Genomic DNA, 128,876 nt, shown 5'->3' with positions numbered 1-128,876 from the left:
GACAAACTAAAATGAAATTCTTAAAAACTAAACACATTTACAAAAAAAATTATAAAAACATCAAAAAAAATATTTAAAAATGTACAAATAGGATATAAAAAAGTAAATTCAAGTTATGAAGGCAGAATTAAAGTTGAAGCACACTAATTAATAAAAATAAAATTAAAAATTTTATGGACATCAAAACAAATTACTAAAACTTAAACCATAGTTTAAAAAAAAAAAAAAAACAGAAAATATACAAATAAAAACTAATTCAAAAAACTAGACAAGAAAAAAAATACTTATAAATGTATAAATATTTAACTTATATATAAAAATACTACTTATTTCAGTTACAAAAGCAGGCTAGAATTTTTTTTAAATTGGAAAAAATGACTAAAAATGACTAAATTACTAAAAAATTACTAAATTACTAAAATTAAAGTAAATCTAAAACTGAAATAAAACTAAATGGACATTTTATATATAAACAGACAGTCAAAAAACTAAATTACTAACACTAACAAAAATTAAAATGAAAACTAAATAAAAACTAATTTGTAAATGAAATTCATAAAAACTAGATATATATATATATAAGGATATAAAAAAAATGGTTATGAAGGCAAAATGTAAGTTAAAGTATACTCTAATTACTAAAGATAAAATTACTAAAAATTAAATAGACATTAAAAAACAACAAAAAAAAAATACAAAATTACTAAAACTAAAACTGAAGTTAAATTTATATAGCATTTATATAGTTCTTAAGTGCATATTATAGAAGTTACTGAAATCTGATGTTATATATATATGATGATTTTATATATATATATATATCCACTAAACACTCATGTCAAACATTGGGTGAGTCATGTCTGGCATGTTTGTGGTCTGCAGGGTCGCGGATGTTGTGTTGTATTTATATCTGCTGCTCAATATAGGTTGTGTTTGTTCTCTGTGTGTTGTTTATTAATACACCGCAGATCTTCATGGATCATTAACGTGATCATTAACGTGTCTCACTCAGGCATGCCGTGTGTATTTTCTACCTGGTTCTGCGAGCTCTGGACACAGTGGAGGATGACATGAGCATCCCGCTGGAGACGAAGGTCCCGTTGCTGCATGACTTCCACACGTTCCTCTATCAGCCCGAATGGTGCTTCACCGAGAGCAAAGAGAAAGACCGGCAGGTGCTGGAGGATTTCCCCACGGTCAGTTGAACACATCACAACTAAATCTGACCCTGGACCGCAAAACCTTAAGTAGCACGGGTATATTTGTAGCAATAGCCAACAATACATTGTATGGGTCAAAATGATCGATTTTTCTATTATGCCAAAAATCATTAGGATATTAAGTAAAGATGTTTCTTGAAGAGCTTTTGTAAAAGTCTTCATCTTATCAAACATGACTTTTTAAAAAAAAAAAAAAATTATTTTGATTTAGGGGTGAAAAACACCTGATATAAACCTCTGGTTTTGTGTGGCTCACTAAAACAGCATTTTGTTTTATTTTTGTTTTGACATAAACCAACTTGAACTTGTTGAGCTACATTTTTCTTCATTTTGTTGTTCACTGCTTTTGTAAAATTTAGCGTTTTTTATTGCATTTCTGCTTATAGTAGCTTCTGTTGTTTATTATTTTATGTTTCTTTGTTGTTGTTGTTGCTGTCGTTGATTTTTATTTTATGCTTTTTTAAATCATACTTTTGTACCATTTTCCTCAGATTTCAGTGGAGTTCAGGAATTTGGGGCAGGAGTATCGTGACGTGATTACAGACATTTGTCACCGGATGGGTGTAGGAATGGCCGAATTCCTGGAGAAGAAAGTTTCTTCCATGATGGAATGGGACAAGGTAAACTTAACATGCGTGTTTGACACATTGGCTTGACATTTATCCATCTGCATGTAGATTTATATGCATATAACTCACCAAACCAAGATGCAAAAGTGCTTCCATTGCATTTTAAAGCATTTCAGACATTCTGCATGAGACATTTGTCATGTATAATGTTGTAAACATCTGTCCAGTGGTGTATAAACGCGTATGTTGTTCTCTCAGTACTGTCATTATGTGGCGGGTCTGGTGGGGATCGGACTGTCCCGGCTGTTCTCGGCATCCCAGCTGGAGGACCCTGAGGTGGGCCGGGACACGGAGCTGGCGAACTCCATGGGTCTGTTCCTCCAGAAGACCAACATCATCAGAGACTATCTGGAGGACCAGCAGGAGGGACGGGCCTTCTGGCCGCAGGAGGTGCAAACCTTTAACACTGCTCTCACACCAATCCTGATGGCTTTCTATTAACATCCACATTGTAAAAAAAAAAAGAATAAATAAAACTAGATAACGTTCATCAAGACAAACCTTAGGTTTTAAAAGTTTTAAGTCTTAAGAAAAAAAAACCTTTTAAGTTGATGGTTTTCAGTCTGAAATAGTTTTAAGTTCAAACTAGTTTTAAAGGGTTAAAGTTTGAATGTTTTGAAGGCAATACAGTCTCAGATAGATAGTCTCAGATACTAGCATGTTTTTAACATGATTAACAAATTGCTAGCATAATTAGCATGTTGCTAACATCTTTCTAACATGATTAGCAAATTGCTAACATGTTTCTAGCATAATTAGCAAGTTGCTAACATGTTTCTAGCATGATTAGCAAGTTGTTAGCATGTTGCTAGCATGTTTCTAACATGATTATCAGGTTGTTAGCATGATTCTAGCGTGATTAACAAGTTGTTAGAATGTTGTTAGCATGATTAGCAGGTGCTAGCATGTTTCTAGCATAATTGCAGTATGATAAGCATGTTTCTACCATGATTAGCAGGTTGGTATCATATTTGGCAATTGCTAACATGTCTCTATCATGATTATCAAGTTGCTAGCATGAATAGCAAGTTGTTAGCATGTTGCTACCATGATTAGCAAGTTGTTAGCATGTTGCTACCATGATTAACAAGTTGTTAGCATGTTGTTAACATGTCTCTATCATGATTATCAAGTTGCTAGCATGAATAGCAAGTTGTTAGCATGTTGCTACCATGAATAGCAAGGTGTTAGCATGTTTCTAGTATGATTAGCAGATGCTAACATGTTGCTACCATGATTAACAAGTTGTTAGCATGTTGTTAACATGTCTCTATCATGATTATCAAGTTGCTAGCATGAATAGCAAGTTGTTAGCATGTTGCTACCATGATTAGCAAGTTGTTAGCATGTTTCTAGTATGATTAGCAGATGCTAACATGTTTCTAGCATGATTAGCAAGTTGTTAGCATGTTGTTAGAATGTTGTTAGCATGATTAGCAAGTGCTAGCATGTTTCTAGCATAATTGCAGTATGATAAGCATGTTTCTACCATGGTTAGCAGGTTGGTAGCATATTTGGCAATTGCTAACATGTTTTTAGCATGATTAGCAAGTTGTTAACATGTCTCTATCATGATTATCAAGTTGCTAGCATGAATAGCAAGTTGTTAGCATGTTGCTACCATGATTAGCAAGTTGTTAGCATGTTTCTAGTATGATTAGCAGATGCTAACATGTTTCTAGCATGATTAGCAAGTTGTTAGCATGTTGTTAGAATGTTGTTAGCATGATTAGCAAGTGCTAGCATGTTTCTAGCATAATTGCAGTATGATAAGCATGTTTCTACCATGGTTAGCAGGTTGGTAGCATATTTGGCAATTGCTAACATGTTTTTAGCATGATTAGCAAGTTGTTAACATGTTGCTACCATGATTAGCAAGATGCTACCATGTTTCTACCATGATTAGTATGTTTCTAGCATGTTTCTAGCATGATTAGCAAGTTACTAGCATGATTGTAGTTGCTAGGTTTGGCTAGATAGATGAATAGATTAGAAATATTAAAATGAAAGTTTGAATTGATTAGAAATAGTTCATAGAAAGGAAGTGTTGATTGAGTCTCAAGGGATTCTGGGAGTTTTGGAGTTTGAACAGTGTTGCTCATTTGAACATTCCGTCAGTGTAAGTCTACGGGATTTTTATGATTTTTAATCTTTAGTTTTATGAAAACTATAAGTTGGATCAGTTAGAAAAGAGACGGCACACTACGTGAGATCAGTCTGAAGATCTGGGCTGAGTTTGGTGGTTCTATCTTGAAAGCTCTAGTGAAGTGTATGATTAGTTTGGCTTTGTCAAGCTAACATAATAAGTGGTTAAAATGGCAGCGCACGTGTCTGATTCTGTGCTGCAGGCCTGGAGTCAGTTCGCGGCCCGTCTGGAGGATTTCGCTCATCCTCAGCACCTGAGCTCCGCCCTGTCCTGCCTCAACCTGCTGGTGACCGACGCCCTCCGCCACGTCCCGGACGTCATCGCGTACCTGTCTCGTCTCCGCAACCAGAGCGTCTTCAACTTCTGTGCCATTCCTCAGGTCTGAGTTGTTTAACTTCATCTGTTTATGTGGAGGTTAATAACACAAGGTTCAGGTCTCACACTGCAGTAGTGAGCATGCATCTGACATCACAAAGTTAGCTAATGCAATAAGGGTGCAGATTATAGAAATATAATTTCTATACATATAGAGAATATAGAAATTGCACACAGGTGAAAGCATGGTTTTAAAACACATTACATGCTGCTTTGTTTTTCTGTGCAAACAACAAAATAAAAATGTGTAAAAATTCAACAATTTAAAAATAAAACTACAACTAATAAATGACTAAAGCAATAAAAAAAACAAAGATTAAAATGAAAACAGAAAATATACAAGTAAAAACAAATTAAAAAATCGGAAGAAAAACAATTTAGTTGCGAAAGCAGAATTTCTTGTTTTTGTTTAGTTTGTTAAATACTAAAACTGAAATAAAATCTAAATGTATATTTTTAAAAGCCTAAAAAGAACAAAATTATTGAAAGTTGAACTGAAAATTAAACTGAAACTGGAAAATATAAAAATAAAACATAATTTAAAAACTAAATAGAATTACAATAGACATTAAAAAACTAAATAGAAAATAGACATTAAAAACAAAAACTAATAATAAAATTACTACAACTTAAACTGAAATTAAAATGAAGACAAAAAGTACACAAATATAGACATTTTTAAAAAACTAATATAAAATAACTAAAACACAAAGCACATAAAATGAGAACGGAAACTAAAATAAAAACGAATTAAAAATGAATAAAAACTACATAGACATTTAAAAAAAAATAATGTAAATGACTTAAACACAAAACAAAATTAAAATGAGAAAGGAAACTAAAATAAAAATGAATAAATTAATGAAAACTAAATAGACATTTAAAAAGCTGATAAAAGTGACTAAAATGGAAAACAAAATTAAAATGAGAATGGAAACTAAAATAAAAACAATTTCTAATTTCTAATTATTCTTTAAGTACTAAATGACTAAAACTAAAACAAAAAATAATGAAACCTAAAAAGACATTTAAGAAACTAAATAAGATTAATAAAACACAAAAAATTACTAAGACTTAAAGTTAAGGTGAAAACATTCTAAAAAAAAAAAAGAATATAAAAACAGTTTTACTTTTAATTTTTCTTTAGTTTAAGTGCTAAAGTTACTAAAACTAATTCCGAAAAAAAATTATACTAATAAATAAATTAATAAAATTAATTTTTTAATGAATAAAAATGACTAAAATATACAACAAAATCAATTAAAACCAACTAAAATAAAATAAATACATAATTCAAAACAGGATAAAACGTAAAGGCAAAAGTTCACATTTTTGTTTGAAGTTGAACTTCTGAATTGACTAAAACTGAAATAATAAAGGATCATAAGGGTCAATTTTTTTAAATTGAGGTTAATACATCATCTAATAGCTGAATAAATAGGGAAAAAATAAATAGGATAAATAGAATAACATCGAGATCGAGATACAACTGTTAGAAAATCTGGAATCTGACGGTGCCAAAACAAAAAAAATAAATAAATAAATATTGAGAAAATCACCTTTAAAGTTGTCCAAAATAAGTTCTTAGCATATTACTAATCAAAATACACTTAATATCTTTACTTAATAGCCTAATGATTTTTGGCATAAAAGAAAAATTGATCACCTTGACCCACACAGTGTATTTTTGGCTATCGCTACAAATATACCCATGCTACTTAAGACTGATTTTTGCACTGAAATGCATAATAAGATATTAATTATACTAAAATGGAAAAGATGGAAAGCTCTTCTGTTGCTGACTGTTATTGTGTTATTCTTCCTCTGGTCAGGTGATGGCGATAGCGACTCTGTCGGCATGTTACAACAATCCTCAGGTGTTTCAGGGTGTGGTGAAAATCCGGAAGGGTCAGGCGGTGACGCTCATGATGCAGGCCACAAACATGGACGCCGTCCAGAGCATCATCGCACAGTACAGTCAGGAGGTGCGTCCTGAAACACATTTCACACATTTCACACATTTCACACATTTCACAGTCTCCTCCGGTAATCCTAACCCCATCCTCTCCTCACAGATCCTGCAGAAGGTTTCCGTCACGGACCCGTCCCGGGAGAAGACGCTGCGTATTCTGAATGTCATCTGTGAGAAGAGCCTGTCTCCAGCCGCGCTGTCGTCCCGCGCGCACCACATCTCCCCGGTCTACGTCTCGGCCGCTATGCTGTTAGCGGCGCTCAGCTGGCAGTACCTGAACGCCACGGCGGGGCAGCCACCAGGGGGCGCAGACATGCAGGGACACTGAGACAACACCCGAAAACCACCCCGAAAACTCAATCTGCCAAACCAGAATGCTTGAAAAAAAGCACAAGTTTGGGATTTTTAGGTTTTTCCTATTTCACTAAAAGTTGTTCAGGTCATTTTCACCCCAGAATCAAATAAGGAAAAAAATAAGAAATATATTAAAAAAAAAATAAAAAAAAAATAAACATTTTTTATATATATTTAATATATAATTATAACTAGTTTCTATCATTTTTATATATTGAATTAGTTTTCACGTATGTAATATGTAGTAAAAATTATATAAAACTAATTCAGTATATAAAATAATTTTTTTTTTTTTCTTTGTTTTTGTGGTGAAATATGATCTGATGTCGAGTTTTGTTGCGTCTTCGATGGGTGTTTATGTACATTTGAGACTCATTCGACTCATTATTTTTGACAACGCTGAGGTTTTTTCATTGATTTTCTGTTTTGTTCCATCAAATCATCCTAAACGTCAAGCACACGTGCAGAAAAAGTTTTCATTCCAGTATAACAGTCTGTCATTTGGACAGAGATTTGTAAATGTTCTCCATTATACACAAATTTTCAAGCAGTTTGGTAATTTAAAACTGTTCATAACATGGTTTTGTTAGGTGATGTGTACAGAATTGGTCAAAAACATGTCTACGTCATTTCACCCTAAAATTAAAAAAAAAAAACAAAAAAAAAAACATTAAGCCTAATTTTTGGACCATTATTATTTTTTGTTCAATTTGCATTGGAGTTTGTATTAAATTATATTATAATAATATACTATAATACTTTACAATGCAAAAAAACAATCATATCATATTATATATTATTATATATAATATAAATTATTTTAGATATTATTTTATTTTAAAAAGAATGCATTATAGTGCTTAATTGCATTTTTTCATTACACAATTTCTCATTGCTGTTATTAGGTTTTTGTGAATAAAATAAAATATGCAAAATAATTTAGAAATTACATAAAATATAAATTTAAAAACATATTATAAATATATTTTAATATATTATATAAATATATTATAAATATAAATTATAAATAATAATATAATAAAATATAATAATTCTGAAAATGTCACTTTTGCACAAACTTTAAATTGTCCAAAAATATTGTTTTGTTTTTTTGTTTTTCTTTTGATTTATGGGGTGTAAAATGAGCTGGACATGTTTTCATCAGATTCACTCGTGTGGTTTGGATGTTTGTCACTCATCGTGTGGATTCAGATTGTACATTTTCAGAACATGTGTGTGTAAACATCACAGGAGTTTAGCGTTAGTCAGGTCTCATCTCAACACTGTGAAACGCTGGATTAGAGTCTGGTTTTGCACATGAATTGGTCCATTTTCATTGGGTCAATTTAAATATTTAGTCACTGCAGAGTAAAAAACCAAATATCTGACGTTTGAACTGCAGCAGACGACTGTAAAGTGCCCTTAATATTCAGCTTTTATGTGGAAAAGCTAGCAAGAACTTTGTACATATCAAAGGATCAGTTTAATTAGCATTGCTATGTAATGGGAGTTTGATTTGTAAATACATTTAGAGATAATAAATATGCTAAAAATCATTTCATTGGATTCATTGAATGCTGTAATGTGTATTTTAGCATTTAGGATCTTAGCAACACCCTGGTAACCACCTGAAGCTCTGTAACAACACTCAGCAACATTCTAGCTATGCTCCAGCAATTATAATACCACAGCAACAACCTGACAACCACCCAGCTTACCTTAGCAACACTCTAACAATCACCTGAAACAGTGTAACAATACTCAACAACATCCTAGCAACGCTTCAGAAACTGTAACAACATAGCAACCACTTAACAGCACCCTGGCAACCATCCAGACTACCATAGCAACACTCTAGCAATCACCTGAAGAACTGTAACAACACTCAACAACATTCTAGCTATGCTCTAGCAATTATAATACCATAGCAACAACCTGGCAACCACCCAGCTTACCTTAGCAACACTCTAGCAATCACCTGAAACAGGGTAACAATACTCAACAACGTCCTAGCAACGCTTCAGAAATTGTAAAAACATAGCAACCACTTAGCAACACCCTGGCGACTATCCAGACTACCATAGCAACACTCCAGTAATCACCTGGAACACTGTAACAACACTTAACATCCTAGCAAAATATTAAATATAAAATGTCACAAATATTACCTTACCAACAATCAAGCAGTCAACACTCAACAACATCCTAGCAACTATAACACTATTCAAACCACATAGCAACACCCTGGCAGCCACTCATATTATCTTAGCAACACTCCAACAATCACCTGGAAAACTGTAACAGCCTGGCATCCATCCAGATTTAACAACATTTAACAACATCCTAGCAATGCTCCAGCAACTATAAAATCATAGCAACCACTTAGCAACACCCTGACAACCAGCCAGATTACTTTAGCAACACCCTGGCAATCACCTGGAACACTGTAACAACACTTAACAACTTCCTATCAACACTCCAACAACTATAACGCTACAGAAAGCACATAGCAACACCATGACAACCACAAATATTACCTTAGCAACACTTAAGCAGTCTCCAGGAACAACAACATCCAAACAATGCTCCAGCAAATATAGATACTACATAGTATCACCTTGGCAACCAGCCAGATTACCTTAGCAACACTCCAGCAATCACCTGGAACACTGTAACAACACTCAACAACATCCTAGCAACACCCTGGCAACCATAACACCATAGAAACCACATAGCAACACCTTGGCAACCACCCAAATTGCCTTAGCAACATTCTAGTAATCACCTGGAACACTGCAACAACACTCAACAACATCCTAGCATCACCCCAGCAACCAAAACACCATAGAAACCACTTAGCAACACCCTGACAACCACCCAGATTACTTTAGCAACACCCTGGCAACCACTCAGATTAACTTAGTGACACTAGCAATCACCTGAAACACTGTAACAACACTAAAAGCAATGCTTTAGAAACAACACCACAGCAAGCACTTAGTAACACCCTGGCAGGCACCCAGATTACGTAAGCAACACTCTAGCAACCACTTGGAACACTTAAAAAACATAGCAACTCTCCAGCAATCTTAAAACCATAGCAGTCACATAGTAACACCATAACAACCACCCAAATTAGCATAGCAACACTATAACAATCACCTGAAACATTGTAACAACACTCTACAACATTCTAGGAATGCTCCAGCAACTATAACACCATAGCAACCACTTACCAACACCCTGACAACCATCCATATTAACTATAACACTGTTAAAACAACATAGCAACACCTTGGCAACCACCCAAATTGTCTTAGCAACATTCTAGCAATCACCTGGAACACTTTAACAACATTCAACATCATACTAACTCTCCAGGAACTATAACACCATAGAAACCACTTAGCAACACCCTGACAACCACCCAGATTACTGTAGCAACACTCTACCTATTAATTAGAACGCTGTAACAGTGCAACAACATCCAAACAATGCTCCAACAACAATAGTACTATAGATATCACATAGTAACACCTTGGCAACCACCTGTATTATCTTAGCAACACTCTTGCAATCACCTGGAACATTGTAACAACAGTCAACAACATCCTAGCAACTATAACACCATAGCAACCACTTAGCAACACCCTGGCAGCCATCCAGATTACCTTAGCAACACTCTTGCAATCACCTGGAACACTGTAACAACACTCAACAACATCTTAGCAACACTCCAGCAACTGAAACAAATTTAAAAGCACATAGCAACACCCTGGCAACCACCCAGAACATTCCAGCATCATGAATGTGGTGTATTTTGTATTAATGTGATTTTTAGCTGTTTTTTTGAAAGTAAACACAGCTCTAAATGATGTGGTCAGATGTTTGTCTCATGTTCATACCTGCAGACATAAACACTTTTTCAGTTCAGACCTTTGCTTGTCTTGTGACGCTGTAAATGCCACCTGACAGCCCGTCACATGATGTTTTTTACCGGAGGGTTTTTAAAGAAGCAAATTTCACAGTTTGTCACCTTTTGACTCTTCAGCTTCAGAGAGGAACACAATCTGATGCTCAGGTACAGTCTGCTCTTCCTATGTAAATCTACCAGTGTTTAAAATGAATGATTTGAAATAATGTGAAATGAAATGTTTCTGATCGATTTATCTTGACATTTACAAATGCAAGCATAAACATTTACAAATGCAACTTTTCTAAACTTAGAAAAGTTTTTCTTTTAAGTCACATGAATATTACAACCCTGGTTAAGCCAATATTTCAGTGAATTTATAACCAGATTATTTTTTCCAAAATATTGATTTCAATGATCTATTTTTAATTTTTTTTATTTAGATTTCATCTTGTTTATATATATATATAAACATGGTTATTCAAATATTTAAATGACATTGTAACAAGTTTTTAAAAAAATCTAAATGAATATTTTATTTTTATAATATTTTATATAATATTATATTATTTAATATTTTTAATATAATATGTAATATTTTATATATTTTTATGTATTTATGTATTTATTTATTTAGAAAATATTTTACTTTTATATTTTATATTTTATATAGTTTGCATGTATGTTATATTTAAATTGTTAGTTTGGATATTTTTATATTTTAATTGTTTAATTATTGTCTTATTTTTTTATTTATTCACATGCATTTTACAAGCATTGTTGATCAAATGTAATCAAATATTTTTATGTATATATATATATATATTATTAATAGTCATATATATATTATTATATATATAGATATACATAAATATTATTAATAGTCTTACATTTTTTAATTTCTTTGTTATTCACATGAACATTACAAACATGGTTAAGCAAATATTTAAATAAAATTGAAAACAATTTCAATAAAGTTTTCATTAACAAAATTCTAAATAATTGTTTTGTATATATTTTTTATATATATATTTTATTTTGTTTTAATCTAACTACATTTTTTGTAATTTTATTGAATAGTCATTATTTGTTTTTTTCTGTCTCAGGATGTGGCGTCTCTGTGTGTTGTTCGCTCTGCTGTCCGTCACCTGCGGCCGCCCGCAGCTCTCCGCATGGTCTCATGAAATGGTGAACTTCATCAACATGGCCAAAACCACCTGGACGGTGAGAATTTACTATGTTTTACTGTGTTGTTATGAGTGAAAACATCTGTCTGTCTTGATCTACTTCAGCCCTGTTCATCGCTCTCTCTTCCTCTTTCTTATTCCTCTCTCTTTCATTTCTTCACAGGCGGGTGTGAACTTTGAGAACGTGAAGTACGAACATCTGAAGTCTCTCTGCGGGACGATCCGGAACGGCCCACGACTGCCTGATACGTGAGTGATGATCAACACGTCATATTATCATATGAAATTTTCAGTAGAAGACGTTCTCTAAACTGGTTATAAACAATTTATGTTTTAGCATTCCTTCAAGAAGCTCATTTATAAATACAGATTCTTTGACTGGTGATCGTATAGTTCAGTCAGTAGATCACAGTGCTTGCAACACCAGGATCACGGGTTTAATTCTCAGGGATTTTGCAAAAAATGCATTGCAATGAAGTCACTTCAGATAAAAGCATCTGTCAAATGTGTATTGGTTTTTATTGCAGCAATACCTGGATTTTACATGACTGATTATAAAATGCACAATCATTTTATTGGAAACCATAAACAGAAATAAAACTGTATCTTTATCAATGTTAAAAAAATGCACTGAAAAATACAATACATTAATTAAACTATTCATTTAAAACAAAAACTATTTTCATTTTAAAGTATTAATATATTATGGTAATATTTGCAAATAAATTGTACATTTATTGTGTTAATTTATACAGATTTCCTCTACACAATAAACAAACAAACAAATAAATGCCGATTTATATTATTAATATATTATGATAATATTGTACAAATAAATAGTTATGCTGAGATTCATTATAAATAAACTAAATAACTAAATAAATAAATAAATAAATAAATAAGAATAATGAGAAATGACATTTAGATACATTACAGTAAAGACTATTTGTGGGGTAAACGTGATTAATTGTCATGCAAAAAATATGCCATGATGACAAAACTGTCCTTATATAGGCTTCTTTTATTTATGTAAAATATAATATCTTAATTACATGTATGCATTTAGCAGATGCTTTTATTCAAAGCAACTCAGAGGAACAAAATCAATTTGTCAACAAGCAATAATCAATATTCATAATATACAATGCCAGGTTTATTAGACACGTAGATTAGAAATAAGAAAAGAAATGCAAGGTGTTTTTTAAATAATGATAATATCTTCAAGTTTTTTGTGGAAAGTTTTTGAAATTGCACATTGTGTAACAAAATGAATGCATGATGACAAACATATAGAAAACAAAGTTTAAATTCATAAAACATAGTTAATAATAAAAATCAAAATAAATATTTTATATGTATTTCACTTTTAGATTTTATCTAGTTTACATGTATGTTATATTTAAATTGTAAGTTTGGATATTTTAATTATTTAATTAATAGCTTCAATTTTTTTTGTCCTAATTTGTCTTATTTATTCACATGCAATTTACAAGCATGGTTAATTAAATATAATCAAATATATTTTTATGTATTTTATTTTTAATTTATTGAATTTATATATATATTTTATTAATAATAGTCATACATTTTTAGCTTCTTCTTTTATTCACGTGAACATTACAAACACGGTTAAGCAAATATTTCAATAAAACGGAATACAATTTCAATAAAGTTTTAATTAACAAAATTCTAAACAATTATTAATTTAAATATTTAGTTATGTATTGCATTGACAATCACATAGAAAAAGTTTAAATGAAATCATATTTATTTATTTATTTATGTTAATAAAAGAAATTTTAATGCATTTTTAAAAAAATAAATAAATAAAATTTTCTCCATCTGTAGGGTGAGACACGCCACCAACATGAAACTTCCTGACAACTTCGACGCGCGGACGGAGTGGCCGTACTGTAAGACCATCAGTCTGATCCAGGATCAGGGCTCCTGCGGCTCCTGCTGGGTAAAAAACACCTCACACTCGAGCACTGATGACATTCTTACTGTTATAATGTGTGTATATGAGCGTGTGTTTGTGTCCCGCAGGCGTTCGGTGCGGTCGAGGCCATCTCTGATCGCATCTGCATCCACAGCAAAGGGCAAGTGTCGGTGGAGATCTCAGCCGAGGACCTGCTGTCCTGCTGCGACGAGTGTGGATTCGGGTGGGTCTGCACTGCAATAACAGCAGTGAGATAAAATGAACAGTAAATGCATTAAAATAAAATAAAATTTAATAAAATAAAATAAAAATATATATAAAATAAAATAAATAGATATAATAATAAAATCTAAATTAATCCTCATGAAATGCTGTGAAATGACTCTTACGGTTTGTTTTTCCCGAGGCAGGTGTTCTGGAGGTTTTTCATCAGTAGCGTGGGATTACTGGACTAAATCCGGTCTGGTGACTGGAGGACTTTATGGCTCTAACGTGGGTGAGTCTGGATCAGAACAGCGCTGTCATTGTAGAAAACTGTGTGTTGATCTCATCTGGATCTGTTTAGGCTTTCAACAAGAATAAAATCAAATACAGCAGCAGAACATCTGAAACAATCATTCTGAACTGAGGTTAAGAATAGTGGATTTAAAATATTTAATTTCTCAAAAGTGCAACAACACATTTTTATGAACCCCAATAGAAAAAAAAAACATAGGAGTTTTAAATAATATGAGTTTGAATGACATTTTTTAAATGTAAACAACTACAATAAATTAAGAAAATATTTTTAAAAAAGAAAAAAAAACATTAAAATTATTTTTTTTTTTTTTGAATGTTTGTAGATTTCACACATGAAATATAATAAAATTAAAAATTAAAAAAAATAATTAATTAAAAAAATAAAAATGTATTATAATTAAATAAAACATTAAATTAAAATGAAAATAGATGTGAAATTTCCAAGTGCTGAGGTCAGGGATTATACAAGGTGCTTTTTCCAGTACTTGAATTTGACTTTGAATTTGAAAAGTGTTTAATTTTTTCAGTAAGCATAGGCCTATCTTTTCATGCAAAATGTAAAAAACATCATACTTTTTTTTACTAATTTCAGTTAATGTCATAAAACTAGGGAGCTAAGATGAACCGAATCAATTGAGTGAGTCATTTAAGCTGGATCAGCTCCGACTGATTCATACTTGTAACTTCGATTATTCAGTTCAAACGATTCACTAGCAAAAACCAGATCAGAAGAGCCATTGGTTTCGAATTTCGATATCACTTGTAATGATTTTAAAAAGCACGTATACGGGTGAAACGGAGCTTTTCGAAACTCCGAATCAGTTAAACAACTGTGTCGCACAATGATTCACTGTTTCGAAGCGCTCCAATCGGATCGCATATCGTGAATCATTTGATTCCGATCGGAACTTCAAATCGGAACTTCAAATCTTCTTAGTGGGTTCGCGAATCATTTGATTTAGATCGGAACCTCGCGGGTCGCGAATAATTTGATTCAGATCGGAACTTCAAATCGCGAATCATTTAGGTCGGGTCTATTTTGCATACTATCCATCCTAAATTCTTGTCATGAATTTTCAATACTATTTAGAGCAGATAGGTTGGATAGTATGCACACTGGGACGCAGGGCGGGACTTCTTAGTGGGTTTGTGAATCATTTGATTCAGTTCGAGAGCGTGTTCGCGAATCATTAGATTCAGATCGGAACATCGGAGCGGGTTCGTGAATCATTTCGTGCATTGAATGATTCGCGATCCGCACTCCGAGTCCTGAACTGATATGGTGGATCGCGAATCATTATTCAGATCAGGATTTCTGAGCGGATTCGCGAATCTTTTTCAGATTTTTAAAAAATTAAACAGTAGAAAACACCAAACAAAAAAGAAAGAATATAAATACAAATTCCTTGAGAAAATTAAATGTGGTTTGTACTACAGTAAACGTGTAGTAACTATATTTTTTGTATAATCACACTTTAAACTATAGTAACAAACTACAGTAATGATGTTGTGTGTGTGTGTGTGTGTGTGTTTCTTTTGTTTTGGAGTAAGGGATGTGTTGCCAGGTTCAAAAAATACAAAACAAAAACAGTAATACATTACACCTTAGATGCATTACAATTATATATAATATACACTACTGTTCAAAAGTTTGGGGTCAGTACATTTTTATTGTTTCTTTTTTTTTTTTTTTTTTAAGAAATTAATACTTTTATTCACCAAGGATGTATTAAGTTAATAATTAAAAGTTTATTAAAAGTTAATAATAAATAATTTACATTGTTATAAAATATTTATATTTTGAATAAACACTGTACTTTTTGAACTTGTTATTCATGAAAGAATCCTGAAAAAAAAAAATCACAGCAATATTTGGCAGCACAACTGTTGATATTATCCAACATTGATCATTCTAATAATAAATCCGCATATTAGAATGATTTCTGAAGGATCATGTGACACTTAAGACTGGAGTAACAGCTGATAAAAATTCAGCTTTTCATCACAGGAATAAATTCTATTTTAAAGTATGTTAAAATAAAAAACATAATTTTATATTGTAAAAACATTTTGCAATATTACTGTTTTTTTTTTTTTCTATATTTTTAATCAAATAAATGCAGCCTTGATGAGCATAAGAGACTTCTTTAAAGACTATTACAAGTCTTACTGACCCCAAACTTTTGAACGGTAGTGTATATGTGACCCTGGACCACAAAAACAGTCATAAGGGTCTTTTTTATTAAGATTTATATATCATCTAAAGGCTGTATAAATAAGCTTTGTTTTGTTAGAGTAGGACAATATTTGGTTGAGATACAACTATTTGAAAATGAATCTGAGGGTGCAAAAAAATCAAAATGTTAAGAAAATAGCCTTTAAAGTTGTCTAAATGTAGTTCTTAGCAATGCATATTACTAATCAAAAATTACGTTTTGAAATATTCATGATAGGAAATTTACAAAATATCTTAATGGAACATGATCTTTACTTAATATCCTAATGATTTTTGGCATATTAATAAAAATGAATCATTTTGACCCATACAATGTATTTTTGGTTGTCACAACAAATATACTTGTGCAACGGGTCACGTATTTTAAATTTGCACCTTGTGCTCCCAGAATAATGGTCCATTTTAAATGTTATGTGCTTTATTTTTCTTGACATCTTTGCATACTTTACATGTGCTTTACTGTTTTTTCCATTTTGTTTTATTAGTATACTTTTATATGTCTATTTATCTTGTGTTTTTCATCATTTCTAGGCTGCAGACCGTACAGCATCGCGCCCTGCGAGCATCACGTGAACGGGACGAGGCCGCCGTGCTCAGGTGAGCAGGACACACCTGAGTGTAACGCCGCCTGTATTTCTCAATACAGCGTCTCATACAAACAGGACAAACATTTCGGTAAGTTTCATCCTCATGGGTCTTTAAGCTTTAAAGTGTCTTGTCTCCAGTGTATTTCATTGACTAACTCGCATTGTGTGTCTCTGTCGCCCCCTGCAGGATATAAAGCGTATAACGTTCCCTCGGACCCGCAGCAGATCATGACTGAGATTTACACTAACGGGCCGGTGGAGGCTTCTTTCACCGTCTACGAGGACTTTCTGCTCTACAAGAGCGGTCAGAAAACACAAGCTTTGATTATATGTGTGTAATAGCAATCACCTGCATGAAGGTACACAACATCTTTTATTGGTTTGATCTGACACAGGTGTTTACCAGCACTTGACCGGTTCTGAACTGGGCGGTCATTCTGTAAAGTTCCTGGGATGGGGAGAAGAGAACGGGACGCCGTACTGGCTGGTCGCAAACTCCTGGAACTCCGACTGGGGCGACAAAGGGTGAGGCGCTGATGCACACTCCTGTTTCTGATACTGTATTTTGGGGAAATTGTTATAATAATTTATTATTAGATTTTATTTTATACTTTTCACACGTTTGAATCCCGATAGCAAAAACTGAATTCGATATGTAATGAGTTTGAATGACATTTTATGAACAACTAAAAAATAAAATAAATAAACAAAATGTAAAAAAAAAAAAGAATAAAAAGTATTTCTAAATTCTGAGATCTTTTTGATTTGCAGTTTTTAGATTGCAAGACATGAGATACAATGTAATATATTTATATATATATATAATTAAAATAGAATTGAATTTTGGAGGTATTCTTGAATCTTTTTAGGTTGCAAACTATCAAAAATAAATAAATAAATAAATAAATAAATAAATAAATAAAATAGTTATACAGATTTTGTACCAGGCTGTTATGGAAAATAAGAACTTGTTCTAATATGCAATTATAATGATAAATGTATAATATACTAATTAATTTTAATAACTTATTAAAAAACACAATTTGTTGAGTCATTATTAAAATAATTTGTTACCCTGCTGCCTTAAAAAATTTTAAGTTCATCAATTAAAATAAGTTTAGTAGAAAACTTGAAATTTGTTATTTGTACAAAGTAATAACTAATAAATTATTATTAAAATTATTATTAATAATATTGTGGAAAATATGTTTGTTTTTCCATATAATATAGATTTTGTGGAAAATTAATATTATTTCATTCTGAAATAGTTAATAATAATTATAATCTATAACAATGTATTATTTAAAAAATACAGTAACAAGCTAATTATAATCATTTATTATTAAACAATAAATTTAAAATTTTTAAGGCATGAAAGGTTATAATTTTTATTTATTTATTAAAATTTAAATAAGATTCTTTTAAACAAATTGTTTTTTACAGTGTAGAATGAATTTGTTTTATTTATTTTATATTTTTATGTAATTTTTATATTTTATTATATTATATTGTATTTATTTATTTATTTTTTTTTTTTTATGAAAGCAAACATTTATATTTAATTTATATGTTTGTAGTGGGGGTTTTGTCAATGTAAATCTCTTCTGTGTTTTTCAGGTTATTTTAAGATCCTGAGAGGCAAAGATGAATGTGGGATCGAGAGTGAGATTGTGGCTGGTGTTCCTCAGCCCTGAACACACACACACATCATTCAATGAGCTCAACAGCTGAATTAATTTCACATCACTGACTGCATAATGCATGTTCATCTTACTGGAAAAAATAAACAGAAATAAATCTGTATCTGAGTCTCATTATTGTGGTTAATACACTAAATAATATACAACACCTAATTAAAAGCAAAACTGTCATTAAGGTGAAATATAAAGACACATCATGTACATTATATATTATGGTATTTTTATTGTACAGCCTTTAATTTATGACAGTATTCACTATAAGGATAAAAAAGCAAACAAACAATATTACAGTGATCAGAATGTAGAATAAATATTTAATTAAAGGAACAGTTCACCTAAAAATGTACATTTATGCTCAGTCCAAGATGTAAATGAGTTTGTTTCTTCATCAGATTTGTAGAAATGTGTCATTTCATCACTTGCTCACCAATGGATGTGAATGGGTGCCGTCAGAATGAGAGTCCAAACAGCTGATAAAAACATCACAATAATCCACAAGTAATCCACACCACTCCAGTCCATCAGTTAACATCTTGAGAAGACAAAAGATGAAACTCTAAACAAATATGTGGCTCAATTTTGATGTGAGAGTTAACAGGAGATGAATTTTTCATTGGATGAAGCTTTATTATGGATAGTTAAAAAGATCTTAATGATGGATTTGTTTCATCTTTTATCTTCTCAAGACATTAATTGATGGACTGGAGTGGTGTGGATTACTTGTGGATTACGGTGATGTTTTTATCAGCTGTTTGGGCTTTCATTCTGACGGCACCCATTCACTGCAGTGGATCCGTTGGTTTGAAATTTGATTGAAATTTGCAAAATTATACAATGAACATCAAACTTTTACACACAGCACTGTATGTTTATCATACAGTAAATCAGATCTTACCTCAAAAAGTCGCACACGTCGTTTCAGATCTGGTTTAGATCTAGACTGTGCTCCATTTAAGATACAGCATGTGAAACCAATACATGAAAACACCAGAAACACCTGACCGCACAACCACAGCACTGAATCACAGCTGTTTATTACTGCTTTATCTTTCTGTTACAGATCAAAACTGCACTTACATAACAGTTTCTTGAGCAGTAGTTTTGTTTTAAACAAGGTCTCCCAGATTATGAATTCTGATCTAAAATGTGAATACATAAAGATAAAAGTTAATAAGAGAATTATAAGATGGGGCAAATTGTCAGAATTATGAGATACTAAGTCATAGGCTGAAAATTATCATACAAAAAACACAAAATTTTAATATAAAAAGTTATAATTATTACATACAAAGTTGAAATTGTGACAAAAAGTCAGAATTATCAGATACTAAGTCATAAGTTTAAAATTATTATACGAAAAACACCAAATTTTGATATAAAAGTTATTATTATGACATACAAATTTGAAATTAACAAAAAAGACAAAATTATCAGATACTAAGTTATATGTTAAAAAATTATTATACAAAAAAATTCAAAATTTTAATATAGAAAGTTATAATTATGACATACAAATTTGAAATTGTCAAAAAAGTCAGAATTATCAGAAGTCAAAAATTATTATACGAAAAACACCAAATTTTGGTGTTTTTGGTCTTATTAAAAGTTAATAAGAGAATTATAAGCTGGGGCAAGTTGTCACACTTGTTTTAAACGTTAAATATGATGTTGAAAATGTATTAATTACAGTATTTTTAACCAAAAACATTTTTTGACATTTTTAGATGTTAAGATTGGTTGTTTAAATTGCGCTTCAAATAAAAAGCTAGATGAGTAAAGTTTGAGAACAAACTTTAAGTTGGCTTGAGAAAGCCTAGCCTGAAAGTTTGAAGCAGTTGTACAAGTATGAAAGCAGCTAGCATGATTTAACACATTGCTTACATGATTTAACATGTTGTTAACATGTTTTAACATGATTAGCTTGTTGCTTGTATTTTTACAGGCTGATTACAATGTTGTTAGCATGATTAGCATGTTGTTAGCATAATTTGCAAGTTACTAGAATGTTGTTAGCATGATTAGCCTGATTAGCATGTTGATAGCATGTTTCGCACATGATTAGCATGTTACTAACATGTTTCTAACATGGTTAACATGTTACTAGCTTGTTGTTAACATGTTTCTAGCATGATTAGCAAAGTTGCTAGCATGTTTCTGGCATGATTAACAAGTTGCTAACATGTTTCTGGCATGATTAGCAAGTTATTAGCATTATGTTAGCATGATTAGCATGATTAGCATGTTACTAGCATGTTGCTAGCATGTTTCTAACATGATTAGCAAGTTACTAACATGTTGTTAACATGTTTCTAGTATGATTAGCATGTAACTAGCACGTTGCTAGCATGATTACCAAGTTACTAGCATGTTGTTATCATGATTAGCATGTTACTAACACGTTGTTACCATTTTTCTATCATGATTAGCATGTTACTAGCATGCTGCAAGCTTATTAGCATGTTGTTAGCATGTTTCTAACATGATTAGCATGTTACTAACATTTTGTTAGCATGTTTCTAACATAATTAGCATGTTGTTAGCATGATTAGCATGTTACTAACACGTTAGCATTTTTCTATCATGATTAGCATGTTACTAGCATGTTGCTAGCATGATTAATAAGTTACTAGCATGCTGCAAGCTGATTGGCATGCTGTTAGCATGTTTCTAACATGATTAGCATGTTACTAACATTTTGTTAGCATGTTTCTAACATAATTAGCATGTTGTTAGCATGATTAGCATGTTACTATCATGTTGTTAGCATTTTTCTATCATGATTAGCATGTTGCTAGCATGTTGCTAGCATGATTAGTAAGTTACTAGCATGCTGCAAGCTGATTAGCATGTTGTTAGCATGTTTCTAACATGATTAGCATGTTACTAACATTTTGTTAGCATGTTTCTAACATAATCAGCATGTTGTTAGCATGATTAGCATGTTACTAGCATGCTGCTAGCATGTTTCCATCATGATCAGCAAGCTATTAGCATGTTGTTAGCATGATTAACATGTTACTAGAATTTTGTTTGCATGTTTCTAACATGATTAGCATGTTACTAGCATGTTGCTAGCATGATTTAGATAGCTCGATAGATTAGAAATATTAGAAATATTGAAGCTTAAATGAGTGTAAATTGATTAGAAATAGAACATAGAAGGGAAGCTTGATTGAGCCTCAAGGGATTCTGGGAGTTTAAATAGTGTTGCTCATTTGAACATTCCGTCAATGTAAGTCTATGGGATTTTTGGTGGTTTTGATAGTCTGGTTTATGAAAACTGTAAGCCGGATCAGTTAGAAAAGATACAGCACACCGAGTCAGACCAGTCTGAAGGTCTGAGCTGAGTTTGGTGGTTCTAGCTTGAAAGCTCTAGGAGGAGACAGATACCGAAATTTGGCTCAGAAGAAGAAGAAGAATCTTAAACAGTCGATCAGTAAGTTGGCTTTCTCAAGCCGACTTAATTAAATAAAAACAGCAATATAAAACATTGCAATTGCAACGAAATAAAATAATATTTTTTTAAAAAATAACAAAATTCACAAAAAACATTTTTTTATGTGCGCATGATGTATAAAAGTTACCGTAAAATGATAAAAACCCAAAATAAATACGTCATGGATCTGGAGTTGAAGCGGGGGAGGGGCGTTTCCGCTTTTCCTGTCAATCATACTGGAAAATGGGCGTGGGCTGGGAGGACTTCGACCTATTAGAAAATCGACATTTAAATTTAGATATGAATACATAAATAATTCTATTTGCAAACCCAAACACGCACATCTAGCGTTTTTGCCGATTGATTCTCGATATAACGGGTCAAAGTCCCGAAAACAGCCGTCGGTGTAACCGAAATTTCCAGAAACAAACCGAATCCGCTTTGAATCTGGATATGGAGGGACTTTAATACCTTTAGCTTTAGCCGGTTAGCTCGGACTGCATGTGTGTGTTTATATCAACAATAACACACTCTCAGTCATAAGGAATAAGAAGATTGTTGACATGATCGACGACTGATGCTGTTGAAAGGGCGTGAAGAAGTGAAGAAGGAAGCTGCTGGATCTTCAGGGATGTAGTGTTTGTTTAGGTGGGTTTTTGTTTCTTTACACATGTGCGTGTGTTACTCGATCGATGCTTGTGTTTTTATCTGTTTTGTGTTTGTTTTCAAACAAAGTGTATTTTGCAGGACCGCGTTTTTTAGTTGAATGCAACAGGAGTGTCAGTTGTACGTTGATATATAAACACATATATGAACATATCAGTTTGTTTATAATATAAACATACATTATTTACCCCCGTATGTCGAGTGAGATAAATAAAGCTATGCACGATGTCATCTTTTGTCTTCATTTTCATCATTTCTAACATTGTGTACAATGCATATGCACATAATGTAAATTTCCAATGTTGTGCATATGACAGCTCTGCTGTGACGTCATTACATACATGCACGTAAAATTACGTGCTTAAGGTGAGTTTCACCTCCTAGACGTGATAAACGTGGGTTTCCCTCTCAGCTGATTGATTTTAATTGTGATTATGTCATATATGCTTTCTGTTTACCCACCATCATGTAACCAAAGTGGATTGATTTGAGACATCAGATGGTTCTCAATCTAATCACTGCTTATCTCTAATCAAACACTGGATTTGTTGATCTTGAACAATAATGAGTGTTTTAACAATAAAGATATGTCATCCAGCGGCTTCGCCTCAAAAAAAACAAGCTCGGCCTTGCCAGATCTGGTCTGAATCGACAGTTTCTCGTCCCTGATGCTTATGCTTGCAGCAACCCTGTACGTGACCCATTGACCCACAGCTGAAGATAAGGGCGAACGTATTTAGGGGCCGATATTCACCTCTCTTTTTGTGTCTTTGAGAAGACAGGAACGCTCAGGCAACGTTGCACGACGGAAGGAGAGGCCGCCTCGCGTTCTGTTACCGGAGTTGGTGCATATCAGGCGTCCGCAATGGAGAAGACAGAGAAGAGGCCTGGATATTTTGCCAGGTGAGATGATGCCGGGTTAGAATAGCACTGGTTTACACAGGAAGTTCCATGACGGGAACTGAGAGCCGAATGCGCAGAGGGCCGTGCATTAAGAACTGAAAATGGTGATAGTGCTGATGTGGTCAATCTGAAAGAGGAATTCATAACGTTTTGGATGTTACAGGATATCTTAACAAACACAGATTTTGCTGTAGATCATGTTACTCGTGTGGAAAACTTAAAGGAATGGCCCATTTCTGCTACATAAGAAACAAAATCATGTTTTGGTAATTCATAATTATTACATACAAATCGAAATCATGCTGTACCTAGTAATAAGTATGACATAAACGGTCATAATTATGAAATGCAAACTCAAAATTATGAAGTACTGAGCCATTGTTATGACATAAAAAAGTGAAATTGTGACAAAAAAGTCTAAATTATCAGATACTAAGTCGTAAGTTGAAAATTATTATACAAAAAAACACAAAATTTTAATATAAAAAGTTGTAATTATGACATACAAAGTTGAAATTGTGACAAAAAGTCAGAATTATCAGATACTAATTCATAATTCATTGAAAATTATTATATGAAAAACACCAAATTTTGATATAAAAGGTTATTATTGTGACATACAAATTTGAAATTGACAAAAAAAGCCAGAATTATCAGATACTAAGTCATAAGTCAAAAATTATTATACAAAAAAAATCAAAATTTTGATATAAGAAGTTGTAATTATGACATAGAAAGTTGAAATTGTGACAAAAAGTCAGAATTATCAGATACTAAGTCATAAGTTGAAAATTATTATATGAAAAATTCCAAATTTTAATATAGAAAGTCATAATTATGACATACAAATTTGAGATTAACAAAAAAAGCCAAAATTATCAGATACTAAGTCATAAGTCAAAAATTATTATGCAAAAAAATCAACATTTAAATATAGAAAGTTGTAATTATGACATACAAAGTTGAAATTGTGACAAAAAGTCAGAATTATCAGATACTAAGTCATAAGCCGAAAATTATCATGCAAAAAAACACCCAATTTTGATATAAGAAGGTGTAATTATGACATACAAAGTTGAAGTTGTGACAAAAAAGTCCAAATTATCAGAAGTCAAAAATTATTATACGAAAAACACCAAATTTTGATATAAAAATGTTTAATAATTATGACATACAAAGTTGAAATTGTGACAAAAAAAAGTCAGAATTATCAGATACTAATTCATACGTCAAAAATGATCATGCAAAAAAACTTAAAATTTTGATATAACAAATTATAATTATGACATACAGTTGAAATTGTGAGAAAAAAGTAAAAAATCTGAAATGCTAAATAATAATGGCGTAAAATAATGGCAAAAACAACAACATTGAGATACTATATTATAATTATGACCAAAAAAACTTAATAGGCAAAATTAATACACACAAAGTCAGAATTATGAGGGGGAAAAAGCCAGAATTAAGAGATACTAATAATATATACATATAAGTATGTATGTACAATATGTGTAAGTAATAATTATATCGTACAAGTCATCTTTATGAGATGCTATGTCATTATTACGTAAGTCGAAATTATGACAAAAAAGTCTAGTTTAAAATATAAAAGTCATGGTTATGACATACAGAGTGAAGATATTCAAGTCATTATGTACAAAGCTGAAATTAAAGGTGAAAAACAACAATATTATGAGAAACCAAGTCATAACTATTGCATAGGCATTATGACACAAAAAGTCAAAATTATGATATAAAAAGTCATTATGAGGAAAAATTTAAAACATGCTGAGTCATAATTCGGACCAAAAAGTCAAACTTGTATTAAAAAGTCATGATTATGACATGTCAAATTTATAAGACAAAAAGAAGCCAAAATTAGTTTGTGATAATATAATTATGATATTAAAAAGTCAACATACTGTCATAATTATTATGACGTAAATAGTCATAAATAAATTTATTACAAACAAGTCGTAATTGTGACATAAGATATGACTTTAAAAATAATGTCACGTTTTATCTAATAATTTTGACTGTGTCAAAAATTTTTCCTTTATGAATTTTTGTCATAATTATGATTTACCAAAACATTTATTTTTCTCGTATGTGGCAGAAAATCAGATTTCAGTCTGAAAGTAGATCATGAGTTTGATTCCAGCCAGTGCATGGACTGAAAAACTCTAGCTTGAATGCAATTTAATTTGCTTTAGATAAAAATCTTTGCCAAATGCGTAATGCAGATGAGACGTCAGGCCGAACTGTCAGAGCTGCTGTTGTTGTGTGCATGAAAATTGGAGGTGATTTATACTGTCACACTCCAACAAGCATCATAAAAGTAGTTCATGTGACTCATGCAGTATATTCCACGTCTTCTGAAGTCATGTGATAGATTTGAGTGACAAACAGACTTAAGTTATTGACTTGAGACTTAATTGTCTTTGTGCTCAACATTATTGCTTGAGGCATTTGACAAGCTCCAGTTATTAGTAGCATTTGCTAAAGCAAACATCTAAAACTGTTTGTTAAACTCTTTTAAAGTTTGCTAAGTCTGTCAAGCATCACTGATGTTATTGTTGCTCATGTTAGGGTTAGCAATGATGAAACGCTGATATTAAAGTTGAGCGCTTGTGTTTGTGCTCCAGACGTGAGTAATTCCATCCAAAAGCAGTGTTATTAACTAAAATTGTTAAAAATCATTTTCACTAATTGATCTAAATCTGAAATAGGATAATATGTAAATCTAGGATGAAAAACTGAAAGTTAAAAATGTTGCCTTGGCAGCCAACTGAGATGAGCAAGTTTAAGCTGAAGTACAAAAATTACTAAAATTGAAGTAAAACTAAAAGTAAAACTATCAAGAAATATTTAAAAAAAGAGAACAAAAAGCACAGAACAAAATTACTAAAACTAAAATAAGATACTAATACTATAATATTTATACACATTATAATAGTGTATAAATAATACAAAACGTTTTATTATTAAAATAATTGTATTTAATATTATTGCATAATTTTTTGTAAATATTTGATGTGGGTGCATTGAGATGGTAGTGTAAAGAAATATTTAAGCTAATTTTTAGTTACAATTTCAAATTTGTATGTCATAATTATAACTTTCTATATTAAAATTTGGATTTTTAGTATAATTAAGTTAATTAAAATGGCAAAAGCATATAACAAAATTACTAAAACAAAATAAAAATGTAAAAATACATAAAAAATTTAAATAGTTAAAAATAATAACAAGTTGTGTTTTTTTACTATTAAAAATACTGTTTTACTTATTTATTTATTTATTTAATCATTTTCACTGTGGGATGTATAGAAATAGTTGTATAAAGAAATATAAAAACCAGAAGGTAATAAAAATGTCAAAAGTACAACAAAATTACTAAAACATGACAAAAAAAATAAAATGGTATTAAAAAAATGTAATTAAAAAAATATATTTATTTATTTTTATTTATTTATTTATTTTTTTACAGTGTTCACTGTGGGATGTATAGAGATTGTTGTAAAAAGAAATATTAAAAAAGCTAATAAAAATGGCGAAAGTACAACAAAATTACTGAAACTAAAATTAAAATAACAGAAATATCAATAAAAAGCTATTTCAAAATATTAATAATTGAAATAAAAAGCTATTTTTTTGCAAGCACAAAAAAATACTAAATTGTAAACTAAAATTATATATATATATATATATATATATATATATATATATATATATATATATATATATATTTATTTATTTATTTATTTATTTAATTTTAATTCACATCTTAGTAGTTTTGTTATGTGCTAAAATATTAATATATCTATAGTAGTATATAAATAGTACATAACCTTTTAGTATTAAAATATTTCAGATTGTTTTCAAATTGTCACTGTGGGATATATTAAAAAAAAGGCTAATAAAAATGACACAAGAATATATTTAAAAAAAATACTAAAATGTAAACTAAAATTAAAAAAAACCTGAAAGTATAAATTAACAGCACATTACTAAAATGTTCACTAAAATAAAATCATGAAAATTATAAATTGAATAAATGCAGCAATAGTATATAATTACTATTTTTTTTTTTTATTTACTGGTTTATTTTTAAATACTTTTACTATTAAAATACTTCAAAATGTTTCAACATTTAACCATAGGCTGTAATAAAATAGTAGTTTTTATGATATCGTGTAGGAGTGATTCTACAGCCCAGTGTCTGTCAGAAACAGAAGATTAACATGAGATGGGTCAGTCTGATATCTCTCGCTGGATCACATGCTGTTATGATCTGTTTCCTGTCATTTATAATGTGGGATATGAGCTGGATGGAGGAATGTGTCCGTTCTCTCTCTGTGTGTGTGTGTGTGTGTGTGTTACTGCAGCAGAGTCTTTCCTGCGGCTTCAGCTTTAAGTGTGTCTCCAGTTTGATCGATCGGCTTCCCCTCGCCGTCATACACCATTAGAAAATCCTCTTCTCCGGTTTCCCTCTCGGTCTTTCTCTGCAAGTCTGTTTACATATGAATCTCACGATACATCAAGAACATGACGTGACACATTTCACCTCAAAATCACTCAAAAATACCTGAAAATGTATTTTGTAATATACTGAATTCAGTAAGGAGAATATGTGGTTAACTGTTTATTTGAGCTCTGTTCGGCCATCTTGGCTCTGACCACTGCAGTTTCTCTAGACTGATTTGGCACAGATACACCCAGCAGAGCAAAAGTGTCATTAATGTGGGAGGATTTAATTTATTTTTGTTAAGTTGTTTCTTTGTTGCTGTTTTGACATTTGAGTTGATGCTAATAATGTTGCATTTTTGTTTTGTGGATCACAGGCTGAAGAAAAAGCGGCAGTTGAAGCAGAGCCAATCGGAGAAAGCGGATGCTGAGCAGAACCAGTCGGATTTGGAATCCAAGACGCCAGTCATCCGTGAGCCCGCTCCTATTGGACAATCTCAGGAAAGGAATGCAGAAAGAGAGAGAAGCCAAACTGACGGATCAGGTGAACATTCAGACACTTCGAATGTATATAAAGTAGTGCTTGTAATCAAATTAATCTTTTTTTTTTTTTTGGAAATTCTGTATATATTTTTTATTATTTTATTTAGTATCTATTTTGCATCTTAAAAATTCAAGTTTAGTTTTGAGTAGGGCTACAAAATTAATCAAAATAAAATCAAAATTGTGACATGTCTTTATTATTAAATTGCAAAGGTTGAGTTTTAATTAAATTGCATTTGGGAACACAATATGCAAAAACCATCTTCCCATACTCAGAAGCTCTTATCAACAAAAGAGAAGCTGCGTTTTTTGTTCTGTTGTTGTTGTTCGGTAAGTTAAGGATTTCTGTTAAAAAAACTAAAATAGTTTAACATTTTAAATTGAAGAAATTAATAATAAATAAATATTAGTTTATAATAATAATAATAATAATAATAATAATAATAATAAATATTAGTAAATTAGTGAATAAATATTAGTATTGTAATATTAAAAATATATATTATTTTTTTTTTAATAATAATTATTATTAATTAATTATTATTAAATGTAATGTTTCTTATTTTGGTTTAAAGTCATTTTTATATTTTTATTAAGTAATAATAATAATAATGGAAATTATTGTTACTACTACTACTGTTACATTTTTCTTAAATATAAAACTTTTATATTGCAGTAGTAAAATTTATTATTTTGTTTCAGTATTTTTTTTATGTTTTCAGTTTTATTTAGATTTGTGTTTTAGTCATTTTGTCATGTGCTTTTGTCATTTTAATTAATTAATTTATTAATTAATTAATTTATTTATTTATTTTTCCGGTTTTAATTTAAGTCACTGTTGTATTTCAACTTCAACTTATTAATTTCAGTTAGTGGCTAAGGCAACATTTCTCATTTCCGTTAAGGTTTTTAAATTAAAATGTTCAGCTTTATTTCAGTGAACTATTATTTCAGTTCAGAAAAAAAATTTAAATTCAGTATTTATATAGTTATATTATTTTATTATTGCATTTTTAGATATTATGTTTATACATATTATTATTATTATTATTATAATATTTCATTTTCATTTTATGTTACAATAGTAATGTTTCTTTTGATTTATACTAATTTTTCTCTTTTTATTAAGTAGTAATAATGAAAATTATTATTACTATTACTACTATTACATTTTTCCTAAATATTCAATTTTTTAATATTACAGTAGTAATATTTCTTATTTTGTTTTAGTAGTTTGTTTTCAGTTTTTCATTTTGGTTTGTTTTAGGTCAACATTTTTAAATAAAAAAAAAAAAGGTTAAAATGTTCAGCTTTATTTCAGTTAAATATTATTTCAATCCAATATTTATATAGTTATATTATTTTATTATTGCATTTTTATATTGTATTGATACATTATATTATTTTTATTATTATTATTGTTATTATTATCAGAAAAATTGCAATGAATTTTTTTCCCAAATCATGCAGCCCTAGATTTCACCATGAAAACAAAAATAAAATAGTCAATTTAACAGCAAACAGCCAGAAAATATTCATTTTTAATTAAAACAGATTTTATTTAATCAATATTAATGGTTTATTTTAATTGTGAAAAGTTATTTTATTAATTATTGCTAAATAATAGGTTTAATTGTCCATGTGGCCTTGTTTACATCAGCAAAAAGGAGCAAATTATTACATTATGATGCAAAATTATGAACCACCACCTGAAATGTTTACAATATGACCAGGAATATTGATTGTGGATTTTGATTTGACATGACCGTGTTTGTGGGGATTACAGACTTAAACAGGAAGTTTGCCAGCAGATGAGCAGTGACTGTGTTATTTATCTGAGTCAGACAGATGGGAGGTTGAGGAAGAGTGTTCAGGAAGAGGGTCAGATCTTCCACCTAACCACATAAACACAGTCTGACCCTAACCACCTGGTCAAAGGTCACACACTGTTTAAGGAAGTTACAGAATGGAACTAGCCCGATGTAACACATAATCCCACTGATGTACATTGACCAAAACATTCACACAAGAGCATCAGAAACCATCCAGAACACACTTGATATAAGAAACCAGTTATACAGACTTAAGCTGATACTGATTGTTTAGTGTTTTTGTTTAGAGTGATAATATCATGCATGCGTGTTCGGTCCTGTATGTTGACGTCTGTTCTCTAGTTTCAGAGCAGCGCCACGGTGTTGAATGACGCTCGTATTGTTCTTTATATTTGACGAACAGTGTCAACAGCGGCTCGTTACGCAAGCCTTTATTCAATAGAAAATTAAAGTCATTTGTACAGTCGGTGTTGATAGGAACCAGTGTTATTTTAGTGCTGTTTTTATACTAATATTTATTAATGTGTTGGTAAGCTGTTCATTTTTAGCTTTTCAGTTTTTTAAATTCATTATTTTCATTGTTTAATTATTTTAATTTTATGATTTTGTCATTTAATTTAGTTTTAATCTTTTTATGTTTTCAGTTTTTCACTTTAGTTTTAATGATTTTATAGTTTTAAAAATTATAATTCTTTTAATGTAATAATTGTAGTAATTTATGTGCTTTTATCTTTTATATAAATTAAATGTCTTCAGTTTATTTTAATTTTAGTTTTAGTATATTTGTTGTGTGTTTTTGTCTTTTTTATTAGTTTTTCAAATCATTTTTGTTTGGGTTTAATCATTTTATGTGCTTTTTATGTAATTTTGTTATGTGCTTTTGCCTTTTTATTTTATTTTTATGTTCTCTATTTTAATTGTTTTAATAATTATTTTAATAATTTATGTGATGTTGTCTTTTTTATGTACATTAAATGTTTTCAGTTTATTTTAATTGTAATAATTTTGTTGTGTGTTTTTGTCTTAGTTTCCATATGTCTATGTGTTTTATTATTATTATTATTATTTTTATTATTAGTATATTATTATTATTTAGTTTTATTAATTTTATGTGCTTTAGCCCATTTTTTCTATTTTCCATTTTTTGCTTATTTAGGCTTTTAGTTTTCGTTTTAATTTTAGTAATTTTGTTATGTGCTTTTGCTTTTATTTTTTATGTATATTAAAAAAATTAATGTAATAGTTTTAATAATTTGTGCTTTTGTCTTTATTTAAATTATGTTTTCAGTTTATTTTAATTAGTTTTAGTAATTTTATTGTGTGTTTTTGTCATTTTTATTAGTTTTCATGTCTATATGTTATTATTATTATTATTATTAGTGTTATTATTATTATTTTTTTTTTAAATGTAATGGTTTTAATAATTTATGTGCTTTTGTCTTTATATAAGCTAAATGTTTTCAGTTTATTTTAATTTAATTTTAATAATTTTGTGGGTTTTTTTGTCTTTTTTTAGTAGTTTTTAAATGTCTACATTTTTTCATTATTTTTTTTTTTAGTTTTAATAATTGTATGTGATTTTTGCCTCTTTATTTTTTAATTATTTAGGTTTTTAGTGTTTTTTTTATGTTGTCTGTTTATTTTTTTTATGTAATAGTTGGTATAAATTAATCTGTTTTTTGTTTTGTTTTTGTCATTTTTATTTTTATTTTCTTTTTTGTTGTAGTTATTTTAATCAAGTAAAACTAAATTATTTTTTTCCCTTGACAGCTAGCTGAAATAAAATAAGTTTTAAATAATTTAAATATTGTTTTTATATTTTTAAATATTATTAAATATTTAGTGATTTTATGTTACATTTATTTTTAATTATTTTTATATTGTTTTATTTTTTTTTACATGTGTTTTCATTATTGTTCTGCTCCAGTATTTTTTTAAAAAGGATATATATTGTGATTGTGCAGTAAAACACAGAGACAGAGGTGGATGGTGTGTAAAATTAGAGCGTCTGTGTCATTAAACCAGTGTTTATTCAGTGTCTTTCTCAGCAAGTAGTAATTGCAATAATTGTACAGTAATTTAGTAGAAATAAAAGCCTCTTGTAAATGTCTGTACTTACTGAGTGTTTTGAATCTCTTCTTTCAGATGACAACAGTAAATCGTGCATCCAGACCAAGAAAGAGAAAAGTAAACCTCCAGGAACAGTGGAGTTCACCGTGAGTTCATCTTACTGTACAATCGCTGCTCATCTGCTGAATTAATTGACTTATATTGTAATGTATTTAACTGAATGTGTGTATAATCAGGTTGGACCAAAGGACACTCTGAACAGCATCGCTCTGAAGTTCAACATCACCCCGAATAAACTAGTGCATCTGAACCGTCTGTACTCACACAGCGTCGTACCTGGACAGGTGAGTTTCCTCTGCTGCTCTTTGATTTGTGATTCGATAAAAACAAAACCTAATGCCTCGCTTTACTCGATCAATCCCACTCAGAAACTCTTCGTTCCTGACGTGGACCAATCAGAGCGCAGCTCTCAGGTCAACGGCTCCTCTGAACATCTCACAGCATCAGAGAAGGAGCTGAAGGTAAGACGCTTCAGACGGCCTGTAAGAATCTCTTAAATCTAGAAAAAATCACCACAATACAAACTGTGTGGAGCAAAACGGTGTTTGAGTATCATAAGGAAGACAAACACTGCTGACTGTGTGCTTAAGCTCTTTTATGAGTGAAACATCCCATGATGCAATGCGCTACACTATAATAAAGCTATAAAACTATGGCTATAATAAAGCTATTGTTTAAACATAATTACAAATCTGAAAAATACATTATGTAATTTATTACAAAATATTCAGATACTTAATTTATAAGTATATGTTTGATTTATTGCTTCATCATTTATCATAATTGTTTATGGGGATGATTGCAATATGTTGCTGGAACCAGGGTTATTATAATTAACTGAAATCTAGAACATATTTTATATTTATTAAGAAGAATAAGTTTTATTTATTTTTTTTTTACTTCCAATTTTTATTGTTATTTTTTTAATTAATATTAATATTTTTTATTAATTTAAATTTTTGTTTTATTAATTTTATTATGTGCTTTTGTCATTTTTATTTAGTTTTTTTTTTTATTTTAGTCCATGTAGTTTTTCAACTTCTGCTTATTTTTTGTTTAATATTTTTTAATCAAATATTTATATTTTATTTTAGCTATATGTATCAATAAACTGAAATAAAAAAATAAAAGCATATGTAAAAGTTATTAAAAATAACAAACACAATTTTATTATCAATTTTTTTAAATGTTAATATAATATTTTTATTAATTTAGTTTTGTGCCTTTGTCATTTTTATTTTTTTATTTTTTATTTTAGTCAGTGTAGTATTTCAATTAGCTTTTTGTTTACTTGATTTTTTTTAAATCTAATATTTATATTTCATTTTAGCTATATATCAATTAAGGATTATAAAACTAAAACTGAAATAAAAAATAAAAGCATATTTAAAAGTTATTGAAAATAACAAACTTATTTTATTATCAAATATATATTATATTAATATTAATATAATGTTTTTATTCAATTCAATTTTTGTTTTATTAATTTTGTTATGTGCTTTTGTCATTTTTATTTAGGTTTTTTTATTTTAGTCAATGTAGTATTTCAACTTTGCTTATTTTTGGTTTACTTATGTATTTTTAATCTAATATTTATTTTATTTTAACTATATATCAATTAACAATTATAAAACTAAAAATAAAAATAAAAACTTAAAGCATATTTAAAAGTTATTGAAAATAACAAACTTATTTTATTATCAAATATATATTATATTAATATTAATATAATGTTTTTATTCAATTCAATTTTTGTTTTATTAATTTTGTTATGTGCTTGTGTCATTTTTATTTAGTTTTTTCTTATTTTAGTCAATATTGTATTTCAACTTCAGCTTATTTTTGGTTTGCTTTAATTTTTTAATCTAATATTTTATTTTAGCTATATATGTCAATTAATGATTATAAAACTAAAACTGATATTGAAAAAAAAAATATTAAAAATAACAAGCACAATTATTTTATTATCAAATATATATTATATTAATATTAATATAATATTTTTAATAATTTCAACGTTCAATAAATTGTTCAATAAATTGTTCAATAAATTCACAAAAGTTTTCTGGTGTCAGTTAATGACATGCAAGTAAACAAATAAAATATTCTTATTTTACTGTTTTATTTTAATTTGTATTATTTCACATTTTTATAATTAGTAGCTTTTCATCGATTCCCAAACCCCCTGCAATTTCCTCCGAACTCTTGAGCTCATAGTAGGACACTAAAAATCATATACTAAAGATATTAAACATGTTTTTTGCTTGTGGAGATCTCCAGTATGTTTCATTCTGAGGAGTTTTCGCTGATTTGTATATTCAGTCTGCTGTGTTGTTGGCTAATGCAGTCATAATAAGCATCATGAATAATTTGCTGACTCTGGTCTGAATGAGACGGCACTAATGGATCTCTGATATCTCCATCTGACAGGACGGCGAATCGAGCAGCAGGTCCGGACGTCCCGTACGTAGAGAAACGTCGCCCCTGTCTGAAGACGAGAGCCCGGCCACCGTCAAATTCATCAAGATGAGCTGCAAGTACTTCACTGACGGCATGGTGAGCGTCACACGATGCTGTTACTTTTAAAAGAAATTTGTTACAATGTTGCGTTACTCCAATAAAAAGTAACAAATTGTGTTACTTAGTTACTTTTCATGGACTTTAATGCATTACGTTAATTTTGCGTTACTTTTTTCACCTGAGCTGGGCTTGATTATTTATTTATTCTTAATAGCAAAAAACCCAAAAGTTATATTTTTGGCAACTGTAAAAGCACTTTTACACCAAAAGTAAAATGAATGAGCCTCAGTCTGAAGTGAGTAAATGTAGCCTTCTGATCAAGGTATTTACAGCCATTTTTTTTACTCAATATAACAATTTTCATGATACAGAAAAGACACTTCAGCTTTAATTGAGGTTTCTGGGATGTGTGTTTTATTTGTTGTCTTGCAGGGAGTTGTGGGAGGAGTGATGATTATAACACCCAACAACATCATGTTTGACCCGCACAAATCTGACCCGCTGGTGATTGAGAACGGTTGTGAGGAGTACGGCCTCATCTGCCCCATGGAGGAGGTGCTGTCTGTGGCGCTGTATGACGACGTGTCCCGTATGAAGCTGAAGGACGCACTGCCATCGTAAGCAACAGACTCCTTTTTCTCTCTCGGTCTTATTTTGTGTTTCTGTCTTTCTCTCTTACAGTTGGTTGTTGTCTTAGATGCTCCTCTTTGAAAAAATATTTGATTTAAATAGTTATGCGCTGGTGTTCGCTGCTGGTAACGCGCTGCAGGTTTTGTTTTGGGACAGCAATGAAATTTTGTTTTAGCAGTAGGACTTTTATTATGTACTCTATGACCAGCTGGATTTTTTAGTTTTTTGATCTTAAGGGTGTTAACCTTTCTAATTTCTCATGGTTTCATTTGTATCACAGTTCTGTGGTGTCAATTTTGGTTCAGTAAATATTTCAATGGTTGAAACTGAGTTAATTTGATATTTAACCACTGCGAATGACCAATGCCAATCCAACTGTTTAGTTTTATTTTTGTTTGTTTGGTTGTTTGTTTGTTTGTAATTTTTCATTTTCATTCTTAACTAAAAAATTTTTTTTTATTTGATTTACTTTTTAATTTTTAAAATGTTATTTATTTAAATGTAATTGAATTAAGTATTTTCATATCACTTATTTTATTTTAACAAATTTATTTAGTTTATTTCATTATATTTAATAATTTATTTAAATGTAATTTAATATTATTTTGATTTAATTTAGTTTATTTTTATTTATTACATTTATTTATGTAATTTTATGTGTTTTAATTTATTTAGTTTCTTTTATTGCCCATTTTATTTGTATTTTATAAAATGTATTTATATATTTACTTATTTTTAAATTTATTTTATTTATATTTTCATGTATTTCATTTAATTTCCATTAACGCATTTCCATTATTTTATTGTATTACTTTTTATATTTAAATTTGTATTTATTTTCTAACATGAATTTTATTTAAATGTAATTTAATTAATTTATTTTTTATTTTGAAACAATTTATTTTATAACTTATTTACTATTGTTTATTTTATGACATTTATTTAATTAAATGTAATTTAATACATCTAATTTGATTAATTTTTATTTTATACTTTATTTTTAAATTTCTATTTATTTTATTACATGTATTGATTTAAATGCAATTTATTGAATTTATTTCTTTATTTTGAAATCATTTATTTTAACTGATTTGTTTATTTATGACATTTATTTATTTATTTAAATGTAATTTAATATATTTATTTTGAATTAATTTATTTTTATTTTTGGCCATTTTATTTATGTAAATGTAATTTAATTCTATTTATTAATGTTTTTTATTTTCATTTATTTCCTTATTTTATTTTTTATTTTATAAAATGTATATTTATTTTTTTATTTATTTTAATTTGTTAACTTATTTTATTTTTATTTTAACTTATGTATTAATTAATTCTTTCTTCTTTTTTTTTTTTTTTTTTACCTTAACCACACATTTACAGAAAAGTCTTAGTGGCAAAGTGAACAATTTAAATGTTATGTGAAAAGTTTATAATTTATACAAGGCATGATAGTTGCGTATTTTAAGCATTTATTTGCACATTTGCTCCATAGACTTCCATTGTCAATGTATTACTGAAAATGCATTTTTACTTCATTCTCACAAACCGGGGGACAAATCGGTTTTATTTGTGTAAATCACCTGAAATAGTCCACCTCCTTCACTTTTTTTATTCATTCCATTTTAATTCTATTTTGACACCAAACATCACTTTTATCCCTTAAGTTTTGTCTTATTTATTTGTCACGTTCTGTTTTGTTCAGTTGTCTTGTGTTGGTTCATTTTGGATGTTTTGTTTGTTTTTCTCTTTAATTTCACCATCTCCACCCTCACAATGATGATGATGATGGGCGCTGTTGCCCGTGGCAGTGATGAACCCCAGGATCTCTGTCCTTTATACAGGCCGGGTGAGTGGGAGGAGCTTCCCTCCGAACAAGATCTGAACCCCTTTAGTCGTTACGAGGCTCTCGGCACGCCCAACCGGCCAATCGTGTTAGACGATATCGAAACGGCCGTCTCTGAGATATCAGAGTGCCAGATCGCTGACAAATCGCCGTCGGATGAAGGTTTCACCGAACTGGAGCTGCTACAGAGCGACTCTAACACCACCTGCTCCGGCCAGGAGGGGGCGTCACTGCTGGAGCAAAGAAAGACGCCCACCTGGACGCCAACAGACAAATCCATGAGGTCTTATCGTGCTGAGGAAGACGAGGACGAAGGTCTTCCCAACCGTTCCACGGATGAAAATTCTGAGCTGCTACAGTCCCTTCCGGACAAGCTGGACGAGCCCACGGCACTGGTGCATGATGGGAATGAAGCTGTCGTAGAAGTGGACGAGATGACCAAAACAACGGGTGAAACGTTAGTAAATGGAGTCTCGGCGATCGAGGCGACCGCAAACGACCAAAAAGGGAAGGCGACCCTAGAGGACTCTGGGAAATGTAGTTCGCCTGTACCAAATGTTGAGGATAATAAGGGACCAAACTCAGATGTAGAGCTTTCGGAAGCAGAGCTACGCAGACGGGCCAATGAGGCTGAGATGAAGTCATGGCTGCTAAAAAGAATGCAGAGACCAATCGAAGGTGAGTCTGTGTGATTGACAGGAAAGACTGACCAATCACAGCCAAAAAGTGTTTTTTTTTTACTAATATTTTGAATGAGCTGGTATTGTGCTTTAGTTTAATTTTTAATAATATGCACTTGTGACATTTTTTTATTAGTTTATTTTATTACTTATTAGGTTTTTTGGTTTGTTTGATAATATTGGTTTTCATTTATTTTTGGTTTATTTCAGTTAGTAATTTTAAGTTAAAGTTTAACTTGCTTCAGTTATTGGCCATTGCAACATTTCTGAATTTTATAAAAAAAATTTTTTAATCTTTTTAGATTTAATTTATATTATAATTTTAGTTTTAACAATTTCACTACTTCAACTAAAATCATTATTTTATTTTTTTTAAAAAGTTTTAGTTTTATATACCAATTCAGCAAAAAAAAAGTTTTGAAATATATTTCATTAAATACAAAAAATGTCAAAAATGTTAAAAAATTCAATTGATTTCTACCAATTTATTTTTGGACCTTTTTTGTTCATTTTTGAAAATGTATTTTAAGATTATTATATAATCTTTAAAAATATATATATATTTTTATATAATAATATTTAATTATTATTATTATTATTATTGTTTATTTATATATATATATATATATATATATATTTATATATTTATATGTTTAGTTTTAGTTGGCAAAAAAAAAACAGCAAGTAATATATATTTTCACATTTAAAAATTATTATTATTTTTATTATTATTTTATTTTGTTTTTTTTTTTTAGATTTTCAATCATTTTAGTTTTGGTTACCTATACAGCAAAAAATATATATTTTAAAATACTTTTAAAATATATTTCATAATATACAGAAATAGCCAAAAATATATTTGTTAAAATATTTTTCAATATATATTTAGGTAGATAAAATTCCGGCAATTTATTTTTGGTTATTATTAGTTTTGGTTATCTATACAGCAAAAATATATATATTTTCAAAGATATTTTTAAATATAATTAATAATTTACAAAAATGGCTAAAAATATGTTAGATTGGATATTTGATATTTTATAATATATAAATAGGTAGATATATTTTCTACCAATTTATTTTTGCCCCTAATTTTAAAATTTTAATTTTAATTTTTTTTTAATTAAATTTTTTTTAATTTTAATTTTAAAAAATCAACATATGTGACATTTAAATAAAAACTTCATTTAAAGTGTGTATGAACATAACATATTTGAATAATAAATATAAATAAATAAAGCCCAAATGTTGGCTACCATAAGATTGTAAGTACTGGAAATGTATTTTCTTGCGCCTGAGAAAAATTTTAAAATATATTTTGGTATGTGAAGGATGAAAGTAAATATGTTTTCAATTTCAAAAACACATTTAATTGAGCTTCACTCTTTACAGCATATTTTTTGTGTAAGTTTAAGATAGATTTTGGCCAGAGAAATGCCTATTTTTGCCGTGTGGGTAATAAGAGACAAATTTGGAACCCAGGCTCACAGAAAGCTCAACCCTTTAACTCGTTAGTATGTTACAAAACAAATGGGCCTTCTCCATTTGGCCCAAACAAGATTTTTAAGCAGAGCTCTAGTGTTCAAGCTCGTATATATTTAACAGATGAGACGTTATCATTCCTCTCAGTAGAAGCTGATAGTGACATTGGAAAAACAAACAGAGTTTGAACACTTGCATAATTTCCCACATGGCCCTGCAGCAGAGTCAACGTGAAGCTTCAGTCCCTCGTGCGCTTAATAACCAGTGTCTCCTAAATAGAAGAACGCTTTTCAGATATCTTTAGCAATCTGTTCTCTAGATCATCGTGACTAATGAGGCCGGGAGACGGTCGGATGTTCAGAGCTGATATCTGATCTGATTTACAGACATGCTGCTGTCCAACGAAGAAAAGAGCAAAGCTCCGCCCATGTTCCTTTGCTTTAAGGTGGGGAAGCCAATGAGGAAGTCCTTCGCCACTGGTAGGACGTCTAGCCCCGCCCACTCGTACGTCGGCAGAGGGCGGCAGCCGGAGTATTGGTTTGCCGTGCCTCAAGAGAGGTACAGATGGGTTTTTATAATATAATATACAGTTTAATATGAATGTATGCTTCTAATTAAACCGTCCTGCCATTTCTTCAAAGAGTGGACCACCTGTATTCGTTTTTCATCCAATGGTCTCCTGATACTTATGGGAAAGACGCTCAGGAGCAGGGCTTTGTGGTTGTGGAGAAAGACGAGCTTCCCATGATCGACAACTTCTTCAGTGACCCGGTTCCTCGCAGCTGGGAGGTGAGGAACGTGCGACTCCAGAACACTTGTGAGAAACACCTAAAAGATTATGATAAATGTGAGAGCTTGATTTGTTGTTCTTCATCAGATCATCACGATTAATGAGGCCAAGAGACGCCAGAGCTTCAGCTTCGAGGATGAGGAACCTCTAGATCTTCTTCCTGTGCTGATGGACCCCAGTGCTCTTCTGGAGGATACACACATTGAGAAGGTCTCCATTATTTGCTGTTTTAAAGGGATAGGTCACCCAAAAATAAAAATAGTGATTCATAAAATGCAAGTCAGTGTTGGTTTTTGAGAATTAATATATCAAGTTTTTATAAAGCAAAATAATCCGTCTAAGAAACTGAACATTATTTACAACATTACCTGTAATCCAGAGCCTCAGGCAAATGGGGAAATATGATTCTTTTCCAATCCGATTCCGAACTGGTTCTTTCGGACAGTTTGTTTCAGTGAACTGGTTCAATTCACTAGTTGAAATGACGTAACATATTCGCAATTATTTTTATTAAAGCACCCAGTAATGATGTGAAACATGGATGTTTGACACGTCTAAAGCATATAAAGTGAATAAACTAGTCTCCATCAGCTTCCCTTTTACATAAACAATAATAAACCATAAAAAAGATGTTTGAAATATAAATATATATATATATATATATATTTTAATATATATTAAAATAATATATAAATTATTTTTAAATATTTTTAATAGTTTGTTACAGCAAAAAAATATATATTTTCTGTTTTTTTTTTTAAATATAATATAATTTTATTTTATTTTTTAGATTTATAATAATTTTATTCTTTATATTTTTAATTACTGCAGAAAATATATATTTTCAATTTTTTAAAATATTTCTAATAGTTAGAATGAGTTAATTACAGCAAAAAATATTTATTTTCAATTTTTTTTAAATATAAATGTATTTTATTTTATTATTATTTTTTTAGATATATAATAATTTTAGTTTTGGTTACCTATACAACAAAAAATATATATTTTAAAATGTATTTCATAATATACAAAAATGGTCAGAAATATATTGTTAAAATATTTTTCAATATATATTTAGGTAGATATATTTTCTACCAATTTATTTTTGCCTCTTTTTGTATATTTTTGATTTTTTTTTTTTAAAAAAAATATAAATATATATTTATATTTTGCCCTCCATATATTTTAAAAATATATTAACGTGTTACAATTAAAGAAGAACTTTATTTAAACATATTTGAATAAAAATAAATGAATAAAGCCTGAATGTAGGCTACTGTGAGACTAAAATGTATTTTCTTGCCCCTGAAATATATTTTGGTATGTGAAGGTTGAAAGTAAATGTATTTTCATTTTCCAAAACATATTTAATTAAGCTTCACTGTTTAAAGCATATTTTTTGCATATATTTAAAATATATTTTGGCCAGAAAAATGCATATTTTTGCCGTATGGGTAATAACAACATTGATAAAAAGCAGTAATGATATGAAACATGGATGTTCGACAAGTCTAAAGCATATAAAGTCAACAAACTAGTCTCCATCAGCTTCCCTTTTACATAAACAATAATAAACCATAAAAACATTCTTTTGGCCCCTTCATTTAAGTGTTGGGTTCACACATGCGCATATCATTGGCAGTCCGAGTCAAACCAGTTCCTCAGTTCAGTGACTAACATAACTACAGCGCTGAATGATTCATCCATGACAGGATCAGATACATCGCTATTTTGGCTTATTTTGAGTTGGAGTGACTGTAAGGCATCTTAAGGGAGTTTTGATTGAGTAACTTATAGATCTGTGCTGCTCGAGTAATGAACTGATTCAGACAATTCAGTTTGATTTGATGAACTGGTTCATCTAGCTCACTAAAAAGAATCGGTTCAAATGAATCATTACAGACCGTTTGACTGAGGCTCTGGATTACAGGTAATAATGTCATAAATAGTTTTCATTTCTCACACAGACCAATCGTTTCAAAAGAATCGGTTCAAAAGAATGAATTGTTTGTGTCAGGCATCTGAAAGTGAGTTTTGATTGAGTAACTTGTAGATCTGTGCTGCTCTAATCGTGAAATGATTCAGACGATTCAGTTTGATTTGGTGAACTGGTTCAACTATCTCACTTAAAAGAATCAGTTCAAAAGAATCATTCTGGACCATTTGACTGAGGCTCTGGATTACAGCTAATGAAGTTGTAAATAACGTTCCGTTTCTCACACAGAACGATCGTTTCAAAAGAATCAGGGATTTGTTTGTGATATTACATGATGATATAAGTGGTGATCATTGTGATTCATTTGATATGCTCCTCTGCAGTTGTCCACTCGTTTGCCGGCCCGTGTTCAGGGTTATCCGTGGCGTCTGGTCTACAGTACAGTGGTACACGGAACCAGCCTGAAAACCCTGTACAGGAACCTGATGGAGCTGGACTGCCCTGTGCTGATGATCATCAAAGACATGGACAACCAGGTATACACTACTGTGATCACTGTCAGTGTAAAACTGATGAAACTGGTATCGCTGTGTTAAAAGACTCATTTTCACCTACAGATTTTTGGAGCGTTTTCCACTCACCCTTTCCGACTGAGTGAGCACTATTATGGGACAGGAGAGACCTTCCTCTACAGCTTCTGCCCAGAGATCAAGGTGTGTTTCTGACCTACTTAGACTTTAGGGGTCAAAGTTGCTGCCCTGACAACCAATCAGAACACATTTTCAACTACCTAACAACACCCTAGAAACCACACAGAGAACATTAGCAACCATACAACATTAGCAACCACTTAACAGCATTTTAGCAACTGTTTGGTAATGTCCAATTAGAATGCCAAGGCAACCACACAGAATACCTTGGCAGCTCCCTAGCAACACCTTAGAGACACTTAGAGAACATTAGCAACCAGTTAACAATGGCTTAGCAACCACTCAGAACATCTCAGCAACTCCTTCGCAATGTCCTGCCAACCAATCAGAACACTTTTGCAACTGCCCAGAACACCTAAGCAACTGCCTAGCAACACCCTAGAAACAACACAGCCATAGAAACCACTCAGAATATCTCAGCAACTGTTTGGTAATGTCCTGGCAACCAATCTGGACACTCTTAAAGCTGCCAGGCAACCACCCAGAACACCTTAGCAACTGCCTAGCAACACCCTAGAAACCACTTTCCAACAGAACATTGGAAACCACACAGCCTTAGCAACCACTCAGAACACCTTAGCAGCTGTTTGGTATTGTCCTGGCAACCAATCAGAACACCTTTCCAACTGCCCAGAACACCGTAGCAACTGCCTAGCAACGCCCTAGAAACAACTTAGAGAACATTGGCGACCACATAGCAACGCCTTGGCAATCACTCAGAACAGCTCAGCAACTGTTTAGCAGTGTCCTGGCAAACATAACACATTTGCAACTACTTAGAACACCTTAGCAACTGCCTAGCAACACCCTAGAACCAACACAGAGAACAATAGCAATCACACAGCCTTAGCAACCACTCAGAACACCTTAGCAACTATTTGGTAATATCCTGGCAACCAATCAGAACACTCTTACAGCTGCCAGGCAACCACCCAGAATACCTTAGTAACTGCCTAACTACACCCTAGAAACCACTCAGAGAACGTTTGTAAACCACACAGCCTTAGCAACCACTCAAAACATCTTGGCAACTGCTTTTTCTATGTCCTGGCAATCAATCAGAACACTGTTGTAATTGCCAGGTGACCACCCAGAACACCTTAGCTATTACCTAGCAACACCCTAGAAACCACTTGGAGAACAATGACATCCACCCAGCCATAGCAACCACTTAGAACATCTCAGCAACTCCTTGGCAATGTCCTGGCAACCAATCAGAACACCTTAGCAGCTGCCTAGCAACACATTTGAAACCACATAGAGAACATTGGCAACCACTTAGAACATCTTAGCAACTGCTTTTTCAGTGTCCTAGCAACCAATCTGAACACTGCTGTAATTGCCAGGCAACCACCCAGAACACCTTAGCAACTGGCTAGCAACAACCTAGCAACCACTCAGAGAATTCTGGAAACCACACAACCATAGCAGCCACTCAGAACATCTTAACAGCTCTTTGACATTGTTCTGGTAACCTGGAACATCTTAGCAACTGCTTTTTCAGTGTCCTAGCAACCAATCTGAACACTGCTGTAATTGCCAGGCAACCACCCAGAACACCTTAGCAACTGCCTAGCAACAGCCTAGAAACCACTTAGAGAAAATTGGCAACCATATGTCCTAGCAACCAATCTGAGCACTGTTGTAATTGCCAGGTGACCACCCAGAACACCATAGCAACTGCCTAGCAACAACCTAGCAACCACTCAGAACATAGTCCTGTCAACCAATCAGAACATCTAAGTAACTGCATAGCTACTCCCTAGAAACCACTTAGGGAACATTGGCAACCACACAGTCTTAACAACCACTAAGAATATCTCATCTGTCCTGTTGACCAATCAGAACACCTTTGCAACTGCCAGGCATCCAACCAGAACACCTTAGCAACACCCTAGAAACCATTCATAGATCATTGGCAACCACTCAGAACATCTTAGCAACTGCTTGGCAGTGTTCTGGCAATCAGTGTGAACACCTTTGCAACCAAAGGACAACCACCCAGAATAACTTAGTAAACATTTAGAACATAGTCCTGGTAACCATTCGTAACACCCTAGAAATAACCATAGCAACGGTTAAGTAAAGCCCTAGCAACCCCACACTCCGTGTGAAAGGGCCTTAAATCTTTTCAAACTTCAAGTATGATGTTTGTCTTTAGTTGATTAGTGTTTATTTGTATAGCGCTTTTCACAATACACATCATCGCACAGCAACTTCACAGAAAATCATTTAATGACCCTCAATGTCTTCAGGTTTACCGCTGGACGGGTGAAAACTCATACTTTGTGAAAGGAAACACGGATTCCCTTCAGATCGGTGGAGGAGGGTGAGTTTAGAAACATGCTAACATGTCGTGCATGCAGGTCTCGCTGCTGCGTATTTAACGCTCAACTATCCGCTTCCCAGGGGTCATCTGGGCCTGTGGCTGGACGCCGACCTGTACCACGGCACCACGTCCAAATGCTCCACCTTCAACAACCTGCCACTGTCCTCCAAACAGGACTTTACCGTCCAAAACCTGGAGGTGTGGGCCTTCGAATGAGCGCCCGCGCCGCACGCCTACATCCACACGCTAACATACCCACGCAAACACCGAGAGACACGCCACGCTCACGGCATGATGACATACGAAGAAACGTTCGTTCTACTTGACGCTTTATCCCGTACTGTACGAGGCTGTTCGTGAATCCGGATGACGTGGTTTTACTTGGTTTCTCCCGGTCTGAAGTTTAGAGCACGGAGACTGAAATTCGCGGCAGCGATGCCGCCCACAGCTATCCCAGCATGCAATATTCTCTCGAGATGTTCTCCTGCTGAAATATAACCGATATATAAACACATATACATGTACGTGAACGGCGACGACTGTGTATGATACTCGGAAAGCGTTCAAAGGCGTATTCGGTGGCCAAATCTGTCGCTTTAAAACCAGTTGCTCAAATGGTATTTTTTGTTTACATAGTGGCGATTTGACGCGTTCAGTTGGTGTATTTTCACATTCGTTTGACGAGAGCGCAAGTAAATGCCAATATGTTCGCAAATTGGTTTTGTTGACCAAAGCATTTTATTTGCCTTGTTCTCCAATGTTTTATATTTCAAATTTTCTTTTTCTATTTGAGTTGTTTTTTTTATATCGGACGTGACATGTGATCATATTCCTACGTGACGATTGTTTTGGTGTTTTGTGATATTTTTGGGACCTTTTCTAGTTCATTCGAAAGGGAAGCACTTGAAATTATGCCAGTATTACTCGTGAACACTATGGTAATCGCACGCCTGATTTCATTAACCGAGTTCTAGCAAATCAGGTTCACCACTGCGTTTGTGTATGCAATCACTGACGACATCACTTCCTGTTTTGCGGTAGCACGACTATGTGAATCCAACTTTAGGAAAGCGTGAACGGATGCATGGTGCAATGCTTGTTCCTGCCGTTGGAAGCTTGATGGGTTGCACAGCTCTTTGGAAACATCCTCTCATTTCACTACTAAACGCCATGTGTGGGCATTAACTAACCCTGTCCATTCCAAAACCGCATTACATGGTCCATAGAGGGGAAAAAAAGTTTACAAGTGTTTCAACGTGTCTCTGAATTCAAACACTGTCCAGTGTATGGTAACCTGTGAATGTCATATTTATTGTGTATTTCTGTGTTTTAAAGTGAACCAAATAAATGCAATAAATGAAGAGGTAAATGACTATTGGTTTTTATATATTATTTAATGCAAATATTTGGTATTTGAATTGGATTTTTTTAGCAATATTCCTGAAGAGGTGCTTGAAAAGTTCTTAAATTATTAAAATACCCGTTTAGGAATTAAGTATTCAACAATTCAAAAAAAAAAAAATAAATAAACATTTTTTATATATATATATATATATATATATAAGCAAGCTAAGCCAATAATAGTGTGGCGTAAACATGGCTGAAGACGCGAAAAAAGGAACAGGAAACCGTATTAAAAACCCGTTCATTTCCAAATTTCGCTTGTAATGATTTGAAAAAGCACGTAGTGATGGGTCATTTGTTTCAGATCAGGATTTCGGAGCAGGTTCGCAAATTTTTTTTTTTTTTTTTTTTTTAATTAAACTGCAGAAAGCAAAGCTATTAAGGCAGTACAGTTATAAAAACAAAATGTAGAAAAAAAGAAAGTACACACAAATTAACCATGGTTTTACTGTAGTAAAAGTGTATTTTTTTTATTTTATTATTATTATTATTATTTTATTTTGTTATTATTTTTTTTATTTATTTATTTTTTTTGTATAACCACAGTTTTACTACAAAAACGTAATTAATCTATGGTTAGTGTAAGAAAACTATGGTTTATTTGTAGTTAGCATGGTTTAACTACCCACCTTTATTTTTTTTTTTAATGCTGCAGTAAGCCTATGGACGAGACCTTCGGTTCGTTAGCCACTATAAGGAAATAATGAGAGGAATACTACAAACCAGTGTGTTTATAATCAAGATAATGCATTCAAATAATATGGTAAGACATGTCAATTTGCAATATCAAGCAGCTGTTTTGTACAACTAAAAATGGCTGGACACCAATGAGACCTGATCCCAGACCCATAAAGAGTAGTAGTTCCTGAAATGTTTATCTTTACATAATATATAGTTACATAATACATAATATTTTTTAAAATGGTAGGCCCCATTTGCAGTATTATTTCATGTGGATATTTTATTTCAAACATAGGAAGAAATACATTTCAAACAGATTTTGTCCCTGAGATTTTGTTAAATCAGTTTTACAACATAAAAACAGTACAAGCAGAAAAAGTAAAATATAAAGCACAAAAACATAAACAATATTAAACAGACAGTCATTGAAATATTTCTTAATTTTTTAAATTATATCTATATAAATATTTTTACCCTTTTTAATACAAGTTCATATTTACTTATTGATTGATTAATTGATTGACTGATTGATTTTGACATTCTGTATTAATGCATTAAGTTGCTACATGGCTTGGCAACAGTAAATATAAAAGCCTATATGTGGATTTTGGTTTATTAATGTTAACTGTATATTAATAAATTGGTGTCTTGAAGTGTCTTGAAACTTCTTTGGGTCACTCTTGTACGAAATTTCCATGCGTCTGGTGTCCACTGATGACTGGATACTCTTGGTGGGTGGGGTAAACCTGCTCAGGGGTCAGAGGTGAAAGTTCATGGCTGTTCCTCATGTAGTTCACTCCGCCCTGCTGGAGGAGCAGCAGCAGCTGACGGGCGAACAGTGGCTCCACCTGTAGGACAGGAGGAATGATAGCGTTTAATCGAGTGGAGGTGATTATTGCCTTTAAGAGAGCATGGAGAGGTCAAAGGTTGTTACCTGGACTGTCAGGGGTCTCTTGTCTGCGGAGGGGTCACAGCACTCAAAAAACAGTTGCACGTGGAAACGCGGAGGAGGACGAGCGTGCAGGAAATAACCCTGGAGCTCTGCAGGAATGAATGCATGTAAACTTAAAGGGAGAGTTCACCCAAAAGTTTACTCACCCTTTATGTTGTTCCAAACCTGTAAGACTTTTGGAATGCAAATGAAGATTTTTGAAATGTTTTATTAAATCTGAGAGATTTCGGTCTCATTTACAGTCTACTCAAATTTGACCTGTGTTGCCAAGTCCATGGTTTTCCAGCCAAATTGGGATACTTTTACACAGTTGTTGCAGGTTGTTTTTTAGTCCATGGGTTCCCCCAGAATGCTATTTTGACAAAGGGGACCCCAACAGTGAAAAACTGCCCAAAAAAAAACGCAATTGGATTCGAATGGCAATTGCGCTGAATTTTGTTTCGCTGATCTGGCAACCCTGACTACCACTTTGATGCCTTAAAAAGTTCATAAATTAAACCATATGAATTGAGTGTTTTAGTCCATATTTACCAAAGAGACTTGATTGCTTTATATGATGAATTCATTTAATTTAGGCATTTATTTACAAAACATAAACAGAAGCTTAATTGTGCTTGCTTGACACGCAAGCTCAAAAGTGTTGCGTAACGCAAGAATGAACTTTGATTCACACACATCAAGCAAGCATGCTTGAGCGTCTGTTTGCCATGATGTGTGTTTATTAATGTTTATATGTGAATAAAGTTTAACAATCTCAAAGCATAAAAGTGGTAGTCAGGGTTGCCAGATTTGCGAAACAAAATCAGCCACTTTTTTAATGCTTTTTTTTTGGCTCTGTCTTTGCATTCTGGTGAGTGGGTGTTGGAGGGGTGATTGCTTTAACCCAAAGACTAAAAGTAGACTGTAAAAGTAGCCGAATTATGTGTTAAAACCGTGGACTTGGCAACACTGGTGGTAGCCGTGTAGACTGTCAGTCGAGGGACAGAAATCTCCCAGATTTCATTAAAAATGTCTTTATGTTATGAAGATAAATGGAAGCTTTGGTACAACATAACAGTGAGTAAACAAAGACAGAATTTTCATTTCCCTTTACTTATTAAATATTAGATATATTAAACACTTTTCAGTAATTACTGAGCTGTTCTAACCTGTCAGGAAGAGCTGTGTGTCCAGTAGTTTGCTGGTCTGCTCTCTCTCTAGTTTGCAGAGTTTGGCGCTTAGGTTTGTGTGTGTCCCGTCGCAGTAGACCCTGCACTGACAGAAGCGTCGGGCGTACAGGCCGTCGGGCGTCATCCACAGCAGGACGCCCCCCTCCAACGCTCCTCTCTCAGCCTGAGGCAGAGGAACCACCTCCGGGCCGCCCGGGCCGCTGTAGGTCCAGTTGTCATCATGCGGAGCCAATCGACAGCCTTCGGCGCTTGTGACGGTGACTTCTGAGACCAGAGTCTCACCGCTAAACACCGACACCTGCAGACGGGCGTCTGGAAGAAGATCAGAGACACAGGTGAGTTTCTAAACTGTTACTAGGAGATTTTCTAAGGGGCCGTTCAAATAGAAAGCATTTTACAATGCACTACTTTTCTATTATTTTGCACATGCTAGACAGATGTGTACAACCTTTGTGTTCACACCTCGTGTCTTTTGCAGTGTCTTGTAAGACACCATGCAGAGTTAAAAGAATTTCAACTTTTACACGCAGCAGGGTTGCCAGGTTTTTACAACAAAACCCACCCAATGGCTACACAAAACTAGCCAAATCACGTGCTGGAGCATAAAATATGCACTTTTTGGCGGCGTTAGGTAAAATTTGCATTCCAGGAGATAAATATGACATTCTTGTGGTGGCTTAAACCCGCAGACATGAAATCTGTAAGACTTTTGTTCGTCTTTGGAACGCAAATGAAGATATTTTTAGATCTGAGAGATTTCTGTTCCTCAAAATTTGACCTGTGTTGCCAAGTCTGTGTTTTTTTCCAGTGGAATTGGGCAACTTTTACACTGTTTCTGTGGGTTGTTTTTTAGTCCATGGGTTCCCCCAGAATGCTATTTCGATGGAGGAGCCCCCCAACAGTGGAAAACTGCGTAAAAAACACAAATGCGCTTTGAATGGCAGTTGAGCTGATTTTGTTTAGCAGACCTGGCAACCCTGACTACTTTTTCTGGCCACGACTGCTTCAAAAAGTTCATAAAGAGATTGTGAAACTAAACCATATAAATTGAGTGGTTTAGTCCAAATTTTCCAAAGAGACTTGATCACTTTATATTATGAATTAATTTAATTTAGGCTTTTATTTACATAAAATAAACAGAATCTCTACTGTACTTGCTTGACACACGAACAAACCTCATTAATTCTTATGGAAGCTCAAATGTCCGCTTAAAACAAGAATTCACAAAAGTTAAGCAAGTCTGCTTGGGTTTCTGTTTGCCATAATGTATGTGTTTATTAAATATTTGAATAAAGATTGACAATCTCTTTCTAAATTTTTTTGAAGCGTCAAAATAGTAGTCAGGGTAGCCAGGTCTGCTAAACAAAATCAGCCCAACTTTTAGCTATAAGAATTTCAACTTTTACACGCAGCAGGGTTGCCAGGTTTTCACAACAAAACCCGCCAATCGCATTTCAGTGAAAAATCACGTTCTTGGTAAAAATCACATTCCGGGTGGTAAAGTATATGTTTTTTGGCGGGGTTCTCCTAGTAAAATTTGCATTCCAGTGGATAAATATCACATTATTGGGGTTGCCTAAACCTGCGGACATGAAACCTGTAAGACATCTTTGGAACACAAATGAAGATATTTTTAATAAGATCTGGGAGATTTCTGTTCCTCCATTGACAGGCTACTCAAATATGACCAAGTATGTTGCCAAGTCTGTGTTTATTCCAGTGGAATTGAGCTGCACTTACACTGATGCTACGGGTTGGTTTTTAATTTCATGGGTTCTCCCAGAATGCTATTTTGATGGAAGGGACCCCCGACAGTAGAAAACCGTGCAAAAATTGTAAATGGGTTTCGAATGGCAGTTGAGCTGATTTTGTTTCGCAGACCTGGCAACCCTGTCTACTTCGATGCTTCACAACGTTCATAAAGAGATTGTACAACTAAACCATATGAACCAAGTGGTTTAGTTCAAATTTTCCAAAGAGACTTGATTACTTTATATGATGAATTCGTTTAATTTAGGCGTTTATTTACATAAAATAAAACAAAATCTCTACTGTACTTGCTTAACGTGTAAACAAACCTCACTGGATCTTACGGAAGCTCAACAAGAATTCACAAATGTCAAGCAAGCCTGCTTGGGCTTCAGTTTGCAATGATGTTTGTGCTGATTAATGTTTACATGTAAATAAGTTTAACAATCCTTTATTAGCTTTTTAAAGTGTCAAAATGTTAGTCAGGGTTGCCAGGTCTGCTAAACAAAATCAACCTTACTTTTTTCTGTATTTTTTCACTTTGTGGAAATAGCATTCTGGTGGGTTCGTCTTGTGTTGGAGCGGGAGATCAACATGAAAAACAACCTGTGGCAACAGTAGCCAGGTTTCCATCCAAAATTGTGTATTTAAGATATGTGTAAATAAGCACCGTTTCCATCCAGCAAGTCCAAGAGAACAAAATCGTCACTTCCTGATAAACTAGCACTAAATATCACTAATTAAAGTAGGATAAGCCACTGAATATAATACTTTTTATATATAATATATATTATATAATATATAATATATAATATTCTGTCCTATCGCACAAAGTCACATGACTTTTTTGGTGCACGTAGAGGAATTTATTCAGAAAATGCACTTCCGTCTTCTATACTTTTTTTGCAGCCTTCTTTTTTTAAGGGATTCTTTTTTTTACATTTCCTATTTCCATTATTTGTTTCTGATGTGCATAAAAACAGGGTGATGGAAACAATGGACTTGGCAACACTCATCAGTGTCAGTTCCAAAAGTGGACCAATCAGAAGAACCTGGAGGCGGGGCAAGCATTGCAAGCTTTTGTTTACAGTAGCAAGTTGGCATGGCAACTGTTTTACATGTTGGCTTTGATTGGTTGCCGGCTGTCGATTGTTGTGTGCTAAGATGTTCTAAGTGGTTGCCAGGGTGTTGCTAGGGAGTTTTTTTTTTTATTGTGTTTGTACCTGACAGCGCCATGGCCTCCGCTGATCTCATGCTGGCGTCCAGAGTGAACGGAGACGGAGGCGAGTCAAACGTGTTACAGCTGTAGAAAGAGCCACTGATCTGGTACCCTACACACACACAAACATTCTCTTTACTGTGAAAAACTCAATTCTTTTTTAATGACTACACACAGACAGAGAGAGAGTGAATACCAGCGTCCCAGCGTGAGTTCTGGCTGAAGTGGACGTCGGACAGTGAGTTCTGCTCACACAGGAAGTCCCTCCAGTTCCTGTCAGCAGCAGACATGAAGTTACACACCTGTACAGAAAGACGGACACAGAACAGCTGGTTTCATTGTCATCTCCCTTTCATATTATCATGGGCAGATATTACTTTAGAGTATAATTTAGTAGTAAATTGCAAAAAGCTTGTTTGGGATGGTGTTACCTGACCCTCCACAGGTTCATATGAAGGATAAAAGGGGTAGTTATGGTGACCTGAGCTTGTGGAAACTTTCTCATATGATTTTGGTGCTGAAATGAAGGAGAAATTAATTGTAATTGAATTGTTTTATTAATTTGTATTATTTATATACATATACTAATTTCTATGCATCTAAAAAAGTACACAGTACACAGAATTAAATATATATATATATATATGTATATATTAATTTGATTAATATTTATTAGTAGTAATAAACAAATATATAAATAAATGCATATTTAATAAATAAATTAATATATATTTTAAAAAATTAAAAATTTAATTTAGTTTTAATTTTTATTATTTATATATACACATACATATATATTTCTAATTATTTATTACATGGAAAAAAATATTTCTCTCTATATTAATTAATTATAGAATTATTTGTAATTTTTTATAATTAATTTGTTTCTCTAATTTATAATTAATTATTCATTTGTATAATAATTATTAAAATATATATATATATATATATATATATATATATAAATCATACACATTAATACTACATTAAATTAAATTGTATAGATCTATAATGTATATTTAATAAATAAATTCATATATATATATATATATATATACCTCTTGAAATTAGTTGTAATTTAATATTAATTTTATTATTTATATACTTATAAGTTTAGTAATAAATAAATAGATAAATGTATATTTAATAAATAAATTCATATTTATTAAATAAAATATACCTCTGAGTTTAGCTGCAATTTAATTTCATTTAGTTTTAATTTTTATTATTTATATATACATATACATATATATTTCTAATTATTTATTACATGGAATAAATTAATATTTCTCTATATATTAATTAATAATTCATTATTTATAGAATTATTTATACTTTTAAAAAATTATTATTTTCTCCAAGTTATAATTAATTATTCATCTATATAATAATTATTAAATATATATAGTGTGTGAGTGATTTTTAATTATTTATAAATGAATGTAAATGTGTATATATAGATGCAATATTTATTTTATGTGGTAATAAATGAATTTCATATTAACACATAATTATATGTTTACTTAAATTTATGTATATAAATGTGTGTTTGTGTGTTTCACCTCTCTTGGTTCCCTCAGGAATAACACGGTAAACTTTAAACGGCTCTGACACGTCCAGCTGACTCCGGCCCACGAGCTCCTCGAAGTCGCTGCTTTTGTTCAAGGCGCACCTGAGCCGGGTTTTCCAGGTGGGTGGATCCGGTTTATCTATTCCCTCACGATACTTGCCCTTAAACAAAGCCCAGGCCTGATCCAATACATCAGACTTCAGTGACAATCCATTAACATAGATTATGCTAAACACATCTCATTTGCATAAACATATGAATATACAGCAGGTGTTTACACACTTAAAAATGCCTGAACTCCAATGCATTATAAAATGCATGCATATAAACAATTAAAAACAACTTGCACTTACAAAAAAAAAAAAAAAAGATAATAATAATAAAAAATAAATTAAATAAAAAATGCACAAATACACTTTTACACAATTAAAACATTTGGCAAAATACATGCATGCACTTTGACATAAAATACTTAATCATTTATTATTGTTGTTTATTAATATTGCTTATTAATTTTTAAATGTATTACTCTTACACACCTTGAAGAGCGCTGCATCCTCGTCTCTGTTATAGTCCTGTTTCCCTGCGTGTTTCCACGGGATGCGAAATATGGTTCGCTCTCGATCCTCCCAAACTAAGCCGGGATATTTCCCAGTGTCCACCTGCTCGATCAGCCACTGACGCAACTTCCCGTTCCCGGAGCTTCCCGACATCCTCAGTCTGACAAATTAAAGTGTGGAAATATAATCTAAGTAATGCAAATAACAGGAGCTGTGATTGTGACTGGTGTCTTCAGCAGAGGCTGCTGTGAATTTGGTTTTGATAACTCATGTACTTCAGTTTTCAGACAGAACTTTTCATAATTATTTGCCTTTTTATGGGTGGAGCAACAGGTGTGAAGCGCAAAGTCTTGAAAGTTCACACACACGCACACACACACAATTATACTTGAGACTTCTTATTTGCAATTTTTTTTTTTTTTTGTAAAGTGTAACATTTATACACTGTAAAAAATGAATTTTTGAAGCTTAAAACAGACTATGAAAGTACATTTCACAAGAAAATACAAATTTTGGATTTGATTCCCTGTGGTACTTGCCATTTCTTTGCAATTATTTGTAAAATTTACTTGCAATTTCTGAGTGAACAAAATTTTTTACACCAAATATTTTGATTGTGGAAACTTTATTAGTAATCTAATTACTTATTTAATTAATTTATTTTTAAATAAACTTTATTATATATATATATATATATATATATATATATATATATATATATAGATAATTACTAAATAAATAAAAATAAATATTAATCTATTTTTCATTCAATTTTAATTTTTATGAATGTATTTATATATAAATTAATTTATTAGTTTATATTTATTTTTATATTTAAATGTAAAATGTACACTTATATTTACGTGTATAAATGTAAGTGTGTTACTGTGTATTTTTTTTTGTAATAATTTGTGAAATTTAATAGCAATATCTGAGTGAAAAAAAAAAATTTACACCAAATTTTTTGCTTGTGGAAACTTTTTCATATGATTTTAGTGCTATAATGAGGGAGATGTTAGTGTATTAGTAATCTTATTAGTTATTAGTAATTTAATTAATTTATTTTTTAATTAATTTTATTATATATATATATATATATAATTATAATTATCGGTAATTACTAAATAAATAAAAATAAATATTTATCTATTTTTTCATTCTATTTTATTTTTTATGAATGTATTTATCTATAAATTAATTTATTAGTTTATGTTTATTTTTATATTTAAACGTAAAATGTACACTTATATTTAATTATGTAATTTTTTGCTTGTGTATTTTTGCTTGTGGAATTTTTTCATATTATTTTAGTGCTAAATGAAGGAGACGTTACTTTATTAGTAATCTAATTAGTTATTAGTAATTTAATTAATTTAGTTTTAAATTAATTTTATTATATATATATATATATATATATATATAATTTTATTTTATATATATACTGTATTTGACTGAATCTCTCTTCTACTCTATTGAAATGATGTACGTTTATGTGGAGACCATTGAGGGATTTTACTAATATCACAGATGATTATTAGTCAGACTTGACCTGACAAGAACATGACAGCAGCAGTTTGAAGCCTCAAATTCCCCTCCGTGTTAAATGACGGAGCAGTTTTGGTGGCCGAGTGCACCTGTGAGTGTTTCTGCTCCTTATGTTATGACTGGACGGGAACACGAGTCCTCTGGGACTCTGCGATTACTCAGCAACACACACACACAATGACAGCTCTTTCATCTGCTCGTGCTAAAAGGTCAAATAAGAAATATTACAGGGTTTAACACAAATGTTAAACCCTGTTTTCCGACCTTTTTTATGTGGGAATCTAAAGGTCAAGTTCACTAAGAAACTATATTCAACCCAGAAATCCATATATTGTACATACAGGAACTGTATGCATCTGTTGAAATGTATTCAGTTTACTAGAACAGTAAACTATGTTCCTTTGAATAATTATTTTGGATTATGGATATTTTATTTATGTATTTATTCATTCATTCATTCATTCATTCATTTGCATATAATTTCATTTATTTATTTATAATTTTAGACATTTTAAACAATGGTAATTGTGAATTAAAAAAAAATGTAATAATAAAAAAGATTAGTTGCAACTTGTGGGTAATATTCAAAAATCCTCAGAAATCATAGGTATTTATTTATTTATTTATTTATTGACACTTTAAATAATGGTAATTGTGAATTTAAAAAAATACATATTTTTTTAATAATAAAAAATATTAGTTGCAACTTGTGGGTAATATTCAAAAATCATAGGTATTTTATTTATTTATTTTCTTTCTTTCTTCCTTTCTTTCTTTCTTTCTTTCTTTATAGACACTTTAAATAATGGTAATTGTGAATTAAAAATAATAATAATAATAATAATAATAATAATAATAAAGATTAGTTGCAACTTGTAGGTAATATTCAAAAAATCCTCAGAAATCATAGGTATTTATTTATTTATTTATTTATTTATTTTAGACACTTTAAATAATGGTCATTGTGAATTTAAAAAAAATAATAATAATAATAAAAAAGATTAGTTTCAACTTGTAGGTAATATTCAAAAATCCCCAGAAATCATATGTTTTTTATTTTCTGTATGTATGTATGTATGTATTTTTTTATTTATGACACTTTAAATAATGGCAATTGTAAATTTAAAAAAAAAAATATTAATAATAAAAAAAAGAGCAGTTGCAACTTGTAGGTAATATTCAAAAATCCTCGGAAATCACATGTATTTTATTTTATTTTATTTTATTTTATTTTATTTTATTTTATTTTATTTATTTATTTATTTATTTATGACACTTTAAATAATGGCAATTGTAAATTTAAAAAAAAAATATTAATAATAAAAAAAAGAGCAGTTGCAACTTGTAGGTAATATTCAAAAATCCTCGGAAATCACATGTATTTTATTTTATTTTATTTTATTTATTTATTTATTTATTTATTTATGACACTTTAAATAATGGCAATTGTAAATTTAAAAAAAAATATTAATAGTAAAAAAAGCAGTTGCAATTTGTAGGTAATATTCAAAAATCCCCACAAATCATAGGTATTTTATTTATTTATTTATTTTATTTATTTATTGCTTGTAGGGACTTTAAAAAATGGTAATTCTGAATTCATATATTTGAATGTATATAAAGTATATTTTAAATGAATTTATGTTTTAATGTATTTATATATTATTTTAATTTAACAAATTTGTTTTAACAAAGTTTTTATATTTTAGAGTTTTGTTTATTTTATTGTTTTATTTATTTATTTATTTTAATTTAACTAATTATTTGTACTATTTATTTTTATTTTTATTCTGTTATATTTATTTATTTATTTATTTTTGCTTAATTTATATAACAACTAGAATATAAAAATATAACCAGTTAACAGATTAGATTAGTTTTTATCTATATTTTGAATTACTGATAGTTCTTTTTATTTAATATTTTCCAGTCTATCTATCTATCTATCTATCTATTTATCTATGTATCTATCTATCTGTCTATCTAATTATGTTTTATGTTTATTTATGACTCAAAATGCAAACTCATTTTCCCAGAAATCTGTTACATTTTGTGGTTGATGGCCGGATATTCAAATGAATCCCGTCGTCTGCAAAATAACCACCTGCTAAACTCATCTTAAATCATCTGTTCACCACGAAACTCTTACAAAACTGTCAAGTCATGAAATTAAAGTCATCACATCTCACATCATTGTCTCACCTTTCAGCCCAAAGTTGGTTTTCTTTATCAATTTGACCTGAAAATACTTTTATGAGACTGATTCACCAAATGCATCTTTCCACAGAATGGTATGAAATAATAGTGCATGAAACACTGAAATATTCTGATGCAATATTTTAGATGCAACTGTTAGTAAAATATTTGCATTGTCATTTTGACAGGTGCTTTTTTCTAAAGAGGCTTATGAGAAATAAAAAAAACACTTACTCATATAAGGAGCAAATGTGTGTCTTTCAAGGTTCTAATATCATCTATTAATCATCACAACATCTATTAATACATGAGTCAGAGAATGTCTTTCTTACAATATTTAACCCATTTGTTTATGTCTTTATGTTTAAATTGTTTAATGTTGTTTATAATCTCTATAATTTTCGGACACTTTTCTGTATTCAGTGATGATAATTATGATGCCTCTTACGAGTCTCGTTCATTTAGGAAACTGAGAGATTTTGGGTTGTCGGAGAGAAAAGATGAAAGTTATGAAAGATTGTCGACTTACGGACATGAAACAGCCTTCAGATCACATGCAAAGAACAAACACTGTCATAAATGCACACATAAATGCATAAAACAACATCACAATCCTTCACTTATAGGTGCATTTATGCGTACATACATGAAGCAGCACATGAACGCTTTTCACACACACCCATGAGAACGGCTTTGTTTCGATTGAAGTTATGACACTATATGAAACTGGCATGCTTGCTGAAAATGTATATTTATGAACATATTTTATTCATTTCACATCGTCAGCCCTGTAGGAAAGTTTGACTTTTACCAGCAGCCGTTAGTGCAAGACTAAAATTAGACTTTAAAACACACAAAATAATGGTTTCTGTTACAAAAAAGTCACTTTGAATTTTTTAAAATGTATTCAAATATTTATTTATGTTATTATTCTTATTTTATATACACACACGCATTTAAATATATAATATTTTATATATTTATATTTACATATTTTATATCTATCTATTTGAATTGATTTATTTTTATTATTTCAGCTTATTATTTTAGCAATTTTATGGTGTATGTATTTATTTATTTATACACATACATACAAAACATACAAAATAATGGTTTCAGTTATTTAAAAAGTCATTTAATATATGTTTTTTATATATTTAACACACACACACATATTTAAATATATACTACTTTATATAGCAGTTTTTACATTTGTTTATATGCATTTATTTATTTACAATTTTTTTCTTAAGACCAGATTTGCACACGCCTGGTGATACATTTATTAATAATTTTTGTAATAAATGTAAAAAAAAATATAGTAATTTATGTTGCCTTTGCCTGAAAATAATAAATTGTGAATTAAAAAAAATATATTAATAATAAAAAAGATTAGTTGCAACTTGTAGGTAATATTCAAATATCCCCAGAAATCATAGGTATTTTATTTATATATTTTTTTATTTTTTTATTTTTATTTATTTTAGACACTTTGAATAATGGTAATTTGGTGAATTTAAAAAAAATATTAATAATAAAAAAGATTGCATACAAAACATACAAAATAATGATTTCAGTTATTTAAAAAAATCCTTTTTTTTTTACATTTATTAATATATATATATATATTTTTTTTTAATATATAATATTTTATATAGCAGTTTTTAAATGTTATTTATTTATGTGCATTTATTTATTTAAGCACTTTTCTTAAGACCATGGTAGATTTGCAGAAGCCTGATGGTACTTTTATTAATAATTGGTAATTTATGTCACCTTTGCCTGTTACTTCATGTAAGCATCTCTAGATGCACAATATGTACTATTTTTATATCTCATGTTTGTGCAGGTATGTCCGGTGTTTGAATATAAATGCAATAGTCCAAAAAAATCATATGTTCCATTTGTCTGATTCATCTTGACATTTGTTTGTAATTTTTAGAGCCTTTTGTTCTGATTTTGACTCATGACTGCTTTATTTTGCTTTCTTTTTTTTTAGAACTTCATGGAAACAAAGTAACGTCCTTCCTTTTCTACATCTTTCATTCTGACTTTCTCACACACACCCACATCTGTGCAAAACTGCTGTTAGAAAGTTACAAAACATGAGACAGAAATTCATTGTCTTGTGAGATTTCTCGCACTTTCTTTTCCTCACATGAAAACAGGGAAAGTTCGATTTCACTTGTGGGATCTACTGTAGTGAAACACTTATTTAAGAATCACCTGATAATGAGTTTCACAGTGTTTGTTTTCAGAAAGTGTGAATGTTTTGCCAGCGGTTTTCTCAGGTGATGACTGCAGGCTGCTGGTTTACGACATTTACGATTGATCCAGAGAAGAACAAGCCTCTGTGATCTTCAGTTGTGTAGAAATGGTTTGGTTCCTCCTCCAATACACGTCTGTGGGATTTTTTCACCTGTTTGATCATCCAGCAGGTGAAAATGGTGCATTTAATCATTTAACCTGATTACAGATAAGACAAGATCTTGAAAATCTCTCAAAAATAAAGCACCGTTTTTCAAAGAGATGCTATAGAAGATCCATTTATGGTTCTCCAAAGAACTTCTCCTTAGAAGAACCATTTTTTGTTAGTGCGCTCTTAAAAATAAAGGTTATTTATTGGCATTGATGCCCAGCAAGCAATAGTCGTCATTTCAACGTCTAGTTTAACTATAGAGCCGATATAGTCCGGCTATTTGTAACCCACTTCTAGACCAAATAATCTTGAATTTAGTTACATGTCATTTTTTGGCAAAATACTTGTGAGATATATGATATTTCATCATGTAAGCAAAGTCAACAGCGTTTACAAGGTGTTTGGTTTTATTTCTATATTTCTATATATTTATATATATATATATATTTATCGTCTATTCTAGGGCTATGTTTAGACGTCTATTAAATTTTCACTGACAGCCCAATGACAACCTTATTTTAGCCTAGACGTCTAGGCTGTGTTTCAACGGCTAATATACGTTTTTTAGACCAAAAATTGCTTGCTGGGTGGTTTCATGAAGAACCTTTAACATCCATGGAACCTTTCCATTCCACAAAAAGTGACAAATCGACTATTAAAAAGAAGGAAAACCATTGTTCTTCTACTGTTTACTGAAATGGTCTTTGGCGAATCCAAATGGTTCTTCAATGGCATTGCTGCAAAAACTCTTAAGAGCGTCTGAACAGCATTCTGAAGACTTTTTCCACTTCATGCAATGTAAAGATTCCAGGAATATTAAAAGTTCCTGGAACCATAAAACATTGATGAAGAACCATTTTTGGTTTCCCAAAGAACCTTTCAATGAAAAGTTCTCAGAAAACCTATTTTTCTTAGTGTGAAGAACCTTCTGAAGAAACTTTTTCCATTATAAAGAACGTTTTTGAAATCAAAGAGCTCCATGGATGTTGGATTAACCGTATGTTACTTTTTCCTGCCCAGGGACTACAGATGAAATTTAGCTTGTAGCTAATTCTGGTAAGGCTGAGGGCCATGCACTGTCCCTGTTAAATAAACAAATAAATAAATAAAATTAAGAACCTTTAACATCCATGGAACCTTTCCATTCCACAAAAAGTGAAAAAATGGTTTATTAAAAAGAAAGAAAACCATTTTTGGTTTCCCAAAGAACCTTCTGAAGAACCTTTTTCCACTGTAAGGAATGGCTTGTGGAATGGAAGGGTTCCATGGATGTTAAAAGTCCTTCAAGGAACCATCAAATACTCTTAAAGTTTCTTTATTGACATTGATAGTTTCATGAAGAACCTTTAACATCCATGGAACCTTTGCATGAAAAATGGATTATTAAAAAGAAAGAAGACCATTGTTCTTCTACTATTTACTGAAAGGTTCTTAGGGGAATCCAAATGGTTCTGCAATGGCATTGCTGCAAAAACTCTTAAGGGTGTGTAAAGAACATTCTGAAGAACCTTTTTCCCACTTTATGCAATGCAAAGTTTCCATGGATGTTAAAAGTTCTTGGAACCATCAAACATTGATAAAGAACCATTTTGGTTTCCTAAAAAACCTTTCAATGAGCCATTCTTAGAAAAAAACATTTTCTTAGTGTGAAAAACATTCAGAAGAACCTTTTGCCACTATAAAGAACGTTTTGTAAAATCAAAGGACCATGTTAAAGGTTCTTCAAGGAACCATCAAATACTCTTAAAGTTTCTTTATTGACATTGATGGTTTCATGAAGAACCTTTAACATCCATGGAACTTTTTCATTTCACAAAAAGTGAAAAATGGATTATTACAAAGAAAGAAACTCATTGTTCTTCTACTGTTTACTGAAAAGTTCTTTGGAGAATCCAAATGGTTCTTCAGTGGGGAGAACTCTTAAAAAAAAACTCTTAAGGGTGTGTAAAGAACATTCTGAAGACCTTTTTCCCACTTTATGCAATGTAAAGATTCCGTGGATGTTAAAAGCTCTTCATGGAACCATCAAACATTGATGAAGAACCATTTTTGGTTTCCCAAAGAACCTTTCAATGAAAAGTTCACAGAAGAACCATTTTTCTTAGTGTTAAGAACATTCTGAAGAACGTTTTTCCACTATAAAGAATGGTTTGTGGAATGGAAGGGTTCCATGGATGTTAAGAGTTCTTCAAGGAACCATCAGATACTCTCAAAGTTTATTTACTGGCATTGATGGTTTCACGAAGAAACTTTAACATCCATGCAACCTTTCCATTCTAGAAAAAAGTGCAAAATGAATTATTAGAAAGATAGAAAACCAAATGGTTCTTCAATGGCATCGCTGTGAAAACTCCATTCTGGCAACTTTATATTTAAGAGTGTGTGAAGAACATTCTGAAGAACCTTTTTCCACTTCATGCAATGTAAAGTTTCCATGGATGTTCAAAGTTCTTCATGGAACCATCAAACATTTATGAAGAACCATTTTGGTTTCGAAAAAGAAACTTAGAAGAACCATTTATTGTCAGTGCACTTCTAAAAATAAAGATTCTTTATTGGCATTGATGGTTTCATGAAGAGCCATTGTTCTTCTACTGTTTACTGAAAGGTTCTTTGGGAAATCCAAATAGTTCTTCAATGGCATTGCTGCAAAAACTCTTAAGGCTGTGTGAAGAACATTCTGAAGAACCTTTTTCCACTATAAAGTACGTTTTGTGGAATCGAAAAGTTCCATGGAGGTTAAAAGCAAATACTTTATTTGCAAAAATGGTTCTATGAAGAACCTTTAACATCCGTGGAACCTTTTTTTATTGGGCAAAAGTTCTCTACAGTGGAAAAGCGTTCTTCAGATTTGAAAATAAAAATGTTATAAGAACTGTTTGCCGGAAGAACCTTTTTTTTTCTTTGTGTGAAGAACATTATGAAGAACCTTTTGTGGAATATAAAGATTCTGTTGACATTTAAAGTTCTTCCTGGAACATCAATCCCAATAAAGAACCTCTAAGAGTGTTTGATGGTTCAATGAGGAACTTGAGAATCTCAAAAAAGTGTTCAAAATAAGAGGTTCTTTTAATAACCGTTCACTGTAAGGTTCTTTGGAGAACCAAAAATGGTTCTGTTGTAGCATCTCTATGAAAAACACCTCTTTACATTGGAGAGACTTTCAAGATCTTCTCGTCTTTCTCCATCCTGACATTCTTCTTCCTTCTAATCTAGTTAGTGCTGGTGCTTAGTGATTAAATACACCATTTTCAAACCAAAAATGGTTTTTCTATGGAATCAGTGTCAAAACTAATTTTGGAACCATGATTTTTAAGAGTAAAGATCAAAATCTATAAACATTTCTTTATTTTTGCATGTCCATCATTCCTTATGTGATTTATGTGAGCCTATATATTTATTAAACAGTCATACAGATGCAAATGTGCATTTGGGACCTAATTTGACCTACACATCACACTTCCTGGACCATTGATTGAAGTGCACAAACAGCAGTGTGCTCTTGACCAGGTGAACTCTCAGCAGTGCACCATCAAGACCTGCTGCAAACCAAGCAAATGCAATGTCAACCGGTCGTGTTGCTAAATTCAAGCGTTTTGCCCGGCAACAGAGCCCTTTGCCCCCCTCTGTCCTCAAATCCAGCAACAGCTGCTGCCATATTCTTTCACACATGCCAAAAAAAACACACAGGCTTTTCTCATTTGAACTGAAAGAAAAACCGGAAAACCATAAGTTGCTAAAAGAGTTTAACACCTTGTCCCAAAAGCAAGAAACAGTAAATGTCCTAATCAAATATGCTGTGTTAGAGGAAGCCAGAAGCTGTGTGCCTTGGACAGATGTTCTCAGTGCTGAGTTTGGGGTTTGGCCTTCAATTGGGCCTTTAGAGACACATTAAACACAATAAAAGCAAATCAGACTTTATATAATGATTGCAAGGGCATGCATTGGATGTCAGTTGGGGTTTACCACTTAAAATAATTACCAATCAGGTAATTATTTCATGCATTCTCAAAGAAACAGCATTATACACAATGCACAAGCCTTGAACATCTTAAACATGTCTACTAACCACTTTTCACCCAAATGATTATCTACATATCCCAATATATTAAATGTCCATAAATGCCTATATAAGCCTTTATAAATATATATGTTTATGCAACACATTTTTGTACATATATGTCATGCATATGTATATCATCCTAAAACCTGTCAATTTTTTCATATTATATGAGTAAATGTAAAAAACAGACATGCATTTAAAAAAAAAAATAAAAATACAAAACATATAAATATTCAGATTTTTGTATATATGTTGTTATAATAAAGTTGCATGTATAAGTACATATAGGCTATATTGTTGACACATATGCTTGCAACATATAATACCACAAAAAAAAAAAAATCATAATTTGCTCACAAAAATATTTTACTATAGGGATTCTATATAGGTTATAAACTTGTGTCAGTATGTGGAAAATTATATATTGCCTTATAAGCTTTATCTCTTGATATGGAGCTATATATGCTCATATAATGCATTTCTATATGGGATACATTAACTAAATATGTTTTATTTATTGTAAACATTGCAAAAAGTGCTGATAATCCGGGACATACCTGAAAAAAATAAACAAAACAATCTCACATCTATGTTTTTCAGCTATAAACTGATGAAATACAGAAGCATCCAACCTGAACCAAATCAGTTGATAATATAGCTTGTATAGCACACAAAAATGGTATTAAATTAGAAAAGAATGCAAAATAGAAGCATTTCACAAGTGCTTTTAGATATCAGGACTGTTTGCAACGCTTTTATTGCATGCAGCGGCTGATGTTGTCGTGCTCACGTTGCGCTGACGGTTGTTATTCACATTGGAGACTGTGAAAATATCAGAAAAATCCCCTTCAATTCCCCATACGCTTGCTGCTATACAAGCGCTTCTACACCCAGATGTAAACATTCCACTGTCCTGTCCGTGAATGATGACTCTCAGGGGACGCTGAAGGGGCCAGAGGCCCGATCCGGGACGCCCCCTCATATCCCAGCACCTGTGGACAGACGTGCGCGCGCGTGTGGGACCGACTGCACGTGCACACGCATGTTCAGCAGATGATGCTTAATGAAACCCCGGCGCAGACCAGCGTGACGCTGCGGCCTTGAGCCACTGGGAAGTGAAACACTCTTATCGACTTTTCCAGAGCTTTAGCTTTGCTTTCACATGCGTGCATCAGAGACATTCAAATTGAAGAAGCGATCTTAATACTGCAAACACAAAAAAAACATTTTGTTATTATTTTTCCATGTACATTATATAAAGTTAAAAACGACTGCAATGTCTGGCATAATTTATCAAGCATAGTCAAGCATAATTTTTTGTGTAATATTGTGATATTTATATTATTTTAGAACAACAACAATAATACAAATAATAATACATCAAAATCTACTTAAGATAAAACACATTACATTACATTTTGCATTTTAAGTCCAAAGTGACTTACAAATGAAATGTATTAAAATGTAATTTAATTTAATTAATTATTTAAAATGTATTAAATTAAATGTATCATTAAAAATATATATCTAAAGTCATTTTTGTTATACAAACAATAATTATTATTAATTAATTATGGCAAATAATAATAATATTATTATTATGAATCAACTGTGGCAAAATAATAATAATAATAATAATACACCAAAATTAGTTTATTAATTTTATAATATATATATATACCAAGGATATAGGTGTAGCATCTTATATCATAAAATTTTTATTTTATTTTATAAAATTATAAAAACTATAAAATAGTTACTACAAATGATTTTTAAATAATTTTAGTGGTGACAATAAGGTCCCAATAGTTAGTCACTGCATTAACAAATGTTAACTAACAACTAAAAACAAAACAAAACAAAAAAAATATGGTAACCACAAATGTTTTTGCTACACTATGCATAGTTTAACCATGGTATTTGTAGTAAAATATTATACACATTTTATATTTAAAAAACATGGTTACTAAACTTTTACTATAATAAAACCGTGGTTAAGATTCTTAAGTTATTTGTATTTGTGTAGTATTTCCTTCTCTTTTCTTTTTTTTTTTTTTTTGGTTTTATAAATGAACTGCCTTAATGGTTTGATGTTTTGTAAAGTTTAATAAAAAAAAGAGAGAGAGAATTTTAGAAAAAGATTTGCAATACTCACTCAGATCTAAATAATGATTCGCGACCAGATCGGGACTTTGGAGCGCGGATCGCAAATTAAATGATTCGGAACTCGCTCCCATCTGTTTCAGAACTTCCAATCTGAATCAAAAGATTCACAAACTCGCTCCTGAGTTCCGATCTAAATCAAATGATTCGCGAATCATTTAATTCGCGAAATGATTCGCGAGTCCGCTCCAAAGATTCAATCCAAATCAAAACATTCACGAACCCGTTCCAAAGTTCCGATCCAAAATAAATGATTTGCGTTTCGCGCTCCGTAGTCTGGTACAGATATGAATAATGATTCGCGAATCCTCCTTTCAGATCGGGATTTAGGGGCGCGGATCGCGATCGCGAGTCATTCAATTCACGAAATGATTCGCGAGTCCGCTTCAAAGATCCAATCCGAATCAAAAGATTCACGAACTCGCTCCGCAGTTCCGAGCTAAATCGAATGATTCACGATCCGCGTCGGAAGTCCCACTCTGAATCAAATGATTCGCAAACCCGCACCGAAGTTCCGATATAAATCAAATGATTCGAGAAATGATTCGCGAATCATTCTTTCAGATCGGGACTTCAGAGCGCGGATCGCGAATCAGTCAATTCGCGAAATGATTCGCGAGTCTGCTCCAAAGATTCAATCCGAATCAAAAGATTCACGAACCCGCTCCGATGTTCCGATCCAAATCAAATGATTCGCGATCCACGCTCTGTAGGCTGGTGCAGATCTGAATAATGATTTGCGATTCATCCTTTCAGATCGGGACTTTGGAGCGCGAATCGTGATTTGCAAAACCCGCTCGGAACTTCCACTCTGAATCAAAAGATTCACAAACCCACTCCAAAGTTTCGATCTGATACGCGATTCGATATTCGAGCGCTTCGAAACAGTGAATCATTCGGAGTTTCAAAAAGCTCCGTGTAAATACTGGTTTAGCGCGCTAGATTTTTACAACATTAATGTAAACTAGATGAGTAAAGTTTGAGAACAAACTTTAAGTTAGCGGGAGAAAGCCTAACCTGAAAGTTTGAAGCAGTTGTAAAAGTATGAAAGCAGCTAGCATGATTTAACACATTGCTTACATGATTTAAGGTTTTAGCATGATTAGCTTGTTGCTTGCATTTTTATAGGCTGATTACAATGTTGTTAGCGTGATTAGCATTTTGTTAGCATAATTAGCAAATTACTAGAATGTTGTTAGCTTGATTATCAAGTTAATAGCATGTTTCTAGCCTGATTAGCATGTTGATAGCATGTTTCACGCATGATTAGCATGTTACTAGCATGTTTTCTAACATGGCTAACATGTTACTAGCTTGTTAATATGTTTCTAGCATGATTAGCATATTACTAGCATGTTGTTAACATGATTGACATGTTGCTAGCATGATTAGCATGTTACTAGCATGTTGCTAGCACGATTAGCATTATACTAGCATGTTGTTAGCATGTTTTTAACATGGTTAGCATGCTGTTAGCATAATTAGCAAGTTACTAGCATGTTGCTAGCATGATTAGCATGTTACTAGCATGTTGTTAGCATGTTTCTAGTATGATTAGCATGTAACTAGCACGTAGCTAGCATGATTACCAAGTTATTAGCATGTTGTTAGCATGGTTCCAGTATGATTAGCATGTAACTAACATGTTGCTAGCATTATTACCATGTTACTAGCATGATTAGCATGTTTTCTAACATGCTTAGCATGTTGTTAACATGATTAGCATGTTACTAGCATGTTGCTAGCATGATTTAGATAGCTCGATAGATTAGAAATATTAGAGTGGAAGCTTAAATGAGTGTAAATGGATTAGAAATAGTACATAGAAGTGAAGCTTGTTTGAGCCTCAAGGGATTCTGGGAGTTTAGATTTGAATTTTGTCAGTTGGAGTTTGAAGAGTGTTGCTCATTTGAACATTCCGTCAATGTAAGTCTATGGGATTTTTGGTGGTTTTGATAGTCTGGTTTATGAAAACCGTAAGGCGGATCAGTCTGAAAAGATACAGCACACCGAGTCAGACCAGTCTGAAGGTCTGGACCGAGTTTGGTGGTTCTAGCTTGAAAACTCTAGGAGGAGACAGATACCAAAATTTGCCTCAGAAGAAGAAGAAGAAGAAGAATCTTAAACAGTAGATCAGTAGGTTGGCTTTCTCAAGATAACTTAATAAACGAAAAAAGCAGTTATGTTTACAAATAAAATATCCATATTTCCATTCCAGAGATCACAAATCTACTCCATATTGAGGTGTGGTAACCGATTTACTGCTGACTAGTAAAAACACTCCATTAATTTGACTAGCTGCACCTCAGAAAACATGTTTGATGGAAACATTGTGCATTAGGATCGAGTTTGTAGCTCAATTCACAATTGTTGAAATAGTTTAAAGGCAGTTCAGTTGGTGCAGGAAAGGAGTTGAACGCGTCCAGTCATCTCAGAATACTGAAGTGAATGCGTGTGAATAATGTTGAATCTGCTGATGGTGAAATCAAAGAATCATTGTAATCCCGAAAGAAACGTGCCGATTGACACACACTTGCATTTTCGCCATAAACTGTTTCATCTGATACGGGTGTTTATAGTTCAGTTTCTGCTCATATGGCGACACTCATTTCCAGTCGAGCTGGGCTCTGCCTGTCCAGTGTCTTCAGAACCGCCAAACACGGACGATTCTACGGGTAAAGCGCCAGTTCGCGAGTGCAGATGAAGTTTTGTTTGCATATAAGTGTGTTTTTCATGATTGTCTCTTGTGCAGCGCGTGTGTCTCCGATAAAATGTCAGTGAATGGAGTGAATGTGCACTATCAGACAACTGGAGAAGGAAATCACACTGTGCTGCTGCTGCCTGGAGCTTTAGGTCTGATCTCACTACAGACACTTCAAACAGTTCAAGTCAGCACACATTTGACTGCGTTTATGTTTCTAATTATCCTAAAAACTACAATGAATTTTAAATATTAACATATATTGTGCTTACATGTAAATTTATGAACAAAACTGAAAGTTTCAGTCTTACACAACAGTAGCAGTAGTGGTAACAATAATAATAATAATATTTATTATTATTATTATTATTATTAATATTATATTGCAATACTATTACAATAGATAGTGTATATAGTAGTCATTATTATTAATATTATTATTATTATATAGCATTTATTAATATTTTGAAATCACTTTTATTTTTAGATTTTGCATTAATTAAAATGTAATTTAGTTTAGAATGTTGCAACTTTATGTGCTTTTGTCATTTGTGTATATATAAATAATATATATATGCACACATTTTTTTTAGATTTTATTTTTTAAATTTTGTTCACTTTTAGTCCTTTTAGTACTTCAGTTTATTTTATTTCAGTTAGTTGCAGCATTTTAAAGTAAAGTATTTAAAGTTTTTTATGTTTGTCATCTAATATTTATATTTAATTTTTTACACTTTATTTAAATTAATACAAATGATTTTTAATCATTTTAGTGGCAGCACTTTACAATAAGGTCAAAGTTTCAGTCTTACACAACAACAGTATTAGTAATATTATTTATATTATTATTATATTGTTTTATTACAATAGATAGTATATAGTTATTTATTATTATTATTATTATTATTATTATTATTATTATTATATAGCATTTATTAATATTTTCAATTCACTTTTATTTTTAGATGCTCCATTAATTAAAATGTAATTTAGTTTAGAATTTTGCAACTTTATGTGCTTTTGTCATTTGTGTATATATAAATAAATTATATATATATATATATATACACACACACACACACACACACACATTTGTTTCAGATTTTATTTTTTTATTTCACTTTTAGTCCTTTTGGTACTTCAGTTTATTTTACTTCAGTTAGTTGCAGCATTTCAAAGTAAAGTGAAGTATTTAAAGTTTTTTATGTTTGTTATCTAATATTTATATTTAAATGTTTACACTTTATTTAAATTAATACAAAGGATTTTTAATCATTTTAGTGGCAGCATTTTACAGTAAGGTCAAAGTTTCAGTCTTGCACAACAACAGTATTAGTAAAATTATTATTATTATTATTATTATATTGTATTATTACAATAGATAGATAGTATATGGTTATTTTTATTATTATTATTATTATATAGCATTTATTGATATTTTGAATTCACTTATTTTTAGATTTTGCATTAATTTAAATGTAATTTAGTTTAGAATGTTGCAACTTTATGTGCTTGTGTCATTTGTGTGTATATATATATATATACACACACACACATTTTTTTAGATTTTATTTTTTATTTCACTTTTAGTCATTTCAGTACTTTAGTTTATTTTATTTCAGTTAGTTGCAGCATTTTAAAGTAAAGTATTTAAAGTTTTTTATGTTTGTCATCTAAATTTCTATTTAAATTTTTAAGTTTTATTTAAATTAATACAAATGATTTTTAATCATTTTAGTGGCAGCACTTTACAATAAGGTCAAAGTTTCAGTCTTACACAACAACAGTATTAGTAATATTATTTATATTATTATTATATTGTATTATTACAATAGATAGTATATAGTTATTTATTATTATTATTATTATTTAGCATTTAATAATATTTTCAATTCACTTTTATTTTTAGATGCTCCATTAATTAAAATGTAATTTAGTTTAGAATGTTGCAACTTTATGTGCTTTTGTCATTTGTGTGTGTATATATATATATATATATATATACACACACACACATTTGTTTTAGATTTTATTTTTTATTTTTTTATTTCACTTTTAGTCCTTTTAGTATTTCAATTTATTTTATTTCAGTTAGTTGCAGCATTTCAAAGTAAAGTATGTAAAGTTTTTTTATTTTTTATTTTTATATAATTATTTTTTTTTGTTTGTTTGTTATCTAATATTTATATTTAAATTTTTATGCTTTATTTAAATTAATACAAATGATTTTTAATCATTTTAGTGGCAGCATTTTACAATAAGGTCAAAGTTTCAGTCTCTCACAACAACAGTATTAGTAATATTATTTTTATTATTATTATTATTATTATTATATTGTATTATTACAATAGATAGTATATAGTTATTTTTTTACAATTTTTTTTTATTTTATTTTCAATTCCATTTTATTTTTAGATGCACCATTAATTAAAATGTAATTTAGAATTTAGTAACTTTCTGTACTTTTGTCATATTTTTTATATATATATATATATATATATTATTATTATTATTATTATTATTATTTAACTTTTAGTCATTTTAGTACTTCAATTTATTTTATGTCAGTTAGTTGCAATGTTTCAAATATTCATAAAATATTTTACTTTTATCATCTAATATTTATATTTTACTTTTTAAGCTTTATGTCATTTAACACAAATGATTTTTAATCATTTTAGTGGTAGCACTTTACATTAAGGTCCCAGTAGTTAATATTAGCCACTGCATTACATGTTGTATTTACTAACAATGAGCAGTACATGTATTACAGTATTTGTTATATCTTTGTTAATGTTAAATATCTAAATGCTTTAGAAGTAGTTTTTATGGTTCATGTTAACTAATATAAAAAAATAAAAGCTTACTGTAAATTGTAAGTATTTTATTAGAAGTTTCAGTTAACAATAACAACACTAGTGTGTCTGAATGTTTGTTTGCTAGTGTATTCTTTATCATTATGGCAGATCATGTGATTTTCATTTTTAGTTTAGTTTTGTTTTTGTTCCTGTGTCGACAGGATGTGCTCAGACTGATTTTGCTCCTCAGTTGGAGAAGCTGGATAAGCAGCGTTTCACGCTGGTGGCGTTTGACCCGCGGGGTTACGGGCGCTCACGTCCTCCAGACAGAGACTTTCCCCCTGATTTCTTCCACAGAGACGCTAAAGATGCAGTGGATTTAATGCAAGTAGGGGTCAAGCATCATCAACATGCAAAATATATATCAAAATGTTTTCAAAATGCAATGCATCAAATACATGTGTTCAATTTCTGAATTAAAGTTAATTTATTAATTTTTTTTTTTTTTTAAGTTTTATATAATGTTATTTATTTTTATGTTTATTATATAATAATATTTTTATGTACTTATTAGTGCATATAATTATTTTGTATTTTTATTTTATGTTTATTTTGTTTTAATTTCAGTTTTAAATATAAAAAATGTGGTGGTGTGGTTACCTTGACATTTTTTTATTTGTATTTATTGTTTTTAACTATTAAATTTATATATATCATAAATTATAAATATAATTGTAATTAACTTTTTTTAATTTAAAAAAATGTGTGCACTATTATGTATTTATATATATTATTTAAAAAAAATATATTATTATATTTATGTGTGTTATGTTGTTAGTGGTTCAAAAATGTATTAAAAATATTTAGATTATTTAAAAATATTTTTCATAATTATTTTTTAATTATAGTTCCTGTACTGTTGTTGTAATTCTCTGTTGTAGGCTCTGGGTTTCAGGCGTTTTTCTCTGTTAGGCTGGAGTGACGGCGGCATCACGGCTCTAATTGCGGCCGCGTTAAACCCAGCGCTCGTTCAGAAGATGGTGGTTTGGGGCTCCAACGCTTACGTCTCTCAAGAAGATGTTCAGATCTACCAGTGTAAGATGGGACGAGAGAATATCAGAGCAAAATATCAAGTCATCACATTAAACTTACATGCTTGTGTGCGTTTTAGCGATCCGTGACGTGTCGTTATGGAGCGAGCGAATGCGCCGGCCGATGGAGGAGGTGTACGGCGCTCAGTACTTTCGTGAGACGTGGGAGAAATGGGTGGACGGGATCAGCCGCTTCACACACAACCCGCAGGGTGAGAACTAGTGAATAATCTTTTAATCTGTGTCACACAGTATTAGTGCTTTCTTTAAAGTTGTGGCCTGATTAGCCTGATATATGTTCCTTTGCATTGTGCCATTATTTATTTACAAAATCATAAACACCACTTCTGTCATATATTTAATTTCTTAATTATATAAAAAAATATTAACTTATTTATTTAACAAACAATAAATAATTTTTTGTTCCAAAATAAAATTTAAAAAATGTTTTATCTACTAAATCAGATGTCAAAGGTAGTTTTTTTCTCCTTTATTCTTTGCATTGTGACAATATTAAAAAATATGTTCAGAGTTCATAGTGACTTGAATACATACATTTCTAAATTAAAACTAAATAACTATATATAATTTTATAAATAATATTTTAAAATGTTTTATCCATTTTTTAATTTAAAAATGACTGAAATACACCTTCTATAATGAACATGTTTTCAGTTTCTGAATAAAAATGTATTTAATTATTTTCGTTTGAAAAAACTTTGTTCATTAAAAGGCTGGAGTTCTTTTATGTTTATTTACATTTATTCATTAAGCAGACACTTTTATCCTTCGAATAAAAAACTAAACAAATGCAGAACAAAACTGCATTATTGCCTAAAATAAATTATTATTATTATTATTTTATTTTATTTTATTTTAAACAATAAAGCAGCTTTGCTCCAAAGTAATATTTGAAAAACTAAATCAAATATTATGGTGGTTCAAATGTCTTATTATCAGGTGATTTATTTATTTATTTATTTATTTATATCATGATTTTCATGAATTCTCATCACAGTTAAGCAGAAAAATTCTCATTATAATAATAGAATAATTATATAATAACTATACAATATATTTATATAATAATTATTATAGATTTATTAATAATAAAATTATTTTATTTATTTCCATTTTAATAAAATTAGTTCATTAAAAGGCTGGAATTCTTTTACATTTATTTAGATTTATTCATTTAGCAAACTTTTTTTGTCCTCTTTGAATAAAAAACTAACAAATGAAGAATGTTATTTTTATATAATTATAAATATTATTTTAGAACAAAACTGTGTTATTGCCTAAAATAAATTTTTATTTTATTTTATTTTATTTTATTTTATTATTTATTTATTTTAAACAATAAAGCAGCTTTGCTCCAAAGTAATATTTGAAAAACTAAATCAAATATTATGGTGGTTCAAATGTCTTATTATCAGGTGATTTATTTATTTATTTATTTTTATCATGATTTTCATGAATTCTCATCACAGTTAAGCAGAAGAATTCTCATTATAATAATAGAATAATTATATAATAATTATACTATATAATTATATAATAATTATTATAGATTTATTAATAATAAATACTTTAATCCAATTTGAATAAAATTAGTTCATTAAAAGGGTGAAATTCTTTTACATTTATTTAGATTTATTCATTTAGCATACTTTTTTTGTCCTCTTTGAATAAAAAACTAAACAAATGAAGAATGTTATTTTTATATAATTATAAATATTATTTTAGAACAAAACTGTGTTACTGCCTAAAATAAATTTTTATTTTATTTTATTTTATTTTATTTTAAACAATAAAGCAGCTTTGCTCCAAAGTAATATTTTAAAAACTAAATTAAATGTTATGCTGGTTCAAATTTCTGATTATCAGGTGATTTTTTATTTTATTTTATTTAAATATTTATAATGGTAGATTTCTTATCACAGTTAAGCAGAATTCTCATTATAATAGAATAATTAAAATCCTCAAGCAGATGCTGAATGTGCTAAAACATGTTTGATTGTCATCAGGTAGCATATGTAGGGAAGTGCTGCCGTTGATCTCCTGTCCCACACTGATCATCCACGGGGCCAAAGATCCCATGGTGCCTTCATTTCACCCAGAATACCTGCTGCAGAACATCAAGGGCTCGAGGTGAGACGGTCACAGCTCATTCATTACAGATGATGTTCTTCTGTCTGTTAACGGATGGTCTGTGTTTGTCAGGCTGCACGTGATGACGGAGGGGAAGCACAATTTGCATCTGCGATATTCCAGCGAGTTCAACACACTGGTGCAGGAGTTTCTGACCCAACCATCAACATCTTCAGCGCTCTGATGTCCAGTTATTAGAATAAACAAAGACATTACTCTGTTTGTTTCAACGAAAGAAAACCACTGACCGTTATAACACGATTTGAGCCATTTAATCACCTGTATGCTTTCATTTTAAATGCATGATCTATGGTTTTTATATATATATATATATATATATGTATATGCACAAGCACAGTAAAAAAAATATTGATATAAACTACCAGCAAAAGTTTTTGAACAGTGAGATTTTTAATGTTTTTTAATGAAGTCTCTTCTGCTCACCAAGCCTGCATTTATTTGATGCAAAATACAGCAAAAACAGTAAAATGTTGAAATATTTTTATTATTTAGAAAAACTGATTTCTATTTGAATATATTTAAAATGTAATTTATTCCTGTGATTTCAAAGCTGAATTTTCAGCATCATTGCTCCAGTCTTCATTGTCACATGATCCTTCAGAAATCATTCTAATATTCTGATTTGCCGCTCAAAAAACATTCATTAGTATTATTATTATATAAAAAACAATTTTCTTGATGAAAAGAAAGTTCAGAAGAACAGCATTTATCTGAAATAGAAATCTTTTGTAATATTATAAATGTCTTTATCATCATTTTTTTATCAATTTAAAGCATCCTTGCTAAGTGTTAATTTCTATAATTTCTGAAGGATTGTGTGACACTGAAAAATGGAGTAATGATGCTGAAAATTCAGCTTTGAAATCACAGGAATAAATTACATATTAAAATATATTCAAATAGAAAGCAGTTATTTTAAATAGTATTTTTTTTTTTTTTAATTTACTGTTTTTGCTGTATTTTGGATCAAATAAATGCAGGCTGAAGAGCAGATGAGCAGAAGAGACTTCTTTAAAAAACATTAAAAATCTTGCTGTGCAAAAAACTTTTGACTGGTAGTTTACAAAATATATAAATTGATTAAAAAAAATAAAATATTAATATATGATATAGTTTCCAAATGTATTTTTACACACATAAAAATAAAAAATAAACACACACACACACACACACACACACACACACATATATATATATATATAATAATGCATATGAAAAATTATGTAAAGTATATTAATATATAGTTTCTAAATGTGTTTAGACTATTTTACCATAACAGATTACATAATTTACTTTGATAGTATTTTATTTTAATATTACTAGAGTCAAAATCCTTCTAAAAAGTTGACTTTTATTTTGAAGTATCTTGGTAGGCTATATGAATTTGTTCATTATCACAAATGATGATTGAGAGCAAGATTCTGGTTTAATTTTCAAACATAAATCATGATCATATTACTGCACAGTGTTTGTTATATAGCGTTCGAGTAATATGGACTACTTTTATAATACTTTTAGTGCTTTTTTGTCATTTTTGGAGCTCAACGGCGTCAGTCACCATTCACTTTCATTGTATGGTAAAAGAAGCGTGAGCTTTATTTGGCATTTATGTTAATTAAGTTATCTTGAGAAAGCCAATTTACTGATCTACTATTTAAGAATATTCTTCTTCTTCTTCTGAGCCAAATTTTGGTATCTGTCTCCTCCTAGAGTTTTCAAGCTAGAACCACCAAACTCGGCCCAGACCTTCAGACTGGTCTGACTCGGTGTGCTGTATCTTTTCAGACTGATCCGCCTTACAGTTTTCATAAACCAGACTATCAAAACCACCAAAAATCCCATAGACTTACATTGACGGAATGTTCAAATGAGCAACACTCTTCAAACTCCCAGAATCCCTTGAGGCTCAATCAAGCTTCCCTTCTATGTTCTATTTCTAATCAATTTAGACTCATTTAAGCTTCACTCTAATATTTCTAATATTTCTAATCTATCGAGCTATCTAAATCATGCTAGCAACATGCTAGTAATTTGTTAATCATGGTAACAACATGCTAGTAACATGCTAATCATAATAGAAACATGCTAGCAACGTGTTAGTAACATGCTAATCCTGCTAGCAACATGCTAGTAACATGCTACTCATGCTAATCATGTTAGAAACATGCTAATCAGCTTGCAGCATGCTAGTAACTTGTTAATCATGTTAGCAACATGCTAGTAAAATGCTAATCATGCTAGCAACATGCTAGTAACATGCTAATCATGTTAACAACATGCTAGTAACATGCTAATCATGTTAACAACATGCTAGTAACTTGCTAATCATGTTAGCAACATGGTAGCAATGTGCTAATCATGCTAGCAATGTGCTAGTAATTTGTTAATCATGGTAACAACATGCTAGTAACATGCTAATCATAATAGAAACATGCTAGCAACGTGCTAGTAACATGCTACTCATGCTAATCATGTTAGAAACATGCTAACAACATGCTAATCAGCTTGCAGCATGATAGTAACTTGCTAATCATGTTAGCAACATGTTAGTAACATGCTAATCATGCTAGCAACATGCTAGTAACATGCTAATCATGTCAACAACATGCTAGTAACTTGGTAATCATGCTAGCAACGTGCTAGTTACATGCCAATCATACTAGAAACATGCTAACAACATGGTAGTAATGTGGTAATCATGCTAGCAATGTGCTAGTAACATGCTAATCATGGTAACAACATGTTGGTAACTTGCTAATCATGCCAGAAACATGTTAGCGACATGCTAATCATGCTAGAAACATGCTAACAACTTTGTTAATCATGCTAGTAATATGTTAATCATGTGCGAAACATGCTATCAACATGCTAATCAGGCTAATCATGCTAACAACATTCTAGTAACTTGCAAATTATGGTAACAACATGCTAATCATGCTAACAACATTGTAATCAGCCTATAAAAATACAAGCAATATGCTATTCATGCTAAAACATGTTAACAACATGTTAAATCATGTAAGCAATGTGTTAAATCATGCTAGCTGCTTTCATACTTTTACAACTGCTTCAAACCTTCAGGCAAACTTAAAGTTTGTTCTCAAACTTTACTCATCTAGTTTTTTTATTATTATATACATAATGGAAATTTTCTATATTTATATTTGAATTAAAATTCATGTGTTGTATTAACGTTTAGTTTGTTAATATAAAAACCGTCACGGTTTTGTTGTCGTCACTCGTCCGCCAGACCGGTGGGTGTCGCTGCGGTGTCGCGTCGCTGTCTGTGAGCGGAAGTGAGGAAGCGCGGCGGGTTCGGGCGTGTGTCAGATGTGTGTTTTTACTTTCATTATGAGATTTCTGCGTTCATTGACCGTTGTGTGAGGTTTTGTCAGAATGGAGACTGTGGTAAACGGTGACTGCGGCGCTCAGGCGCTCGTTGAGCCCATCACGGTCCACGATTTCTCGGAGAAGATTCTGGAGCAGCTCGTGCATTTCCACGTGATGAAGCTGAGCGGCGGCTTTTTCCTCTGGATCGGCTCAAACCCGGTTCTGTCCAATCTGGCCCTGGCCGTCAACAGCAAATATGTGAGTCCTGCATATATCTGCATACAATCATATGCATATACCATGGTGTTTACATGTGGTACCATGGTACTTTTTGGTTTAGTTTAGTTCAGTATGTTTTAGTTTGTTTACCATGGTAAATGTGTGGTAAATCAGTGTGTGTACTATATTAATTATCTTTTATTATAGTATTTATTAATGTTTTGAATTACCTTTTATTATTTTATTATTGTATTTTGTTTAGTAATTTTATTTTAATTATTTTTATTTATATTTACTTAAACCTTGTTATTTTAGTTATTTGCCAGTGCAGCATTTCTAATTTAAGTTTTTCCATCTAATATTTTATTATCATTATTTTATTAATGCTTTATTTAAACCGTTTTTTTAATAGTTTTAGTTGTAGTTAACAAACAATGGTTATTTTGTTATTTAATTATACTTTATTTAATTTATACTTTATTTTAATCTAATTTTATTTATGTGCCAAGGAAGCTTGTTTTTTGTTTTTTTATTTAAGTTTTAAAAAAATTAAGTCTAATATTTATATTTAGTTTCAGCCTTATTAAAATTTTTGTAGTTAACAATAGCAACAGAAATTTTAGTAATTTTGTTTTATGCCTTTGTCATTTTCATTTTTTCTGTTTAGCTTTACTTTTATTTACTTTTATCTATATTTACTTGAACCTTGTTATTTTAGTTATTTGCCATTGCAGCGTTTCTAATTTAAGTTTTTCCATCTAATATTTTATTATCATTGTTTTATTAACGCTTTATTTAAATCGTTTTTTTTAATAGTTTTAGTTGTAGTTAACAATGTTTTTTTTGTTATTTAATTATACTTTATTTAATTTATATGTTATTTAATATATTTAATTGTACTTCAGCTTAAATCTAATTTTATTTATGTGCCAAGGAAGCTTTTTAATCTAATTTTTATATTTATTTTCAGCCTTATTAAATTTTTTGTAGTTAAAAGTAGCAACAGAAATTTTAGTAATTTAGTAATTATTTTTTCTGTTTAGCTTTAATTTTATTTACTTCTGTCTATATTTACTTAAACCTTGTTTTACCATTTTAGTTATTTTTTATACATTTCTAAATTGTTAAAGTTTTTAAGTTTTTTCCATCTAATATTTCTGTTTTGTTGATGCTTTATGTTTTTAATAGTTTCAGTTGTAGTTAACAATAACAACACACATTTAGGTTATTTTATTTAATTATTTTTCATTTATTTCTTTTCTTTTTTTTTTGCATATATCTGCATACAATCATATGCATATACCATGGTGTTTACAAGTGGTACCATGGTACTTTTTGGTTAGTTTAGTATGTTTGTGTTAGTTTGTTTACCATGGTAAACGTATGGTAAATCAGTGTGTGTACTATATTGTTTATCTTGTTTTATTATATTATTTATTATATTATGTTATTGTATTTTGTTTAGTAATTTTATTTTAATTATTTTATCTATATTTACTTAAACCTTGTTATTTTTGTTATTTGCCAATGCAGCATTTCTAATTTAAGTTTTTCCATCTAATATTTTATTATCATTATTTTATTAACGCTTTATTTAAACCGTTTTTTTAATAGTTTTAGTTGTAGTTAACAAACAATGGTTATTTTGTTATTTAATTATACTTTAATTTATACTTTATTTTAATCTAATTAAATCTAATTTTATTTATTTATGTGCCAAGGAATCTTGTTTAAAAAAAAAATAAATTAATTAAGTCTAATATTTATATTTAGTTTCAGCCTTATTAAAATTTTTGTAGTTAACAATGGCAACAGAAATTTTAGTAATTTTGTTTTATGCCTTTGTCATTTTCATTTTTTCTGTTTAGCTTTACTTTTATTTACTTTTATCTATATTTACTTAAACTTTATTTTAGTTTTTTGCAAATGCAACATTTCTAATGTTTTTCCATCTAATATTTCTATTATGTTTATGCTTTATTTATGTTTTTAATAGTTTCAGTTGTAGTTAACAATAACAACACACATGTAGGTTATTTTATTTAATTATCTTGCATTTATTTCTTTTTTAGTTGTTTCAGTACTTCAGATTCAATCTAATTATTTTTGTTATTTGCCAAGGAAACTTCTCATTATTATTATTATTTATTTATTTATTTATTTTTTGTTTTAATCTAATATTTGTATTTAGTTTCAGGCTTATTAAAAAAGTTAGTTGTAATTAACAGTAACAACAGAAATTGTAGTAATTTTGTTTCTGTTTAGCTTTAATTTAATTTACTTTTATCTATATTTACTTAAACCTTGTTATTTTAGTTATTTGCCAGTGCAACATTTCCAATTTGTTTGTTTTTATGTTTTTCATCTAATATTCATATTTTGTTAACGCTTTATTTAAACTGTTTTTAATAGTTTCAGTTGTAGTTAACAGTAACAACACAAATTTTGGTCATTTTTGTTTTTTTATATTTCTAATTAGCTTCAATTTATTTCTGTTTTATTTATTTTGATACTTCAGCTTAAATCTAATTATTTCAGTTATTTGCCAAGGAACCTTTTTTTTTCTCTCTCGTTTTTAAATTTTTTAATATAATATTTATATTTAGTTTCTGCCTTATTAAAATTTTAGTTGTAATTAATAACAACCGAAATTGTAGTAATTTTGTTTGTGCTTTTGTCATTTTTATATTTCTATTTAACTTTAATTTTATTTACTATATTCGCTATATTAACGGTCTATATTTACTAAATTTAATTTTAATTTGGTTGAAGTTTTTTTTTTTATCTAATATTTATATTTTTTTTACACTTTATTTAAACTGTTTTTAATAGTTTTAGTTTTGTTTTAAATTTTGTTTTATGCTGCTTTTTTTAAATTTTTGTTTATTTAGCTTTAATTTATTTCAATACTTCAGCTTTAATCTAATTATTTCAGTTATTTGACAATGAAAATTTTTATAATTTTTAAAAAGTTTTTACATTTTTTTAATCTAAAAATTAAATTTAGTTTTAGTTTTATTGAAACAGTTAATAATTTTAGTTGTAGTCAACAATGACAACAGAATTTTTAGTACATTTTTTGTGCTTTTGTCACTTTTATATTTCTATTTAAATATCATTTATTTTAGTTTTAGTAAATTTAATACTTAAACTTATTTATTTAGGTTATTTGCAACATTTTTTAACAGTGTTTTAAGATTTTAATATAATTTTTATATTTTATTTAAATTTTATTTAATTTAACAAAAACAGTTTTTAACACCCATTGTTGGGAGAATCTATTTTGGTTTAACTGTTGATGGTTGTAGTCATTTCTAAATATGTTTTGTCTCTTTTGTTTTTACAACAAATTGTATAATTTGACTTGTAGAAACCAGTAACTTTGATCTAACCATAGTAATTTAATATTGTCTTATGATAATGTCTTTTAATTTAAACCTGACGGTTCACCTGTGAAAGTATCTCTGTCATGAAAGTGCTCATATCGTGTGTTTGTTTTTTTTTCCCCAGGATTCGGTGCCTCTTTCCACGCTGGTTCTGGGTGACGCGTCAGACACGACGCCAAGCTCTCTTGCACAGAGACTCAGTAAGACCTGCTTTAACTAGTCAGACCGTTCAATCCTGTGTGTGGTAGGACTGTCAAATTTCAACTAGTTTTCTACCATTTATTTTTCCCTCTTTCTTTTCAGCAAAGAAGACAAAGAAACAGGTATTTGTAAGTTACAATTTACCCATGACGGACTCAAATCTAGCACTACTGGTGGAGAACAGAATCAAAAAGGAGATGGAGCTTCATCCTGACAAGTTTTAAACGTTTGCTGTTTTACTTGGCACTTTTTTTTTTTGTACATAGCACAATAAATCAAAACCAAAAAGTATTCTGTCGTAACGCAGTATCATTTTGTGTGCTATTTTTGCAGTTATGAGCCGGTTTGATACAATTTTAAGAAGGTTATAGCAAAAAAAAAAAATAGCCTGTTTTTTTCCTTTAAATATGTTGGGGATTTTAAACATTCAATTTCTAGACTTGGAAAATCATAGAAATTATTTCTTAAAAGTTAGACATTTATGCAAAAACATAAGCTTTTCTATTCTCCAATTGCTTAGAAAAATTGCATTGTGTGACTAATCACAAAAAACAAGTAGACGTAAAAATATATTGTGGAAGCTTATTTCTGCCATATAAAAGGTAGATATATTTTTATTTCACAGTTCTGAGAAAAAAATCTGAATTACGAGATATAAAGTCACAATTGCGAGAAAAGGTAGGAATTCTGATATAAAAAGTCACAATTAATAAAAAAAAAAAGTTTATTAGATATACTGTAGGTTGCAAAAAAAAAAACGGAATTGTAAAATATAAATAAAATTTCTTAAAATGTATTTTTTTTTTTATTCCATGTCAGAAAAAAAAAAACAGAATTGCAACATACAACTGCAATTTTGTTTTATGCTTTTGTCATTTTTTTTAATATTTTTATTTAACTAAATTTTATTTACTATATTAACAGGCTATATTTACTTAAACCTTGTTATTTTAGTTAAGTTAAATATTTTTTTTTATTTACAAGTAATATATTTTATTTATTTTATTTTAAAATATATATTTTATTTATAATTTATTTAAGCTGTTTTTAATAGTTTTATTTTTGTTTTATGCTTATTTTTCATTTTTATGTTTATTTAGCTTTATTTATTTCAGTACTTCAGCTTAAACAGTCATTTGCCAAGGAATTTTTCTACTTTTTTAAAAGTTTATACATTTTTTTTATTCTAGAATTTGTTTAGTTTCAGCTTTATTGAAACAGTTAATAACTTTAGTTGTAGTCAACAATAACAGAAGTTTTAGTATTTTAAATTTAAATTTTAAATATTTTTTTTTTATTCCATGGCAGAAAAAAAACTGAATTACAACATACAATCTTAAATCTAATTATTTCAGTTTCCTGCCAAGGAAGCTTGTCTAATTTTTGTACTTTTTTTTTTTTTTTTTTAAATGCAAATTTTATATTTAGTTTCAGACATCTTAGTAATTTTGTTTTATGGTTTTGTCACTTTTATTTTTCTATTTAGCTTTAATTTATTTTTATTTCAGATTTAGTAGTTTAAATACTATTCAAATATTTTTTTTTTAATTCTGAGAAAAAGGTCGTAATTGTAAGATAAAGTCTGAGTTTTTATTCCGTAGTGGAAACAAGATGACAACAAAATGTGCTGTATTAAAAAACGGTATTTATTTACAAGTGCAATGTCTTCAAATGGACTATTAACATGTATGAAATTCTCTTTTAATCCTAATCGTCAAAATGACACGTGAGAGTCAAATACAGAAAAATACACTGATGCTTTACAATGTTTCAGTCTCTCGTGCAGATTTTATGCACTCCGTGTTTGAGTCAATCTCATGAATGCGTGTCCAGGTCATGTTTCATGCCAAAATCAGTTATTTTTTTATTTTTTAAATAATCAAGATTACATTGCATCGTGGTGCTTTTTATTAAAAATTTGTATATATATATTTTTATTAATAATTAAGCTTTTTTTGTGATGTATACCTATAGCAGTGTTTGACAATTTAAATATTATATAATTTTTCACATTAAATAACATTTTTGGTCCTAAAAATAGCTAAATTTTCATTAAGAAAAATATAATTTGCTATTTTTGGGGTGAAATATGACCTGGAAATGTTGTTTATTTTGTGAGATTGACTCGTATGTGCTCTTACAATGTGCTTTAATCAGTATTTGAAGTATTATGGAGTGTTGTGGCAAATGCAGAAAAGGTGGATATTGATTCTGTGCTTGTTTCTGATTATTCACTATTACTCCTGTCATTAGAATGTGAAATGACAAAACTCCTAAATCCCAGAATTCTGTTTACACACACACACACACACACACACAATACCTGCAATCACTGTTAAAGTGTTTCATGTCCTGGTATACGGTTAGAGACTGTTTTTTTGTTCTTAATTTGGTTTCTTACTCAGTAGTTTGAGGATAAACAGGAGTTTTGTGATGTTCAAGTTACTCCACTGCTACTCTACACATTAATAATCATAATAATAGTTGCTAAATATACATGAAAACAATCAGCAGCCCTTCTAGTGGTCGTGCTCCACGAGTTCGAGTTCACATTTATGGATCGAGTGAATGTCCGGGTCACATTTCACACCGAAAGATAAAAGAAATCATTCAAATTTGCCTGTTTTTGCATTCTGACATTATTTTCATTTTCTCCTCTCCTGGCAAATCTCATTAACACAATGCAATAAAAGAAATCTCATTATGGTAATGCATTTGCACATTACAATTCTGTACTTATTTTTGTTATTCTAATGATTGTCATTAAATTCTCATTACTTTAATAGAATGATTTTTGTTTTTTTACTTCAGATAAGCATATCAAGTCTAAAAAAAAGCTTAAATTTCTTGATGCAAAATATTATTCGTCTTTAATGCATTTCTTTTGATTTTGATGTGAAATGTGTCCCAGGACAATTTCCTGACAGGTTTCGCCCGTGACTGGTTATTGAGTTTGTGAATGTTTGCATGTTAACCCTTGTACGTCCTTGGGACTCATTTTCATGTTTGTTTTTTTTAATCATTTTGGCTGTGAAAATCTATATTTTTATTTCTCTTTTCCTTTCATAAATCCATTTTAAACCAGGTAGAAAAATAGTTGCGCTCAGGACCTCAATGGCAAAAATGTCCCAATTCAAACCCATCAAAATGTCAATATTTAAGCGAACAAAATCATGCATTTTTTGTTAATAGTTTTTCATTCTGTTGGCAAGACGTCAACATTTCCACTATTTTAAAAAGTCTTTAAATTCTTATGATTTTCCCATGATTTTCTGTTTTTAGCCTCTGCCTAAAATTTTTTAATTGAGTTAAAATTTGACACTGCACAAAAATAATGCATTAAAATAATGTTGTTGCTAGTCACTGACATATCCAAATAAAATCTCAGCATTTTAGTATATAGAAAATAATTAATTTTTCATTAAAAAAAAAAAAAACAATCGTGCCATTATGTAAACAAACTGGCATTTAAAGGGTTAAAATCCTGAAAATGAGTTAATTTTTGGTAGTTATGATCAGAACAAAATATTAGTATATAATATTTCCTTTTTTTTTTTTTGTCTTTTAAGGACTTTTTAAATTGACGCACAAGGGTTAAGAGCAGACCATTAAGTTGTGCTGTTGTTTTTTCTTTTCTTTTTTTTTTTCTTTTTTTAATAACAGCCATCATCTGTCCGGTGGTTTCACACACATTCAGATCAGATTCATCTGGCCGACTCGTGATTGCTTTTCTAGTTTTAGTGCAAAACAGACAGACTATAAAAACCTGAACATAGTGAGGTGCACATGAACGGCGGACTTCATTCATGAAACATGAGCAAAACGCATTTCTGACACGCTTAACAACCAGTCCTACGAACGACAAGAATTAGTGTTTACTATTTTGTACGCTTGTGTGTCATAAATATGGAAGCTTGTTTTCACAGGATAAAAAAAAAAAAATGTAATTGCAATTTAATTTTGTAATTTTGGAGTTTTTCTCAAAATCACGAGATCTAAGCTCATATTTTTTTATTTTTTTTTCAACAAAAAATTGTTACTTTGTCTCGTAATTCTTACTTTTTTTTAATTCAGAATTGTGAATTTTTATTTTGAGATTTTGAGATTAAATCATTTTTTGCAATTCTGAATTATTTTTTTCATAATTGCAAGTTTATATCTTGTGATTCTGACTTTTTCTCAGAATTTCAAGTTTAAATCTTGCAATTCTGATGTTTTTTTTTCCTCTCAGGATTTTTCTCAGAATTAGCAACTTTAAATTGTGTTTGTATCTTTGCATTTGTCTTTTTTCAGAATTGCAACTGAATCTTGTGATTCTGGCATTTTTTGCTCAGAATTACTAGTTTAAGTCTTGTGATTTTTATTTTTTTGTGATATTGAATTTGTAGTTGTTGTTTTTTTTTGTTTTGTTTTTTTAAATCACTCTTCATAAGTTTCAAACATTTTTTCATAAGTTAATATCTTATGATTAAGACTTTTTTTAATTTGTAAGTTTATATCTTGGGATTTTGACTTTTTTTTTTTCCCCCTGAGAATTCTGAGTTTAAATCTTGCAATTCACCCTTTTTTGTGATTCTGAATTTAGTCTTTTTTTTTTTTTAAATCACTTTTCATAAGTTTCAAACATTTTTTCATAAGTTAATACCTTCCCATTCAGACTTTTTTCTAACTTGTGAGTTTATATCTTACGATTTTGACTTTTCTTAGAATTGCGACTTTAAATCTTACGATTCTGAGTTTATATCTTGCAATTCTGGTGATTTAAAAAAATAAAAATAAATAAACAAAATCCTCTCAAAATTACAAAGTTAAATCTTTCAATTCTCCATTGTTTTTTATTTTTTGTGATTCAGATTTTTTTTTTCAAAATCGTTAGTTTATACCTTATGATTCTTGACTTTTTTCTTAATTGTGAGTTTATATCTTGCAATTCTGACTTTTTTCTGAGCAACTAAATATTGTGATTGTTTTTTGTTTTTGTTTTTTGTTTTTGTTTTTTGTTTTTTTTTTAGAATTATGAGTTTAAATCTTGTGATTTTTACTTTTTTTCTCAAAAGAATTGCATCTTTAAATATTATTCTCTGTGGGGTTTATTTTATGTTTATACCTTGCAATTCTGATTTTATTTTCTCCATTGCGAGTTTATATCTTGCAATTCTGAACTAAATCTTGCGATTCTTGAGGGTTTTTTTCCCTCAGAATTAAAAGTTAAAATCTTGCAATTCTGGCTTTTTTCTCAGAATTGCGACATTAAATCTTAGAAATTCTCAGTTTAATTTTTTGCGATTATGATTTTTTTTTTTTCATTTTAATTGCAAGTTTATGCCTTATGATTCTAACTTTATTCTCAGTTGCGAGTTTAAATCTTGCCATTCTGGCTTTATATCTTGTGATTCTGACTTTTTTCTGACCTGTGCCTAAATCTTGTGATTCTGGTGTGGGTTTATTTCTCTCTGAATTATGAGTTTGAAAGCTTGTGATTTTTACTTTTTTTTTTCCAGAATTATACAACTTGAAATCTTGCAGTTCTGGCTTTTTTTCTCAGAATTGCGACTTTAAATGTTGTGATTCTGACTTTTTTCTCAGAATTGTAAGTTTTTATGTTATTTTAACTTTTCTCAGAATTGAAACTTTAAATCTTGCAATTCTGATTTTTTTGAGAACTGTGATTAAATCTGTTGTTGTTTTTTCTCAGAATTGTGATTCTGGTTTTTTTTTTTTTTTTTATGATTCTGAATTTTTTTTTAAATATGAGTTTATACCTTATGATTCTGACTTTTTTTTCCTCAGTATTGTAACATTAAATCTTGCGATTCTCCATTTTTTTTTTTTTTTTTTTTTTTTTTTTTTTCAATTTCTGATTTTGTTTTTCAAAATTGCGAGTTAATACTTTGATTTTGATGTTTTTCTTAATTGTGAGGCTGTATCTTGCGATTCTGACATTTCTCAAAATTTAGATGCTGCAATTATTTTTTACTTAGAATTCCGAATTTCTTTTTTCTTAGAATTGCGAGGGGAAAAAAACTTAATTGTGAGTTAAAAAGTCACGAATACCTTTATTTTCTTTATCCTGTGGTTGAAACAAGCTTCCGTACATGAATGAAGTCCGCCGGTTCTTACCGGCAACGTAATTCCGTCTTTAATAAATACCAAACATTTACCAAACATACAAAAAACACATTCAAATCAGTGAAACTCCTCTGTGAGGTTGTTGTTCAGTAGTGGCCGTTCAAAAAATAGAGCTCCTTTCGCTGGACGCAAGTTAAAATAACATTTCCAGTTTCTACAATGGTAGTACTCTTCACCGATGCTGGTTAATGAGGCGTTTGACACTTTACTGCGACATCAGTCGCGTTTCGCAGCTTAAAAACGAATGCGTGAAACTCGTTCTCGACGATCGCTTCTTAGAGAACGCCGTCATGAAGTCCTCACGCCATTGGCTGTGCTGTTGCTAGGCACCGAGCAGTTGCCGGGGTTGACGACCTGGTGAAGGGGCGTGTCCTGAACGCGCGAATACTCCCTGACCTCGGTTCTGGCCAATAGGTGGTGCTGCTCTCCGGGGAGGATGGGCCGCCGCAGAAGCCCCTCCCCCTCAGCGATAGTCTCGGGCAGCGGTTGGCCGGCCGTCTCCGGGAGCAACGGTATGCAAATGATGCAGAGCAGAGTGCAGCAGGTGAGGATCACGTGATGCAGGAAGAAACCCTTCTGATTGTGGAGCTCCATCAGCGGCGCCGTCAGCATGCCGAAACCTGCGCTCGCCAGGACCAGACCCACACCGCCACCCCTGTGACCACAAACAGAAAGACAGCTGTCAAAACATGCATTCAACACCCCAGGTAATGATCAGGTTAGTACTAGTACTTAAATTATTGGTGTTTGGAAAGACAAACGTACGTTTTAAAGACATAAATGATTCCTCATTATCACTTTACAATCATGTTTCATTTGTTTACATTAGTTAACATTAACTAGCAATGCATTTACTAACAACCAAGGTCATTAGAGTTAACTAAAACCATAAAAAACAACATTGTTACTTGAAATAAATGCTCAGGTAACAAAATATAAAAAGCTTTATAATATATGTATTTTACTTCAGTTGTTACGACCGTTCTAATTTTTAAGCTAAACTTGAAGTACTAAAGTAACAAGAACTTTTTTAAAAATGTAGACATTTTTAAAAATAATAAAGACAAAAACAAAATGATTAAAACGTTTACTAAAATTACTGTGAGAAAAAAGTATAGAAGAAATTAATTTAAAATATTGACAAAAAAACGAAATAACTAAATACAATAATACGGACCTTTTAAAGAAAATACAAATGACAAAAGCTCAACTAAAAAGTGAAAAACTAAAAACAATCTAGTTCAAAATATTAACTTTTTTTTTTAATAGCAAAAACTAAATTTTCATTCTTGTTTAGTTTACTAACCTATTAAAACTAACAAAACTATAAATTAAACAAATAAAAATTAATAATATAGACATTTTTTTAATAATAAAGACAAAACCAAAAAATTACTAAAATGTTTACTAAAATTAACAAATTAGTTTAATTTAATAAAAAGTAATAAAATGATTAAAAATAATGAAACTATAAATTGAACAAATTAATATAGACATTTTAAAAAATAGACAAAAACACATAAAAATTTGTAATATTAACAAAAACTATAAAATAACTAAAACTACAACAAATAAATAAAAATAGACCTTTTTAAAGAAAATACAAATGACAAAAGCTCAACTAAAATTAAAGTGAAAAGCTATTTTTAAACTAAATTTCTCATTCTTGTTTAGTTTAATTTGAAGTATTAAAATGATTAAAAATAACGAAACTATAAACTAAACAAATAAAAATTAATAAAAAAAACTAGACAAATGATAAAACAACAAAATTACTAAAACTAAAATATATTATTATATAAACATAAATATTAAAAACTATTAACAGCTTTAAATACTAACAATAACTAAAAATAAAGTAATAAAAATTAATAAGTATACAAAGAGATTAAAAAAAACAAAAACTAATAATGAAAAAAAAAAAAAAAAAGAAACTAAAATTAAAGTGAACACAGAAAATATAAAAATAAAAGCTGAATTATGCTGAAATAACACTGACTAATAAATTAGTAAAATCAAAAGTTGTGCCTGTTAATAGTATTTAACAGACCTGAGACAAACTAACAACAAACAGTTGCATTTTTATTAACTAATAAACACTGCATTGCTCATTGTTAGTTAATGGTAGTTAAAGCATTAACAAGCGGCGACTGATGGCAGCTCAGTGTAAAGTGTTCCGCAGATCAGACTCTGACTGAAATGACGGGTTGTTTTTGGTGCTCGTCCCTCGAGTCGCTGACAGACTGACGAACAGACAGACAGAGATGCTGACCTGATGACCGTCGGCGTGATCTCAGCGCAGTAGAAGATGCTGAGTGTGCTGACAGCATGAGACGAGAACATCCCGATGATGGAGAACGCGTACGAGAAGCGCTGGTTCAGCGTGTCCCGCATAACTATGACAACATAGACAAAATATTTTTATATACATATGACGCCTAAATTTTCTGCCCGATAGCATTTTGTTTTTCAGTTACAAATGCATTAAAAAGATGCCTTATGTATGAAGTACCTCTCCTATGTATGGACCCACTTTAACTTTTCAAAAAAGATTATTTGTTTAAAAGGTTATTTGTAATTTTTCTGTTATTCAGAGTGTCAAAATATCATGTGGTGCAACCGTCCGGCCATAACTGTTGCTATGGAAATGTCTTTATAATTACCCTAAATTTATTCAGATTAATTTTCTGCAGTATTTGGCAAGATTTCCAGTGTTTTGTAATTCTGTATAAAATTTCAAAACATTTTTAATTAAATTTCCATCATAATATACAAACAAACTTTGCCTGATAATTTTCCATTTTATGAAATATCATGGGGTGCGACCATCAAGAAACTACCATTTGGGACTTTTATGTTGAAATCCATTCAAAGATAGGACTTTGCACCATATAGCAATTTGCCCATCAAGCAGGTTTGTAAAAAAAAAAAAAGTGGTATGTGGATATCATGTGGTATGACCTTGAAAAAACAATGAATGTTAAGTTATTTCTTTAAGTATTTATTTTTATTATAAATTTCATAGTGACCTTTTGTGGGAGGCTAACTTGTTTTGTTTAGGTGGCCAATTATGTGCTTGTAAATGTTGACTGAATTGAAATGTCATGTGGTGCGACCAATGCAGAATGTTTTCCATTATAGATGTATGTCCCAGATTAATTCATTTTAATATCAATCATGGTCGCACCACATGACATTTTTAAGGCTATGGCCAATTCATCCAGATGAAAAAACACTGAAATCACTTAATTAAAAATTTTAATATAAATTTGTGCGTACACAACATTCTTAATGTTTGAACAATTACAACAGATATTATTATTTTCAAATGTCATGTGGTGCGACCAATGCAGAGTGTTTTCCATTATGTCCCAGATTGGCTGTTCTTGTGCTTTTATATCCAATTGATGGTTTATATACGTAAAATACTTTACTTATGTATCATCCAGAACAGATTTTTATGCAATTTGGGTAATTTCAGATGGTTTATGTTTAATCTTTGTACAATATGAGAAAAAATGCAAAAGAATTAATTTAGAGCATATAATTTTAACTTGGTGATTATGCATTTATTAGTAATTTATTATTTATTTATTAATAACTATTTTAATCTATTTTACCAGATTCCACTGCAAAGCAAAGTAAAATAAATGCTTGCCATAGGCAACACATTAATTCTGATCCTGCAGCCGAGCGCAAACTCCAGATGTAATTTTCTACTGTAAGAAAGATGTTCATATAATCATCTCAGAACCTAAGCCAGCAACCTCCCTCTATTCAAAACTGACCCTTCGCAAAGACCCGCCCCCCTTAGTTACTGTTGCTATGTCCGACAAACAGTGCCACACATCATGCAGTGAAAAATACATCACAGAGCTTCAGTCATTAATTTGTCGTGACAGATCGCTGTAGCGCCTCAGTTCAAGCAGCAAATGAACCGATCATCTCTTCATCTTTACTAGTTATAGCACAAAATAAACATGAATGAACATCAGAAGGTATCTTGTTTCACCCGTGAAAATAGGTCAACACACACCATTTTTCACATTTTTTTATGATATAAGGCCTTTGCGTCATTTGGAGCGACCACTCATCATATGGTGCGACCAATAATAGGAATAACTGATTTAAAATAAAAATAAAATATCTTGTTTCTGTTTTTATGATTTTTTTAATGATATAAGGCCTTTGCGTCATTTGGAGCAACCATTTGTCATGTGGCGCGACCAATAATAGGAATAACTGAATTCATATAAAAAAATATATATATCTAATTTCTGTGGTTGAAATATGAATCACTGCTTCAGCATGTATAAGTGAATGGTATTTTTAAAACATTATTATATGTTTTATGCAATATACAGGAAAAATAAGTCTGGTAACTACATTTAAGAAGGCAACTCTGAAATAATAAAACAAAAACTCAAAATGAATGCAAATACTTTGTTTTAAAAAAAAATGTTAAGCATGTTAAGGAAATTAATTTATTTTAATATCAATCATGGTCGCACCACATGACATTTTTAAGGCTATGGCCAATTCATCAAGATGAAAAACACTAAAATCACTTAATTCTAAATTTTAATATGAATTTATGTGTGCACAACATTCTTAATGTTTGAACAATTATAACAGATATTATAATTTTTTGTGATTTAAAATTGGCCTGTCCAAAATCCTTGTATGTCAATGACCCATATACATATTTAATGTTTTATATTCAGTGTATGATTACAGAAATGCATTTTATTGTTTGAATTTATCATTGTTAATTCTCTGCTTTCACAACAAAGAAACATGTAATGCATAATGTTTTTGTATTACCTGCATCGTGCCATAGACTGTACTTCCCGATCACTGAATTAGGAGAAAGAAGACAGCCGTTATTTTTACAGGTTCAGAGGTGGATACTCAGAGTTTGCATTATCATCGTGAGCAGTACGTACGGTTGAGCAAACCCAGCTGCAGCAGCGACGCCAGAGCCGTGATGATCATGAAGGTCAGGAGTCCTCCTCTCCTGCCAAAACCACCCACCACCGGAAACAGCACCATGCAGGACGCGATAGCGATCGCCGCTAAAGCGTAATAATGCAGGTGAGACGCGCTGCCCTCCAGAACACTGCGGGCAAAGCAGTGATGGATGCCGTAACCCGTCAGCCTGAGAGCAGGAAAGAAATGCTGATTAGAAAAAATGCACAATCATTTACGCACGTGCTAGAGCTAAAGAGAGTGTTTTTACTGCCGCAAAACTGCAGGTGAAATCATCCAGGGGTGCGTTTACCAAAGGCATCGTTAGCTAATTATTCATTGAATTCTATTGGTGACACTAATGGAACTTGCAAGCAAATAGATTGCAATAAATACATAATTTATTATTTAAAAATAATAAATACATAAAAACTAGATCAAAACTAAAGTTAGATTGAAATATTTAAACATTCAAATTTTATTTATTAATTGTAAAAATAATTATGTAGTTATTTTAATATTATTTTTAAGATAATTTTGTATTTATTTTAATCTATTTCTTTTAATTTTAATCTAATTTTCATGTATTTATTTTAATTCAATTTTTATGAATTTATTTTAATCTAATTTTATGTATTTATTTTAAATCTATTTTTTTATTTTAGTCTACTATTTATGTATGTATTTAATCTAATTTTTCTGTATTTGATTATTTATTTTAATTTACGTTTTTATTTGAATCTGCTTTTTTGTATAATTGAATTAAATAAAATAAACATTAGATTGAATAAATATAAACTAGATTAACTAAAAATTAGATTAAAATATTTAATCAATAATAGTTTTAATCTAATTGTATTAATTGTAATCAGTAATTATTAATAATTATGTATTTATTTTAATATAATTTTGTTTATTTAAGATATTTCTTGTATTTATTTTAATCTTTTTTTTTCATTTTTATTTAATTTTTGATGTATTTAATTTAATCAATTTTATGTATTTATTTTTTATTATCTAAATTTATGTATTTATTTATTTGAATCTATTTTATGTATTTATTTTAATTTTTTTTATTTTAATCTCATTTTTATGTATGTATTTAATCAAATTTTTCTGTATTTGATTATTTATTTTCATTTAAGGTTTTATTGTAATCAACATTTTGTGTAACTGAAATAAATAAAATGCATAAACTTTAGACTGAATAAGTATAAATTACATTAAAATAAATATATAAATTAGATTAAAATTAGTAAATAAATAATTTTATTAAAACAAGTAAATAAACAATACATTTAACAGTACTCTATGAGTACAAAAAAATAATGTAAACTAATTTTAAATCATTTATGATAGTAGCTTTTTACTGTATAAATAGTGTCTTTATACAAGAAACTATATAAATGCCTTTTACATTTTTGGATAGGGATTATTTGCATGAAGGTCATCATATTTGGGGGTCTAAGGCCTCTAAAAGTTTGTAAACACCTGATTTAGATGACTAATAATTACCTAAATTTAAGCAAACACTGTATGTAACCCTCAAGAATCAATCCCAGAATGCACAGCAGCAAGTTTAGTGAGTCTTAAAGAGTCGAGTTTAGAATTTCGGATTATAAATCTACTTGCCTACCAAAAAGTACTGATAGAAAAAGCAATGTAACAGTGAAATCTAAAACTCTGTCTATGTAGAGTGTTTTAAAAGTTTGTAAAGCATCACTCACGAGTTGACACACAGGACGACGGTGTTCTTCCACAGGTTTCTGGTGCCGGTCAGCTGCGTCACGCAGGACGTCTTCGGCTTCTGCTGCAGTTCATTCTCCAGCTCTGCAAAACCATCATCATCATCATCATCATCCTCATGCCGAAGGTAAAGCACATTCACATCAGCAGCAGCAGCTCTGCTCACCTGAGAGGATGCCGCTGGGGTCGGTCGCCGTGTCGACGCTGTTGCTATGGGCGATGCGGTACATCTGTCGTTTGGCTCTTTGATAATGCTGAGTGACCAACAACCAGCGCAGAGACTCCGGAAACATCCTGACCCGAAAAACACAACAGCGGGACGGTTCATTAGTGCACATACCTTGTAAACAGGATTTTGTTCCCATGCATTGCAGTCGTGCAATTGGCACATCGCTCTTTTAGTTGTGTGTGGCATGAATTTATACTGTAGTGTGTTTATACGCTTTATTGAGTGTCTTACCAGACATATGGCAGCATGAGCACAAACGGGGCGATGATGACGATCTGCAGGATCTGCCAATCACGGCACAGAGCCGCCAGACCCGGCATCAGCAGCTGACCGCCCACGATGATCAGACTGGCGATCATAGTCATGGAGAAACGCCACGTGGGCAAACACAACTCGATCCCTGAGACACAAGAGACACAGTCAACAGTATTTCATTCAACTGCCACAGTTAGACATGCTCATTCATTATTACAACCTAACTAGATAAAAAGTCAGTCAAGACAAACTGGCTTGAGAAAGTCTGATCAGAAAATCTGAAAAGGTTTAATAGTTTGAAGTTTAAAGTAGTTTTATAGCTTAAAGCTTGAATGTTTTGAAGGCAACACAGTATGTCGGATGGATGGATAGATGAAAGATAGATAGCATGATTTTAGCATGTTACTAGCATGATTGACATGTTTCTAACATGATTAGCATGTTAGTAGCGTGTTGCTAGCGTGATTAGCATGTTATTAGTGTGGTCTTAGCATGATTAGAATGTTGCTGGCATGTTGTTAGCATGTTTCTAGCATGATTAACATGTTGTTAACATGTATTTAACATGATTAACATGTTTCTAGTATGCTGTTAACATGATTAGCATGTTACTAGCGTGTTGTTAGCATGATTAGCAAGTTACTAACATGTTGTTAGCATGATTAGCAAGTTACTAGCATGTTGTTAGCATGTTGCTAACATGCATTTAACATGATTAACATGTTTCTAGTATGCTGTTAACATGATTAGCATGTTACTAGCGTGTTGTTAGCATGATTAGCAAGTTACTAGCATGTTGTTAGCATGTTTCTAGCATGATTAACATGTTGCTAACATGTATTTAACATGATTAACATGTTTCTAGTATGCTGTTAACATGATTAGCATGTTACTAGCGTGTTGTTAGCATGATTAAAATATTGCTAGCATGTTGTTAGCATTATTAGCATGTTGTTAACCAGTTTCTAGCATGATTAGCAAGTTATTAGCATGTTGTTAGCATGTTTCTAGCATGATTAACACGTTGTTAACATGTTTAACATGATAAGCATGTTTCTAGTATGCTGTTAATATGATTAGCATCTTACTAGCATGTTGTTACCATGATTAAAATATTGCTAGCATGTTGTTAGCATTATTAGCATTTTGCTAACCAGTTTCTAGCATGATTAGCAAGTTACTAGCATGTTGTTAGCATGTTTCTAGTATGATTAACATGTTGCTAACCTGATTAACAAGTTACTAGCATGTTGTTAGCATGATTAGAATGTTACTAGCATGTTGCTAGCATGTTTCTAGCATGATTAACATGTTGCTAACATGTATTTAACATGATTAGCATGTTTCTAGTATGCTGTTAACATGATTAGCATGTTACTAGCGTGTTGTTAGCATGATTCAAATATTGCTAGCATGTTGTTACCATTATTAGCATGTTGCTAACCAGTTTCTAGCATGATTAGCAAGTTACTAGCATGTTGTTAGCATGTTTCTAACATGATTAACATGTTGCTAACATGTTTAACATGATTAGCATGTTACTACCATGTTGTTACCATGATTAAAATGTTGCTCGCGTGTTGTTAGCATTATTGACATTTTGCTAACAAGTTTCTAGCATGATTAGCAAGTTACTAGCATGTTGTTAGCATGATTACAATGTTACTTGCATGTTGCTAACATGTTTCTAGCATGATTAACATGTTGCTAACATGTATTTAACATGATTAGCATGTTTCTAGTATGCTGTTAACATGATTAGCATGTTACTAGCATGTTGTTAGCATGATTAAAATATTGCTAGCATGTTGTTAGCATTATTAGCATTTTGTTAACCAGTTTCATGATTAACAAGTTACTAGCATGTTGTTAGCATGTTTCTAGTATGATTAACATGTTGCAAACCTGATTAACAAGTTACTAACATGTTGTTAGCATGATTAGAATGTTACTAGCATGTTGTTAGCATGTTTCTAGCATGATTAACATGTTGCTAACATGTTTAAGATAAGCATGTTTCTAGTATGCTGTTACCATGATTAGCATGTTACTAACGTGTTGTTACCATGATTAAAATGTTGCTAGCATGTTGTTAGCATTATTAGCATTTTGCTAACCAGTTTCTAGCATGACTACCAAGTTACTAGCATGTTGTTAGCATGTTTCTAGCATTATTAGCATTTTGTTAACATATTTCTAGCATGATTAACATGTTGCTAACATGTTTTAACATGGTTACCATGTTTTTAGCATGATTATCATTTTGTTAGCATGTTGCTAGCATGTTTTTAACATGATTAACATATCACTAGCATGTTCTTAGCATGTTTCCAATGTGATTATCAAGTTACTAGCAAGCTGCTAGCATGGTTTATCATGATTAGCATTTTGTTAGCATGTTTCTAGCATTATTAACGTATTTTAACATGATTAGCCTGTCACTAGCATTTTGTTAGCATGTTTCTAGCATGGCTAGCATGTTGCTAGCATGTTTTTAACATGGTTAGTATATCACTAGCATGTTGTTAGCATGATTAGCAAGTTACTAGCATGATTCTATTTACTAGGCTTGGCTTTTTTTTTTGAGAACTAAAATTTAAAAATTACAAATACAGTTTTTTGGGAAAAAATAAAACAGATTTCATAGTTCCCCAAAATTATAATTTATTTTGTAACATTTTTATTTTAATTTATTTAATAAATTGTAAAAAATAGTTATTTTTTTAAAAACTGTACATATTTCCCAATTTAATTTGAAAAATTAAAACAATGGAATTTGGGAAAAAATAAAATAGAACTTGGGAAATAAAAATAAATAAAATGAAAAATAAAATTAGAATTAGAATTCATAGGGCCCTAAAAAACGTAACTGTTGTGTCAAACATTTAATAAATTGTTATTAAACGTATATGTCCTGATTTCAAATAATTAGACATGTTTTGGATTACACATATTTAATGTAACCATTAATACAAAATTCAGAAAAAATTCAAATAATTTATTTCATAGGGCAATAAAATTGCAATTATTGTTTAAGTTTGAATACATTTGAGTTGTTACATTGTATATGTTTACTGATTTCAATTAAGCAGACATTGTTTTTGATTACTAAAATTTGATTGAATCATTAACCATCCAAAGAAAGTATTAAAAATGATCAAAATTAAGTGAATTTATGCTTAAAACAAGAAAAAAACATCTTGTTTTTCCTTTAAGTTTAGTTTAAATCTCTTACCACCAATGACAGTTTTTTTTTTCATTTAAGCATAAACTCAATTAATATTAATACATTAATACTGCATTAATACAACAAGACTAATTATTATTAATATAATGTCTTTTAAGTAAATCTATCTTGAATTAAGAATGTTTAGATACATGATCCAGCCTGTAGAATATGCCAAATGCACTGGGATGTTGTGCAGTTCATGATGTTTTAAGTACTCGCTCATGTGCAATTTTTGAGCTAATATTGCACACAAAGAAGATTTTATGGTTCTCTGTTTCATTTTTCAGTTGTGCAAAGCACCACCTAGTGGACTGGAGTTATGAATGATCATGTGACACAAAAATTCAGATTTGATCACAGAAATAAAATACATTTTAACAGATATTCATATAGAAAACAGCTATTTTAAGTAGTAAAAACATTTTATAATTTTATAATATATATTTAAAATTTTTGATCAAATAAATACAGCCTTAGTGAGCAGAAAACACTTAATTAGTTAGTAAGTGTCTCTCTCCTAATTCCTCCTCTCAGGCTCTCTGCGATCTGACTGGCTCTTCTGACCTCGGACAGAAATCGATCCACTCCAGAGAGACTCTGACAGCCACACACAGTGGATGAAATGGACAGAGTTCAGACCGCAGCGTAACGCCATCCTGCAACTCCATTCATGTGTGAGTAACAGCTCCAAATGAATCCCAGTGGATCAATTTGTCATCTCATGAGCGGATATTAAACCAAGAAGAGATGCTGATTATTCTTTAGAGTAAACACAACAGCTTTCTGAGCCAAAGCTAATACTCTTAGAGTGAAGATGCATTTAGAAATAATACATTTTTATATCTTTAATAAAGCATATTATGCTCCGGCAGGTGAAAATGGCGACTGATTTGGCAAACACCGGAAATAAACGACTGGATTTTATTCTTGTATGAAAGTGAAGCTCCTGTTAATGTTATGGCTGTTTTTCACTCACTGTAAATCGTGATGACGTCCAGTATAACCAAAAAGCTTTTGAGAAAACTGAGCGCTGTAAAACATCAGACTTCAAATGTCATGTGAGTCTGAGCGAAGCAGAAAGTGGCTCCATTAGAGCAAATTAATGAACTCGGAGGTGTTCTGGCCATTAAACACACACACACAGAGTCTCTGGAAAAGCTACTTAATCAGCATCACTTAATGTCTGCTCATCAGAAAAGCGCTTTCTAAAGCACACAGAGAATTAAATAGATCACAGAAATTAAAGCGTCCGCTTAAACAAGAATCTGGGCTCGCAGCGACTCTCTTGAAAACGTCATCTTTCACACCCAATTTCAAAAGAATATGCGTGAAATGATATTTTGCATAACGAAAATAAAGCCTATTTTAAGTCTGGATTTCTTGTTTTTTTTTTATTATTTATATTATTTTAAAGTCTTATTCTCAATGGTTAGTCTAATAAAATTAAATTAAATTAAAATTAAATAAAATAAAATAAACTTTTAAATTGTCAATACAACCAATGGTTCAATGAGAATTTGAGTATTCATGTGGCAACATATATTATTTATTATATATTATATTTTTCTCAACAGCAAAGGGGCTAAAATTTATGGAAAATATGTTGTATATGTCATAATGAAATGCAAAAAATATGTATAGTTATTTTCAATAGTTATTCTAATTGATTTCAGTGTAGTATTCAATATAATTTTTGTTAATAAATAAATAAACAGTAAAAAAAGTAAATGAATAGCATTTGTGTGTGTGTATGTATGTGTATGTATATATATATATATATATATATATATTCCCCCTAAAAAATATATATATATATAATTTGTATTTTAATAAAATTGAAACAGGCAAAATAACTAATAATGGCTTGATGAAAACTATATATTCAATATACTGTTTTTTTTATATAAATATAGTAAAATAGCATTTTATTTTATGTAGTATTTTCATTTTGTAGTATGTCAATATTATTTTTCTTTTTAATTTCTGTAGTATTTCTTTATTAAAATTGAAATATAGGTAGTATAATAAATACTGGCTTGATTGGAAAATTCTTTCGTTGTTGTTGATGTTTTAAAAAACATATATATAGTAAAAAAATCACATTTTTACTTTATGTAGTACTTGAATTAAAATTGAAACATAGGCAGAACAAATAATGGCTTGATGAAAAATATATAACTATATATTCAATATTCTGTTATTTTTTTAAATATAAATAAAGTTAAATGGCATTTTAATTTATGTAATATTTTCATTTTGTAGTAAGTAAATATTATTTTTTTTTCATTTCTGTAGTATTTTTTATTCACATTGAAATATAGGTAGTATAATAAATACTGGCTTCATGGGAAATTATTTTGTTGTTGTTTTGAAAAATATAAATATAGTACTTTATGTAGTACTTGAATTAAAATTTAAATATAGGCAGAACAAACACTGGCTTGATGGAAAACATATATATATATATATATATATATATATATATATATATATTTATTTTATTTATTTTTTTTTCCAGCAGCAATGAGATCAAAACAAAAATGTAAGAAAAAATGGCCAGTAAACAAATGTCAAAATATTAATGTTCTTAAAAATACATTTAGTTTTCCTAAAGCAAAACATATTTCTGCCTTTCTTTTGTTTTTGGTGTAAATTATGAATATGAATATGAATATGTTCTTAGGTTTCTTGAGATTGACCTTTTTACTTGAATAGGATATGAATGGAAAAGTCAAAGATCATTGCAACCTGAAATTGAAGAAACCAGAGGAGGAAAGAGAGTCAGACTCACTCAGGACGTAAAGGGAGAGTCTGATCGCCGCCAGACAGAAGCCTTCAAAGAAGCGCAGCGTGCTGAACATGGCCATATCCACGGAGAACGCCACGGCCAAACCGAACACCAGCACGGACAGCACGGACACCAGCAGCACAGGGATACGACCCAACCTGAGACGACAAAACACGGAATAAACCACCGTAACATCACAGACGCAGTGTGTTTGTACAGCGCTGACATACCAGTCTGCCATCGCTCCCATCAGCAGGTAACCAAAGATAGAGCCGACCAACAGAGAGAACTTAGCGATGTGAACCTTCCACTCGCCGTCACACACCAGCGTCCACTGGAAACAAACACAACACATTCACAGAGAAAATATCACAAGACAGCTCACATATACGCAACTATGATACACTATATAGCACTACAAGCATCAAAATAATCACAATATAAGTCATACAGGAAGAGTGCATTTAAATTTCACATATTTATTACGACCTAACAGGCCAGTTGCTAGTGTGGAACCTACAATAAGTTGAAAATACCTATAGTGTAGCCTGTATAAAACTCTAAAAACGAAACAAAAATATACAGATATTTCGCTTTGTGGTATTATTTTTGTGTCAAATAAGCACATTTATCACTACTAATTATTATAAAATGCATTTATTAAAATTCTAAAATATTTATATATGATAATATTTATTTTATGCTAATTTAAATTAACTTTATTTCACGCATAAAACAAAACAAAAATATAAAGATGTTTCATTTTGTGATATTATTTTTAGGTCAATTAAGCACATTTCCCACACTAATTATCATAAAAAATGTAAAATATGTATAAATAAATGCATTTATTTGAACTATACAATACTTAATATTTGTTATTTATTTTTTATATATTTATGCTGACTTAAATTCTTGTATTAGAGTTTTTTATTTTAATAAAGTAGAAGCGATTAGTGAATTACACTTGGAAATAATATGAATTAGAGCTTAGAGTGACATTTCACCTTTCAAAACTAAAACATAAAGAAAATATAAAGTTTTTGTATTATTTTTATGTTACTTAAGCACATTTCTTACCACTATTTATTTTAAAAAAATCTATTTTTATTACTGCAATATGTAAAAATAAATGCATTTATTTGAACTATAAAATACTTAATATTTATTATATTTTTTTTTATATATTTATGATTTAAATTCTTGTAACAGAGTATTTTATTTTAATACAGTAGAAGCAATTAGTAAATTACACTTGGAAATAATATGAATTAGAGCTTAGAGTTATATATTTCACCTTTCAAAACTAAAATATTAAGAAAAATTAAACATTTTTGTATTATTTTTGTTACTTAAGCACATTTCGTACCAGTATTTATCATTAAAAATATGTTTATTACTGCAATATGTAAAAATAAATGCATTTATTTGAACTATACAATACTTAATATTTGTTATATATTTTATGTTTTAATATATTTATGCTGATTTAAATTCTTGTTTTAGAGTATTTTATTTTAATAAAGTAGAAGCAATTAGTGAATTACTCTTAGAAATAATATGAATTAGAACTTAGAGTGATATTTCACCTTTCAAAACTAAAATATAAAAAATATATAACGTTTTTGTATTATTTTCATGTTACTTAAGCACATTTATAAACTTTTTATCATAAATATATATTTTATTACTGCAATATGTAAAAATAAATGCATTTATTTGAACTATAAAATACTTGATATTTATTATATATTTTTTAGATATTTAGATATTTATGGTAATTTAAATTCTTGTATTAGAGTATTTTATTTCAATACAGTAGAAGCAAGTAGTGAATGAATTAGAACTTAGTGATATTTCACCTTTCAAAACTAAAATATAAAAATGTAATATGAATATGTATTTTTTGTATTATTTTCATGTTAGTTAAGCACATTTTGTACCACTATTTATCATAAAAAATCTATTTTTATTATTTTAATGTGTGAAAATAAATGCATAAATCAGTTATATATTTATGCTGATAAATTCTTTATTAGAGTATTTTATTGTAATACAGTTAAACCCAATTGTGAATTAAAATGAGTGAATAATGAGTCCATTAAACATTTCTCACCACTAATTATCATTAAAAAACAATTTTATTACTGTAATGTGTAAGAATATCTATTTATACAAAACACTATGTATATATGATGGTACTATTTGTTATATTTTAATTTATGCTACTTTAAATACTTATATATTGAAATACAATAAAACAATTAGTGAATTACACTAATTCACCCTAAAAATTAAAATTAAAGTTTTGTTGTTTTGTGATATTTTCATGTCAATTAAGCACATTTTTTTACGACTAGTTATCATGATTTTAATGTAAAATAAATAAATTATGTGCACTGTGTAAAAATACATGCATTTATTGAAATTATGAAATATTTATACATGATGCTAGTATTTGTTATTTTGTATTTTGTTGTAATACAGTAAAAGCAATTAGTGAATTGCAATAAATATAAATTAGAATTAGAAATCAAACTAAAAGCATACCAGTGCATTACAAAAATAAACATTTGGTGGTGAAATGTGCTCAAATATCATGAAAATAACGTCACAGTGCAACAAATAGGCTTCATTTTCTTAATGCCAAATATAATTAATTTCTAATTTCTTTTCAGGTGGAAAAAGAAAGAGAAACCCACCGTTTATGCACTGTAAGTATACAAGCACAAAAGAAACTGGGCCTAAAATACAAAATGCATCCAACAAAACTGCTGCATGACTCACTCCACAAGGTTTGCGGCATTGAAACATGACAATTACGATGACAAATTTGATTAGAAATGGCACTGCTGAGTTCACAATGACCAATAAACTTGACTAAAGCCTGAAGTGAACAGATATCCTCTCAATCCTGCAGTGTCGTCACATCCTCAAACGGGCCAGAATGCTTCATTAGCATTTGTTTGCGCGGCCGGCGGCATGAATGAAGCTCTTTAACACACTCAGTAAAGACACTAGGCTATCGGTGTGAGAAAGGTCACACACACACAGCAGGTCAGCAGGACATCAGGCGTCCGTCTATTCGTCCAAAGACTCCAAACAGAAAAACATCCAGACAGGAATGCCATCCTGGAACCCACAGCTTTATCTCACACTTAAAGATAAACTACTGAGTTTGGAGGAAAGTGTGTGCTTGTTATGCAGGCTTGTTTCTGACTTTTCATCTCACAATTCATACTTTTTTTCTTGCAATTCTGAGAAAAGTCACATTTGCAAGATATAAAGTTGGAATTGTGAAAAAATCACAATTGGGAAAAAAAAGTCAGAATTGTAAGATGTGAACTTGCAATTGTAAGATATAAACTTTTATGAGGTTATATATAGATATAAACTTATATGAGGTTATATCTTCTAATAGAGTTCATATCTCGCAATTCTGAGTTTATAGCTCACAATTCCAACTTTACATTTCAAAATTCTGACTTTATATTGCAAATTTGAGTTTATTTTGCAATTCTGAGTTTATATCTTATACTTCTGAGTTATATTGTAACTCTGACTTTATATCTCAATTCTGAGTTTATATCATAATTCTGAGTTTATATCCTGTACTTCCGAGTTATATTGTAATTCTCAGTTTATATCTCGCAATTCTGAACTCAAAGCTCACAATTCTGACTTTATATCTCAGTTCTGAGTTTATTTAGCAATTCTGAGTTCATAGCTCGTGTTTCTGAAGTATATTGCAATTCTGAGCTTATATCATGCTATTCTGAGTTTATATCTCATATTTCCAAATATTATTGCAATTTTGAGTTTATATCTCGCAATTCTGACTTTATATCTCAATTCTCAGTTTATATCTCACAATTCTGACTTTATATTTTGAAATTCTGACTTTATATTGCAATACTGAGTTTATATCTTATAATTCTGAGTTTATAGCTTGCAGTCTTTATATCTCAATTCTGAGTTATATTGCAATTCTGAGCTTATATCTCACTATTCTGAGTTTATATCTCGCATATAATATATTATATATATTGTATTGTATATACATTGTATATTGCAATTCGAGTTTATTCTGCAATGAGCTTATATTTCCAAATTCGGACTTTATAACGCAATTCTGAGTTTATTCTCGTACTTCCGAGTTATATTGTAATTCGGAAGTAAGTATATATCTTGCAGTTCTGAGTTTATTTTGAAATTCTGACTTTATATCATAATTTTTTAAAATTATTCTGAGTCACAATTCTGAGTTTATATCACACGATAATTATAATATAATATGTAAAAAGACTGAGAATCACATGCAGCATTCATAAATGTTTATTTGGAGTTTATATCTTGCAATTTTGCGTTTATGTTTTGCCTTTTAGAATTTTTTCTCAGAATCTCTGCCTCAGGCTTCCATATGACTGAACTAACTTCAGTGCAAACTGAAATGTGCATTGAGCTCTGAAAGGAAATGTGTGTGATAATAATGTGATAAAAGCCTTTATAGGCACTAGTTCTGCATGAGATTCACATGCTGTGTTTATAGATGTTTATTTGGAGTCTTGTAGCAGCACAAATCCGAATCTCACCGGAGTTTTCAAAATGAGCTTTTTCAGATTGTGACTTTAAATTGTTTTTGCAATCTGACAGTCTCTATAAACTGTTTTTTCAGACTGTAAGAAGGAACTGTTGGGGCTCAGCTTTATCTCTCTGTACGTTGTGGTGAGCATTTAAACACTTATCTGCTCCAGTCTGGAGGGTGTGACACTGAATTATCAGCCTGATATGCATACTGTAGGTGAAGTGATATGCTCACGAACTCTGTGACACTGCTGGTTAAATACCTCATTTACATAACCACCAGTGATCAATACAGCCTTTCCAAATCCTTGATCAAACACCCTGTTGAGTCAAACCTTGCTCATTAAATGCAAATCTGCAATGTGCATCAAACAATCAGCTGATTTCATACTAAAAATGTACAAATTCAGCATGCATCTTGAGTCATTTCAGTGCATAGTAAGGCCTTAAATGAAATGAAACCTTTTATGTGATTTCTCATCAGTAGTAGATCATGCACAGCATGCAGTATGCATCCATCAATCACTTTAGATCCTTTATTTTTCCAGGGCATTGCACAGATTTTTCTGTAAAAGGAACTGAAGGAACAGTTCACCCACAAAATTTTAATTCTGCAAGCTTTTATCAGTTTGTCATTGGAAACCTGTATTAAGTACTGAGGTCTGTCACTCCAGACCAACACAAGATGCATTTTAAATATGTTCAGCCAGCTGGCTCATTTGCAATGTATTGCCAACCAGTTGCACATGCATGTTTCTGGCCTAATGCTGTCATGTCAAAAAAAAAAAAGAACAAATAAAATTTAGTGCTTTGCAACGATTAGTCACATCCAAAATAAACGTTTTTGTTTACATAATATATGTGTGTGTACTTTGTATATTTATTATATACATATAAATACACACACACACACACACAGTATATATTCTGAAAATTTTTACATGTATTTACACTTTACAGTAAGGTCTAACATGAATGCACAATGAACACATTTATTACAATATTTATTAATCTTTGTTAAAATAAATGAATAATTAAAAAATACAGTTGTTCATTGTTTGTTCATGTTACTAATGTTAACAACTTGTGATTTTAATAATGCATTAGTAAATGCTTACATTTACAGATACTATTAATAAATGCTGTAGATGTATTGTTCATTTTTAGTTCATATTAACTAATGTAAATGTTAACCTCATTGTAAAGTGTTACCAACATAACTAATATTATATATAAACATATTTAATATATATACATAACATTTTTCCTAAATATGCATGTGTGTGTATTTACACATGTATTATGTAAACAAAAACTTATTTTGGATGCGATTAATCACGATTAATTGTTGAACAGCACTAACAAAATTAATATTGTAAAATGATGGAAGCCCATTTCCATCATGTAAGAAAAAAATGCTTTGGCAAATTTAGATTATAAGATTAAAATGTCACAATTATGAGATTAAAAGTCAAAATTATTGCATGAAATGTCAAAGTCAAAGTCAAAATGTTGACTTTAAAAGCCATAATTAAGACATAATTAATATAAAAAGTCCAGTCTTTTGTCATAAATTACTTATGTTATCAGAATTGACTCAGTATGTCATAATTATGTATTTTATGCCGTAATTACGATTTACCAAAGAGTGAATGGACTTTCATATAAAATGAGGTTTTGTGCTAAACAGACCTAAATTTAAGCAAATATTTTTCCTCTCTGCAACATTTTCGCAGCTCAGCCGCCCCAGTCCCCATTCACTTCCATTGTACAGAACAGAGCAGCGAAAACATTCGTTTAAACATCTTTTTTCGTATTCCACACATAAAAAGAAAGTCGTGCGTGTTCGGAAGGACACGAGGGGGGTAAAGACGAGCGATTCTGACCGATGACGGAATTTAGATTTTTTTAGGCGCACTATTCCTTTAAATGGTAGATTTCCATCCGCCGGAGGGAATCCTTTCCAAGGGCATCCATCAGAGCATCTTACCTTGGTGACCACATTCTGCTGCAGTCCCGACTGCAGCTCGAACCGCCACTCCGAGCACATGCACGCCGTAGCGTTGCTGCTCTCGGCGGCGGCGGCGGCGGCGTCGTTGCCGGTCGCCATCAGATCGAAAATAGCCGAACTCGTCCTGTTCTGATCCGGCCGGACGCATTTCCTTTCCGGCTGGCCGAGCAGAAAGTGATCCGAGAACTGGCTGAACGAGATGAGGAACGCCGGGATCCACGTCAGAGCAACCAGGCGCCGCTGGTACCTCCCGAACCCCCCGAGGAAGGGCAGAACCACCGTGTCCACCTGCGAGAGGCGCTTGTGCGGTTCAGACTGCGACACATTGCCGTTCTCCGCCGGTGGGTTGAGCCCGTCCAGCTGAACCGCATCCATAGCGCGTCGGTTTCCGCGGTGCGCGCAGGGCTCTTTGTCTCAAAATCACACTCACACACGCTGAGGTTCGGTCCGCTCAGTGCAAGGCCGGTCTGAACAGAACCCAGTCTGAATCCGAGCTACGATAATCCATCCAGCGGGCGCGTTGATGCGCATGGGGCCCCATAAGGTCTTTGTCGAACCCGGTGGTCACAACGCCATCGCCGGGCTGCAGGATGCCCAGGTCTGTGCGTCTGTGCCCGGTGGTCTCCAACAGGTCCGCAGGTAACGCAGCTGGCGCACAGGTGTGGCCCGTGTATCCATGCTTGAATCCCGCTATACTCACATCAGGGATGATGATGCTGAGCCGATCTCACCCAGCGCTCGCGCTCTAGCTCATAAATAACCCCTAAGTAGCCAAGGCTTGGTCACTCAGCTCAGCTCAGCGCACCGCACCACACGCCCGACGCCCCAGCGTCCGTCTGTCCGCCCGTTTGCACCGGTGATCGAGCACCGCACGGCATCCAAATGCAAGATCCGCCCTCTCCGCACGGACCGAGCGCTGCCATTGGCGCACGGGCTGATCTGTCCTCCAGTGTGTGTGATTGGACGAGCGCAACAAAGAGCCTTTGTGTGGCATCTGCCCCCCATGAGCTCAGGGCAAAAACACTTTAGTGGCCCTCGACAATTAGCGCTCGTTTAACTTTAGCGGATTTACTGTATATTCGGTTTGTTGCAATTAAACAGATTACACAAAAACACTACATTCGGATTTGGTATTCAAGCGTTACTGATTTATATTATTATATATATAATAGATTATAATATTTTATATTATAGTATAATGTGCATTATGCATACTGTACATTATCTTGCCAAATAGATAAATAAATAAATAAACATGAAATATTAATACAAATAATATTAATAAAATATAAATATTAATAAAAAAGAGTGTATAGAGTGTCAAATAAATAACTATAAATGTATAATCTTGATTTGAGTTTAAATTACTTTATTTGAGAACAGTGTGCTGATAAAAACCAACACTATTATATTATATTATATATTATATTATGTACTGAAATGTGTATTATAAGCCTACTTTACATTATCTTGTCAAATAAGTAATGAAATAAAGAGAAAATTATGATTTGAGTTAAAATTTTTATGTGAGAAGTGCTGAACAAAAACAACATTATATTATATTATATTATATTATATTATATTATATTATATTATATTATATTATATTATAATGTGTATTATACGCCTGTACATTATCTTGCCAAATAAATAATTAAATTAAAGATAAAATCATGATTTGAGTTAAAATTGAACAAAAAAAACATTATATTATATTATATTATAAAATATTGTATTATATATGTACAGTATATTATGTATACTGTACATTAATGTGCCAAATAAATAATTAATTAAATGGATATAAAATATTAATTTGAGTTTAAATGATTTTATTATGTGAGAAAAAAGCTTGCAGAGCATTAAGGAATATTATTATATTATATTCTGTTAGATTAGATTAGATTAGATTGTAAACCTGCTATACGTTATCTTGCCAAATAAATAATTAAATATATTGACATTAATTCTTGATTTGAGTTGAAAAAGAGAGTGTGGAACAAAAACAGCATTATATTATATTATATTATATTATATTATATTATATTATATTATATTATATTATATTATATTATTATATATGTACAGTATATTATATATACTGTACATTAATGTGCCAAATAAATAATTAATTAAATGGACATAAAATATTAATTTGAGTTGAAATGATTTTATTATGTGAGAAGAAAGCTTGCAGAGCATTAAGGAATATTATTATATTATATTATATTATATTATATTGTATTATTATTGTAAGCCTGCTATACATTATCTTGCCAAATAATTAAATAAATTGACATTAAGTCTTGATTTGAGTTGAAAAAGAAAGAGAGTGCTGAACAAAAACAGCACATAATTATATTATATTATATTATATTATATTATATTATTTTATAACATGCATTATATGTATTGTACCTTATCTTGAAAGATAAATAATTAAATAAATAGACATGAAATATTGATGTGAGTTTAAAATATGTGAGTTTATCATGGACACAGTTGTTCATTTCACCTGAAGATTCAAAAAGGGTGAACAAATACTATAACAAATTAACTTTTAAAATATGTTTTTCAAATGCATATTAGTTAGTTAGTTCATGTTAAGTTTTCTCAACACTCCAGGGATGTTTCCCCATCTTTATAATGATTTCATGAAGTCATTGAAATATCTGCATGGTTTCATTCATTCAGGCTTTGCACCATGTAGACTGGCCATATGGCCTGGCACAAATCAACAGCGCTCGTCTCACAAAGCTTCTTCTGGAAATGTCTGCTGTCCTTGGCTCACTCTGCTGTGGATTATCCTTTACACCCAAACAAGGACAAGTTCAGCACTTCAGAACACTGACTGTACATCACTGTACATCAGCACAGGTCATCTCTTATAAACTGCAGTTGTTTTACACCTATGGGTGCTTTTTAAACTTATGTCTATTAAAATCTGAAATACCATAATAAAAATATAATTTGTCACAATTTCCACCACAACCTCAAATGCTGTCTCTAAAAAAGTTTACCAAGGAAACAACAGTGTCAGTGAAGAGCCTGAGAAGAAGAATATACGTTTGAAGAAAACAAAGAACAATCTAAATCAGTTCTCTATTTTTAAACAGTTTTATTTCATTTTTTTTTTCTTTCAGTGTAATGGCTAATGAACTTTAACAGTGCCATTATTTAACTGTAAATTATTCAGACATAGCAGTGCATGTTGTGTGATACATTTTACTTTTCTCAGCACTAATCAGAATGGACCAATCACAGTTGTTTGTGATTACCAGAATCCTATTTTTAAATCAAGATTTGCACTTAACATTATATGTTGTATCAAATATTGGAAATATCAAAGGCGTGGGTTTGATTTTGGCACTGGTGGGGAACCAACGGCAGATAACACACATTTAATTGTAAATCAAAGTTATTGCTATTGTCAATTTAGTTGTGTCTGGATATTTATAGGGACATGTCATAGCATCTCTACTAAATTCTACACCCTTGAAAATCATAACAAGCGATGTCCGACTTCAGAAACTATAGTTTTACTCCAAAAAACAACAACAACAACAAAAACATGGTTACTGTAGTTAAACCATGTAACCACAAACTGACTATGGTTTAACTACACTAACCGTACTTTAACCATGGTATTTGTAGTAAAACTGTGGTTATACAAAAACATATGGTACTATATTTTTACTATAGTAAAACCATGGTAATTTTCATGTTGTTTGTTTGTTTGTTTGTTTGTTTGTTTTGTTTTTTGGTGCTGCCATAATGGTTTGATGTTTTATACTGTTTAAGAAAAAAAAATAAATCAGAAATTATAAGATTCACGAAATGATTCTCGAACCGGCTTCGAAGCCTCTCCCTGCATCCCAATGTGCATACTATCCACCCTAGAATTCAGGATGGATAGTATGCCCATTAGGATGCAGGCCATATGTAAATCAAACGATTCGCGATACGCGAAGTTCCGATTAAATGATTCGTGAACCCGCTCTGAAGCCCCTGTCTAAATCAAATAATTCGCGATACGCGAAGATCCGATTAAATGATTCTCGAACTCGCTCTGAAGCCCCTGTCTAAATCAAATGATTAGCGATATGCAAAGTTCCGATTAAATGATTCGCGAACAGCTCAGAAGTTCCGATCTAAATCAAATGATTCACGATATGCAAAGTTCCGATTAAATGATTCTCAAACCCGCTCTGAAGCCCCTATCTAAATCAAATGATTCGCGAACAGCTCCGAAGTTCCGATCTAAATTAAATGATTCGCGATACGCAAAATTCCGATTAAATGATTCGCGAAAAGCTCAGAAGTTCCGATCTAAATCAAATGATTCGCGATACGCGAAGTTCCGATTAAATGATTCGCAAACAGCTCCGAAGTTCCGATCTAAATCAAATGATTCGCGATACGCGAAGTTCCGATTAAATGATTCGCGAACAGCTCCGAAGTTCCGATCTAAATCAAATGATTCGGGATACGCGAAGTTCCGATTAAATGATTCGCGAACAGCTCCGAAGTTCCGATCTAAATCAAATGATTCGTGATACGCGAAGTTCCGATTAAATGATTCGCGAACAGCTCCGAAGTTCCGATCTAAATCAAATGATTCGTGATACGCGAAGTTCCGATTAAATGATTCGCGAACAGCTCCGAAGTTCCGATCTAAATCAAATGATTCACGATACGCGAAGTTCCGATTAAATGATTCGTGAACCTGATTTGAAGCCCCTATCTAAATCAAATGATTCGCGATATGCGAAGATCCGATTAAATTATTCGCGAACAGCTCCGAAGCCCCTATCTAAATCAAATGATTTGCGATACGCGAAGTTCCGATTAAATGATTCGCGAACCCGCTCTGAAGCCCCTATCTAAATCAAATGATTCGCGATACGCGAAATTCCGATTAAATGATTCGTGAACCCGATTTGAAGCCCCTATCTAAATCAAATGATTCGCGATACGCGAAGATCCGATTAAATGATTCGCGAACACCTCCGAAGTTCCGATCTAAATCAAATGATTCGCGATATGCGAAGATCCGATTAAATGATTCGCGAACACCTCCGAAGTTCCTCCGAAACCCCTGTCTAAATCAAATGAATCGCGATTGGGGAATTCCCGATCTGAATCAAATGATTTGGAGTTGCGAAAAGCTCCGTTTTTCACTATACATGCTATTTAAAATCATTACAAAAGATGTCGAAATCCGAAAATGAGTGGCTTTTGCTAGTGAAAAGTTTTGCTTGAACTGAATGACCGAAATCACGAGTTTGAATCAATCGAATCGTTTCCAGCGTAAATGACTCAGTTGATTCAAATGTCTCCTCCTCTGCTCTTCGCGTCCTAAACCATGTTTACAAGACACGGTACTATTAGCTCACTAGTTTTATGACAGTACCCGAAATAAGAGAAAAAGTATTATGTTTACAAATAAAATATCCATATTTACAATCCAAAGATAACATTCAACACAAATCTATGAGCAGGTAACCGGTTTACAACTAACTAGTGAAACACTCCATTAATATGACGAGCTGCAGCTCAAAATACATGTTGGATGGAAACATTATGATGGAGTTTGTAGCTTTATTTACTATATTTGAAATAGTTTGAGCACTGCAGTTCAGTTGCTGAGAATTCAATAGGAAATCAGTTTTGGCTACCTAATATTGACATCTCAGGTAATATCAATTTCAGATGCTACAAATTATATCCGTGCTACTTATGACTGGTTTAGTGATCCACGGTCACATTAAATTCAAATATAGTTTATCGGAATGACAAAGGGTATTGCCAAAGAATTTCAAAGAATAAAACTTAAAGAGAGCAGAACTGCTGCTGTTTGCCTCCCCCTGGAGGCGGATGTCGGTAAGCGCATGTTCCAAATCTGCGTTGATATTTAGTGAACGGCAGGTGGCGCTATATGTTAACAAGAAGAGCGTAACCTCTACATCACACTTCCGGTGCAGTTTTGAGTCACGTGACCACTGTGTAGGGACTGTTTTTCATGAGAGGAGTATTTTGGAAGCAAGGTCACTCTGGCAGGTCTCCTCCTGCTCTTATTGCACAACAGATCCATTTTATTTCTCCATAATTTAAGTTTCCAGTAAAAGTCACAGTCTGTGTTGCAAACTGATCCAAGTTTCAAGAGAGAACCTCCACAAACTGTTACAAGGAAGTCTGAAGTGCATGATTCTCTAGAATGTTGTTATATAAGTTAAACACTTGTACATTTATTATTATTACCTTTTTATTCAAATGAAACTTTTAATTATTTGTTTAGTTCATGGATCTGAATTCTTTTATTCATTTATTTATTTATCATTTACAGGTGAGGTCAAAAGTTTACATATAGCTTGCAGAATCTGCAAAATGTTAATTATTTTACCCAAATAAAAGGGATCATACAAAATGCATGTTATTTTTTATTTAGTAGTGACCTGAATGAGATGTTTCACATAAAAGATGTTTACATATAGTCCACAAGAGAAAATATTTATTTAGAATTGATAAAAATGACCCTTTTCAAAAGTTTACATACGCTTAATTCTTAATACAGTGTTTTTACCTGAATGATCCACAGCTGTGTTTTTTGTTTATCGATAGTTGTTCATGAGTCCCTTGTTTGTCCTGAACAGTTCAACTGGCTGCTGTTCTTCAGAAAAATCCTTCAGGTCACACAAATTCTTTGGTTTTTCAGCATTTTTGTGTATTTGAACCCTTTCCAACAGTGACTGTATGATTTTGAGATGCATCTTTTCACACTAAGGACAACTGAGGGACTCATATGCAACTGTTACAGAAGGTTCAAACACTCACTGATGCTTTAGAAGGAAAAACGATGCATTAAGAGTCGGGGGTGAAAACTTTTGGAATTTGAAGATGGGGTGTACATTTTTCTTATTTTGCCTAAATATCTTTTTTTTTTTTTTTTTTAGTATTGCCCTCTAGAAGCAACAAAAGATATTTACATGTTTCCCAGAAGACAAAACAAGTTAAATTTACCCTAATCTTCAAATTCCAAAAGTTTTCACCCCCCGGCTCTTAATGCATCGTTTTTCCTTCAGGAGCATCAATGAGGTTTTGAACCTTCTGTAATAGTTGCATATGAGTCCCTCAGTTGTCCTCAGTGTGAAAAGATGAATCTCAAAATTATACAGTCTCTTACAATCATTGTTGGAAAGGGTTCAAATACACAAAAATGCTAAAAAAAAAAAAAAAAAATCCTGAATAACAGCAGGCAGTTTAACTGTTCAGGACAAACAAGGAACTCATGGACAACTATCACTAAACAAAATATTTTTTATATATTTACAAAATATCTTTATGGAACATGATCTTTACTTAATATCCTAATGATTTTTGGCATAAAAGAAAAATCGATCATTTTGACCCATACAGTGTATTGTTGGTTTTGTGATCCAGGGTCACATATTGGATAACCTTATTCACACAACATGCTATTTACATGCTACTCCAAGGTATCACAAAGAATACTATAGTATTACTGTGGCTAAACAAACAGGCCAGACGTATACGTTCCATTTATTTGTTTTTCTTCTTTCAACAGAATCAGTCTCATGTATAATTGATGACATGAGCGTTCAACTGCCAGATGCCACTGCGAGCGACCAGGTGACATCATGTATTCGGAAGCAGAGCATTTACTGTCAGCCATCTCAATATGACGGAGAGAAAGTCAGAGAAACAGTGACGATGTGTTTCTTCACAGTGAGACGACAGCATACGGTCAGAACTCATGCAGCTCACACACACGTGCCATCATCACACACACACATTATCTAACTAACCAGCTAACAAAATATATTCTAAGAACGTTTTGCGGATGCTCCCGTTACGTTTTTGAAACATTGTTTCTGAGTGTTCTCTGAATATTCTAAATGTCCAGTTTTTAAAATGTTTATGGTTATGTTAAGCAAACATTCTGTTTTAGCATTCTGAAACAATGTTACATTTGAATGTTTTTTTTAAATGTTACACAAACATCCAACTGAAATGTTTCAGAACAAATGTTCCATGAAGACTATATAAATAATATTTTTGTGCTAACATTTGAGAACATTATTAAAGGAGAAGTCCACTTCCAAAACAAAGATCCACATATAATTTATTCACCCCCTTGTCATCCAAGATGTTCATGTCTTTCTTTCTTCAGCTGTAAAGAAATTATGTTTTTTAAGGAAAACATTTCAGCATTTTTCTCCATATAATGGAGAAAATAAGTTTTTTATTATTTAATATAAGTTTTTTTTATTATTTATTTAAAATTATCTAAATGTTTAACATTTTGCATTTTAGTATTTTAAGCATATTTTAATTTAGTTTTTACACTGTCACTCTGTTTTTTACATATTTTAAATATTCTAGTTATTTTTTAATTATTAATTTAAAATTATCTAAATGTTTAACATTTTGCATTTTTAAGTATTTTAGTATTTTAAGCATATTTTAATTTGTTACACTGTCACTCTTTTATTACATATTTTAAATCGTTTACAACCGCATTTGGGATCGTTTGAAGCTGCATTTAAACTGCATTTTGGAAGTTCAAAATCGGGGCACCATATCAGTCCATTATATGGAGAAAAATGCTGAAATGTTTTCCTCAAAAAACATAATTTCTTTACGACTGAAGAAAGAAAGACATGAACATCTTGGATGACAAGGGTGTGTCTCACATAATTCTGTTAAATACTTCACTTTTCAGTGTTTTATTTCTTAAATAATTGTTTTAAATATTATAAATTATGTAAATGTTTAACATTTTTGTACGTTTAAGCTTCTGTATTTTTAAGCATATTTTTACTCATTTTTCTGACATTTTTTAAATACTTCCAATTTATATTTTTATTATTTATTTAAAATTATCTAAATGTTTAACATTTTGCATTTTTAAGTATTTTAGTATTTAAGCATATTTTAATTTAGTATTTACACTGTCACTCTGTTTTTTACATATTTTAAATATTCTAGTTATTTTTTATTTATTAATGTAAAATTATCTAAATGTTTAACATTTTGCATTTTTAAGTATTTTAAGCATATTTTAGTTTAGTTTTTACACAGTCACTCTTTTTTTTACATATTTTAAATCGTTTACAACCGCATTTGGGATCGTTTGAAGCTGCATTTAAACTGCATTTTGGAAATTCAAAATCGGGGCACCATATCAGTCCATTATATGGAGAAAAATGCTGAAATGTTTTCCTCAAAAAACATAATTTCTTTACGACTGAAGAAAGAAAGACATGAACATCTTGGATGACAAGGGGGTGAGTACATTATATGTGGATCTTTGTTTTGGAAGTGAACTTCTCCTTTAAGCAGTGTTGGGGAAAGTTGTTGAAGTTATTGAACAATTTTGCATTACTCCCTGAAAAAGTAACTAATTGCGTTACTTAGTTACTTTTTATGGAAAGTAATGTGTTATGTTACTTTTGGGTTACTTTTTAAATCTGGGCAGGGTTTGCTTCCTTGTTTTTAATATAAACAATTCTAATGTAAAAGCCCTTTTACACCAAAAGTGAAATGAATTCACCTCAGACTGAAAGAAAAGTACACTTATGCGAGAAATCACTCTTTAGCTATAAAAAAAAAAAAAGAAGCACAATTTTTAGTTTATCTAAAGTAATTTTTGCTTATTAATATGGTTGAATTGCATTATCGAAGGTCAGCAGCAAAGACACTGGTTAATAAAATGAGATTAAATACATAAATGATATTTGTTTTATTTAACATATTTAATTATTGCAGGGTCACGTTATATTCTGAGTTTGCATTTCACAGTTTTTATTCATTTTGAGGAATACTGAATCTGTTTTTTGTGATTGAGATGAATTAATGCATGTTCACATTTAGTCTAGAATACAGTAACATCATGTTTACTCCCAGTTTCCCAACAGGTGATCTGTCAATCAATAAATGGGGAAAAAACTAACTGGCGTTACTTATTTGAAAAAGTAACTCTTCGAAATTCAAAAGTAATGTGTTACTTTACTAGTTACTTAAAAAAGTAATATTATTACGTAACTTGTGTTACCTGTGATTATTAAGCAAAACACCAAAATAACTCTAAATGAATGTTCTGTTAATGTTACTGGAAAAACATTATCAGAACATTCCCTGTTAGATGTGTATCTGTTTATAGTTTTGCCTTGCAGTGTGGGTGTGTTGCAAGACAAAATATTTGTTTCATCTCCACCCACTCAAGGACACACACACACCCATTTACACTCCCAGCCCCCCACTCACACACACACTCACACACACACACACACAGACACCACAAACTCCCACTCTGTCTCCGCCTTTCACACATGCAGGTGTTGCGTAAGCCTGGTCACAACAGGTTTGTGTGTGAGAGAGAGAGAGAGAGAGAGAGAAAGATAAAGATTAAGGTCAAGGAAAAGTACTTTGCAATGCACATAAAGGGCTTTTGTGCATGCATTCGGCATATACATTAAACGTGTGAATTTGCGTTGTATAGAATGGTGAAAAAGCAGAGATCTTTGTGGTTCATTGCTTTCATAAACTAGTGGTAACAGCAATATAAAATAAACAGTTATGCATGTAATTAATATTCTGAATCCAATTTCTGAATCTTTTATTTTTCTTACTGTTATATATTGTTGTTTGCACCCCAAAAAATGTTTACAACTTGACAAAATTTATACAAACGTATTTTATTATTATAAATAATTCTATGACTTTTAATTTTTATGATGTTTTGAAGTCTTTCAAAGTCCCTTATACATCCAGGTTAGTTTAAATGTGATGAATTGTGATTTAATTATGTGTGTTTAAGATGCATAAAATATGAAGTAAGTCTTTGCAAGTGAACAGAGTTGGTTATTTAATTTCCAACATGCAATCAAGCATATCAGCTCCTGCTGGAAAGATATCTTTTAATTATTCTATTTCAACAATATGCACAAAACTATTGTAAACAACATGCTTGTTAATGATCATGCATGCATATTTATGACTTCCTTTCATTTTAATAGCTTGATGCACATATAAACCGCGTGCTTTTACAGTTGAAGTGACCTGCAAGAGCCTTAAAGGTGATTTCAAATTGTGAATGTTTTAAAAATCGAATGAAAATTTGATTCCTGATATGAACCCTTAGTCCTTTAATCCTGATGTTGAATAAGAAGTCCAAGCTGAAGCGAGATCATTCAGACGTTCGTCGCAAAAGTGTTTGCTATCACTGATGGTTCTGGGTCTACAGGAAAGACGAGTCTTTCTTCTAAAAACCCCTGAAGACAGTTTCTGTCATTGCTTCAAATAAGCATGAGTCAGTGCTGGCACTCAATTAAAGCAGCGGTAGACAGGTATGTCAGAAATTAAACAGGTTAACACAGGACACGGTTAATGCATGTACATTAAACTCCAGCTATCAAATCTGCTGCGTGTGCACATCTGTTTGTCTTCAGAAGTGACTGGCGTGCAGTTTGAGCTGTGCATGTGTATGGGTGCGGTGTGTTTCTCTGGGAGACTGTGCTGCATTAGTGCTTGCTTCATGCACATCAATTAGCAGACAAATCGCACTTTGATTTAATGATTTACTTTCAACGTGTTCTTGGACTTACTTCGCATGCTTCAGCGGTGCATGTCATTGCACTGACACTCTTTTTACATCATTACTTTAAATACTTCTCTTTTAACATTTCAATTATTTTATTATTTATTTAACATCACTCACATAATTCTGTTAAATGCTTCACTTTTCAGTGTTTTATTTTTTAAATAATTATTTAAAATTATCAATGTATGTAAATGTTTAACATTTTTGTATTTTTCTATTTTTAAGATTCTGTATTTTTAAGCATATTTTTAATTTAGTTTTACTCATTTTTTTTCTACGTATTTCTCATTTATCTTTTTTATTATCTATTTAAAATTATCTAAATGTTTAACATTTTGCATTTTTAAGTGGTTTTATATTTTAAGCATATTTTAAGTTAGTATTTACACTGTCGCTCTTTTTTTTTACATATTTTAAATACTTCTAGTTATTTTTAAATATTAATTTAAAATTATCTAAATGTTTAACATTTTGCATTTTTAAGTATTTTAGTATTTTATGCATATTTTTAGTTTTACTCATTTTTTTCTACATATTTCTGTTAAATACTTCTCATTTATCTTTTTTATTATCTATTTAAAATGATCTAAATGTTTAACATTTTGCATTTTTAAGTGTTTTTATATTTTAAGCATATTTAGTTTTTACATGGTCACTTTTACATATTTCTGATAAATACTTGTAGTTTTTTATTATTTATTTAAAATTATCTAAATGTTTAACATTTTGCATTTTTAAGTGTTTTTGTATTTTAAGCATATTTTAATTTAGTATTTACACTGTCACTGTTTTTTTTTTTTACATATTTTAAATACTTCTAGTTATTTTTTAATTTATTTAAAATATTCTAAATGTTTAAAGTTTTGCATTAAATATTTTACTATTTTAAGCATATTTGTATTTGGTTTTTACACTGTCACTCTTTTTTTTACATATTTTAAATACTTTTTTAATTGTTTATTTATTGTTTATTTTATTTAATTATCTAAATGTTTAATGTTTTGCATTTTTAAGTATTTTAGTATTTAAGCATATTTAAATTTAGTTTTTACACAGTCACAGTCAGTTTTTTTACATATTTCTGTTAAATACTTCTAGTTAATGTTTTATTATTTATTTGAAATTATCTAAATGCTTCACATGTTTGCATTTTTAACTATTTTTTATATATTTTATATTTTTAAGCATATTTTAATTTAGTTTTTACACTATCCCACTTTTTACATATTTCTGATAAACACTGTTGTTTTACTTTTTTATTTATTTAAAATTAGCTAAATATTTAACATATTTAAGTTTAACCATTTTACAAAGGTATTTTTAGTTTTTACTGTCAAAATACCTTTCTATTTGAAATACTGTTTTTAAGCATTAATCAAATTATCAAAATTTTATTATTTTATTTTTAAGCATTTATTTTATCTGTATAAACTTTGCTGAAGCATTTGCAGACAAAAATAACTTTACATCAGCATTCATTTTATATTTTAATGCAATTCTTTATTTAATTGTAATTATTACATAGGTGAATTATTGTGTGAAATAAGCATGCTTATAATAAAACCTTGTTATTCATAAATGCATGAACATGCAGCATGTTGCAAGGACACAATAATGATAAGTGTTACATGAATGGCTTTTTAAATTACATACTTTTTGCATACTTTAATAATGCATGTTTTTTCTAAGAGTAAAAACATTTGCTTCCTTTATCTTCAGTGGTAATATAGTAACTCCCTCCACCTCTGAGACTCAAAACATGTCACATTACAGAAGTAAAACATGTCGTGGATGCTGTTTCACGCTGGCTGTAATAATGCGATCAGAATGCTGGTGTCTCTATGGGTGTGAACGACGTGTGAGTTCAGACATGCAGTCGCAGTATTTCACAGCAGGACGTGTGAATGAGCGCATCTGACCGTGCATACGGTCACAAACGCTGTGAGAGAGAGTGAGAGTTTCTGTCTGTCAGATTCACTGGGTTAATCAATGCTCTGGGCGCATTTCTGAACGTGTTCACTGCATGTCTCGGCCTGACGCTCATTCCTCCACACGCACACACCGATCTCACCAAACCTCTGACTGTCACCAGTCGTATAATCAGAAGCATCTGTGCAAACACTTTCTCAAGAACTTCAATCTTCATTGCATAAAAAAAAAAAGCCTTGCAGGGAAGAGAAATCACTAATGAGAAACAGTTTCTCCTAGTGAGCAATGACGTCTCCTGCTTCTCAGATATTTTTCCTGAGAACGGAAGAGCCCGGAAATCTCATGCTTTTCTATTCTGGAGCGTTAGAAGAGATCTCAACAATGTCTTAAGCTGTGCTTAGATTTGATAAGATGTCAAAGTCTGCATAGATCTCAATATGAACTCATTTCACCAGCAAAGATGTAAATGAGTTTGTTTCTTCATCAGATTTGGAGAAATGTAGCATTGCATCACTTGCTCACTAATGGGTGTGAATGGGTGCCGTCAGAATGAGAGTCCAAACAGCTGATAAAAACATCACCACTGAAGTGGTTTGGATTACTTGTGGATTATTGTGATGTTTTTATCAGCTGTTTTTAACAGCACCCATTCACATCCATTGGTGAGCAAGTGATGCAATGCTACATTTCTCCAAATCTGATGAAGACACAAACTCATCTACATCTTGGACGCCCTGAAGGTGAGCAATTTTCAGCAAAAATATTTTTGGGGGTGATCCTAAGAATAAATGTTTTCAGAAGTCTGATTTCACAGCATTTGCTGATTAGCACATGCACATCAACTTGCTCTTTGCTCTAATAATTTTCCCAGAACAGCAGAAACGAGGCTGTCGTTCACGCACACTTGCACATGCAAACATGTTCAGTCTTTTTTCCGTGTCGCCTCTAGCGAGGGTGGAGATGATCAGAACGAAGCCTAACAGACGCACTTTCCTTTAAAATTCACGAACGTGCTACGACTCTGCTTATTTTAGTTCACTCTCAGTGAATTTCACAAAACCTGTTGTGAAAACCGGGTTGTATTTCACCTTAAAACCAACAGAAAACAATTATATTTTGTGGCAAAAAAATAGATTGTTTTTGCATTGCAGCAGAATTTTCATGACATTTAACAACCCAAATCTCATTATTGCAATGCAATAAATAAATGCATTAAATATTTATACATTATTTGTTGCAATTCTTATAAATTAAGCTCACAATAACAGTGCAATAATTTTGCATTGAGAATCATCATCGAGCATAATGAGAATTACAAAAAGTCATATGATATTTCACTCTAATGGTAAAGTTTTAGGATGCACACGCAAAATAAAATGCAAAAAATGTTTTTTTTTTTTTTTTTTTAATGCAAACCTATTGTTTCTTCTGATTTTAGGATAAAATATACAATGCAACATGTTTCTGTGTGTTTCACCTGTGTTTATGTAGCTGTTGGGCAGACTGCTCAGATTCAGTATGACATGATCGTATAAACTTACAGCTGGAATCCTCTCAGACGTTGTATGACTAACAAATTGCCCTACGAGAACAGAAGTTTTTAAATCTGTGATACTTACACAAATCCCTTGCATTGTGCTGAGTAATCTGAGTCTCAGCTGCGTTATAATGATTTGGTGCATCTTCATGTCATTTACATTAGACTGTACTTGATCTACAGAGCCTTAAATGCTCACGAAAAACCATTTAATAGAGCAAAGATGTGTTTAATAGATGAAGGAAGCTGTTTGTTTCTGTTGAGGCTCTTAAAAATAACACTGTAAAAAATGTTTCTTGAAATAAAATAAACGTTGTCTGAAAACAACATTATACACACACGCAGATACACATATACAAATAGATAAACCTTAAACTTATTTTATTTCAGCTAGTTGCCAAAGCATTATTTCTTAATATTACTCTTAAAAAAAAAAAAATGGAATACACGATAAAATTTCTAAAAACAATACATATATATACACTACCGTTCAAAAGTTTGGGGTCAGTAAGACTTGTAATAGTCTTTAAAGAAGTCTCTTATGCTCATCAAGGCTGCATTTATTTGATTAAAAATATAGAAAAAAAAACAGTAATATTGCAAAATGTTTTTACAATATGAAATAATGTTTTTTATTTTAACATACTTTAAAATAGAATTTATTCCTGTGATGAAAAGCTGAATTTTTATCAGCTGTTACTCCAGTCTTAAGTGTCACATGATCCTTCAGAAATCATTCTAATATGTGGATTTATTATTAGAATGATCAATGTTGGATAATATCAACAGTTGTGCTGCCAAATATTTTTTGGAACCTGTGATTTTTCTTTTTTTTTCAGGATTCTTTCATGAATAACAAGTTTAAAAAGTACAGTGTTTATTCAAAATATAAATATTTTATAACAATGTAAATTATTTATTATTAACTTTTAATAAACTTTTAATTATTAACTTAATACATCCTTGGTGAATAAAAGTATTAATTTCTTAAAAAAAAAAAAAAGAAACAATAAAAATGTACTGACCCCAAACTTTTGAATGGTAGTGTATATACTTCAAATATTAACTATAATAGTATATTGACAATAGGCTACTAATAAATAAATAAATAAATCATTAATCAGGGAAGTAAAATAAATATGTGCAATCTGCCACAATAAGAAATATCTTTCAATGATAATATAATATAACTAAACCACCTGTGAACACCTGTCATCAGGGGAAAAAAATATGTGCAATAAGAACAGTCTGTTGATGATAACACATCTACAATAATATAATTATCTAATATAACGAAAATCATCAGAAAACAATGGACTCTAAAAAGGCCGTTAAAATACGTACCAACAACGTTGCCAGGTTTTCACAACAAAACCCACCCAATTTACTCCCCCAGTAAAAATCACGTTTGTTTGTTTGGTTTTTTTGGCTGGCTTCCCCCTGGTATAATTTGCAAATATCACATTTTTGGGGTCGTTTAAACCCGCAGACATGAAAAACAACATGTGGCAACAGTGTTAGAGTAGCCTAATTATGCGGAAAAAACACAGACCTGGCAACACTGCGTACATGACAGCATTTTTTTTAATCTATTTTTTGAATTGCTCATTGCATTGTATAATCTTTTAGGGTTGAAGTGACTTGTTATGTTTGACGATTATAACTAAACCACCGTTGACAGAGCCGTCATGTTTTGTTAATGTTTGGAGTGCACTCTTAAAGGGTTGCCATGTCCACTTTAGTAAGCGTAGCTTATAATCTTTAGGCTTGTTGTTTGGGCTCGGCTCATAAAGCGAGGTAATAATATGGAGTTAATAAAATAAACAGGTGCAGGTCCTGATATATAATACGTTTGAGTTTATTATTTATGCTTGTTCTTATTTGCCATTTTTATAGCGAGATCTGGCAACAGCAGTGAGTCAAATTGCATGTCCTTCTCGATGATATAAACCTTAAACTTATTTTATTTCAGCTAGTCCTCTTAACTTTAGTTAAGATAACTAAAGCTATTTACAAAAGGGGGGGGGGGGGTTTCCAAAAAAAATAAAAATGGCAATACATATATATACATATATATGAATTATTTATATATATATAAAACATATGAAAAATACAACAGGGTTGCCAGGTTTTCACAACACATCCTGCATAATTGAAACTCAAAACTCCCCCCGGCGAAAATTGCATTCCAGCGGGTAAAATATATTTTTCCCTGGTAAAAAAAAAAAAACGCTTAAACTTGCAGACAAGAAAAACAACACGTGGCAACAGTGTAAAAGTAGCCCAGTTCCATGGGAAAACCACTGACTTGGCAACACTGCGTATTGTGCTAATATGATGGATTTTTTTTTGACATTTATTTTTTGAATTACGCATTGCATTGTGTAATATAACTAAACCACCTGTGAACACCTGTCATCAGGGAAAAAAAAATATGTGCAATAAGAACAGTCTGTCGATGATAAAACATCTACAATAAAATAATTATCTAATATAACGAAAATCATCAGAATACAACCGTATTTATAGACTCTAAAAAAGGCTGTTAAAATACGGCTGTATCATCAGGGTTGGCAGGTTTTCACAACAAAACCTGCCCAATTGCTACTTAAAACTATCCCAGCTGTGTTTTGGTTGGGAGTCTCCCAGTAAAAAATATGTTTTGGTGAGGTTCTCCTTGTTAAAACTCGCATTTCAGGGGATAAATATCACATTATTGGGGTTGTTTAAACCTGCAGACATGAAAAACAACACACAACAACAGTGTTAAAGTATCCCAGTTCTGCGGGAAAACCTGACTTGGTAACACTGCGTACTGTGCTAATATGAGGGAATTTTTTTTAATCTTTTTTTTGAATGAAGTGACCAAAAACTCGTTATGTTTGATGCTTTAACTAAACCAGTGTTGACAGAGCTGTCATGTTTTGTTTATGTTTGGAGCGCACTCTTGAAAGGTTGCCATGTCCACTTATTATAAGCTATGCTTATTAAGCATCTTTGGGCTTGTTGTTTGTGCTCGGCTCATAAAGCGAACCAGTTTATGGAGTTGATAAAATAATCAGGTGCAGGTCGCGATAACACATTTAAGTTTATTATAGGTTAGTTCTTGTTTGCCATATTTATAGCAAGATCTGGCAACCGCAATGAGACAAGTTGTACCACCTCCTCCCTGATTTCATGTTTAAAAGCGTCTTTAATAACTAGTTGTTCAGTTCAGTTCTGCACACAGTGTGTAGAATTTTTGCAAATGTGCTTGTCACTACCTGAATTTTTCAGGAGTTAATTTGCTTGTAGAATCCGCACAAAAAAGGGTAAACTGGCAACCGAATTTAGCTGCAGTGTGTATGTGACCACAGTGTAGCTCCGGCATCTACCAGCAGGGCTTAAAGGAGAAGTCAACAATTTACAAATAATTTACTCACCCCCTTGTCATCCAAGATGTTCGTGTCTTTCTTTCTTCAGTCGTAAAGAAATTGTTTTTTGTCCATATAATGGACTGATATGGTGCCCCGATTTTGAACTTCCAAAATGCAGTTTAAATGCGGCTTCAAATGATCCCAAATGTGGTTGTAAACGATCCCAGCTGAGGAAGAAGGGTCTTATCTAGCGTAACGATCTGTTATTTTAAAGGGTCATCGGATGCTAAGTTCACTTTTACATGCTATTTGAACATTAATGTGCATTTTCAGTGTGTGTACAAATCTACCCTATAATGATAAAAATCCATGCAGTGGTTTTTAATTAATCTGTAAAAATAATATCCCCTTTTTCAAATCGAGCCATTCTCAGATGCCTGTCGTTGTGGCATCACACCAACAGAGGCCGCTCCCACAAAGTTGATTGACAAGAGCGTCTTACCTCAGATCAGCTTTAACAGTCCGACCTCTTTGTTTTGATGCCAGAGCATCTCCCGACATCTGAGCCGCTGAAGATGCAATAGATTATGTTTGTTTGTGAAGGGAATGCGCCTCTCAATCTACATATATCCGTCTATGTTCGCACAAATCATTCGTGATCCAGCTTCACTTACAGCAGAAGTGAGTATAAGGGTTTTTTAATGAATCTTTGCGATCGCCTTTCCTAATAATGTGCTAGTTACCGGCTAAACGCGGCTAAAGTAAACAGGCTCGTCACTCCACAGAGAGAAGAGAGGGGCGGGGCGAGCAGAGCTCATTTGCATTTAAAGCAGCCTCAACCAGAATGAGATGATTTTTGCAGAGCTGAGTTTGACAAGGTAAAAAGGGTGTTGTTTTACACAACCATTGAGAATTTTTAACCAAAGTATATTATAGACTTCTCATTAAGACCCTAATGAATCATTTCAACTTGTGGAAAATGATCATCCGATGACCCCTTTAATAAAAATAATACCGTTTATATACTTTTTAATTCCAAACTCTCGTCTTGTCTTACTCTGCCTGGACTGTTTTTGTTCCGGTTCATGACAGTTAGGGTATGTCGAAAAACTCCCATCTCATGTTCTCCCTCAACTTCAAAATCGTCCTATATCACTGTTTTACCATTTTTGTTAAGGGTGTTTGATCTTCTTTGCATGTTCACATTGCAAAGACTGTGTCGGTACT

General features: G+C 30.9%; 7 protein-coding genes across 11 annotated transcripts in view; 5 read left to right on the top strand and 2 right to left on the bottom strand.

Annotated features, from left to right (window-relative positions):
- The window catches only part of fdft1 (farnesyl-diphosphate farnesyltransferase 1), a 14,456-nt gene extending 6,204 nt beyond the window's left edge, over window positions 1-8,252 (top strand). For both annotated transcript variants that reach the window (XM_051139390.1, XM_051139389.1), the window contains 6 exons: window positions 1,013-1,196; window positions 1,712-1,840; window positions 2,048-2,239; window positions 4,198-4,374; window positions 6,203-6,355; window positions 6,446-8,252. In XM_051139390.1, the coding sequence (XP_050995347.1) occupies window positions 1,013-1,196; window positions 1,712-1,840; window positions 2,048-2,239; window positions 4,198-4,374; window positions 6,203-6,355; window positions 6,446-6,670 (1,060 nt within the window). In that variant the 3' untranslated portion in view covers window positions 6,671-8,252. The remainder of the gene's footprint in view (window positions 1-1,012; window positions 1,197-1,711; window positions 1,841-2,047; window positions 2,240-4,197; window positions 4,375-6,202; window positions 6,356-6,445) is intronic.
- Window positions 8,253-10,698: 2,446 nt separating this feature from the next.
- On the top strand, window positions 10,699-18,878 carry ctsbb (cathepsin Bb). Its single transcript, XM_051137758.1, has 10 exons — window positions 10,699-10,777; window positions 11,716-11,833; window positions 11,960-12,045; window positions 13,645-13,759; window positions 13,843-13,958; window positions 14,146-14,231; window positions 17,022-17,165; window positions 17,265-17,381; window positions 17,473-17,602; window positions 18,696-18,878. Exons 1-10 carry the CDS (start codon window positions 10,770-10,772, stop codon window positions 18,769-18,771), a joined length of 996 nt encoding a protein of 331 aa, XP_050993715.1. The 5' UTR covers window positions 10,699-10,769; the 3' UTR covers window positions 18,772-18,878.
- A 3,576-nt stretch (window positions 18,879-22,454) lies between these two features.
- On the top strand, window positions 22,455-47,052 carry LOC127183189 (nuclear receptor coactivator 7). Of its 2 annotated transcripts, none has more exons than XM_051139075.1 (16): window positions 22,455-22,861; window positions 23,658-23,782; window positions 28,627-28,793; window positions 32,770-32,840; window positions 32,931-33,038; window positions 33,123-33,215; window positions 35,185-35,310; window positions 35,707-35,891; window positions 37,749-38,428; window positions 40,299-40,470; window positions 40,554-40,701; window positions 40,790-40,912; window positions 43,022-43,174; window positions 43,256-43,351; window positions 45,604-45,677; window positions 45,758-47,052. In XM_051139075.1, the coding sequence occupies exons 2-16, from the start codon at window positions 23,745-23,747 to the stop codon at window positions 45,891-45,893; spliced, it is 2,370 nt and encodes a 789-aa protein (XP_050995032.1). In that variant the 5' UTR covers window positions 22,455-22,861; window positions 23,658-23,744; the 3' UTR covers window positions 45,894-47,052. The 2 variants fall into 2 exon arrangements, with proteins under 2 accessions (XP_050995032.1, XP_050995031.1); XM_051139074.1 differs by having other exon boundaries at window positions 37,716-38,428.
- A 601-nt stretch (window positions 47,053-47,653) lies between these two features.
- On the bottom strand, window positions 47,654-55,221 carry irf4l (interferon regulatory factor 4 like). 2 transcript variants are annotated; one of them, XM_051137889.1, is made up of 8 exons: window positions 54,961-55,221; window positions 54,414-54,582; window positions 53,283-53,368; window positions 53,048-53,153; window positions 52,856-52,963; window positions 49,863-50,195; window positions 48,697-48,803; window positions 47,654-48,610 (listed from the first exon to the last, which is right to left on the bottom strand). In XM_051137889.1, the coding sequence occupies exons 1-8, from the start codon at window positions 55,132-55,134 to the stop codon at window positions 48,437-48,439; spliced, it is 1,257 nt and encodes a 418-aa protein (XP_050993846.1). In that variant the 5' UTR covers window positions 55,135-55,221; the 3' UTR covers window positions 47,654-48,436. The 2 variants fall into 2 exon arrangements, with proteins under 2 accessions (XP_050993846.1, XP_050993845.1); XM_051137888.1 differs by having other exon boundaries at window positions 47,657-48,610; window positions 54,414-54,600.
- Window positions 55,222-69,880: 14,659 nt separating this feature from the next.
- bphl (biphenyl hydrolase like) lies at window positions 69,881-77,640 on the top strand. Its single transcript, XM_051138566.1, has 7 exons — window positions 69,881-70,042; window positions 70,120-70,220; window positions 73,088-73,254; window positions 73,808-73,961; window positions 74,038-74,169; window positions 75,985-76,108; window positions 76,181-77,640. Exons 1-7 carry the CDS (start codon window positions 69,963-69,965, stop codon window positions 76,290-76,292), a joined length of 870 nt encoding a protein of 289 aa, XP_050994523.1. The 5' UTR covers window positions 69,881-69,962; the 3' UTR covers window positions 76,293-77,640.
- Window positions 77,641-79,388: 1,748 nt separating this feature from the next.
- Window positions 79,389-83,561, top strand: psmg4 (proteasome (prosome, macropain) assembly chaperone 4). Its single transcript, XM_051138569.1, has 3 exons — window positions 79,389-79,717; window positions 83,189-83,264; window positions 83,368-83,561. Exons 1-3 carry the CDS (start codon window positions 79,526-79,528, stop codon window positions 83,487-83,489), a joined length of 390 nt encoding a protein of 129 aa, XP_050994526.1. The 5' UTR covers window positions 79,389-79,525; the 3' UTR covers window positions 83,490-83,561.
- Window positions 83,562-84,893: 1,332 nt separating this feature from the next.
- On the bottom strand, window positions 84,894-110,094 carry LOC127182873 (solute carrier family 22 member 23). 2 transcript variants are annotated; one of them, XM_051138547.1, is made up of 10 exons: window positions 109,184-110,093; window positions 102,840-102,943; window positions 102,613-102,767; window positions 96,569-96,737; window positions 96,275-96,402; window positions 96,090-96,192; window positions 94,341-94,552; window positions 94,219-94,251; window positions 91,667-91,790; window positions 84,894-90,049 (listed from the first exon to the last, which is right to left on the bottom strand). In XM_051138547.1, exons 1-10 carry the CDS (start codon window positions 109,577-109,579, stop codon window positions 89,683-89,685), a joined length of 1,791 nt encoding a protein of 596 aa, XP_050994504.1. In that variant the 5' UTR covers window positions 109,580-110,093; the 3' UTR covers window positions 84,894-89,682. The 2 variants fall into 2 exon arrangements, with proteins under 2 accessions (XP_050994504.1, XP_050994503.1); XM_051138546.1 differs by having other exon boundaries at window positions 102,613-102,943; window positions 109,184-110,094.
- Window positions 110,095-128,876: the final 18,782 nt, after the last annotated feature.

Source organism: Labeo rohita, chromosome 20 (assembly GCF_022985175.1).
Source record: "Labeo rohita strain BAU-BD-2019 chromosome 20, IGBB_LRoh.1.0, whole genome shotgun sequence".
Taxonomy (NCBI): Eukaryota; Metazoa; Chordata; class Actinopteri; order Cypriniformes; family Cyprinidae; genus Labeo; species Labeo rohita.
The sequence above is the reverse complement of the archived record's forward strand: the minus strand, read 5'-3'. Positions and strand labels throughout refer to the sequence as shown.

What these genes read in the sequence shown, in the direction of transcription:
- ctsbb (XM_051137758.1), top strand. An exon ending in GGCCCACGACTGCCTGATAC is followed by an intron (nt 12,046 to 13,644) that starts GTGAGTGATGAT and finishes CTCCATCTGTAG; the next exon opens with GGTGAGACACGCCACCAACA. An exon ending in TCCGACTGGGGCGACAAAGG is followed by an intron (nt 17,603 to 18,695) that starts GTGAGGCGCTGA and finishes GTGTTTTTCAGG; the next exon opens with TTATTTTAAGATCCTGAGAG.
- LOC127183189 (XM_051139074.1), top strand. Translation starts at nt 23,745, where the DNA reads ATGGAGAAGACAGAGAAGAGGCCTGGATATTTTGCCAG. An exon ending in AGGCCTGGATATTTTGCCAG is followed by an intron (nt 23,783 to 28,626) that starts GTGAGATGATGC and finishes TGTGGATCACAG; the next exon opens with GCTGAAGAAAAAGCGGCAGT. An exon ending in AGGATACACACATTGAGAAG is followed by an intron (nt 40,913 to 43,021) that starts GTCTCCATTATT and finishes GCTCCTCTGCAG; the next exon opens with TTGTCCACTCGTTTGCCGGC.
- irf4l (XM_051137888.1), bottom strand. Translation starts at nt 55,134, where the DNA reads ATGTCGGGAAGCTCCGGGAACGGGAAGTTGCGTCAGTGGCTGATCGAG. An exon ending in AGGATGCAGCGCTCTTCAAG is followed by an intron (nt 54,601 to 54,960) that starts GTGTGTAAGAGT and finishes GTATTGGATCAG; the next exon opens with GCCTGGGCTTTGTTTAAGGG. An exon ending in GGAGGCCATGGCGCTGTCAG is followed by an intron (nt 50,196 to 52,855) that starts GTACAAACACAA and finishes ATCTTCTTCCAG; the next exon opens with ACGCCCGTCTGCAGGTGTCG.
- bphl (XM_051138566.1), top strand. Translation starts at nt 69,963, where the DNA reads ATGGCGACACTCATTTCCAGTCGAGCTGGGCTCTGCCTGTCCAGTGTC. An exon ending in ATGCAGTGGATTTAATGCAA is followed by an intron (nt 73,255 to 73,807) that starts GTAGGGGTCAAG and finishes TCTCTGTTGTAG; the next exon opens with GCTCTGGGTTTCAGGCGTTT. An exon ending in CTTCACACACAACCCGCAGG is followed by an intron (nt 74,170 to 75,984) that starts GTGAGAACTAGT and finishes GATTGTCATCAG; the next exon opens with GTAGCATATGTAGGGAAGTG.
- psmg4 (XM_051138569.1), top strand. Translation starts at nt 79,526, where the DNA reads ATGGAGACTGTGGTAAACGGTGACTGCGGCGCTCAGGCGCTCGTTGAG. An exon ending in TGGCCGTCAACAGCAAATAT is followed by an intron (nt 79,718 to 83,188) that starts GTGAGTCCTGCA and finishes TTTTTTCCCCAG; the next exon opens with GATTCGGTGCCTCTTTCCAC. An exon ending in CTCTCTTGCACAGAGACTCA is followed by an intron (nt 83,265 to 83,367) that starts GTAAGACCTGCT and finishes CTTTCTTTTCAG; the next exon opens with CAAAGAAGACAAAGAAACAG.
- LOC127182873 (XM_051138546.1), bottom strand. Translation starts at nt 109,579, where the DNA reads ATGGATGCGGTTCAGCTGGACGGGCTCAACCCACCGGCGGAGAACGGC. An exon ending in CCCCAGCGGCATCCTCTCAG is followed by an intron (nt 96,193 to 96,274) that starts GTGAGCAGAGCT and finishes ATGGTTTTGCAG; the next exon opens with AGCTGGAGAATGAACTGCAG. An exon ending in GCAGCTGGGTTTGCTCAACC is followed by an intron (nt 94,252 to 94,340) that starts GTACGTACTGCT and finishes CTCCTAATTCAG; the next exon opens with TGATCGGGAAGTACAGTCTA.